The 144,179-nt window shown below is 37.0% G+C and overlaps 6 protein-coding genes across 16 annotated transcripts in view; 3 read left to right on the forward strand and 3 right to left on the reverse strand.

The window, feature by feature from the left end:
* The window catches only part of LOC117325118 (transcription factor RFX3-like), a 25,010-nt gene extending 18,253 nt beyond the window's left edge, over positions 1-6,757 (forward strand). For all 9 annotated transcript variants that reach the window (XM_033881069.1, XM_033881071.1, XM_033881070.1 and 6 more), the window contains one exon: positions 4,669-6,757. In XM_033881069.1, coding sequence (XP_033736960.1) covers positions 4,669-5,046 — 378 coding nt within the window. In that variant the 3' untranslated portion in view covers positions 5,047-6,757. The remainder of the gene's footprint in view (positions 1-4,668) is intronic.
* A 7,298-nt stretch (positions 6,758-14,055) lies between these two features.
* On the reverse strand, positions 14,056-24,477 carry LOC117325119 (cystinosin-like). Its single transcript, XM_033881079.1, has 10 exons — positions 24,343-24,477; positions 23,102-23,192; positions 22,673-22,879; positions 19,623-19,763; positions 17,579-17,678; positions 17,199-17,318; positions 16,638-16,808; positions 16,198-16,315; positions 15,255-15,460; positions 14,056-14,455 (listed from the first exon to the last, which is right to left on the reverse strand). The coding sequence occupies exons 1-9, from the start codon at positions 24,389-24,391 to the stop codon at positions 15,258-15,260; spliced, it is 1,200 nt and encodes a 399-aa protein (XP_033736970.1). The 5' UTR covers positions 24,392-24,477; the 3' UTR covers positions 14,056-14,455; positions 15,255-15,257.
* Positions 24,478-24,651: 174 nt separating this feature from the next.
* LOC117325120 (39S ribosomal protein L55, mitochondrial-like) lies at positions 24,652-27,059 on the forward strand. Of its 2 annotated transcripts, none has more exons than XM_033881081.1 (3): positions 24,652-24,712; positions 25,905-26,091; positions 26,786-27,059. In XM_033881081.1, exons 1-3 carry the CDS (start codon positions 24,696-24,698, stop codon positions 26,942-26,944), a joined length of 363 nt encoding a protein of 120 aa, XP_033736972.1. In that variant the 5' UTR covers positions 24,652-24,695; the 3' UTR covers positions 26,945-27,059. The 2 variants fall into 2 exon arrangements, with proteins under 2 accessions (XP_033736972.1, XP_033736971.1); XM_033881080.1 differs by lacking the exon at positions 24,652-24,712 and adding an exon at positions 24,996-25,045.
* A 1,451-nt stretch (positions 27,060-28,510) lies between these two features.
* On the reverse strand, positions 28,511-61,759 carry LOC117325121 (SMC5-SMC6 complex localization factor protein 1-like). 2 transcript variants are annotated; one of them, XM_033881082.1, is made up of 19 exons: positions 61,514-61,759; positions 58,662-58,981; positions 57,702-57,885; positions 55,635-56,019; positions 55,248-55,405; positions 54,623-54,691; positions 53,560-53,742; positions 52,949-53,124; positions 51,353-51,466; positions 51,007-51,166; positions 47,920-48,073; positions 45,951-46,114; positions 40,802-40,863; positions 38,273-38,400; positions 37,675-37,746; positions 36,428-36,562; positions 35,091-35,210; positions 34,195-34,317; positions 28,511-33,175 (listed from the first exon to the last, which is right to left on the reverse strand). In XM_033881082.1, exons 1-19 carry the CDS (start codon positions 61,640-61,642, stop codon positions 32,526-32,528), a joined length of 3,486 nt encoding a protein of 1,161 aa, XP_033736973.1. In that variant the 5' UTR covers positions 61,643-61,759; the 3' UTR covers positions 28,511-32,525. The 2 variants fall into 2 exon arrangements, with proteins under 2 accessions (XP_033736973.1, XP_033736974.1); XM_033881083.1 differs by lacking the exons at positions 58,662-58,981; positions 61,514-61,759 and having other exon boundaries at positions 56,802-57,813.
* Positions 61,760-68,602: 6,843 nt separating this feature from the next.
* LOC117325123 (E3 ubiquitin-protein ligase MARCH8-like) lies at positions 68,603-81,470 on the reverse strand. Its single transcript, XM_033881084.1, has 4 exons — positions 81,389-81,470; positions 77,542-77,857; positions 71,260-71,349; positions 68,603-70,003 (listed from the first exon to the last, which is right to left on the reverse strand). The coding sequence occupies exons 2-4, from the start codon at positions 77,842-77,844 to the stop codon at positions 69,638-69,640; spliced, it is 759 nt and encodes a 252-aa protein (XP_033736975.1). The 5' UTR covers positions 77,845-77,857; positions 81,389-81,470; the 3' UTR covers positions 68,603-69,637.
* A 56,140-nt stretch (positions 81,471-137,610) lies between these two features.
* Positions 137,611-144,179, forward strand: part of LOC117324868 (spore wall protein 2-like) — a 9,457-nt gene continuing 2,888 nt past the window's right edge. Inside the window, exon 1 of the mRNA XM_033880696.1 lies at positions 137,611-137,655. Within this exon, the coding sequence (XP_033736587.1) occupies positions 137,611-137,655 (45 nt within the window). The remainder of the gene's footprint in view (positions 137,656-144,179) is intronic.

A 144,179-nucleotide genomic window follows, 5' to 3' on the forward strand; every position in this document is an offset into this window, starting at 1 on the left:
GGTAAGGTGTGGTACTGGGAACAGGGTGGGGCTGGGAACAGGTAGATCTGGGGAAGTAAGACAGGTAGGGTGTGGTGCTGGGAACAGGTAGATCTGGGGAAGTATGACGGGTAGGGTGTGGTACTGGGAACAGGTAGATCTGGGGAAGTATGACAGGTCGGGTGTGGTACTGGGAACAGGGTGGGGCTGGGAACAGGTAGATCTGGGGAAGTAAGACAGGTAGGGTGTGGTGCTGGGAACAGGTAGATCAGGGGAAGTATGACAGGTCGGGTGTGGTACTGGGAACAGGTAGATCAGGGGATGTATGACAGGTATGGTGTGGTGCTGGGAACAGGTAGATCTGGGGAAGTAAGAAAGATAGGGTGTGGTACTGGGAACAGGTAGATCTGGGGAAGTATGACGGGTAGGGTGTGGTGCTGGGAACAGGTAGATCTGGGGAAGTAAGACAGGTAAGGTGTGGTACTGGGAACAGGTAGATCTGGGGAAGTAAGACAGGTCGGGTGTGGTACTGGGAACAGGTAGATCAGGGGATGTATGACAGGTATGGTGTGGTGCTGGGAACAGGTAGATCTGGGGAAGTAAGACAGGTAGGGTGTGGTACTGGGAACAGGTAGATCTGGGGAAGTATGACGGGTAGGGTGTGGTACTGGGAACAGGTAGATCTGGGGAAGTATGACGGGTAGGGTGTGGTACTGGGAACAGGTAGATCTGGGGAAGTATGACGGGTAGGGTGTGGTACTGGGAACAGGTAGATCAGGGGATGTATGACAGGTATGGTGTGGTGCTGGGAACAGGTAGATCTGGGGAAGTAAGACAGGTAGGGTGTGGTACTGGGAACAGGTAGATCTGGGGAAGTATGACGGGTAGGGTGTGGTACTGGGAACAGGTAGATCTGGGGAAGTATGACGGGTAGGGTGTGGTACTGGGAACAGGTAGATCTGGGGAAGTATGACGGGTAGGGTGTGGTACTGGGAACAGGTAGATCTGGGGAAGTAAGACAGGTAAGGTGTGGTACTGGGAACAGGGTGGGGCTGGGAACAGGTAGATCTGGGGAAGTAAGACAGGTAAGGTGTGGTACTGGGAACAGGGTGGGGCTGGGAACAGGTAGATCTGGGGAAGTAAGACAGGTAGGGTGTGGTGCTGGGAACAGGTAGATCTGGGGAAGTATGACGGGTAGGGTGTGGTACTGGGAACAGGTAGATCTGGGGAAGTATGACAGGTCGGGTGTGGTACTGGGAACAGGTAGATCAGGGGATGTATGACAGGTATGGTGTGGTGCTGGGAACAGGTAGATCTGGGGAAGTAAGACAGGTAGGGTGTGGTACTGGGAACAGGTAGATCTGGGGAAGTATGACGGGTAGGGTGTGGTACTGGGAACAGGTAGATCTGGGGAAGTAAGACAGGTAAGGTGTGGTACTGGGAACAGGGTGGGGCTGGGAACAGGTAGATCTGGGGAAGTAAGACAGGTAAGGTGTGGTACTGGGAACAGGGTGGGGCTGGGAACAGGTAGATCTGGGGAAGTAAGACAGGTAGGGTGTGGTGCTGGGAACAGGTAGATCTGGGGAAGTATGACGGGTAGGGTGTGGTACTGGGAACAGGTAGATCTGGGGAAGTATGACAGGTCGGGTGTGGTACTGGGAACAGGGTGGGGCTGGGAACAGGTAGATCTGGGGAAGTATGACGGGTAGGGTGTGGTACTGGGAACAGGTAGATCTGGGGAAGTATGACGGGTAGGGTGTGGTACTGGGAACAGGTAGATCTGGGGAAGTAAGACAGGTAAGGTGTGGTACTGGGAACAGGGTGGGGCTGGGAACAGGTAGATCTGGGGAAGTAAGACAGGTAAGGTGTGGTACTGGGAACAGGGTGGGGCTGGGAACAGGTAGATCTGGGGAAGTAAGACAGGTAGGGTGTGGTGCTGGGAACAGGTAGATCTGGGGAAGTATGACGGGTAGGGTGTGGTACTGGGAACAGGTAGATCTGGGGAAGTATGACAGGTCGGGTGTGGTACTGGGAACAGGTAGATCAGGGGATGTATGACAGGTATGGTGTGGTGCTGGGAACAGGTAGATCTGGGGAAGTAAGACAGGTAGGGTGTGGTACTGGGAACAGGTAGATCTGGGGAAGTATGACGGGTAGGGTGTGGTACTGGGAACAGGTAGATCTGGGGAAGTAAGACAGGTAAGGTGTGGTACTGGGAACAGGGTGGGGCTGGGAACAGGTAGATCTGGGGAAGTAAGACAGGTAGGGTGTGGTACTGGGAACAGGGTGGGGCTGGGAACAGGTAGATCTGGGGAAGTAAGACAGGTAGGGTGTGGTGCTGGGAACAGGTAGATCTGGGGAAGTATGACGGGTAGGGTGTGGTACTGGGAACAGGTAGATCTGGGGAAGTATGACAGGTCGGGTGTGGTACTGGGAACAGGGTGGGGCTGGGAACAGGTAGATCTGGGGAAGTAAGACAGGTAGGGTGTGGTGCTGGGAACAGGTAGATCAGGGGAAGTATGACAGGTCGGGTGTGGTACTGGGAACAGGTAGATCAGGGGATGTATGACAGGTATGGTGTGGTGCTGGGAACAGGTAGATCTGGGGAAGTAAGAAAGATAGGGTGTGGTACTGGGAACAGGTAGATCTGGGGAAGTATGACGGGTAGGGTGTGGTGCTGGGAACAGGTAGATCTGGGGAAGTAAGACAGGTAAGGTGTGGTACTGGGAACAGGTAGATCTGGGGAAGTAAGACAGGTCGGGTGTGGTACTGGGAACAGGTAGATCAGGGGATGTATGACAGGTATGGTGTGGTGCTGGGAACAGGTAGATCTGGGGAAGTAAGACAGGTAGGGTGTGGTACTGGGAACAGGTAGATCTGGGGAAGTATGACGGGTAGGGTGTGGTACTGGGAACAGGTAGATCTGGGGAAGTATGACGGGTAGGGTGTGGTACTGGGAACAGGTAGATCTGGGGAAGTATGACGGGTAGGGTGTGGTACTGGGAACAGGTAGATCTGGGGAAGTAAGACAGGTAAGGTGTGGTACTGGGAACAGGGTGGGGCTGGGAACAGGTAGATCTGGGGAAGTAAGACAGGTAAGGTGTGGTACTGGGAACAGGGTGGGGCTGGGAACAGGTAGATCTGGGGAAGTAAGACAGGTAGGGTGTGGTGCTGGGAACAGGTAGATCTGGGGAAGTATGACGGGTAGGGTGTGGTACTGGGAACAGGTAGATCTGGGGAAGTATGACAGGTCGGGTGTGGTACTGGGAACAGGGTGGGGCTGGGAACAGGTAGATCTGGGGAAGTAAGACAGGTAGGGTGTGGTGCTGGGAACAGGTAGATCAGGGGAAGTATGACAGGTCGGGTGTGGTACTGGGAACAGGTAGATCAGGGGATGTATGACAGGTATGGTGTGGTGCTGGGAACAGGTAGATCTGGGGAAGTAAGACAGGTAGGGTGTGGTACTGGGAACAGGTAGATCTGTGGAAGTAAGACAGGTCGGGTGTGGTGCTGGGAACAGGTAGATCTGGGTAAGTAAGACAGATAGGGTGTGGTACTGGGAACAGGTAGATCTGGGGAAATAAGACAGGTAGGGTGTGGTACTGGGAACAGGTAGATCTGGGTAAGTAAGACGGGTAGGGTGTGGTAGATCTGGGGAAGTAAGACGGGTAGGGTGTGGTGCTGGGAACAGGTAGATCTGGGTAAGTTAGACCGGTAGGATGTGGTGCTGGGAATAGGTAGATCTGGGTAAGTTAGACAGGTAGGGTGTGGTGCTGGGAATAGGTAGATCTGGGTAAGTTAGACAGGTAGGGTGTGGTGCTGGGAATAGGTAGATCTGGGTAAGTTCGACAGGTAGGGTGTGGTGCTGGGAATAGGTAGATCTGGGTAAGTTAGACAGGTAGGGTGTGGTGCTGGGAATAGGTAGATCTGGGTAAGTTAGACAGGTAGGGTGTGGTGCTGGGAATAGGTAGATCTGGGTAAGTTAGACGGGTAGAGTGTGGTGCTGGGAATAGGTAGATCTGGGTAAGTTAGACAGGTATGGTGTGGTGCTGGGAATAGGTAGATCTGGGTAAGTTAGACAGGTAGGGTGTGGTGCTGGGAACAGGTAGATCTGGGTAAGTTAGACGGGTAGGGTGTGGTACTGGGAATAGGTACTGGTAGATTTTGGTAAAGTAAACCTGGTAGGATGTGATGCTAGGAATTGGGTAGATCTGGGCAATGTAAGGCAGTTAAGGTATGGGTGTACTGGAAACACTTAGATCTGAGCAAAAGAAGACATGTAGAGTGTTCCAAACACTTACTGAAAATGGGTACATCAGTAGGTCTATAAGGTTATAGGAAGAGCTGGGTTATGACAAGATCTAAGGTAAATGTTTATAAGAAAGATATAATGTATATCAGAATATTTGGGATGATTGTGTTACTGTTTCTACAGGAAAACAGACTGCTCTATCAAGGAACATTTGGGAAGTTTATACTTAAATCCAAATTATTATTTTTGCAAGATTTATATACTGATGGTTATATATTGATAAATGATGAAATAGGAAACTAGTTAATTCTTATAAGTGCTTGAAAATAGATGTGTTCAAATGTATCCTAGAGTGATGATGAGCACATGATTTATCAGCCAGGAATTGATTTGTGTACTGCATATTTCTATATTGTGTGATGATTTTTGGTTTTCAGTTCATAGACTTGAGTAGTGCTGTTATGCTGAGTTCCCTTGAATCTGAAAAGCCACTCCCTGTGATCAAAACACCAGCAAGTAATATGGGTGTAGCAAATACAGCTACAGCTCTAATGAACAAATCCACACACGAAACCTCAAGTGCCAACACAACTACACTCATGGTTCTCAATTCAGGGAACACACCCGGTCAAGGTGTAAATGGAAACATAATAGTGACAGCAGCTCCAGGAACAAACCCATCCACTGTTACAGTGCGCACCGCAGCAGGAACTCCCATACAGGGTGCTAAGACAATTGTAGTCATGCCAGTCTCCAACTCATTGGGTTCTGGGGATTCACACTCACAGAATGTGAAGCGGTTAAAAGTGGAGTAGTCTTGTGTGATATTTTAATTTAGGATATCAAAGAATCCTGGAGTGTTCATAGGAAACTTTCTCGACAAGAAAAATAAGCAATGTCGTGTCAACTTTCTCGACGAGAAAAATAAGCAATGTCGTGTCAACAGAATTAATTTAGATAACATTTCCCCATAACAAATTACCATGAGAATGTTGCTGGACATGTTTCACAGTTACATTATTTTATGAATCTTTGATGAATTTATATTCATGTAAATATTTGCAATTGTCTATTCCCTCCTAAATTAATCTGTATAAATGGCTTGAAATTATGTACATAGTTGTAAAAAACAATGTTTAATTTAAGAGTTTTAAAATGACTTTTATAATTTGTACATGATTTCCCTGTAAATGTCCTAGGTCTCTGTTCCCGTGATATATTGTCTCCTCATTCACCTGTTAAGGCCTGTGTGGTTTTTTTTTTTATTGTTTGTTATTTTTCCAACATAATAGGATTTTATCTTGGGTTTTATTTGTTATTCAGGTCAACAAGTAGTGTACTTTTTCCTTTTCAATATTTCTATATTTTTCTTCAGATATCTTCATGGCTAAGGTTGAATCCTTATTTGCTTGCCATTTGAATGTTTATTGCTTGTAGTTGCTATATAGACAATAGAATCGACACTATTTCTTGTTTAAACAATTCTCTGTTGGTTGTTATTTAAAATATCTTGTTCCTCTAAGTGTCCACTAGGAAACCTAACCAACAAAGTCCCTCATTCATTCTATGCATCAAGCCAGTTGAAAGTTTTAAAAACTAGTGTACAGTTAACTGCATGCATGAAATGTATTTTGATAGGTAGGTCATAAGATAGGTAGGTCATAAAGTAATTCTGGGTACAGTTTACTGTATCATTGGACTTAAGCTCCCAAAGAATTATTTACAAAGATTTTAATGTGTGAAGAACCAACATGCTCCTTGATAGAACAAGTACTTATGGTAAACTTTACTGGTAACAATAAAAACAATGTATGCATCATATTTGAATGATGTGCATGTATTTTTAGCCCAAAGAAAATGTCAGCATGTCAAAATAGGGAGCTACTCCTTAATACCAGAAATGAGTATATCTTTACATTATGTTTAATTCTGTAATATTAAGCTATCCCAGTTTTACATGTATAGCTACATACCTCATATAGGCATCAATGTTTTATGAATTACTTCAGATTTTTTTTTATGGAAAATTATTGAATATTTTCCTGTACATTTTCTCCTTTTGGAGCAACATGAATTTTATCAAACTAGTATACTTTACATTACTTGGGGGGGGGAATGTTCGGCAGTGCCATACAGATACAGTTTAGACACAAACATGACAAGTTTTCTGTTCGTTTATTGTAGTGTTTGTAATATGCTAATATAATAGTCAACACCTGTTGTTTAAAGTACAAACTTAGTATTACATGTCAAGCTAGAGTGTTTTCCCATGGTTTTCACCATATACTGACATTTTATTTATTTGTATTTATTGGTAACTTTGATGACTTTGCTACTTTCATACCAGTTGTTGTTGAGATTTTCTAAATGTGTTCATATGTAAAAAATCAACATGTTGGATCTACAGCATGAATAAAATAGAGAAAAAATTTATTTTTGTGACACCATTAAATAAATGAAAAGGTTATTCAAGAAATTAAGAATCAATATATGTACACAAAGAATAAAGTTGTTGACTATAGAGAAGCAGTGTTTGAATAGTTTGTATTTAACTTGTACCGAGACAAATAACTGCTCTATTTGACACAATTTCATTACAGTACTAATTTGTTAATAGGACGTTAAACAAAAACAAACAAACAAACAGTACTAATATTTACTGACGTGAATAGACTTTGGTATATCATAACCAGTGTATGATACATCATAACCAGTGTATGATATATGGTACATCATAACCAGTGTGTGATATATGGTACATCATAACCAGTGTATGATACATCATAACCAGTGTGTGATACATCATAACCAGTGTGTGATATATGGTACATCATAACCAGTGTGTGATATATGGTACATCATAACCAGTGTGTGATATATGGTACATCATAACCAGTGTGTGATATATTGTACATCATAACCAGTGTGTGATATATGGTACATCATAACCAGTGTGTGATATATGGTACATCATAACCAGTGTGTGACATATGGTACATCATAACCAGTGTGTGACATATGGTACATCATAACCAGTGTGTGACATATGGTACATCATAACCAGTGTGTGATATATGGTACATCATAACCAGTGTGTGATATATGGTACATCATAACCAGTGTGTGATATATGGTATATCATAACCAGTGTGTGATATATGGTATATCATAACCAGTGTGTGATATATGGTATATCAAAACCAGTGTATGATATATCATAACCAGTGTGTGATATATGGTATATCATAACCAGTGTGTGATATATGGTACATCATAACCAGTGTATGATATATGGTACATCATAACCAGTGTGTGATATATGGTACATCATAACCAGTGTATAATATATCATAACCAGTGTGTGATATATGGTACATCATAACCAGTGTATGATATATGGTACATCATAACCAGTGTATGATATATGGTATATCATAACCAGTGTATGATACATCATAACCAGTGTGTGATACATCATAACCAGTGTGTGATACATCATAACCAGTGTGATATATGGTATATCATAACCAGTGTATGATATATGGTACATCATAACCAGTGTATGATATATGGTACATCATAACCAGTGTGTGATATATGGTACATCATAACCAGTGTGTGATATATGGTACATCATAACCAGTGTGTGATATATGGTACATCATAACCAGTGTGTGATGTATGGTACATCATAACCAGTATGATATATGGTATATCATAACCAGTGTGTGATATATGGTACATCATAACCAGTGTGTGATATATGGTACATCTTAACCAGTGTGTGATATATGGTACATCATAACCAGTGTGTGATATATGGTACATCATAACCAGTGTGTGATATATCATAACTAACCAGTGTATGATATATGGTATATCATAACCAGTGTATGATACGAGTGCTATGTTTTGGTGACTATGCTGTCTCTTTCATCAGATGATTGACTTGTGTAACAGCAAGGTACACTTTGGTATTATGGGTATTAGATTGTAAACATACGAGGGCTGATTGATAAGTTGTGAGCCTCATATTGAAGGATTTGAATTTTGCCCGGACATATTGTATTATTTTTCAACATAATCCCCTTCAGTATCTATACACTTTTGCCAGCGGTGTTTAAGGGCATCAATGCCACTTTTATAAAACTCCTTTTCTTGGCTGTTCTGAAAGTCATCCACTGCATGTTACTTGCCACTTGAAAAAATTGCTCTCTCAATCACTTTGGAATTCTTTCCAGTCAACAACATGATTTTGTTGTGTGCCATGATCTGTGATTGCTGATTTATTGACTAGGGACTCTCGATTGTTTTCATTCCATTCTTGTAAATTTCCTGCCTTTGGTTTCTACGTCATTCTGGTGTAAAGACTGACTTGAAATCTTCTCACAAATATAACATGTCGCAGGTCTTGCATTTGATCTTAAATTCGTTGTGTACGGTTCATTGCTGCTGTACTGGTCATTTGTGTGATGAATGTGATGGTGTAGACGCTGAAAAATCGTGCTCTATTCATACACTGGTTGTGATAATTCTATTATACCAAAGTCTATTCACATTCAGAATTACCATCTTGAAGAACATATTTCATAGTATTGACTGATGTTCTGTACTAGTCCTGTACATAAGATCAAGGAACCTTAGAATGGTCTTCAGAGCCATAGAAGCCAATTAATGATCATGTCCAAAGATCTGACTAAAACAAACCTGGTACAGTGAAACCATTCAGTATTTGAACATACTGTCAAATCAAACATTGTTACTATCTTTTGAAAGACCTTCAATTTCTTGCACTCATTGACAATTCCAACATCTATTTCCCCTATTGGGCCCTTGCCCCTCTGGCCCCTTTGGGGTCAGAGTCACCGTTTATGCAAAATCTGTTCGCCTTCCCCCCAAGGATGTTTCTGACCAAATTAAGTTCAAATCATTCAGAACTTTATGACTAGTAGCGATTTAAAGGAATTGCCTCATTTTCCCCTCTGGCCCCTTGGGGGTCAGAGTAACCATTTATGCAAAATCTGATCCCCTCTGCCAAAGATGTTTCTGACCTTTGGTCAAAATCCAATCAGAACTTTTTGACTAGTAGCAATTTGAAGCAAATGTTGACGGACGGACAGACGCCGTGCCATGACATAAGCTCACCGTACCTTTAGTCCAGGTGAGCTAAAAAGAATCCTTGAGGAGTTTCAGACCCTTAGAGAGTTTGGACTTCATTATTTCTGTAAAGCAGTTGGGATCCCCACTCTATAACCATATATAGCATTGTTTGAGATTGGCAAATAAAACAAATTGAACATGAACATTATTTTGACATTTGGTCAAATCCAACCAGGTGAGCGATACAGGCCCCATGGGCCTCTTGTATAGAACTCTGGTGAACAATAAGGCCCATGGGCCTCTCATTATGAAACTGATGTATTCTGGCTTGACAAACCTTCATGTGTAGTCCAACATTTGTAATGACAAATATGTTGTCCTACATGGGATTTCTCCGTAAACAAAACTAACAACAAGCAAATGTATTGCCTCTTTATTTTTTAAAGATTAAGCATAAAAGATTACTACTAAAACTGAACTGAAGTTAAAATTTTTTATTACAGAATAAATGACAATATTAATACTGACAATGCAAAACGGAAATCACTATTAAGCTGCTCCGTACTGACTTGTGAAGCAGTTAATGTTTTGGTCAGCTTGTAAATGGTTCCCCTCTCGTATTTTCGGCTTAAACAAAACAATTATTATAGTAACTAAAGAATTGGTTATAAAACTGGAAAAACCTTATAGTAAAAGAAAAACTGAACAATAGCCACGCACACTTTCAACTTAAAAGTTTAAAACATTTGAACAAAGACAATGCACTATACTGTATATATATATGATCAAAAAAAATATTATATCGGTAAAATAAGCCCTGATCAATTTAGGCATAGGCATCATTCAGACCTGTAGGTCATTGGTGTTCCCTAACTTGTCTTCATTAAATGTCATATTTCATATCTGTTTTAGGTCTACACCAAGGTAAAGTGAATACCCCTTCCAATGTGTTAAACCAGTGTTTTAGAAAAAGTCATGAACCAAGTGAAAATAAATGTACACAATAAATTAACTATCATATTACAAAAACAAAAATGCACTTGAGCTGATTTAGCACCTTGAATATCTGAATACAAAAGACTTGGAACAACAACAAGGAACCTGGTTATATATTTGGATATAAAACAATAGAGGCACATGTTACTGTGGCCCCATTCTGGCATGTGACAACACATGGATATGATGAATAGAATATAAAGTACCATTTACCAACATGAAATGCCCTGAAAACATTATCAGGGAACAACATTTCATCATGAAAATTTCCACATTTTTGAAAATGGAAAAGATTAATGGATTATTAAGTTCATTGTTTGATTATTTCTGCATTGTACTGTCAAGGTGACCATACATATTTGTGCTCTGTCGGCCTGTGTGCCATCTTGTCTAGACATACAAAACTGGCTTACCGATCTGGAGATAATGAAATGTTGAATAATTTAATTGAATATAGTCACTTCACTACATACAGAGTTCTGGACATCCAGTCATTGAAATGAAAAGTTGAAAACAGATGCCAAGTCACAACATAACAGAAGCTTGAGCAGTCAACCTATCACATGAACACTTTGATTGTTTAGAGAAACCAGGACGTATCTTTAACATAGAGTGCCTAGAAGTAAAGGGTCGTATCTCAAATTTATAAAGTTTCAGATTTTAATAAATTACAATTCCGAGTGAGCTTTTCTTTTAGAATTTGTACTTTATACCAATGGAAATTGTCTAATTCTTTTAAATCCCATAGTATTTTAACAGAATTAGACAATTTCAATTGATAAAATGAACAAACTCTATATAAGAAAATCTCACTCATAGATGTAATTTATTAAAATCTAAAAATGGATAAATTTGAGATACCGCCCTTTACTTCTAGGCACTTGTTGGAGATACGTCCTTGTTCCTCTTAACAATCGATTTAAGATTAATGCTTGATTTGATCCACATTTTTAAAACATAATTATAACAAACATTTTTCAGAAAACATAAATGATATGGTATTTAACATATACAAATGTAGTTACAATGATCTCCATCTCCATTACGGGGAAATGAACACTACCAAATTTAACATATTTAGAGCCCCCTCAAAAATAATCTTTATCCGCATTTAGGGGAAACAAACACTACAGTATCAAAAATATCTAGTGCCCCTTGTTGCAATAATCTCTGTCCTCATTCAGGGACAAAATTTGAATCTTTTTACTAAACACAGGCATTTCTCACCTGAATATTACAGGTATTATGGCAAACATCTCTCTTTTAAGTTACATGTATATTACTTATTGATACTTTCCCAAATTTGCCACTTGGTATCATGCATTGCAGGAGTAAAACTAAGATTTAGCTTTTTGGTTCCAAAGAAGACTCATTATTAATAAACAATTCTGAATTTCTTTTTTAGGCATCTCTCCTCTCGGAGAATACCAGACAGACCTTTTAAGTTTAACAATATTCAGTTCATATTATTCAAGGATGCTGCATACCAAATTAATTTGATCAAAATCCCTTTATACATAGAATTTTTTTTTTAATAAAATAAAATAAATTCTCCTTTTTAGCTCACCTGGCCCGAAGGGCCGGTGAGCTTATGCCATGGTGCAGCGTCCGTCGTCCGTCGTCCGGCGTCCGTCGTCCGTCAACTTTTTCTTTAAATCGCTACTAGTCATAAAGTATTGAATGGATTTTCACCAAATTTGGTCAGGAACATCCTTGGGGGAAGGGGAACAGAGTTTGTATACAGTTTTACTCTGAACCCCGTGGGGCCTGAGGGGCGGGGCCAAATAGGGGAAATAGGGTTACTCCTTTAAATCGCTACTAGTCATAAAGTTATGAATGAATTTGAACCAAATTTGGTCAGTGACATCCTTGGCAGAAAGGGAACAGAGTTTGTATAAATTTTTACTCTGAACCCCCAGGGGCCTGAGGGGCGGGGCCAAATAGGGGAAATAGGGTTACTCCTTTAAATCGCTACTAGTCATAAAGTTATGAATGAATTTGAACCAAATTTGGTCAGGAACATCCTTGGCAGAAGGGGAACAGAGTTTGTATAAATTTTTACTCTGAACCCCTAGGGACCTGAGACGCGGGGCCAAATAGGGGAAATAGGGTTACTCCTTTAAATCGCTACTAGTCATAAAGTTATTAATGAATTTGAACCAAATTTGGTCAGGAACATTCTTGGCAGAAGGTGAACAGAGTTTGTATAAATTTTTACTCTGAACCCCAAGGGGCCTGAGGGGCGGGGCCAAATAGGGGAAATAAGGTTACTCCTTTAAATCGCTACTAGTCATAAAGTTATGAATGAATTTTAACCAAATTCGGTCAGTAACATCCTTGGCAGAAGGGGAACAGAGTTTGTATAAATTTTTACACTGAACCCCCAGGGGCCTGAGGGGCGGGGCCAAATAGGGGAAATAGGGTTACTCCTTTAAATCGCTACTAGTCATAAAGTTATGAATGAATTTGAACCAAATTTGGTCAGGAACATCCTTGGCAGAAGGGGAACAGAGTTTGCATAAATTTTTACTCTGAACCCCTAGGGACCTGAGGGGCGGGGCCAAATAGGGGAAATAGGGTTACTCCTTTAAATCGCTACTAGTCATAAAGTTATGAATGAATTTGAACCAAATTTGGTTAGGAACATCCTTGGTAGAAGGGGAACATACTTTGTATAAATTTTTACTCTGAACCCCAAGGGACCTGAGGGGCGGGGCCAAATAGGGAAATAGGGGTTTATCCTTTAAATCGCTATTATTCATAAAGTTATTAATGGATTTGAACCAAATTTGGTCTGGAATATTCTTAGGGGAAGGGGGAAAGAGAGTTTATATAAATATTGACTCTGACCACCAAGGGGCCTGAAGGGAGGGGCCAAATAGGGGAAATAGAGATTTGAGTTTTAAATGGATTTGAACCCAATTTGGTCAGAAACATCCGTGGTGATGGGGGAACAGATTTTGCATAAATGGTTACTGTGACCCTCAATCCCATAACTATGTATAGTAATGCTGGGCATTAAGGGATAAACACAATTCTTATGTAAACATAGGCCAAAGGGTTTTCCCCACCCTAAGGGACTTAGTTTCTTTAAACACCATTATGTTGTAAAAAATAATCCATATGGTCTTTCAGAGAGTACATTTTTGTATAATGTATTAACAAATTGAACATGAACATTATTTTGACATTTGGTCAAATCCAACCAGGTGAGCGATACAGGCCCCATGGGCCTCTTGTTTATATAGGGTATCATTCCTCCCCAACTCATTGGGAACCAGCCAGTCTTTCCTTTTATAAAACATTAGATCGCTTACAGAAGAGAATAGTAATATTTACCCAAACCAAAGCCAAATAGGAGTGACGTCCACTACTTCAGCACAAATACATTGACTGTATTAACTATTCATCTTCTGTACATGTCCCGAATTCTTGTGTGAGGCACAAAACATATTGAATATGACAGTTGTTACAGACATACCGATATTTCCGAATCCCTTCACACTAAAATAACATTATTCAGGAACTGTTGGTCCGAACTACTACCTTTTATCACAGACATCTTTATATATAATATACAACAAAACCATCAAATAACGTTATGAATATTTGATACATATAACAAAGGTCCATGCTAATTACCTGTAATTACTTACAGTACATGGCAATGAGTATTGTTTTAATTAAGAATAAACTATATAACAATCATGAACACAACATTCCTGATAATTAATAATAACACATGAAACAATCTTCAATTCTGTCTAGGTAGTGACAGGGTTTCTTAAATATAATAATTGAAATCAAATTCAGGAAGACTACAGGTAAGGTTAACCCAGGCACTACCTATCATTACATGTACAGGTGAATATGTAAAATCTCAACAGAAACAAACGGACATCTAAACAATCATCTGAATATATTTACAACACAATTTCTCCTGAGAACACTTAATTACAGAACAATCTCCTTCAACCTTTCTTCCATGTTGTCCATTTTGTTGGAACATGTTCGTATGGTACCTTGTTGTCGATATAGACAATAACGCTGGATCATAAACATCAAAGAATGTGGAAAATGTTTCAAGTCCAAACTTGGTAGGATCGCCAAATAATGAGCTCCAATCATCTGTAACCATAAAACAACAAATATCACAGTGTGTAAGTTTGTACAACTTCCCAAAGGATTCGATCATTAAAATTTGTTGGAGATTGTATTACTAAGAGATAGCATTTAAAGCATGTGTGACCACTTGACTCTCCTCATCCCCAGAATGGATAAGTCTTTATCTGCATTTCTTATCACCATGGACACATGTGTATCTCGGTCAGGTTTATATCTGTAGAGCAGTTTGGGTGGAGACAACATTTAAAGACTAGAAAATGTCTGGAAGACATGAATGCCTATGCTGCTATGCAAAGAACTTGACAGTATGATACTATGGTGTCAAATCTGTTGTGGGGTTCTGTCATTGATTTGGAAAAATGTGTCCTGTGCAGAAGGGGTCAAATGTGACCTTTGGCTTTTATCCTGAATGAATACAAATTTATTTCTCAAAACAAGTTGATATCAAAACAGGACCAGAGGACATAACACTTCCAAAATAAAATGGCAGGGACATAAAATCCTACCAATTGAATCCATTTTGACCCCTTCTCTTGACTGCCAGTTTAGCTGGTTTTTCCATTTTTCTTTATTATCAAATATTCTTGGCAGAGGAACACTACCAAAATAGATGATGAGCAATCAATGTATCAACAAAATCTCAGTCTGGCACTTTGCCAAACTAAAACACATCATGCAGGGAATTCCAACCAATCATACAAACAAGGAGGAATTGATAACATGCATAAAAGATGAAGGAAATTCTTCCCAATTACACAAAATATAAGGAGGAAATTACACTCATTTAAAACAGGTATATCACCTTTTACAACGCTTTGTCTGTGTCATTGGTTGTATGGTCTGTTTTCCCAGAATTCACTTTAATTTCACTGGTCTGATCGATTTGTTGGTATGGCACATTTCCTCTGTACAGACAGTAATGCTGGGTCATAAACAACAAGTCAAACAAGATGGAGAAGGCTCCTAATCCAAACTTTGTCGGGTCACCAAATAATGAGCCCCAGTCATCTGTAAACACAGGTCCATCAAAGTTAATTAGAGTAAACTCAAATCAGAATGATAACAAGGCATTTTCAGTACAATCATAATTTGGTAAGGTGACCTTGACATTTGACTGATCATGCCTATATTTAAACTTGTACAGAGGATTTTCTCCACTTGAGATTATTCTTAGATTATTTTGTTGTGCAATATATATAAATCTCTGAAGAAGCAGAAATGTCAAAGTGATGAGAAAAGAACATCAAGCTGATTTTAAAATTCCATGCTACTGGTCAAATACCTTGACCCTGGAACTCTTGGTTATTGAGATTTTTTTCTCAAGATTTAACACATATGACCCCTGTGACCTTGAAAGTAAAGCCATTAAGGTAATCAATTTCATCAAACATGGCAGTGCTTCATACCAGGATGCTAATGGCCCATATAATGACACTGGGCCACTTGGTTAATGAGAAGAAGATTTTAACACACATTTCTGTTGTGAACTTGAATGTAGGTCAAGGTATTTGAACATGCCTGGTAGCCATTAATCCCAGCGACCTTGACCTCATGGTTACTGAGAAGTTGTTTAAAGATTTGACACATTTGACACATGTGAACTTGAAAACAAGTTGATGTAATTCATTTGAACAAACTTGGTAGCACTTCAAACCGGCATACTACTGGCCCAATATGATGAACCTAGGTCTCTTGGTTATAGAGAGGAAGTTGTTTATTGGACAGATAAGCTAAAAAACACTTACCACTGTTGTAGGCTAGTAGGAACATCTGTAGCAGACTTAGACTTCCCCCAGTAAAGTCCAATAAAACATTTCCTATACTCCAACCCACAGTACTTTTTCTTCTGTAATTCATGTACGCCTGCAATATTAATGTGTGAATCAAATTGTGACATTTTGTGAAATATATTCTCTCAATAATACCAGTATCAGTAAATCCACTGAAATATCCACAACCTTGACAGTAGGGCAACATTACATAGTACACTGTATCCAACTCACACCAAGTACTACCTGGTATACTTCTAGTGTTTTGGAATTTTAAACAGTCGTTATTTAAATATGATACACTGAAGCTATGTATGTCATAACAAGACATGTCAGCTAACATATTGTAACTGATCGGTGGGTAGTCCCACCAGTAGTTCCCCAATGGGTGACATATAGAGCCTAATCATACTTACCTGTGGTATGTACTTGATCAAGGTCACGCCAAGCTTAACGTAGGAGAAACAGTACAGGTAGTTAAGCCATGTCATCACTTTGCCTACTGCCAAGAATAAGGTTACTAGGATAAACAGCCAGGCTAAAACAAGCAGGACTGCAGAAATCCTGGAAATCCTCTGTCCACCACGCTGTGAAAATAATACAACAATCACACTAAATATTATAATTTCTGTCCACCACGCTGTGAAAATTATATAACAATCACACAAAATATTATAATTTCTGTCTACCACGCTGTGAAAATAATATAACAATCACACTAAATATTATAATTTCTGTCCACCACGCTGTGAAAATAATACAACAATCACACTAAATATTATAATTTCTGTCCACCACGCTGTGAAAATAATATAACAATCACACTAAATATTATAATTTTCTTTTACCAATGAAGCATCATCAAACCTCCCTCAACTGATTTAACACAAAACTATCCAGGTGAATTAATAATAAATGATAAATTTATAACCATCTACCTGTTAAAGATAGATACTGGTTACAGTGGTGCTGTTTACCTCATAGACACAGCACTGACAGATGGTGATGATGGTGACAAACACAGCGTGGAGAGCAAATATCACATCATTCAGCTGTACAGGATTTATCCCCCTTGGATGTAAACTTTTGTAGTCATCCTGTAAAGAGAAACATAACTGGAAGTTAGAAACAAAACATTCTTCTTGATCAAAGAAACTCTTTCTAAATGTGCACAACCTGTTATTCCACAGAACACAGAACATCTGTGATTAAAATATCTGTCATCAATATGAAATAAATAAAATCTAGGTATATGACTACTACTCAAACTACGGTCGTCAACAATTACTTTGTCGGTAGAATACCTCAAGTAATTCTGAAGTTGTCAATTACAAATTTGTCTTCACTGCACCATTACCTCGATACTTTTGATCCAGAAAAGTCCAACATTGAAGAAACTGTAGGCTATAAATCCTGTTATGTTGTAGGCCAGGAAATCAAAGTTGAGTCCAATCACACTGAAACAGAGTACATAACGACATGCCCAATAGGATGGTCTCATTTGATTGAACTTACACTGGTAAGGTAAGTTCATTAGCATAGGAGCTTTGTCTGAAGAGTGGAATACTCTCAACATTTCTTGAAGATTAACCAAATAATATGATCACAGGGTCCTTGGTTATTCAATATATTTAACCACTGTGACCTTAGAAATGGGTCAAGGTCATTCAATTTAACATCCTTTATGGTCCTTCATCCAATAATACTAGTGAACAGTAAATTACTATGATCCTGTGCCTCTTGGTAATTAAATTCAATGAAGATTTCAATACTTTCGATTCCTGTGTAGATGAAATTTGGCCTAGGTAATTTTAATGAAGCCACACATTTTGAGGAAATTTAACCAGCTCAAAGCTTGGTTTACAATCCTGGTTAAGATGAGTATCTTTGTGGAAGTTTCATTGATAGCCAAACAAATAGGACCTCTCAAAACATGCAACATACATTTACTTATATATTGTTGTAATTATAACTCAGACTTACCACCCTTAATCGTGTTGTAATTATTACTCAGACTTAGATATCTTAATGTTGTTGTAATTATTACTAAGATATCTTAATGTTGTTGTAATTATTACTAAGATATCTTAATGTTGTTGTAATTATTACACAGACAAAGATATCTTAATGTTGTTTTAATTATTACACAGACTTAGATATCTTAAAGTTGTTGTAATTATTACTAAGATATCTTAATGTTGTTGTAATTATTACACAGACAAAGATATCTTAATGTTGTTGTAATTATTACACAGACTAAGATATCTTAATGTTGTTGTAATTATTACTAAGATATCTTAATGTTGTTGTAATTATTACTAAGATATCTTAATGTTGTTGTAATTATTACTAAGATATCTTAATGTTGTTTTAATTATTACACAGACTTAGATATCTTAAAGTTGTTGTAATTATTACTAAGACATCTTAATGTTGTTGTAATTATTACTAAGATATCTTAATGTTGTTGTAATTATTACTAAGATATCTTAATGTTGTTGCAAATATTACTCAGACTAAGATATCTTAATGTTGTTGTAATTACTACTAAGATATCTTAATGTTGTTGTAATTATTACTCAGACTTAGATATCTTAATGTTGTTGTAATTATTACTAAGATATCTTAATGTTGTTGTAATTATTACTAAGATATCTTAATGTTGTTGTAATTATTACTCAGACTTAGATATCTTAATGTTGTTGTAATTATTACTCAGACTAAGATATCTTAATGTTGTTGTAATTATTACTAAGATATCTTAATGTTGTTGTAATTATTACTAAGATATCTTAATGTTGTTGTAATTATTACTAAGATATCTTAATGTTGTTGTAATTATTACACAGACAAAGATATCTTAATGTTGTTTTAATTATTACACAGACTTAGATATCTTAAAGTTGTTGTAATTATTACTAAGATATCTTAATGTTGTTGTAATTATTACACAGACAAAGATATCTTAATGTTGTTGTAATTATTACACAGACTAAGATATCTTAATGTTGTTGTAATTATTACTAAGATATCTTAATGTTGTTGTAATTATTACTAAGATATCTTAATGTTGTTGTAATTATTACTAAGATATCTTAATGTTGTTGTAATTATTACTCAGACTTAGATATCTTAATGTTGTTGTAATTATTACTAAGATATCTTAATGTTGTTGTAATTATTACTAAGATATCTTAATGTTGGTGTAATTATTACTCAGACTTAGATATCTTAATCCTGTCGTAATTATTACTAAGATATCTTAATGTTGTTGTAATTATTACACAGACTAAGATATCTTAATGTTGTTGTAATTATTACTAAGATCTTAATGTTGTTGTAATTATTACTCAGATTTAGATATCTTAATCCTGTTATAATTATTATTCAGAATTACATACCTTTTTCGTTTCCAGTTTTCATAAACTTGTGGATAAAAGGACACAGACCAAGCAGCAAAGTAAACCCACCCAATCACTATGTTGATGTAAACTATGGCAGAGTTATGGAAGATGGTCAGTCGTACAAAGGACTTGTCTAAGCTGTGGAAACAGACAACAGATAGCATCTAGTAATTCAGGTTTAAGGGGTTACTACAAGTGATATTATTAACAGACACAAAAACAACAATATTCAATAATACCTCAGACATTGTATAACAAATAACAGTTAATAATAATAATAGGTCATTAGACCTCTGTTTACACCTCCCCACAGTATCACCTGTTTATACCTCCCTACAGTATCACCTGTTTATACCTCCCCACAGTATCACCTGTTTATACCTCCCTACAGTATCACCTGTTTATACCTCCCTACAGTATCACCTGTTTATACCTCCCTACAGTATCACCTGTTTATATCTCCCTACAGTATCACCTGTTTATACCTCCCTACAGTATCACCTGTTTATACCTCCCTACAGTATCACCTGTTTATACCTCCCTACAGTATCACCTGTTTATACCTCCCTACAGTATCACCTGTTTATACCTCCCTATAGTATCACCTTTTTTTACCTCCCTACAGTATCACCTGTTTATACCTCCCTACAGTATCACCTGTTTATACCCCCTACAGTATCACCTGTTTATACCTCCCTACAGTATCACCTGTTTATACCTCCCCACAGTATCACCTGTTTATACCTCCCTACAGTATCACCTGTTTATACCTCCCCACAGTATCACCTGTTTATACCTTGATCCCCACAGTATCACCTGTTTATACCTCCCTACAGTATCACCTGTTTATACCCCCTACAGTATCACCTGTTTATACCTCCCTACAGTATCACCTGTTTATACCTCCCTACAGTATCACCTGTTTATACCTCCCTACAGTATCACCTGTTTATACCTCCCCACAGTATCACCTGTTTATACCTCCCTACAGTATCACCTGTTTATACCTCCCTACAGTATCACCTGTTTATACCTCCCTACAGTATCACCTGTTTATACCTCCCTACAGTATCACCTGTTTATACCTCCCTACAGTATCACCTGTTTATACCTCCCTACAGTATCACCTGTTTATACCTCCCTACAGTATCACCTGTTTATACCTCCCTACAGTATCACCTGTTTATACCTCCCTACAGTATCACCTGTTTATACCTCCCTACAGTATCACCTGTTTATACCTCCCCACAGTATCACCTGTTTATACCTCCCTACAGTATCACCTGTTTATACCTCCCTACAGTATCACCTGTTTATACCTCCCTACAGTATCACCTGTTTATACCTCCCTACAGTATCACCTGTTTATACCTCCCTACAGTATCACCTGTTTATACCTCCCTACAGTATCACCTGTTTATACCTCCCTACAGTATCACCTGTTTATACCTCCCTACAGTATCACCTGTTTTATACCTCCCTACAGTATCACCTGTTTATACCTCCCTACAGTATCACCTGTTTATACCTCCCTACAGTATCACCTGTTTATACCTCCCTACAGTATCACCTGTTTATACCTCCCTACAGTATCACCTGTTTATACCTCCCTACAGTATCACCTGTTTATACCTCCCCACAGTATCACCTGTTTATACCTCCCCACAGTATCACCTGTTTATACCTCCCTACAGTATCACCTGTTTATACCTCCCTACAGTATCACCTGTTTATACCTCCCTACAGTATCACCTGTTTATACCTCCCTACAGTATCACCTGTTTATACCTCCCTACAGTATCACCTGTTTATACCTCCCTACAGTATCACCTGTTTATACCTCCCTACAGTATCACCTGTTTATACCTCCCTACAGTATCACCTGTTTATACCTCCCTACAGTATCACCTGTTTATACCTCCCTACAGTATCACCTGTTTATACCTCCCTACAGTATCACCTGTTTATACCTCCCTACAGTATCACCTGTTTATACCTCCCTACAGTATCACCTGTTTATACCTCCCTACAGTATCACCTGTTTATACCTCCCTACAGTATCACCTGTTTATACCTCCCTACAGTATCACCTGTTTATACCTCCCTACAGTATCACCTGTTTATACCTCCCTACAGTATCACCTGTTTATACCTCCCTACAGTATCACCTGTTTATACCTCCCTACAGTATCACCTGTTTATACCTCCCCTACAGTATCACCTGTTTATACCTCCCTACAGTATCACCTGTTTATACCTCCCTACAGTATCACCTGTTTATACCTCCCTACAGTATCACCTGTTTATACCTCCCTACAGTATCACCTGTTTATACCTCCCTACAGTATCACCTGTTTATACCTCCCTACAGTATCACCTGTTTATACCTCCCTACAGTATCACCTGTTTATACCTCCCTACAGTATCACCTGTTTATACCTCCCTACAGTATCACCTGTTTATACCTCCCTACAGTATCACCTGTTTATACCTCCCTACAGTATCACCTGTTTATACCTCCCTACAGTATCACCTGTTTATACCTCCCTACAGTATCACCTGTTTATACCTCCCTACAGTATCACCTGTTTATACCTCCCTACAGTATCACCTGTTTATACCTCCCTACAGTATCACCTGTTTATACCTCCCTACAGTATCACCTGTTTATACCTCCCCACAGTATCACCTGTTTATACCTCCCTACAGTATCACCTGTTTATACCTCCCTACAGTATCACCTGTTTATACCTCCCTACAGTATCACCTGTTTATACCTCCCTACAGTATCACCTGTTTATACCTCCCTACAGTATCACCTGTTTATAACCTCCCTACAGTATCACCTGTTTATACCTACCTACAGTATCACCTGTTTATACCTCCCTACAGTATCACCTGTTTATACCTCCCTTCAGTATCACCTGTTTATACCTCCCTTCAGTATCACCTGTTTATACCTCCCTATAGTATCACCTGTTTATACCTCCCTATAGTATCACCTGTTTATACCTCCCTATAGTATCCCAGTTTTCACATCAACTCACCCTGTCAACTCCTGGGATGAGGAGTTGATTCCGAGGTTGATATTGCCAGCTTTCTTTGGTGTCAAGCTGATCTTCACTGCCTGGCTACTGTTGGCTGTTATGTTAATGCTGGGTAGAGGGCTAAGTAACTCATGATCCTCTGTGTATTTAATGTCATTTCCTATTTCATATGTAAACACTACTACTGCTGTCTCATTCAGTGGACCACTGCCGAAAAAAAGGAATGTAGGTTAGCAGTTGACCATTGAGGTTCACCTCGTCTCCTCATACCTGTTATACACACGATGGTAAGAATTACACAAGTGCATGATTTGAATATTATGGTAGCAAAGTAAAGTTTATATGTTATTTGGTGTTTTTTAACAAAAGGTATGTCAAATTTTTATTATGTTAGAAAAAGCATTTGGAATGTTTCTGGCTCCTGCTTACCTTGGAGCTAACCACAAATCTTTTGTTTCTTGAATGATCAAAGTTAAATCGCTCTTTGAGAATGTCAGTGTCACACTGTTGATAACTGTCACTGGAATCAAATAATGAAACAAGATTCAAGAAGTATACAACACAACACAAATCATTATAAAGATTAGTATGTACATGTACCTGCTTTTAGAGTATAACAGTTACTTTATTAAAGTGAAGTTGACCTGGAGTTAGGATAAACTGTGATATATATTGAGCCTTTGCCTCTGGTAACAAAATCCCAACTTTGGATAAATTTAATTACAGAGATATTTGGCAGGTTACTGTCAATCAATATGTCCATCATATGGACTGTTGGGACCATATTGAGGCAGCAGGTTTCCGGTTTATTTGATATAACGTCCTATTACAGACAGCTGGGTAATTAAAGGCCGTATCAGGTTTTGGAGGTGGAGGAAAGCCGGAGTACCAGGAGGAAAACCACTGGCCGCGGTGGCCGAGTGGTTAAGGTGTCCCGACACTTTATCACTAGCCCTCCACCTCTGGGTTGCGAGTTCGAAACCTACGTGGGGCAGTTGCCAGGTACTGACTGTAGGCCGGTGGTTTTTCTCCGGGTACTCCGGCTTTCCTCCATCTTCAAAACCTGGCACGTCCTTAAATGACCCTGGCTGTTAATAGGACGTTAAACAAAAACAAACCAAACCAAACCACTGGCCTACGGTCAGTGCCAGGCAACTGCCCCACATGGGTTTCGAACTCGTGACCTAGAGGTGGAGGACTAGTGATAAAATGTTGGGAAACCTTAATTAACCACTCACCACCGCGGCCCCTGCAACAGTCTCAACGCAACAGACGAATTTCCAAGTCAATATTAACAAACATCCCCTGCATCACAAGTCAGATGTCTAAATGCCATATCCCTTAGTTTTAATACTGTATACACAAACTAACTCACTACATTTGATGTACTAACAGAGACCTAATAGATCTAGAGGTCTCTGATATTACTCAATATAATCCCTGGGCTAAGGCTATAGTGGAATTAATTTATACTTGTCGTAAATAATAACATATCGTATGCTTAGTTTAACCATTCAAAACATCTACTGATTCTTAACGTTATTATAGGCCGTGTTGACAGTTCGTGTAAATAGCATGCATATCATGTAATAGGTACATTATGTATATATATGGCAGTACTACATGTAGCTGTCAACTTATAGTGTGTGAATATCAACAAAAAAACTTACGGTTAAGTAATAGCAAAAACAGCACCACTGACTTCACAAACACAGTCATTTCAAGAGAACTTCGGATCTTGTATCAATATAGATGTTTGCAAGACATAAAATATAACATCACCACAAAATGAAAGCAAGTCACATGATTTTTTTCTACGACTGATGTTGGGGTCATGTGACATGTCTCAGATTGACAGTTATAGAAAAAATGTGAACTTAAATAAGTAATGTAATATTAATATAATATAGTAATGTATACAGAACGTCGTTACTACTTGAAAGGTAAAGGATCAATAAAAAAAGTGACTAAATGTTTATTTTTTAATTATATATGCGACAAACCGGAAGTTAGGTAAACGAACATGGCGACTCTTGCAAGGTATTTCGACTTTCACATGTAACATTTTCATATTATGGCCTCTGTTTGTGTGTTTTTGTTCTAACCCCATTATTTCATTAGTGACTTTTGCTACTCGTATCATATCAATTCCTTCCTTGTTATCAGTGTGGCAAGAACATTCAATTTAATGGAAATTCTTAGTTATTTCCATAGATCTCGGTGTCATTGTAATTCGCTGCCCCCTTCTTATAAACCACTCCGTTAATACTGACGATTGTGGGGCATGTAGTGCACAGAGGCGCTAGTAACAGTTAAAAGGTTTTTTAAGTAGTAGCCTATGGCTAAAAAGGATGAAAGGCGTTTTGAGCACAGGTATTTGTTTTCGAGGTCTTGAAGGACATTGTGATAATCATTGTGTATCTGATGTCAATGGATGTGTGTTTTGAAGTCCTCTGGTAGCCCTATCTTAGCCTATTTATTTATTTAGTTATTTATCAACTTTACCTACCTTACGGGGATATTGTGATGACCCGTCTGAGGTGCGGAAACCGGGTTGAAATCAAGCCACATGTTTTTTTACTTACACTGCCAATGCATAAAAGCCAAGTTGGGGAAAACGCAAACTTGCTTATACGCGCTATTATACGCCATTTTATGGTCTAACCAATTACAGACAAGAGCCGACAAGAAATTAGATTTACCGACAAGATGTTAAAAAACGTATGGTAACGAAGTTAACATCAAGTTTCCAAATAAACAACGCTTTCAGTAAACATCTTTCAGTCAAATATTATTCACCTTGTCATAAATCAATATATTGCAAAATTTACTGTTGATGCGATTTTAGTAATTTTTAATAAGTTAGCGGTTTTCGCCAACGTGAAAACACATGTCATTTTTAGTATGATTTATTTATTATAATGAATGGCAGGCAATTTTGCACAAAGTTTCTTATTTCCTTTGACAGGACATATTTTATAGTCCTCTTGCATCTTTTTTTTTATCTCTGGATGATAATTTTATTGAAACCTTTAGGTAAGCCACATAAATTGGGTAGGTATTGTAAAAGGAAATATTTTGGCCTTCTGTTAATGTCTCCAATAACAAAATTACTTATAAGACAGACACTACTAACTGTTATAACAGGTATTGTCTTAATGAAGCCTTGGTCAAAGTAACAAAAGAACAAAGAATAACATTACCGTAGTTTTAATCATACTTTTTTTTTCAGATTCGGAGAGTCGCTGTGCAAAGTCTGTCAAGGACACTTGATACGTCAATATCAAACGATATCCAGTAGGACATCACTGACACGGTACCGCAGAAGAATTTACGTCCGTCAGTATCCCACAACTGTAATCTATCCAGATGGCTCGACAATTACAGTGAGATACAAGGAACCCAGAAAAATCATTACGGTACTTACGGACGGTTATAGCTTATACATAACACCACCCTACCAACCCTTCAACATTTCCAGTTCACAACAACAAAGAGTTATATTGAGTGCACACAGAGACTCTGTTATTAAATAGGGATTCAAAAGGTCAATGTAACAAGCAGTTTGATATCTAGTTTCACTCTCAAACCAGAGGCCCAAAGGGCCTGTATCAGTCATTTGCATATTTCAGTGACGCAAATCAAAAGCATACATTTCTACAGAAGTTGAAATACAGAAGATGATCCACTGTTTACAAAATTGGTTACCCTTCAATAAAAGGATGCTTCAGACCAAATCCTTTCATTCCTATAGAATAAAAAGAATTTTAAAGAATTGGCTGTATTGTCCCTATTCAGGCTATTGAGCCTCATCCACAGGACCCTGTGGGGTCAGAACCACCTTAGTTCATGCATTGTTGCCATCCTAGGAAAAGCTGAAGCTCACTTATAACTAAAGTGACATCATTGAAGGCCAGTTTAGGCCTGTGGTGATGCAGTTTTGTTTTCACTGGCCCTTTAGGTCATGCGAGCTAAAAATTCATCTCTCGGTCAAGAATACAAGATTCGTTTTAATCAATTAATGGAATGTAATGTAACCTGACGTAATTTTAGAAAACATAATTTAATATATTCAGAAGATATTAAACAAATTTTTCTTTAATTTCATTGCAGTTGCCTGTTGATCTCCAGGAGTTATCCGAAGAAGAAGCTAATGCAGTAATTCGCAGAAGAACCCCACGGAAAAAGATAACTGTGGTAGAAGAATTTGAAGATGACTTTGACTCTAATAAATACAAGCATATATGGAAAAAGAAGTCTGTGAAAAGTTAAAATACTGACAAAAGTCTACAATATTAAGGAGTGTGTTCATGTCTATTGTACTTGGAAGTGATTTTACAAAGTTATGTGAAAGGAAGAGTGTAAAATAAATGTATATCTCATTAATCTTAGTTGTGTTTTAAATACTTTATAGAACCCTATACAGTAAAAGTGTGCATCTTGGGATCCCACTAGATTACCTCCCCTTGTTACACCAGACATTCGTGGTAGGTACTGGTATTTGGTAACCATTGATAGATCATGGACAATAGTGCTGGTAATCTTTCTGCTCTTCTTAAAGGAACCTTTATCCATGTACCAAGAGCATCATAATTTTTCACAGACTTGATTGATGCTAGGTATTCCAGTCTACTTCAAAATATTATTTGTAAAACACCTTTTTTCCATCAAGTGATAAATTGAAAAAAAGGCATATGTTTTGATGATTGGTGGCTACAATCTTACTCAAAATATTGCTAACCATCCAAATTTGAAGCATTGAAACATGGTCCTTGACCTCCAGGAGAGGAGATAGACTTTCAAGTTATATTATTCAGTCCCGACACTTAATATGCGTCATGTAGACCAAAATCGATCAAAATCCATTTAAGCATTCAGAGCATGTAGCCAAATCCATTTAATCATTCAGAGCATGTAGCAAAATCCATTTAATCATTCAGAGCATGTAGCAATTCGGCCTGTACCCTGTCCTAAGCCACCCTTTATACAACATTGAAAAACTTTCATCCCTAATGCTGAAACCAAAATCAGTGAAAAAATCTTCAGTTCTTCAGGATGAGTAGCAGTTTTAAAGGATTTACCTCTAGTTATAGGGCAAAACCCCTCCTGCCTCAGGGGAAGCCAGACCCTCAATTTATACATAGGATCATCTTACCTGAATTATAATTATGCTTCAGACCAATCTTTCATCAAAATCCATTTGGTTGGTAGCAATTTAAAGGATTACATGTAACCTCTATGTAGCAGAGCACATGATTAATTAAATTTAAATCACTGCCTCCGCTAGGACTCAAACCTAGGACCTCTGTCTTCCGATCAACCAATCGTGACTAAGAGAAGATTTCTCTAGCCGAGCAGTATATTGCAGCTTATATATACCAGGGTTATATACTCCCCCTTCAGGAAAGCACTCGTCCTCAAGTGTCCAGGGGTAACAGCGATGCTTTTGCAAGCAGGATGAGTATCGTTCTCCAAGTCCCTACATGGGTACCAATGTAACGGAGTGCATGATTAATTAAATTTATTTATATTGATCGATAAGTTAGTTTCCAAGAAATTGTAGTATATTTTTGCAACAGAAATTGTGGTGTATTTTTGCAACATTTTAATTTCAGAAAATGTTGCATTCAAAAGTAGGTGAAACAATCTGCATAAACAAAAGACCTCTGACCTTCATATTATTGCAAGCTTCATTGTGTTTATAGTTCCTGTTATGTAAGATTTACATAAATTCTTATGAATCATGAATGGTTAACAAAGTATCCTTGAGACAAATGATATTCAACATGACTTGGCTCCTTTGTTTTTCAGTTTAAACATGACAGAATCAAAACATCATTCAAGTAATATATTTTATTTTCTAAAAACGTTTTCATAGGAATATTGTAAGATTTGGACAAAAAATATATTCCTATTGAATTATCGGATTATGCCTTTATAAAATACAGAGCATTAATTTATGCTTTACTGCATGAGGTTGAAATTTATAGCTGAATCTTTTGGACAAATACAACAAAGAAAATTTAAATCATGATGAAACAATACAAAATTTAGTAACTGAAACATATGGTTACTGAATGTGGTGTATAGTAAACCATATCTCAATACATGTATTTGACACGCCAGCATCACAGGAGGTTGTATAGATAATTTAGCAATGGTACGACTATCCCTGGAAAGTACACCATACACAACATGAATGTACTGTTACATCTAGGGTGGAATAGAATTCTGTACATCTGTGCTCACATTTTAACATCTCTCCTAGAAGAAAACCTGATTCATGATGTCACAAACATGGCACATTTTCAATTTCATTTAAAATCTTTAAGATGATGTTGGGAAAAGTGATGTATAGGTAGCAGTGTACAGAAAAAAATGTTCAATTCTGAAAATGAGTTATGTAAACATAGCCAGTTAACCCTACATATTACCTAAAGTAGGTATATGTATTTGTAATCTATACAACATTTGTAATTTTAATACAGCTGTGAAGGAAAAGTAAACTTATTTTTTTCTGTTTTTCAGACCGGTGAATACCATAGTAACCAATTCTAAAAACCTTACACTGTAAAAACTGCAAAATATCATATTTGACCCAAAATGATACAATTCCCTATACAATTTTTTTCTGAAACCTATTTGAAATTAAATATCTCTATCCCAAAGACAGAATCAATTTTGTTTTGACATCTATTCTTCATGAAGTTTTCCTCTATCTTACCTTATATTGAAATTACTGTTTCCTCTGTAGGCAAAACTAAATTTCCAATGTAAACAATGTAAACAACACACATTCAGAAAATCCAGAAATTCAAAATCCGGAACCAATATTTTCTTTCCTTTTTCTTTTTTTCTAAACAAATGTGAAGTCTGTATATACTAATTATTGTATACATTCATTTTTCAGTTTTTATCATTGTAATACAGGAGTTTTTGCTTAAAGAAAAAATTGCCCATGGCTAGGCTGTCCTACTGTAGTGTAATACACAAGGGTAAGGCAGGCAAGAATTCAAATGAATTTCTTAATATTGAATTGGCAATTAATTTGATTTTTGGATGAGATTTCCTTTCGAAAATAGCACTGATATTCCAAGAGTTTGGATTAGATTTCCTTTCGAAAATAGCTCTGATATTCCAAGAGTTTATTTCGGAATTAGCTCGCCCTTCACAGCTAGCCTAAGTGACAGTGTAGGTATGCCCCAGATGATCTGCCGTTAACAAAAGCCATAACTCATACATCATGGAACAAGAGACTTCTGTTTGTGACATTTCATCAACCCAAGAGGTACAAACATACAAAACCTGGGAATAGGATGTGATGAAAGAGCATTAGACAAAGTTACACACTTTGTACAAAGATATGGAGGAACATTTTATATTACAGTTTCTTAAACTTTGCTTACTTGTTATTATCATGCATGTATCAATATAGAAGGATATTTAAAATTGGTGGGATATAACAACCTAAATCATATACAGAATGGAAGACTTTGACATGCTGCAAGAATAATTTGATGTCAAATTTTATCATGAATACTTTGGAAAGACTAAAACATGGATATTGGACACTTAATTGCCAAATGAATCAACACATCTATCTTAGTTTAAATACTGTTTTTACATATCATATACTGAAATCTTCTGTACTGCAATGAAGCCATGTAATAACAAGATATCCCAGAGGGATCTTGGTGCCCACCATCAAACGACTTTGTTAGATCTCTAACACTGACCTTTTTCTCTATTTTCTTGCTCCTAATCATTTGAAAACAAGGGAATCTACTAATATGGAATCTGAGAAAGATTCATGACTATAAAATAATGATTTACAAACTTCCACTGTCAAAATTCAAAAAGTACACCTATTGGCCATCTTACTTTTGATCAGTCTCACTTGGGAACCAATAGTGAATACAGTACAGGTCTGACAGGAAGAGCCCCATAATCATCAAGAAGCCATCTGCCTGTTATTATATCACAATTTGAGAAACATTTATGCAAAACTTTCTGAGAAATAGCGATGAAATTATTCAGCTGAAACAAGCGATCCCAGAGAGATGGATCTAATTGGCACCCACCAATGAATGATCTTTACTTGTCTTATCTTTTCGCTACTTTTTCCTCTTTCTCCTCTTCCTCTTAATTATTTGATAGCAAGGGGAACCCACACATGGAGTATAAGTAAGTTCTAAGACGAACTTTCTGAGAAATATAAATAACAAATTTTGATTCCCAGATCAGAAGCACTAGAAATCTAATGACAGACTACAGACGAAGGGCGATTTGAATAGCCTACCATCTGATGACGGTGGTCTAAAAACAGGTGTATTTGAATAAAAGTAATTTTGGCACATCTAAGTTATCCACTTGACTAGAATATCACCCCAGTGCTATACACTAGCACACACAGCCTGAAGTGAATATGGTATCAGAAACAAGAGGTCCATGGGCCTTAGCAATCACCCGAATTCTGATATGTACTGATAGATGATGTTTTGCTTTAATTTAACACATCTCACCATTGTGACTTGAAGGTAGATCAAGGTTAATTCACTTAAAATTGAATACAGTACAGGTCAAGAAGAGCCCCATAATCATCAAGATGCCATCTGCCTGTTATTATATCACATATACATGTAGTATAATTATGTGATTCTTGTTTCTTTCTACCTCCGAATTTGGCTGGGCTTACAGAATCTAAGTACCAGTATAATACTCATTTGTTAGCTTCAATTTGCTTTATCTGAACTTTAAAACCCTCACACCAATAACAGCCAGATTTGTCTTTGAACTTGGATCTGAATGACCATGATCTTTGGTCAGTTGGCTACATGTTTAATTGTGAACAAGTTTGCTTCATAAGGTCATAACAAAACCTTCAGCAGTGAAAAGATAGAAAATTTGACCATTACGCTTGACCCAGTGACTTCATTAACTTCTTTACCAAGTGGCCTTAACATTAGGTCAGATAACTCCTGGTCTAATTTCCACTTTTCTTCAATATGTCATAAAAAATTGTTTGTCAGTGATAATTCATTATGCCAGAAATGGTTTGTCAGTGAAAAGATACAAAATTTGACCTTGACCTTTGGGCCAAATATCCTCAACCTTTGATTTGATTTTTGACCTCAACTTACATTTTCGTGAACTGAACAAATATCATGACTCTGGGCCTCTTGGTTATAAAGAGGTGGTGGTTTAAAGATTTGTTTGCTGGGTTTATTGCCCCATGGACAGCCTGAGGGTCATTTTGAGGTGGGGTCTCCTTGTAGCAGTCCGTGACTACCTCATTGAACAACATACGATCAGCCCGTCGCATGCCCTGGCGTGCAGAGCAATAGGGATAATGTATCTCAAGGACACAGACTGGCCCTTCTCTGCTTCCTGAGAAACGCAAACCAACATGGGTAGGGAGCATAAAACCACACACCTCTGATCTTTACCAGAGATTATCTGGCCAGTGCTCAAACCAACTGAGTTATCATGGCCTCTTTTGTTAAAGATTTTGACACATTTGACCCCTGAGACATTGAAAGCAGGTCATTTATTTGAACAAATTTGGTAGCCCTTCATCCCAACATACTAATGGCCAAATATCATGACTCTGTGACTCTTGGTTATTGAAATGTTATTTAAAGATTTTAACATATTTGACCCCTGTGACCTTAAAAGTAGGTCAAGGTCAATTAAATGTGGAATGACAGTCAGGCAGCCACATGACGACAGACAAAAGACAACTGCATTAGGGCCCTTAAGACTTTGTTTCAGGTGACCTAAAAATGCTAACAATAATACATTCCTGACCTGTAAGGAAACAAACACAACAAAGTCAGTGGTGTTAGGAAATTATCTAACAGTTAACAGTAGCCACCGGATTAGAACTTGTTTCAGCTAGGCACCACAAACACATAATCCGAAGTTTTATTGTTGGATGATCAACAACATGACTTATTTTCATCATGTGACTTTCAAATTGACTGACATATTTCTTCAAGTTTCTAGCAATCTGCAAGTCTGACTTCACTCTGTCAACTATATCACTGCCCTGATTCATCATCCCAGAAGTTCCTCTTTCCAATCCAACATCCAACTCTCGCACCACCATTGGGAGTGATGACACGTCCCCTGTGAATGACGACACATCCCTATCCTCTGTGACAGTTGTTCCCCTTATTACCGGAGTTGTTCCCCTTGCGACAGGAGTCATTGTCTGTGTGAGGGAGATAAGCGTTACGTCCCCTGTGAATGACGACACATCCCTATCCTCTGTGACAGTTGTTCCCCTTATTACCGGAGTTGTTCCCCTTGCGACAGGAGTCGTTGTCTGTGTGAGGGAGATAAGCGTTAAGATGTTAGCTGCCTCCAGATAGGACCTGATTGTGGAAGTCACCAGACAGATGTACTTAGTACAGTCCTCAATGTTACTACACTGTGGTGCAGCACCCTCCTGCCTCAGTACCTGGTCGTAAAGGTAGTCACTTGGTTGAGTACACTCACTCCCTGTAACACAAATCATAATTTGTCTCTCTGTTTATACAAATGAACAGTTAGTCCCAGAGGGATCTTAGTGCCCACCACTGAATGATCTTAATTATATATATATATAAAGCTAATATTTTTACTAGATTTTTACTAAATCAAAAATTTCTGTAATCTAGGATATCTAATATGGAAAAGTACTTTTACTTCACAAAACAAAGTGTTTCCAATTTTATCCTTTTTCTATATAAGTACTGAACACTGCAAATTTTAACATTTCAATAAAATTATATACGGTTTTAATATAACGCAAGCATATTCACACATATTGAACAAGAAGCCTATGGGCCCTGTACATCTGGATATTTAAGTAATTATGGCAAAGCACTCTTCAAACACTTTATATGGGATGATGTGCCTCTTAGTTCCATTTATTTCAGTCAACTTCATCCTTTAACTAAATTCAGCATTCAAACCAAAACACTGACAGGTTAGCAAGGACCCTCCCTGTCTATATGGACAAATTGTCTCTAACATGAAGAACTTTCTGAGAAATAATGAATTCAAAATGGATTATTTACACAACTGGGGGCCAAGGGGAACCTAGATGTTAAATTCGAGAAAGATCAATGAAGAACTCTCTGGTAAATAGAGTAGATAACAAACTTTACGTCATCTCCCAAATTAAAAATTTGCTGCCTGTCTGCCATCTTGTTTTCCAAGCAGTCTCAAAATAAAGCATACACAACTCGGACCAAGGGGATTTGCTGCGGTTGAAATATGAAAGATCCATGCATTGGAAAACTTTATGACATATAATTATATAAACTTCAACTGTTAGAATTCGAAATGGCCATTTTGTTTTACATAAGTCTCAAAATTCAATATGTACTAAAATTTGAGATAGATCCATGAAGAACTTTCTGAGAAATAGCAATAATAAACTCTAACTGTTGGACAGACCACAGACGAAAGGCAATTTGAAAAGCCCACAATTGTCAGATGGTGGGCTACAAAGTTTCAGAATGGTGAACATATACCTTGTGAACTACTGATTTGTTCCTCTTTTTCAAAAGACAGTAGCAAGTTCCTCATATTTGTTGTTACAGCAAGGTCCTGGGGAGTAGCACTATTGACCATCTTACAATGCAGAAGTGCTGAGCCTGTAACATTAAAACATATTTTCATCACATTCCTTTAAGGTGTTTCATCACATAAAAACCCAGCTAGTAACACTGACATATTTTAATCACAAAAGTGTTCAGGCTGTGACAGTACAACAGAATTCCTCACATACATCTAGGCTGTGGCATTAAGACAGATTTTCCTCACATGTATCTAGGCTGTGACATTAAGACAGATTTTCCTCACATGTATCTAGGCTGTGACATTAAGACAGATTTTCCTCACATGTATCTAGGCTGTGACATTAAGACAGATTTTCCTCGCATACATCTAGGCTGTGACATTAAGACAGATTTTCCTCACATGTATCTAGGCTGTGACATTAAGACAGATTTTCCTCGCATACATCTAGGCTGTGACATTAAGACAGATTTTCCACCCATACATCTAGGCTGTGACATTAAGACAGATTTTCCTCACACATTTAGGCTGTGACATAAAGACAGATTTTCCACACATACATCTAGGCTGTGACATTAAGACAGATTTTCCCTACATACATCTAGGCTGTAACAGTAAGACAGATTTTCCTCACATGTATCTAGGCTGTGACATTAAGACAGATTTTCCACCCATACATCTAGGCTGTGACATTAAGACAGATTTTCCTCAAACGTTGTAACATCAAAACAGATTTCCATCACCTTAATGCCCTGCCTGTGACATTAAGACAGATTCTCCTCATATATGCACCTCAGCCTTTAACACAGTCCAAACATCTGATCTGAGTAAATATCACACTTAATCTTACCGCCATGTTGAAGCAGCAGACGACACACATCCAGTCTCTCGTTCATGACAGCATCATGTAGAGGAGTAACTCCGTCATTGTTACTTAGCAACAGGTCTGCCTTTCTACACACATTCTCACCTGTCAATTAGTAATCACAATTACTGTATCTGTTGTGTCAATATATAAAACAAATACTAAGGAACAGAACATAACCAGCTCATTCATGAGCTTCTTACAAACTTAGCATTGAACATTCATTAATGTGCTGTGAAAGAAAGACAAACAACTGCTATGCACTCCAACAGGAATCAAAGAATCATGCAGGGCCATGTTGTAAACTAGACATTGTCTAAATATGTTACCCTGGTTAAATAAAAGATATTATTATTATTATTATAAAGTTCTGGTCTCCAGCATGATAATTATATTAACGACCCAGTTACAGAGCGAGAAGCCATAATTTACACTTTATACAAGCAACACTCACCTCCTCCTGTTTAAGCGTAAACCTTCTACCAATTAGTATTTAATATTGAGCTTTAATATATTTAATTATTTTCTGAGTCCTAACGATTGCTTATGAATTTTTTACAGTAGTTAACTTGTTTTGAGGTTCATCGTGGTTTGTCATTAACATGTTTTACCGTGTTAACTTGTTTTGAGGTTCATCGTGGTTTGTCATTAACATGTTTTACAGTAGTTAACTTGTTTTGAGGTTCATCGTGGTTTGTCATTAACATGTTTTACCGTGTTAACTTGTCTTGAGGTTCGTTGTGTTTTGTCATTAACCTGTTTTACAGTAGTTAACTTGTTTTGAGGTTGACTTGGGTTTGTTATCAACATGTTTTCCTCTAGACTACATTTTACATTCTTTAAATTTTACTGCATATGTTCCAATTGGTTAGTATAGCTGTACTTCTCTAAAACAATCGTGCACAGTACAAGGTTATTTGGCCAGTTTTGAGAGAGTTTCGGTTTGGAGAAGTGATCCATTTTGACCGCTCTTGATATTTTTTCTGGGCTGATTGTTGAGTTTTTAATGGTTTGCCGAAAAAAATATTATTTATGATCCAAAATAGTGTCGGTAATACACAACCAGAGTTTGAACTAACACTAGCTAGAAAATTATTTTTTTTTATTAAATAAAGATATGTGTTCGAACTATCCCCTGTATTCGACCTGACCAGAGGTTTACCGTATTCAGTTTTCAGAAGGATCGGTTTTGGGATTTAGTTAAATATACTACTAGTGTAGTTTATAAGGAGGTATGTCATGTAACTAATTAATGACCTGAATTGACATATAACAATACATGAATCATTTAATAAGTATTTTAATAATCTACATTGACGTACCTGAACTGAAGAAAGTGTCCACTGTTTTTGATGGCACAAATTTGAGTAATTCTTTGACACACTGTATGTGACCATGGTTACAGGCCTCATGAAGTGGTGTCCAGCCAGCATTGTCTTTCGAATTGATGTCTATTCCTGAAGCCAAAAAACATAATTTATAATGTTAAACTAGTATCTACAACCTAACATACTGATCTGTTCCTCATGACTGATGATAATATAGTCAAACCTGTCAATAAAGACCGTCCAAGGGGAGGCAGAAAAACAGTCACTATAAACAGGCTGCCTTTATAGACAGGACAAGGTTTTTACACCAACCAGTTAACATGAAACTGACAAAGATAACTTGTTATTTAACAGGACATTCAGTAGAGCAGTCAGTTTCAACATTTTCAGAAGTCAAATCAATTTATATTATGTATATAAACACTTTTTTATTTATTTTCTTTTTTTTTTAATCTTCAGGGTTAAATCTTTATCTAAATGACTTTTCCATTAAAATTCCAAGAATAAGATATAATTTGGTGGAGTACAAGACAAAACATGACTGAAGATGGTCTAATGGATACAAACTTTTTTATATTCTGTTCTGAAATATTTCTACATGCATTTATTAGGTTATCTCCCTTTCGTTCTTAAATAGAAATCACACAATAATTGATTAATTGTTTTTGTATAACTACTAGTTCTGTTGGGACAACAAACTTTCTTTTTCTTTTTTCCTGATGCGAATTGAAATCCAGATTTCTTTGTGGCAGTTTACAACTTTTTATTTAACAAGAGGCCCATGTGCCTTAATGGTCATCTCACTCTAAAGACCCTTATACTATTGTAGTATGCATTCTTTGTAGCGAATATAGTGGCACTGTTGGCCATGGCGCCACTCTTGGATTTTGGATCGACCAGGATCATTTCTGGTAATTTTGGACTGAATCCCATTGGTGGAACTTGAGAAGAAATTTGAATCATGGGAGAATCTGAAAATAGGTCATTAAAGACAGGTGGTCGTTATATACAGGCAGTCGTTAGAGCAAATTTGACTGTACCTCCAGTAACTTTTATTAGAAATTTCCTTTTGTATCCCCAGTTACTTGAAACTACTCACAGTAGCATTCATTTCATATGATTCTATGATAATGATAAAACCCTATTGCATCAGATTGTGCGGTCATTTTAATCTTGATTAGTCTTTACATCAAGAAAAATGACACTTCAACTTATGATTTGATTGTCTCATATGAATTTACCTGGTATCTTCAGCAGTTTCCTCAAGTTGATGACATCATTTTTGATACAGGCTCTATGAAGTGATGTCTCTCCTAGTAAACAGTACAAAATGATCAATAGTAAGTCAACCTTGTGGAATAACCTTGTGAAGCATGTAAGATTTACTCTAATTAACACAGCAGGGTTTACTACCCCTGTCTGGAAATCTTCAGGTAATGTGACTTGATCAGTTTAAAATCAAACATGGGTCTGCTCTGTGGACAGGGATATCTCAAACTTTTACATGAGGCTTAAGATATCCTAGTTCACAGAACAAACCCATGTTTGAATATTTTTCTCAAATACTTGCAAGCAAAATTAATGAATTAAGTTTTTATCAAAGTTTTTCATCGCACCATCTACAATGCTAAAGTTTACTCCCCCTGTTGATTAAAACAGATGCCCTCAACATTGTGTGGGAATCAATTAACAGATGCCCTCAACATTGTGTGGGAATCAATTAACAGATGCCCTCGACATTATGTGGAAATCAATAAAATGGATGATTTAGTACCAGTGTTCATAGTTTTCCCTATGACCTTTTGTTAACTCTACAGTGTAGTTATGAGTACTACTCACCTTTCATGTTGCGCTTATTGGCCCTAGAAGCATTCTTAATAAATTTGTTCTCTTTTGAGTGAGTGTCCTTGGTTTCATTCTTGCTCACTTCTGTTGTTTTCTTCAGTGTTGAAACAGGTGTGTTTGGCCTTCAAATTTTCAATAATTTTAAGTTAGACAATAAAAACAGAGAAGTTTTACAATATACCACACATATCTATACTCCTTAGCCCCAAGTCATTGGGTTGTCATTATTACACTCTCCGTATATCAAATCTATACCATACAATTACAACGTACTCAGTGCAGGACCATATCTCGCCTGGTTCTTCATTAGAATTCAGGACTCGCCTGGCTATGTACTCAACTTGTATTGTATGCATCGGTCACACAGGATTTCGCTCGGTTCCCCTTATGCACCTGTTGACCTGTCATCTTATCATATTTCATTCACCAGCCCTATGATTTCCCTTGTCAGATCTTTCGCTGGTAAGGTTTACTCATAGAATTTCACATCTTCGCTAGCCAAGGCTTCTGATTACGTTACACTCCACGAACCCTTGGCGGATATAGTCGTGTTCAAACCGTCGCGCCCTGGAATCCCAGGGCACCCAATCAAATCGCGTTTTACATCCTGGCTTGGTTTCGCAGTAAACGAAAATGCGGCACCCAGTACAGAGCTACACATTGCCGACTATGTCATGGCATTTTACCTAAATACAAAAAATCTCAATCTTTGGGGGAACATTCGCAGTGTTTGATCAATTCATATAAGTCATTGATCACATATCTCATCGAAATGACACCAAACCTCGATGTGTGTTTGTAAACATCACCGATGAAGTAAATCGGTAACGCTTGTTTTGATTGGTCGAAAATTTCATGCGTGAAGGGTGGTAATTTCGAATCACCGCTAGAGGGCCAGAACTGACGCCTATATCTGCCAAGGGTTCGTGGAGTGTAACGTAATCAGAAGCCTCGGCTAGCGAAGATGAGAATTTCATTGCTGGTTAAATTTCATGCAGCAGCTAAGACAGCCCTGAAGGCAAAAAATATATTTTTTTTTTATTTGTGAATTATGTAAAATGTTTAATATGTTATAGTTTTAATTGTATGTAGTGATGTTTATACTGCATTTCAGAAGGTATGATATTTTCAGTATTACTGTGTTCAGTATTTGAATTTTCATTATGTATGTTTTGACGAATATCAACAATATACTCTTTAACTTAACTTTGCTTGTTTGTTGTGTTTTTATAAATGTGAATAAAGATGAAATAAGTAAAATATGTCCCCCATTCTTGACTTAACACGAAAGTATTAGTATCATGAAAATCTGTTAACATTTACTCAAGTTACTGTGTTCATAAGGTCCAATGGCAGTAAAACTACATACCAAGTCTCGTGAAAATCCATTCATATTTATTTTTTCTCTAGTTATCATGTTCACAAGGCCCAATGGCAATTAAATTACAAATGGCCATAAGTCTCTATTAAGTTACAATTGAACTTGTCACACTCCTCTGAGAAATTATTGATATAAGGCTGCATACCAAGTCTACTGAAAATCTGTTAACTAACGTTATTGTGTTCAAAGGCAAACAAAAGGCCATTACAATAGGTTACCATGAGCCTTCAGCTTGATGGCCTTAAAAACACAGAATTTGGACAAAACCCTGTCATTTCTAGAAAAGAATAAGGATTTCAAATAATTTGCTACATATCTCCTTTATGACCCTGCCCAGGGGTATAGAAAAGTGATTTACCTAAGTATGCTTCAGACCAAATTCAAAACAACCCTCTGATTCCTACAGAAGAAGGATTTTAAATACTTTATTGTTATCATATTTCCCCTTTTTGGCACTGTCCTATTGAGCCCTGCTCTCTGGTCCCTGGGGACACGCCTATTGTTCTCTACAAAAGTCCCTTTCATCCATGAATGCTTCAGACAAAATATGGACCAAATTTTTTCATTCATACAAATTGAATGCAGAAGGATTTTACACAATTTGCTATGTTTCCCCTAATGGGCCCACTTTCAGGCCCCAGGGGTCCAAGACCCACTGTTATTTTACCCTGTGACCTTAAAAATAGGTTGAAATAGTTCATTTGAACAAACTTGATAGCCCTTCATCTTAGCATTTTGCTGGCCCAATATCATTACCTGAGGCCTCTTGGTCATTGAGAAAAAGTTGAAAATGTAAATTGTTTAAGACAGATGCCGGACAAAAGGCGACCACAATAGGTCACTTGAGAGTTTGTCTCAGGTGACCTAATAAACTCTGTTGAAAAGATGGAGTATAAGAAGATCAATACATCCATGTAAATTGTACGGGTTTCATCAGTGATCAAACTCCATGTTATACAGATCATCAATAACCAGTAGAAAGATATAAACTGATACAAACCACTGATTGATCGTTAATCAGTTGTGTTTTACTCTTATTTAATAGGTAGCATGTTTCATTTACACACTGCCAATGTAAATTGTGTACAAACAGTGCATCTGATGTCAGGCCTTGCTCCCTTGCTTAAAACAAACACACATACCTCTGAGAACCGTTTCCCTCGAGAGGTTGCAGTTTTGGCAGCAGGAAAAGATACTTGTTAACCTGAAAGTGATAAACCAAGACAACTTAATACTAATAACAATATAGTCAGAACACCTTCAAGTTTTCTATACTGGCACTTTGTTATTTTACCTCTTGTTATGGATTTTAACCTTAAAGATGTCTGATGCTGGTAAATCTATCTGACCTCATATATAACAGACAACAATGTACAGACCTATCCTCTAGTACTATTATATACATACTCTTGTCTATAGGGTTATCCTCTCCCCCCGGACTCCCTCTAGTACCATTATATACATACTCTAGTCTATAGGATTATCCTCTCCCCCCGGACTCCCTCTAGTACCATTATATACATACTCTTGTCTATAGGATTATCCTCTCCCCCCGGACTCCCTCTAGTACCATTATATACATACTCTTGTCTATAGGATTATCCTCTCCCCCCGGACTCCCTCTAGTACCAGTATATACATACTCTAGTCTATAGGATTATCCTCTCCCCCCGGACTCCCTCTAGTACCATTATATACATACTCCTGTCTATAGGATTATCCTCTCCCCCCAGACTCCCTCTAGTACCATTATATACATACTCTAGTCTATAGGATTATCCTCTCCCCCCAGACTCCCTCTAGTACCATTATATACATACTCTAGTCTATAGGATTATCCTCTCCCCCGGACTCCCTCTAGTACCAGTATATACATACTCTAGTCTATAGGATTATCCTCTCCCCCGGACTCCCTCTAGTACTATTATATACATACTCTAGTCTATAGGATTATCCTCTCCCCCTGGACTCCTTCTAGTACCATTATATACATACTCTAGTCTATAGGATTATCCTCTCCCCCCAGACTCCCTCTAGTACCATTATATACATACTCTAGTCTATAGGATTATCCTCTCCCCCGGACTCCCTCTAGTACCAGTATATACATACTCTAGTCTATAGGATTATCCTCTCCCCCGGACTCCCTCTAGTACCAGTATATACATACTCTAGTCTACAGGATTATCCTCTCTGCCAGACTCCCTCTAGTACCATTATATACATACTCTTGTCTATAGGGTTATCCTCTCCCCTCGGACTCCCTCTAGTACCATTATATACATACTCTTGTCTATAGGATTATCCTCTCCCCCCGGACTCCCTCTAGTACCATTATATACATACTCTAGTCTATAGGATTATCCTCTCCCCCCGGACTCCCTCTAGTACCAGTATATACATACTCTAGTCTATAGGATTATCTTCTCCCCCCGGACTCCCTCTAGTACCATTATATACATACTCCTGTCTATAGGATTATCCTCTCCCCCCAGACTCCCTCTAGTACCATACTCTAGTCTATAGGATTATCCTCTCCCCCAAGACTCCCTCTAGTACCATTATATACATACTCTAGTCTATAGGATTATCCTCTCCCCCCGGACTCCCTCTAGTACCAGTATATACATACTCTAGTCTATAGGATTATCCTCTCCCCCCAGACTCCCTCTAGTACCATTATATACATACTCTAGTCTATAGGATTATCCTCTCTGCCAGACTCCCTCTAGTACCATTATATACATACTCATCCTCTCCCCCCAGACTCCCTCTAGTACCAGTATATACATACTCTAGTCTATAGGATTATCCTCTCCCCCCAGACTCCCTCTAGTACCATTATATACATACTCTAGTCTATAGGATTATCCTCTCCCCCCGGACTCCCTCTAGTACCATTATATACATACTCTAGTCTATAGGATTATCCTCTCCCCCCGGACTCCCTCTAGTACCATTATATACATACTCTTGTCTATAGGATTATCCTCTCCCTTCGGACTCCCTCTAGTACCATTATATACATACTCTAGTCTATAGGATTATCCTCTCCCCCCGGACTCCCTCTAGTACCATTATATACATACTCTTGTCTATAGGGTTATCCTCTCCCCCCGGACTCCCTCTAGTACCATTATATAGATACTCTAGTCTATAGGGTTATCCTCACCCCTCGGACTCCCTCTAGTACCATTATATACATACTCTAGTCTACATACTCATCCTCTCCCCCCGGACTCCCTCTAGTACCAGTATATACATACTCTAGTCTATAGGATTATCCTCTCCCCCCGGACTCCCTCTAGTACCAGTATATACATATTCTAGTCTATAGGAGTATCCTCTCCCCCCGGACTCCCTCTAGTACCATTATATACATACTCTTGTCTATAGGGTTATCCTCTCCCCCCAGACTCCCTCTAGTACCATTATATACATACTCTTGTCTATAGGAGTATCCTCTCCCCCCGGACTCCCTCTAGTACCATTATATACATACTCTTGTCTATAGGATTATCCTCTCCCCCCGGACTCCCTCTAGTACCATTATATACATACTCTTGTCTATAGGGTTATCCTCTCCCCCCGGACTCCCTCTAGTACCATTATATACATACTCTTGTCTATAGGGTTATCCTCTCCCCCCAGACTCCCTCTAGTACCATTATATACATACTCTAGTCTATAGGGTTATCCTCTCCCTCCGGACTCCCTCTAGTACCATTATATACATACTCTAGTCTATAGGATTATCCTCTCCCCCCGGACTCCCTCTAGTACCATTATATACATACTCTAGTCTATAGGATTATCCTCTCCCCCCGGACTCCCTCTAGTACCATTATATACATACTCTTGTCTATAGGGTTATCCTCTCCTCCGGACTCCCTCTAGTACCATTATATACATACTCTTGTCTATAGGGTTATCCTCTCCTCCGGACTCCCTCTAATACCATTATATACATACTCTTGTCTATAGGGTTATCCTCTCCCCCCGGACTCCCTCTAGTACCATTATATACATACTCTTGTCTATAGGGTTATCCTCTCCTCCGGACTCCCTCTAGTACCATTATATACATACTCTTGTCTATAGGGTTATCCTCTCCCCCGGGACTCCCTCTAGTACCATTATATACATACTCTTGTCTATAGGGTTATCCTCTCCCCCCGGACTCCCTCTAGTACCAGTATATACATACTCTTATCTATAGGGTTATCCTCTCCCCCCGGACTCCCTCTAGTACCATTATATACATACTCTAGTCTACATACTCATCCTCTCCCCCGGACTCCCTCTAGTACAATTATATACATACTATAGTGTGTAGTGTTATCCTCTCCATGTTGCCCCTCGGGACCCCCTTCAGTATAATTATATACATACTATAGTGTGTAGTGTTATCCTCTCCATGTTGCCCCTCGGGACCCCCTTCAGTATAATTATATACATACTATAGTGTGTAGTGTTATCCTCTCCATGCTGTCCCTCGGGACCCCCTTCAGTATAATTATATACATACTATAGTGTGTAGTGTTATCCTTTCCATGCTGTCCCTCGGGACCCCCTCCAGTACAATTATATACATACTATAGTGTGTAGTGTTATCCTCTCTGTGCTGTCCCTCAGGACCCCCTCCAGTACAATTATATACATACTATAGTGTGTAGTGTTATCGTCTCCCTGCTGTCCCTCGGGACCCCCTCCAGTACAATTATATACATACTATAGTGTGTAGTGTTATCCTCTCCATGTTGCCCCTCGGGACCCCCTCCAGTACAATTATATACATACTATAGTGTGTAGTGTTATCCTTTCCATGCTGTCCCTCGGGACCCCCTCCAGTACAATTATATACATACTATAGTGTGTAGTGTTATCCTCTCCATGTTGCCCCTCGGGACCCCCTCCAGTACAATTATATACATACTATAGTGTGTAGTGTTATCCTCTCCGTGTTGCCCCTCGGGACCCCCTCCAGTACAATTATATACATACTATAGTGTGTAGTGTTATCCTCTCCGTGCTGTCCCTTGGGACCCCCTCCAGTACAATTATATACATACTATAGTGTGTAGTGTTGTCCTCTCCGTGCTGTCCCTCGGGACCCCCTCCAGTACAATTATATACATACTATAGTGTGTAGTGTTATCCTCTCCGTGCTGTCCCTCGGGACCCCCTCCAGTACAATTATATACATACTATAGTGTGTAGTGTTATCCTTTGTGCTGTCCCTCGGGACCCCCTCCAGTACAATTATATACATACTATAGTCTGTAGTGTTATCCTCTCCGTGCTGTCCCTCGGGACCCCCTCCAGTACAATTATATACATACTATAGTGTGTAGTGTTATCCTCTCTGGGTGTCCCTCGGGACCCCCTCCAGTACAATTATATACATACTATAGTCTGTAGTGTTATCCTCTCCATGTTGCCCCTCGGGACCCCCTCCAGTACAATTATATACATACTATAGTGTGTAGTGTTATCCTCTCCGTACTGTCCCTCGGGACCCCCTCCAGTACAATTATATACATACTATAGTGTGTAGTGTTATTCTCTCCGTGCTGTCCCTCAGGACCCCCTCCAGTACAATTATATACATACTATAGTGTGTAGTGTTATCCTCTCTGTACTGTCCCTCGGGACCCCCTCCAGTACAATTATATACATACTATAGTGTGTAGTGTTATCCTCTCCGTGCTGTCCCTCGGGACCCCCTCCAGTACAATTATATACATACTATAGTGTGTAGTGTTATCCTCTCCGTGCTGTCCCTCGGGACCCCCCTCCAGTACAATTATATACATACTATAGTGTGTAGTGTTATCCTTTGTGCTGTCCCTCGGGACCCCCTCCAGTACAATTATATACATACTATAGTCTGTAGTGTTATCCTCTCCGTGCTGTCCCTCGGGACCCCCTCCAGTACAATTATATACATACTATAGTGTGTAGTGTTATCCTCTCTGGGTGTCCCTCGGGACCCCCTCCAGTACAATTATATACATACTATAGTCTGTAGTGTTATCCTCTCCATGTTGCCCCTCGGGACCCCCTCCAGTACAATTATATACATACTATAGTGTGTAGTGTTATCCTCTCCGTACTGTCCCTCGGGACCCCCTCCAGTACAATTATATACATACTATAGTGTGTAGTGTTATTCTCTCCGTGCTGTCCCTCAGGACCCCCTCCAGTACAATTATATACATACTATAGTGTGTAGTGTTATCCTCTCTGTACTGTCCCTCGGGACCCCCTCCAGTACAATTATATACATACTATAGTGTGTAGTGTTATCCTCTCCGTGCTGTCCCTCGGGACCCCCTCCAGTACCAGGTAGTCGTCCATGTTGTTGAGTAAGAGAAGACACACACCCACACAAAGCCAGGCTGGCTGTAGGGAGCGAAGAATCAGTCCCAACAACTGTTCATCTGTGTGGCCCACTACATACAGAAACATCATAACTCAATTATTGTCAACAGCTGATTAGGCATTTAATCCTTTTTATTTATTTCATAGGAAAACACAATAGGAAAGGTTATCATACAAAACGATGATGGCCACATAGCTGTTTAAACATTACTGATGAGATGGGGTTTAACAACAATAACTGTAAAAATTACTTATGAGATAGGGTTCAACACCAATAACTATAAACATTACTTATGAGATAGGGTTCAACACCAATAACTATAAACATTACTTATGAGATAGGGTTCAACACCAATAACTATAAACATTACTTATGAGATAGGGTTCAACACCAATAACTATAAACATTACTTATGAGATAGGGTTCAACACCAATAACTATATAAACATTACCCATAAGATAGGGTTCAACACCAATAACTATAAACATTACTTATGAGATAGGGTTCAACACCAATAACTATAAACATTACTTATGAGATAGGGTTCAACACCAATAACTATATAAACATTACCCATAAGATAGGGTTCAACACCAATAACTATATAAACATTACTTATGAGATAGGGTTCAACACCAATAACTGTATAAACATTACTTATGAGATAGGGTTCAACACCAATAACTATAAACATTACTTATGAGATAGGGTTCAACACCAATAACTATATAAACATTACCCATAAGATAGGGTTCAACACCAATAACTGTATAAACATTACTTATGAGATAGGGTTCAACACCAATAACTATAAACATTACTTATGAGATAGTGTTCAACACCAATAACCATAAACATTACTTATGAGATAGGGTTCAACACCAATAACTATATAAACATTACCCATGAGATAGGGTTCAACACCAATAACTGTATAAACATTACTTATGAGATAGGGTTCAACACCAATAACTATATAAACATTACTTATGAGATAGGGTTCAACACCAATAACTATATAAACATTACTTATGAGATAGGGTTCAACACCAATAACTGTATAAACATTACTTATGAGATAGGGTTCAACACCAATAACTATAAACATTACTTATGAGATAGGGTTCAACACCAATAACTATATAAACATTACCCATAAGATAGGGTTCAACACCAATAACTGTATAAACATTACTTATGAGATAGGGTTCAACACCAATAACTATAAACATTACTTATGAGATAGGGTTCAACACCAATAACTATATAAACATTACTTATGAGATAGGGTTCAACACCAATAACTATAAACATTACCCATAAGATAGGGTTCAACACCACTAAATGTATAAACATTACTTATGAGATAGGGTTCAACACCAATAACTATAAACATTACTTATGAGATAGGGTTCAACACCAATAACTATAAACATTACCCATAAGATAGGGTTCAACACCAATAACTATAAACATTACTTATGAGATAGGGTTCAACACCAATAACTATAAACATTACCCATAAGATAGGGTTCAACACCAATAACTATAAACATTACCCATAAGATAGGGTTCAACACCAATAACTATAAACATTACTTATGAGATAGGGTTCAACACCAATAACTATATAAACATTACTTATGAGATAGGGTTCAACACTTATATCTGTATAAACATTACTTATGAGATAGGGTTCAACACCAATAACTATATAAACATTACCTATGAGATAGGGTTCAACACCAATAACTATATAAACATTACCCATGAGATAGGGTTCAACACCAATAACTGTATAAACATTACTTATGAGATAGGGTTCAACACCAATAACTATATAAACATTACTTATGAGATAGGGTTCTCCATACCATCAATGTTTCGGGATAACTCGTATATAAAGGCAATAGCGCTCTCCTCTTTTGATGGCAGCAGGATGCCAACATCACTTGATGTTTTCTCTGTGAGTCTGCAGCATTCTGCAGCCATTGATATCAGACTCAGTAGCAGTGGTAATACCTGAATCTTTAAATAAAATACATTTGTATGTCATGAATTACAATTTTTGTATTTTACATGGATTCATTTTAATCTTTTTAATTAAATAGCAAGTCTATCACATAACATGTCGCCCCTAGTAAAACCAACTCTGATAGGGAGAATCTTTAATTCATTCAGTAGAGTATTAGATAAGTCAGTCGAGACAACATTATAACCTCTGTAACATTGTAAATGAAGACCCAAGTATACAAATAGTTTAACAGAAATTAAAAGTCAGGAGTACAACAGGAATGATTGTACTTAATTTTTTTATGAATAGTTGAAGCAAAAATTTTTCTTCAGATCTTAGGTAGCACACCACAGTAAGACAGCCTGGCCATGGGCAATTTTTTTGTTAAGCAAATAACTCCTGTATTATGATATGTATAAAAAATGAAAAAATAAATGTACACTATAATTGGTATATCCAGTATGAAGTAGTACATACAGGCTTCACATTTATTAAAACAAAAATCAATAAATTGGTTCCGGATTTTAAATATCCGGATTTTCCGAACGTGTGTTTACACAGGAAATTTAGTTTGGCCTACAGCGCAAAATGGAAGCCCACAGAAAAGGTAAGATAGCGGAAAAACTTAATTTACAACATATGTCCAAACAAGATTAATTCTGTCTTTGGGATAGAGATATTTAATTTTAAATAGGTTTCAGAAAAAAAATTGTGTAGAGAATTGTGCCATTTTGGGTCAAATATCATAATATTTTGCAATTTTTGAGAATTTTTTAAGCTGTTACCATGGTATTCACAGCTCTAAAAATCACAGAAAATATCAGTTTACTTATCCTTCAGAGCTCTATTAAAATTGCAAATGTTGTACAGATTTCAAATATATATACTTTATTAGAGGTTAAATGTAAGGTTAACTGGCAATGTTTACATATCTAAAGCATGTGCCATATTTTTCAGAATTTGGCATTTTTACTGTACACTGCTACCTTATAGGGGCTGAAAAATGTTATTTTTTGGAAATTGTGCTTAATTATGCTTGATTAAGCTTCATTTTAGTTCATTATTGCTCAAAAATGCATAAAAACAATTTAAAACTTGTTTATTATCAGGCTTGTCATATTAGAGGAATCAAGGGAGGTAACTCGCATATTTACCCATTTTAAGGGTGGGTTAATTAAGCATAATGTTAATGAGTCAGTGTAAATTGAAAAGATATTCTATGTTTTATAACAAACCCAAAATAACTTATTGGGTATCTAACAAACCATATAGACTGAATTCTGGTTTGTTTTACCTGATTTATTACCCCGTATCCATGGAAACTATTACAGTAAGTGTTATTTTTTGAAATATTTGGTGAAACCATTATTTTCAATTTATTTATACATTGGTAAGCATGTAATTTCAATTGATGGAGTGTACGGTTGATACAATATTGTCAATTATTGTCACTTCCTTCGGTAAAGCAGAAAAAATAGCATTTTCCGCATAAAATGGGATCAGCGGACACTTTCATATGATCATTGGTACATATCTGAATTACCGGGGTGGAAACAGATGACTGTGATGTCATAGGCATGACATTTTGAAATCTTGGATGTCATGTCATGATTTATCAGTTAGAATATTGCATGTGTTGCTAAGCTGAGGTTTGGAAAGGAATTTGGTTATTTATTATGACACCATTGAGTATTTATGACGTCATGGATACCATCTGATGACATCATAGTTACTGATGACGTCATGGTAACTATGACGTCATATTACAAGGCTAAATTTGATAGTTGTATAGTATTTTTTGCTTGATTACATGCACAGAGACTCAAAGTACCACATTCAACTCAAAACACAACTTTATTCAAGAGATATACAGAATTATGGGAGTTTTCATCTTTAAAATTACCTCCCCTTATTACTGGATTGGGAGAAAAAGTTGTCAAAATACACCTCTCAGGGAAATCAGCAATACTCGGTGACTATTAAAGATACACAGTAACCTGATATGTCATTTTGTTCGTCGGAACATATTCTAGACATTCATGGGCTTTTTAGTAAAATTAGAATTAACAAAAGTGATGTATAAGGTAGCACACCACAGTAAGACAGCCTGGCCATGGGCAATTTTTTTGTTAAGCAAATAACTCCTGTATTATGATATGTATAAAAAATGAAAAAATAAATGTACACTATAATTGGTATATCCAGTATGAAGTAGTACATACAGGCTTCACATTTATTAAAACAAAAATCAATAAATTGGTTCCGGATTTTAAATATCCGGATTTTCCGAACGTGTGTTTACACAGGAAATTTAGTTTGGCCTACAGCGCAAAATGGAAGCCCACAGAAAAGGTAAGATAGCGGAAAAACTTAATTTACAACATATGTCCAAACAAGATTAATTCTGTCTTTGGGATAGAGATATTTAATTTTAAATAGGTTTCAGAAAAAAAATTGTGTAGAGAATTGTGCCATTTTGGGTCAAATATCATAATATTTTGCAATTTTTGAGAATTTTTTAAGCTGTTACCATGGTATTCACAGCTCTAAAAATCACAGAAAATATCAGTTTACTTATCCTTCAGAGCTCTATTAAAATTGCAAATGTTGTACAGATTTCAAATATATATACTTTATTAGAGGTTATATGTAAGGTTAACTGGCAATGTTTACATATCTAAAGCATGTGCCATATTTTTCAGAATTTGGCATTTTTACTGTACACTGCTACCTTAGTGACATGTATATATTTGAAATATTGCATAGAACTGCATTCAAATGGTTAAACAATTAAATAACCATATAACAAAAAAAATCTAAACCACCAGGTCATATCCAGTCAGTAACAGAATGATATCTTCTAAACAACCAGACGATTTCCAAGCTATGACATATTCATTTAAATCATCTGAACACATTTGATTCAATGGAAATCAAAATCACCCACCTTTTGGGTCATGTCTAATTCACTTGATAGACAGCTGCTTAGGAAAGACAGGAGTTCTTGACATTTTGTGTTGATAGTGAATTTGGATGTTCCCGGCCACAGTACACGAGTGATCATACAACTCGACAACTTCTTGGTGCTCATTTCATTCTCAGCATAACTGTTGTAAGTGAATGATTAAGGGTAAATTGGAGTGTATTAGAATTATCAAGTACATACCAGAAAACTTATAAACACATTACTAATACATAACGTCTATATTGATGTATACTTCTAAGACTTGTTCACACTTAAAATATTCAGATAATTTCATATATAATGTACTAAGTTAATAAGAAGCTCATACCTTTGCAGACAGAACTTGAAGTTTTGTTCTAGCAATGCAACCAGGAACTTCAACAGCATGATATTGTGGTTAAAATCATCGCTCTTGGAATCCAGAGATATTTCTACAATCTTTCTGTCAAAACATTGCAAAATGAGTTGGAATGTATTAACAAACACCAACATTGTATTGTATGACATCATATTTATTGTGACATCACATTGAATCACCAAACATCAACATTGTATTGTAAGACATTGTCAAAATTAATATTTGTATATGACTTAAAATAGATATATGTGTGTGGCACGGCCGTTGGAAAGGACATTTACATACACGTGTAAAATTGGTGGCGTGCGCCCTGCATAAGTTTTGACAGGAGTTACTTCCCTTACACAAGAACTCTGTGAAAATTAAATTAAAAAAAAAGACAGTTTGGCTTGGGCCAGCACGCGGGAGAAGAGGCAGCAGGAAATCTATATGAGAACAAGAAATGGTGAAAAAGGGATTTAAAGATTTGTTTGAAAGTGAGAATGATGTACAAAGGCTATACAGAACTGTTAGTGCATCAATGTGTGTGTGTGCTATCATGAGATGCGGCCAGGAGCATACATGGTCATGAACTGAGTACAGGTGCCACACATGTATGTCACTTATATGTTCACCTGTGTTACCAACCTGTAGATATCATCTATTATGTTACTTGTTATATCACTTGTTTATCTATTTGAAATCAACCAAAGCCTCTGTTGTCCTTGACTCAGCAAAAGCAATGCTACCACAAAAAGATCCCGTAAAAATATTAATTTGATTCATCAAATTATCTGACAGACATCAACATTTAAGGGTGCCACATTGACAATGTTATCATTAAAACGATTTAAACAAGAGGCCCATGGGCCTTAACGGTCACCTGGGTTTCGATATATTTTAGCATTTTTGACCCCTATCATCTTGAATGAAGATCAAGGTCATCCATTTATACCAACTTGGTAGCCCTTCATCCCAGCATGCTAAGACCTAATTATCAGTCTCTGGGTCTTTTGGTTATCAAACAGAAGTCATTTAAACATTTTAGTATATTTAACCCTGTGACCTTGAATGAAGGTAAAGGTCATCCATTTATACAAACTTGGTAGCCCTTCATCCCAGCATGCTAGACGTAATAAACTTACCCCTAAAACTTTAAATTGGTAACTGGTGAGCTAACAAGTGTAAAACATTTTGTTTTTTATTAACCTATAACTTGTTAAATCGGACAGTCAATTTTACAACAGAATATAACAAGTGCAATCAATGATTGTGAAGCTCATCAGCTGCAGCAATCACACTATGTACACATTTTTTGTCATTTTGAAATTGTATGTCACATAACATCACTCCTAGACCTCTAATGGATGTATAAACCAAATTAGAAGGGTGTGGACTTCCAAAAACTTCCCCCAAAAACTTTAATGTTAAACTAATGTTAAAGTATGACACAGATTAAGAAAAAATAAGCTGATTCAAAAACAGAGAAACAGACTTTATAAGTTCTTCCTTAAAACATCAAAAAATGACCAACGACATCTCCATCCCATTTAACAAGTTGAAAGTTTGTGCTGATATATGACCTACTGGATAACACTCCTGATGAACTGCCAGGGCTGGTTTGAATCTTCGATCTCCTCAGTGCCCAGAGTCAATGTCCTCATGTACATAGTAGTACAGAGTGGAGATGTCGGTGGGTGTACTTGCAACAACCTCATCAAAGCAGTGTAGGACTTGATGGCCAGGCTCTCACTGGCAGCATTCTACCAACATTAAGTATAATGATGACTAGGCTCTCACTGGCAGAATTCTACTAACAGTAAGTACAATGATGGCCAGGCTCTCACTGGCAGCATTTTATCAACATTAAGTACAATGATGGCCAGGCTCTCACTGGCAGAATTCTACTAACAGTAAGTACAATGATGGCCAGGCTCTCGCTGGCAGCATTCTACCAACAGTAAGTACAATGATGGCCAGGCTCTCACTTTAAAAAGCTGAAATATTCCTATTTTATAACTTAAATACGAAGAAAAAATGTTCACATTGATTTTAAATGAAATGTTTCTATTTTATAACTTAAATTCAGAGAAATAACTCAGATTGATTTTAAAAATTCAATATAGACACAACTATATAGAAGTTTAGTATAATATGACGATTGAAGCCCTATTAGTCTAAATAGATTTCTAGTTTACCTGTAGGAGCTTGACCATCATGAACTGGATGGTATCCGTCTTAGGGTACTTCCTCGACACAATCATGGAGGAGATGAGGTCTAGAGCATATGAAAGGAACTCGAAACTGCATGACTCCTCCTCCAGAGACGAGTGTATAATATTGGTCATGCTATCAGTAAACTCTGTCGGGATATACTTAGACTGGAAAAATAAATAAGTCTTATAACTGAAATCTACCAGTTTGTAAAGTCAGAACTCCATTAATGAAGTAGCACTCTACTGTTTTTTTGGGGTTTTTTTTTGTATCTTAAGAAGTTGAAATTTTGACCAACTTGAAGAGATTATTAGACCACAGTGGCCATCTCCAATTTCTTAATGATCCAATATAATAACTCAAAGATAAACATGATAATATGGTCCTTTATCATTGTGTGAGGTGGATCAAAATCCCTCCAAGAATGAAACTGTTTTAGCACTGACAAACTATGGCATTACGTACATAAGTAATAGACGGATGGAGAAGAAACCTATAGTTCCCTAGATTTCACCGGTAAGGACTAATAAACTCACCACACATCATGATCCAATGTATTTGTGTGAAGTTAGATCAAACAAATGTAAACCAATTATAAGCATAGTGTACCATCATTGGCATTGTAGAATTATGTTCATTTATCTATATGCTGTACTTTATTTGAGGTGAATTACCCAAATGGACCCCATCACTATTCACCTACCCCAAAGGGTCACAGTTCGATCATGAATTGCAAGATGTAATCCACAAGCAAATAAGATTTTTGGGAGACAAGCATAGCCGACTTTTGGGGGACAATTTGATAACAGACAACAGATTGCTGGGCTAGCCTGGTATATGCTCCCTGGGCCTTTTTTGGTAAGATTTGAACAATTCAATATTTTTGAGATTTGACAAATAAAACAAAAGCTTAGTTAAATTCAAAGTTTGTTCTACTTAGTACTTAAGATAAAACTATCCATCAATTCCTATTTTGAACAACGGAATGAACAGAACTTAAGTATTGAAGGCACCTTTACTGGTTTTGACAACTATAGCAGGCATTACCTGTTGCTGGTCATCGCAACTGGACAACGCACAAATGACAGGCTTCCAAAGGAACCTTTTCTTGGACACCTATTAGGACAAAAAGAGCACATAAATGAAAACTTTCTCATGTCATTATTTCCCCAAGATGTATTCACATTTAGTTTTTATTGGGCTTTTACAACATTTTTTCACCAACTGCTTTCTTTATCATATTCATGCTTCTACTTAAAAGTTCAAGAAAACAAAACAGGCTACACTGCTAATATACACATAACAAGCGTAATTACTCTGAATTCAATAGTTCTATATACCATAGTTCAAGGATTTAACCACATGAATTTGACCTACATAAACTTACAAGCAGGTCAAGGTCAATTTCATGTAAATTTATTCAATCTAAAGTTCCTACATGTCTCATTCTGACACTTTCAGTGTTTTAGAAAAAATTGATAAACAATAATGTACAGATGTACTGATGCTGAACCACACCATAACCTTTAAGACTCACTTTATGGCAGAAGAGTTAAAATGTTGGAGCTTCTCATAAATGTGTATGCAAATAAGCTCAATTCTTTCATTTTATCCCATATTGCCAGAATATTTTCCATCACAATTTTAATCACATTATTAACAACTGAATTACTTTGAGTTTCTTAAGTTCATGGAGAGCATCTTCGACTCCAACAACCTCACTGAGCTTCCGTTTCTTTTGGACAGGCCGAGCTGGACTTGGTACATTGTGTTCTACACTGAGGGGAGAAGGCACTTCATTCCTAGTTCTTCTTGTCACTCGGTCATTTACTTCAACAAAACAATGGAAATCTCAGGTAAAAAATGACTGAACAATAACAAACACTGGGAGAGGCAATCCTTGTCCAACCATGACATTGAGGATTTTAATACTAGAAATCTGGCAACAAATGATGATTAATATTTCCTGCGTGAAAAATGATTTAAAGATGGGACACCGAGGTAAAGTGGGAACCTCCAAGGTAGATATAAGGAAGTTCAGTGACAGTTTAAAACTCACCTGTTGTTACTGGTCTGTTTGAGGTATGTAGAGGTGACAGTACAGAACTGCTACCAGCAGAGCCAGGGATGGACAAGTACCTTTTCTCTTGTGTGTTTTGACTACTAGGTGACCAATGCTGCTGACTAAAATCTAGGTCAGATAATGATATGTCCTGACTGTTAGAAGTAGCTAGAGGTGACTCTACAGAGCTACTATTACTGAGGCCAGGGATGGACAAATACTTTTTCTCTGGTGAGTTTTGACTACTAAATGACCCAACTTGCTGACTCAAGTCTAGGTCTGACATCTGACTACTCCTGAAACTTTCATTTAGTGATGTATCCTGGAAAATGGACTCCTGAGGCACTTTGACCAGATAATCCAACGGATCAGGTGGGGGATCCTGCCAATGACATTTCATGGAAAAAAATACATAAATGGAAGATCTGGATCTGCTAACTCAATGCCATTTATATACATGTATACAGTACACAGAATCTTGCCTGAGTTTCTATCTTATATAAGATTTGTTTAAATAAATCCTAAATATTTCATAATAGTGAGCCTCTTGCAAACTAAAATTAATTTTGTGACAAGAATCATAAATCTCTCTTGAAATGGAAACAAATGCAAGATTCTGTTCATCATACAAGTCAACCAAGATTTGTTCAGCAACTCAATAGCAACATTTTAATAAATGAAATAAGAGGCCCATGGGCCTTAACAGTCTAACGAGTTTTGAAATATTTCATTTTTATTTGACCCTTTTTAACCCCACCCATCAGCCCCTGGGGTCAGTTAGGCCAACATGTGCATACCTGCTACTTCAAACCAATTTGAAATTAATTCCATTAGAAATTCTCTCTAACAAGATTTTCATGTTTGACTTCTTGAATTCTGTACATGTATGATCAGGAATTTACCAGAATGATAGTAGTGTAGAAGTATGTAAAAACATATTAAAATAAACAATTACAATTATTTTGTAAATAAAATTTTTGAGGTGGGAAATGTAGGTCACTGGTGGCACTCATCAGCTACGACTGAACTAAGAGGTTTCAAACAGTTTAAAACTACTATAATGTGCTAAAGACTACATGATATTAGGGGTTTCCCCTGGTATTCACCACGCTATCTTACCGTGGCTAAATACCGGTAGTGTGACTGGGGCTGCTATAGACTTACCTTGATCAGGTAGTCACCAATGTATCTTACCGTTGCTAAATACCGACAATGTGACTGGGGCTGCTATAGACTTACCTTGATCAGGTAGTCACCAATGTATCTTACCGTTGCTAAATACCGACAATGTGACTGGGGCTGCTATAGACTTACCTTGATCAGGTAGTCACCAATGTATCTTACCGTGGCTAAATACTGACAATGTGACTGGGGCTGCTATAGACTTACCTTGATCAGGTAGTCACCACTGTATCTTACCGTGGCTAAATACTGACAATGTGACTGGGGCTGCTATAGACTTACCTTGATCAGGTAGTCACCAATGTATCTTACCGTGGCTAAATACCGGTAGTGTGACTGGGGCTGCTATAGACTTACCTTGATCAGGTAGTCACCACTGTATCTTACCGTGGCTAAATACCGGCAGTATGACTGGGGCTGCTATAGACTTACCTTGATCAGGTAGTCACCACTCTATCTTACCGTGGCTAAATACCGGCAGTGTGATTGGGGCTGCTATAGACTTACCTTGATCAGGTAGTCACCACTGTATCTTACCGTGGCTAAATACCGGCAGTATGACTGGGGCTGCTATAGACTTACCTTGATCAGGTAGTCACCACTCTATCTTACCGTGGCTAAATACCGGCACTGTGACTGGGGCTGCTATAGACTTACCTTGATCAGGTAGTCACCACTCTATCTTACCGTGGCTAAATACCGGCAGTGTGATTGGGGCTGCTATAGACTTACCTTGATCAGGTAGTCACCAATGTATCTTACTGTGGCTAAATACCGACAATGTGACTGGGGCTGCTATAGACTTACCTTGATCAGGTAGTCACCAATGTATCTTACCGTTGCTAAATACCGACAATGTGACTGGGGCTGCTATAGACTTACCTTGATCAGGTAGTCACCAATGTAATCTGGTCTCAGACACAACACACCATACTCTATGAGATGAACTACATGTACTGCACACTTCTCATTAGCAAACACATATGTTAGTGTACTTGTCACTTTCTCTGGCTGTGTGACAGGAAGCTTCAGATTGTACACCTCAGCACCACCACTATGTAGTAAACTGAAATTTTAGATTTTAAAATAAGTATCAGACAGATTAACCAACAGATTACTTACCTAAGTTACCCTACCATAATTTGATTGACTTATGTACCACCAAACTTCAACTCTAAACTACAGTGAAATGGGACATTTTTCCTGTAGAAGACATAGGTAATGATCATGAATGGCAGTTTGGATTTGGTTATATAATACATGAACTCTGACAATTTGACAACGCTCCTTAAGGGAGGCAACTCTAACAAAATCAACAAAGATTATTAGTATTATTCTCAATTTCTGTATTGCATGTCCAATGAACAAAGTTCCTTGATTATTCCAGATAATGGTAACATAATCTTACAAAGGTCAAAACATAGACGACCGTTACATGCATTTCAAGTTTCAATATAACTGGATCCACGGTGGCCGAGTGGTTAAGATGTCCAGACACTTTAACACTAGCCCTCCACCTCTGGGTTGCGAGTTCGAAACCTACGTGGGGCAGTTGTCAGGTACTGGCCGTAGGCCGGTGGTTTTTTCTCCGGGTACTCCGGCTTTCCTCCACCTCCAAAACCAGGCACGTCCTTAAATGATCCTGGCTGTTAAGGGGACGTTAAACCAAACAAACCAAGGATCCAATATGTCTATTATAAAATAATGACAAAAAATCTGTCTGTGGCAAAAGGTGTTTTTTACCCTAGATCTTTAAAGGGAAAACAAGAACTTGTACATGAGGAGCTGCCTGTGATATGTGAAGAAAACTCAAAAATTCAAAACAGAAACATTCTGTCTAACCTTTTATACACAGAGTTCTTCTTTGCACCACTGACAACTACAGCAGTTTTCCACCCAGCAAATGCAGTTGTTCCAAAAACTTCAAAATGATAACGCCATCTGCGAGGTGCTTCCTTAATTTCTGTAGGTATATTAATTGAATCTGGTGCCTCAATCTGACTCCAGTCATAGCACTGCTCATCCAGCCACTGGCCCATCTTTGATGATTCAACAATGTAATTTGGGTGCAAAATCCATTTGGCAGTAGCACATCCCCCAAGAAATTTCTCACTCCTTGACAGTTTCTTACACACAATATGAGTACAGTTGGACCTGAAACTCTGTAAAGAATTTGAAAACCAATTACTAGTATAATGAATACTCAGGAAAACTATAACATATTGAATGCAACAGTAGGGTCACCTGCTTAAGATAAAAACAAGTGTAACCAGAGACCTAAAGAAGGAAAAGTGGCTTTTTGGCTTAACAAGTTACCAATTAGTTAAAGTGACCAAGTGTTATATAACCCGAGTGTACCTGTTTGTAAAGCAATGTGTTAGCATACATATGTAGCATAAATGTTTATCTTAGAATTATAAGTTTATCTAAGTATTAAGTATTTTATTAAGAAATGAGTGCTATAATAATGTATTCTTTGAATCGCTATAATCAATATCGCACACATGTATTTTTTCAATTATGAATTCATCACAATAGTCTGATACAACATCTTAATTTTGCTGTGTAATATAAGGATTATCAATTAAGCAAAGAAGGCAATCATTTAACATGCTTATAACTGACCAATGAAAATTGGTAAAATAGCATTATTATAAGCGTTAAATTCTTCCTTTCTAAATATAATATGAATGGACCTAAGTTTGTATTATTTCTGACAGCAATTAAACAAATCATACAATGTACTCAAAAATGTGATTTCCCTAGATATAAACTACAGTAAATTTCAACCGCGGGCAACCAACAAGACAATCAGTGAAGTTAGATAAACTGTGTGTTTCTGTATGTGTGTCTATGATAATCAGTTTCTGTATGTATATGTGTGCCTATAATAATTAGTTAAGTTAGATAAACTGTGTATTTTGTATATGTGTACCTATGATAACCAGTTAAGTTAGATAAACTGTGTGTTTTTGTATATGTGTACCTATGATAACCAGTTAAGTTAGATAAACTGTGTGTTTCTGTATGTGTACCTATGATAACCAGTTAAGTTAGATAAACTGTGTGTTTCTGTATGTGTGTCTATGATAACCAGTTAAGTTAGATAAACTGTGTGTTTCTGTATGTGTGTCTATGATAATCAGTTAAGTTAGATCAACTGTGTTTCTGTATGTGTGTCTATGATAACCAGTTAAGTTAGATAAACTGTGTGTTTCTGTATGTGTGTCTATGATAATCAGTTAAGTTAGATCAACTGTGTTTCTGTATGTGTGTCTATGATAACCAGTTAAGTTAGATAAACTGTGTGTTTCTGTATGTGTGTCTATGATAATCAGTTAAGTTAGATAAACTGTGTTTTTGTATGTGTGTCTATGATAATCAGTTAAGTTAGATCAACTGTGTTTTTGTATGTGTGTCTATAATAATCAGTTAAGTTAGATAAACTGTGTGTTTGATTTATGTATGTGTGTCTATGATAATCAGTTAAGTTAGATAAACTGTGTATGATCGAGTCACTCTCCAGTGCTGACAGGAAAACTCTTCCAGTTTCTAATTGTTCTATATTGTCATATAAAGCAAGAGTATGTAATTTCACAGAGTGACACACACCTGAGAATTTATTGTGGTTGTGACTGTGCCTTTGTGTTTCCCTGGTTATTAATGCCTGCTTTTGTGTTTCTATGTTTACTAATGGCAGACTTGCGTCCAACTTTTGCCATTTTAAATATACATTGTATCTTTTCCGACTGAGATGTTTTGAAAACAAAGTCTGACTTAAACAATTCTCTTCTGATAAAATAAATACCAGATGATTAAATATTTTATTCAAAATAATCTGTTTTTGAATAGGATGTGCATTTGCAAATATTTAGGGAATATAGCATTTGATCAGAATGTAATAAAGACTGAATACAAATCCACTAAGTATAACTGATAACTGCATTGATCTGCAGACACCCAGTCAATTCTAGATCTGTAGTCTTGATTACATATCTTCCTATATATATAGTGCATGAACGGTCATTATTTAAAGCAGAAATGGTGACAAATTGGCACTTTCCAATTTTACAATATTTTTTCTTTTAAAGATTATCTTAATTGTGGCATTGGGCTAAATCTTAGTTTAGGATATTTTTTATCTACAAAATGGCTGAAAACTATTTTTATCAACAAAATTAAAGAAGTAAGATGGCCATGGGTGTACCGTGCAAACTGCAAAATTAAGTTCAGTCGTCTTCAAATCCAGAAATAAACACAAGTTAACAATAGCTCTCATGCGCAGTGATATTTGTGTGCACATCAGATTACACATTTGTAAGTTACGAAGAATTTGTACATCTAACAATTTGAGATATTCTTTCTCGATTTGAAATGAATGCGATGGAAATGTATTTAAAAACATACCGAAAGTGTGCAAAATTACCTGTAAACCTATGAGCGAGTGCGGTGAAGCACAGGACAGCGTCACTATCATATCGTTTTGTAAACACTTGATATGTCTTTTTACCCTAGGACTCATAACCTGTGTCTCTGAGTAAAAAGACAAGTGTTTACAAAATGATACGATAGTAGTGACGTAGCCGTGTGGGTAAGATCTAGAGGAACAACCAATCATGTACTGGAAAACAAATGTAAATAACTAGAAAAAATTATATACCGTAGAAATAAAACTGATAAAACGAATTTAAAACCTGAGAATCAAAGTCGATTCCACCCAATCTTGTTATCAACTTTCCTATCTCCTTCCTCTCGACATCAGCAAAGCCAGAGAGTTGAAACACCCGTTTGCCCTTCTGTCTTGTCCTTAAATTTGCAGACATCTTGTAAAGCCAATAGATATTTTAAATTTTAGTCCGGCATTATGAACATGTGTTTGTTTCTCTTCTGAAATCCAATGTTTACAACACTTTGAAATTAAGCCTCCCGCTTTCATAGAGCTTCTGTACCGGAAGTAAAATCATTATTCTAATTAAAGTAACAACTTATTCGTTCCGGAATTTTGAGACGCGCTTAGAAATGTGTAGTATTCTAAATAGAGACATCTCTTATTTGAATACAGATATATGAGTTTTGTTTATAAATAAAGTTATCTCTTTTTCAAATAAAGATATCTGAATCAAATTGATAGAAATGCAAATGGTTAAATATTTATGAAAACCCTAAACTTAATCTTACCCAATAAAACAATTTTGTACTCCAAAACGCACAATTCAATTAGGAAATATATTTAGAGTATCAATAAATTTGAAGCTCACCTCAATATAACAATTATTACACCACCAAGTTAGATCGAATGAATATGGGACAGCCTTTGCAGCACTGCTATAAATCAACAGGGTGCTGTTACGGGCGAGAATAAATGCAACAACCACAGACCAGGACTCCTGGGACGTCTGAACTCAAGACACATTCTTACCATTTGAGCTAACCTGGCCACTGATGTTCAACGAAGTCCAGTTCAATATACATTCCTCCCCCTTCAACAATTAGTCTTCTGAACCCCAAAGATGCAAACAAGACCTTATACCACCTTCCATGGGTATTTAGTTTTGGTGTCAAATGCAACAGGAGAGCAAGAATGCAACAGCAGGAATGGGATCCCAACTGGGATCTCTAAACTCAAGAGAGCTATATGAGCTGGCTACTGACATTTAGTCCCTACAGTTCTGCCAGTTTTGCTACATGACAATTCCAAATTTTACAGTAATAACAATTCAATTCCTATAACCACGAGACCTCAAAGTTATTACATAAGTGTAATGCTAGAAATTATCATTGTAGAGCTGATTTTCTTTAAGTCGTATAGGCATCAAAAGCTTGCTAATAAACTTAAACCTATATTGCGGTGGCGGCCAGACAGAATCAGCTAGGGTAAAACAATATGCCCCTCAGATTAGTCATATACCTGGGCATAAAAGTAAATAGTTACAATTGTACAACATTTAAGATCCAGATACCTCAGTCCATCCTTTATAATCCAGGAGTTAAGTATGCTTTCACTCTCAGCACCTCTAGAGTATCGAGGATGACCACAGTACAGTTACGGTCCAACAGCATACACAAAGATCTGTCAGATTCTTATGGAGAAATACATATACTTTCTAATACCCAAAAATATGCTATTTATACCCAAAAAAATATCTTAATTAAAATATGTGAAGCTTGAAAATAAAGTACCTGCAAATATTTTGTTATACAGTATCCCTTTCAGGATTCCTTAAATTATCTGCTCATGAATATATGTCCTCATCAGTAACAAACTGCATGCAGGTGTATGTTTGTAGCTATAAAATAACACAAGAAATGGGATGTATTTCATATTTTATTTGATAGAAAACATTATTTCAACATAATATATCACAAATAATGAAAAATATAGAGATGCTAGCACTGTAAGTGTATATACAGTAATTAATTATGATAGCACAGTGAGTATATTTACAGTAGATAATTAAAAACATTGTCAAGTGTATATACAGTAATTATGATAGCACTGTTAATTACATATACAGGTATTAAAATTCATATAATAGTAAATAACTATGATAGCACTGTCAATGGTTTTCACAATAAAAAGCAATGATAGCACTTACTGTTGAGTTTATCATTATATAGTAATTATGATAGTAAGTGTAGATTAGCAGTTAGGGAAAGGAACCTTCAAGAGCTGCCTCAGTGTATGCACCTGAAGTCCTGCTAATCCAACAATTGGTCGGGGATCAAAACTAAATTGTCAAACAACTCTGAACATCTTACAAAAATGTTATCTAACACCAACTTGTGTTTTGTACATGATCTGCTGAAGACTTAAGACAAACAAAAACCTTTGAAATATGACACAAAACTACAGGCACTAATCATAATCCACTGACATGCTTGTAATGTCCTATGGTTACACATCAAGTTAAAACACTTGTCTGAACTAATACTGATTACTTACACACAAGTAATTAAGAAGAGTCAAAAGTGCATTATCTGTCTTATTTCTTCCACAGCCTCTCCATACTAAGACAGTGTTAGGAGACTTAAACACTATTTGATTATGTGGCTATATGACATGACATCCTCACTCTGCTGTTGTAAGTACTCTAATCTCAAAATGATCACACCATTATGAGAAAGAAACTACTACTTACAGTAAAATGTAACTTTGCTCTTCAAACCTGTAGTAAAGGACCAAAACATCATCTAACTCTATAACAGTAACAGTATATTGGGGAAGTAGGTGATATTGACAGCAATATTTACCCAGGTAAACTGGATGTGTATTCAGATACTAACAGCAATATTTACCCAGGTAAACTGGATGTGTATTCAGATACTAACAGTAATATTTACCCAGGTAAACTGGATGTGTATTCAGATACTAACAGCAATATTTACCCAGGTAAATTGGATGTATATTCCGATACTAACAGTAATATTTACCCAGGTAAACTGTATGTGTATTCAGATACTAACAGTAATATTTACCCAGGTAAACTGGATGTGTATTCAGATACTAACAGCAATATTTACCCAGGTAAATTGGATGTATATTCCAATACTAACAGTAATATTTACCCAGGTAAACTGGATGTGTATTCAGATACTAACAGTAATATTTACCCAGGTAAACTGTATGTGTATTCTGATACTAACAGCAATATTTACCCAGGTAAACTGGACGTGCATTCCAATACTAACAGCAATATTTACCCAGGTAAACTGTATGTGTATTCTGATACTAACAGCAATATTTTCCCAGGTAAACTGGATGTGCATTCCGATACTAATAATATTTTCCCAGGTAAACTGGACGTGCATTCCGATACTAATAATATTTACCCCGGTAAACTGGACTTGTATTCCACTAACAGCAATAATAATATCAGAAATAAACAAGAAGTAAAATGTAAGTACGTTGCACCAAAAAAGTAAAATAAGTTCTGAATGGCTGTAACAAGATTTCTATATGGCACTCGACACAATTCTGAATCATTTGAAAGTGAAACCTCGTTAATCAGAAATATATGCTTTCCAGAGGATGATTGATATCTACACAGTTATATATATATTTACATCATTTTTAGAAAATTACAACATATATTATTAAAAAAGACTAGTAAGGTTTACTGTGTAAATCCACTGGATAAAAGTCTATACCTACTGCAGTATACATGTAATTCAGCAGTAGCTGGTAGTTACACCAGTTTTAACTGTATTTTGTCAGAAACACCTTATTCATTGGTTTCACAATCAATCAAGTAATGTATGTGTCATCCAAAATGTGCATACATGTATACATTGATGTTATGGTCAAGTAATTATCAGCTTTTATATATTACACAAAACATTCCTGGCCAATATGTCATCTGATGCATCTAAGCAACAAAAATTACGAATAAGAAACTGAAATTAATTTGTTCCTAGCAAATGACATGTGGGAAATTTGAAACACAGCCTCTGATTTGTCAACACGCAAAGAAGAGAACTCTCATGTAAAATCAGTGATCATTAGTACAGTAGTAATTCACCTTCAGTACTGGATTTTATCAATTCATCACATCCTGTACTTTTTCGCTCTGTAGAAATTGAATTACATCAAGAAGAGGAACTTTTCTCGTAATAAAACAATATACAGTTTCACATTTTGAGATGTGTACATATGAGTAATTTGTAAATAAGTCATGTGCCATAAGGTCAGCCTCCTATACTACTGTCTATTTCTAAACATGTGTGTATTATAGATACATGACCTGTAGAAGAGGACTATGTTATCTGACAATAACAAATACTTGTACATGTTGGACACAACCAGTCAAAAGACTCCTCTACTATAGCTCATCGTCTGCTGATTACACATGTATACTTTGGTAGTTATATAAACCTGTCTACACTGCCCCACACAGTTCACATATCGACTGGTATTATAACATATACACCACCTTTAAACTGAAGTACAGGTCTGCATTTCCATTGTAATAGTTTCATCTCTTTGAAAAATAAATGAAGATTGTTTAAAAACTTGTTCAAGAGTTCGACATTGAGAACATTGCTTATAATGAACATGTCAATGTAAAATCTGCTCATTTGTTTACAATCAGTATGTAAGTTTCTACACCATACACCTTCATTTACATTGTACACGTATACAAAGATCTAACACAACTACATAATGTACATACATAACACATTTGTTAGTAAAAATCATAAACATTTATATAATTATCATTAAATTGGTATTAATAATACCCACAAAGAGAGTTATCAAGCAATTAGAGTATACATGTGCATGTACTATTATTTGTCTTTGTCATTGATGTATGAAAACAAAATTTACATCATATTTCAAAACATATTTATCCCTAAAACAGGACTAGTAAGATACACAATCATATAGATTACATTTAGGATAAACTGTTACCATACATCTCCCTTATACTAAATGTACCTGGAGTTGTCTTCCTTACACTTATTATCTCTATCAATGGGGAAAACAAGCATTCTTAACAAAACTTAAATTGTATATCTATTTCAGCCATGCTTTGACACTGACTGCAATATAAGCGCTTGTAATGAATGACAACTCGTAGAGTACAGGTATAAATAATGATAAATTGCTACATGACAGTACATTCCATTCAAGTTCATGTACCTTTAATTTACAAAGTGCAAATGAAACGGTCATTAAATATATTATGGAGCCCTATGATTTACTGTTGGAACTTGAAGTTGTTGGCATATATATATTAATGAAAGAGTTACTGATACTGTATAGCTTACAAAGGGGAAAGATTGGCAAAGAAATGGAGTAACCAGTATCCATTGTGGAATGTACCTTAAATACAGACCATATCACAAACACTTACTGTGGACTACCTTGTAGACAGTCTCTAAAATAAATTATCACATGCATCCTGTTCTACATTCTGCATATAATGAGCATATTTTGACTGATATGCCAATTATCCTCTAAGGAAAGCACCAGTCTAATTTGGGTTTGATGAAACAGCTACAGGTAAAAAATTATGACATCTCTGGATATGTATGACAGAATGCTATTGGATGTACAGATGTCAGACAACAATGTTACCACTGGCGAAGGGACGGCCCTTAAACAGGCCTTTATACATACGGTGTGTACTATAAAGTAGGGTTAGACCTTATAATTACTTAGATAAAGAAATACTCACAAAAAGTACCATCTTTATAAAAATCCAATATTATATAGCCCATAATTACCAGTAATGAGAGCTGAAAAAACAGCACTTTTATATTACATAAAAAAACAAAACAAAAATGATCATTCATCAAACAAATGCCCTTTGATTCAGTTTACCAACCTTGTATAACAATCAAATGTGCCTTTTGCACAAGTTATGATCACACAAGAGATTCTCCTAACAACCTCACACACAAATATCACAGCCATTCAGTAGCTCTAAAGTACCATCCATTCACAAATAATAATATACAGGTACAAACCAAACACACTGAGCAGGTTAGTTCATTTCTATATCAGAATAAATTGTTGAATACCATATACTTAAAGGTAGCAGTAATATCTCTTTGTATCAATTATCAATATGTTAGATGACTTTGTTTAACACAGGCCCTTTCACAAGACCTGCCACACAGGTTAGACAAACAGTAGCTATATCTAGTTAAAATACTTAGCATGGACGGCCAGGAAATGAACAGATTTTATCAATGATAAATGTAACATTTGTTCAAAAATAATTTCCCTCCACCCTAAAATGTTCAGTGAATGAGCTAGACACATAAAACATATACAGATAAACTGTTTAAAGGGCCAATAAAAACCAGAAATATGGTATTCAACTTGTTAATGGTGATCATGAGGATTAATTCATCTCAATGAAATAACATAGAAGTACAAATAATAATTATAATTAACAGGAATACAATAATCTTGGGAGTATTGTAAACAAATAAATGTACAGGACAAGGTTTTAAAGTTGTGACTAAGTTAATATAAACATTATACTGTGGCAGAAGTTGATAAAGTGTAAACTTCACAGTTCAGCTTTCTTTTGAGTGAAATGCAACATATATAACATACATATTTATGTTGCAAGTCTTCTAGAAAAAAAAAAATTTCAATGTCAAGGCACATACGGATAGAAATTACTTTCCCCTACAGTCTCCTGGTGTCTACAGGCAGTTTTACATGGTGTCTTAGGCACCAACACATCAGGTACAGATATCCCCATGTGGAGGAGCTCTTCTATCTCAAACACATCAGGTACAGATATCCCCATGTGGAGGAGCTCTTCTATCTCAAACACATCAGGTACAGACATCCCCATTAGATTGGTATATATATATATATATTAGTCTGGCATTGTGTTGTTATAAGCTTCAGTTCATATTGCTTTCAGTATGCACCATTAGTACGGTATATATATGTATGTGTGTAATCTTACAACACTGTAAATTAAACCTGTTTTTTCCAGTAAGGGGAATTGGTATTTATATCCTGTATCTATCAAATCTACCCATCACTATGGTATTTATATCCTTTATCTATCAAATCTACCAATCACTGGTATTTATATCCTGTATCTATCAAATCTACCAATCACTATGGTATTTATATCCTGTATCTATCAAATCTACCAATCACTATGGTATTTATATCCTGTATCTATCAAATCTACCAATCACTGGTATTTATATCCTGTGTCTTTAAAATCTACCAATCACTATAGTATTTATATCCTGTATCTATAAAATCTACCAATCACTGGTATTTATATCCTGTATCTATCAAATCTACCAATCACTGGTATTTATATCCTGTGTCTTTAAAATCTACCAATCACTATAGTATTTATATCCTGTATCTATAAAATCTACCAATCACTGGTATTTATATCCTGTATCTATCAAATCTACCAATCACTGGTATTTATATCCTGTGTCTTTAAAATCTACCAATCACTATGGTATTTATATCCTGTATCTATAAAATCTACCAATCACTGGTAGTTATATCCTGTATCTATCAAATCTACCAATCACTGGTATTCATATCCTGTATCTATCAAATCTACCAATCACTATGGTATTTATGTACCATGTAGCAGAACTGGACTGTGCTGAATGCCGGTGGGCAGGTACAGGTAATATGTTCTGTATCCATCAGAGCTATCTATCACCATGGTAATTTTATCTACTACTAACTATGGTAATAAAGTCTTCTATCAAATCTTTCAGTATATAACACCATTAACACAGTGATGTGAGACAATGTGCCTAAAACACTAGCTTCTGCCAAGACACCATTTTCCTGAGATTTTTTAAGTTAAGTGCATTTTTTTAATTTACAGTCAGAAAAGAATTTACACTTTGATTCCAACCAGTTGTGTTTCCACACAGACATAATAATCGTTTACAGTTATTGACATTGAAACGCTAAAATTTTTACCATTCTCTTGTGCCAAATTCTTATTTTTCAAACTTATTCATTGTATTTTTCTCCAGAGTAAGTAAGAATATTCTATTGAAAACTTTTAATGCCTATAACTACTAATTATATATAGTTACAATATCTTCATGTGGCTTACACATACAGTGTCCACACACATGCTCAAAAGAAAGTGGAAATATCTAAATCTTAATAACAATAAATAGTATCTGGTATGAAACATTTGTTCTTGTATTAAAGCAGAATTTGATAAATTTACTGAAACTTTGTAGTCTTTTGTCAAAGTATATTGCTGTTGACTACCAAAGATCTTTATTTTTCCATGAGACATTTACTAAACTGAAGAGAAATTAAAGAAGTCGTGTGGATGTGTTCGGAGTCATTAGACGTACTGTGGAGCCACCTTGAGCCCCGGGTCCTTGCTACGATCATATGAGTCGACATTCCACTCTGTATTGTGTACTATGAACTTCATGCATAGTTTGTAGACGGTATGCTTGGCCTTTATTTCTACTGTCATTGCTATAAAGAAAGCCACAAAAAACATAACACCACATGCGAGGGTGATGATCTCCTCCACAGTCAGCTCCACCTTGTTCTTGGGAAACTTGGTTATCTGCCCTTTGTCCGATAAAAAGCACATGACCGTAGCTATTGCACAGCCAATCATTATGAGGAGATTCAGGAAGAAAATAATATGGAGTATCTTGTCTCTTGTGTTCACTTTTGGCCACCTCCAGTTCTTAAACTAGAAATTAACAGAAGATAACAAATATTAGAAAGGTAGCATTTTAAGGAACTTGATGAATATTTAAAAGTAAGGATTTTCAAATGTTTGATAGCATATGGTGTTTTTTTTCATAGTTATACTTTTTTAGATGATTTTCAGAAGTCAGCACAAATATGTTACCTGGTAATTATGTCGAAGCAGACCTTCAAAACTTTTGCAAAGATACACAAGATCTGTTCCATAAATAGGTAGAACAGTTAAAGGACCTAATAATTATCCTAAATAGAAGTAGTCTGAAAGGTGTTTATTACATGTAGAATGTTCCTATATATTGCTATTCCAGAGAAGGTATGTCTCTCAAAAAGGTAGAACTCTGTTCTAAATGAACTGATGAAAGAGCAAGCATCACTATGTTAACTGGAAGTATTAACAAATTGGAGTAGTTGTGTTCATATACATTTTTATTCTACAGCATATCAGTTTTGTTATTCAGAACCTGGACCATCTGTTTATCTTTTATATACTTTACTTCATGAAAGTATTCTTCCATTATTTGCACTTTTCCAAATCGACCAATTCACAAGCTATTATTATAATTTTTTGTCAATTCTACTTATATTTATTACCTTCAAGTTTTTCTACTTTATCTTAAATATATACCTGTATCAATCATTCACACATCTCAAGTTAAATATGTTTTATTTCATAAATCAAATAAAGTTGAGCAAAACAGCTGCTTTCTTCATACACAATGTAGCATATGGTAGGGTCAGCCAGGAGCTAGATACAATTTCACTGAAGGGATCATGGATTAACACATGAGGTGGCATACTATATCAGTCTAGCATATATATAACCTAGCATTTACATAAGGCTGACCTACATTCTGTTAAAAGTGTGACCAATTCATAAATACTCTCAGTAACAGTATGTTACATGTCAATTTACTCAGTGTACCTAGGGCAATGTCCCAGGTTTCTGAGAATCACATTTTCCTACAAGTAACAGTTGACTGAAAAGTTACTCATCAGGATTTTTAATTGAAATACGACCAAAACTCAAGGGCTCTCATGCCCTGCTGATAGACATCTTGTACCAAATTCTCTTGCTTTATATTTGAAATGATGAAATATTTTTTAAAGGATTATTTTCTTTAGCTTAAACTTGTAACTTACCTTGATGGCGATCAATATATTTGAGTCTCAATATAAAATTTCTTCATTATACAAAACAGTAAACTTTTTTTTTTTCTCACATTGTCAAACATTGTTTACCTTAAAGCGCTTGTGTCTGTGAAACTGGTAGTGGCAAAGTTCACAACGTGGTTGCTTCTTTGTCTTTCTAGTTGAAATATCAATCCACCTCTAAAATAAAAGAATTATAAAGTTACTAACACTGGTGTCTAGCATCAATGTCTGGTGATCATTGTGGTGCTGATGTATAGTCATGATCATACTATTTTCAAAGGTCACACCTAGTTTAATTTGTTTGATGATACAAGTACAGATGGTACATTTAAAGTACATGACTTTGTATACATATTGGCCAAAACTATAGCCAGATATATAGAGAATACATGGTCAGTGTCTTAAAATATAAGCTGTATTTTTGGCGAGGGTAAAGAAAGACAAAAGTGGCGAGCCTTGGCGAGCTACTTTTGTCTTTCTGTCCCGAGCCAAAAATACAACTTATATTTTAAGACACTGACCATGTATTCTATTTATCCTGCAACAGTCATAAAAATAATCATCAGAAATAATCATTTTGAAGTGAAACGATGTCAAAAATGACAGAAATATGTTCGCCTTTTAAACGTAGTTTCACTTTGAAGTAGGTCAGTCGAACTGACGCACGTGCTATGATTCCAAAATACAGCTGTTTTCCGTCACTGCCGTATACAGCAAAAATATATACGGTGGGTGTATTCCGACAATGCGGTGGCAGTTGCAGGATAAATATATATATACAACTTGTTAAGTATAGGTTAAGGCCATATGTCATGCCAAAGTACTGGTTGTAGCCGTGTACTGACAAGTATGAGTCAAATTTGTAGCTAAGGTCTAGGTTGTAGCCATGTACCGACAAGTATGGGTCAAATCTGTAGCTAAGGTCTAGGCTGTAGCCATGTACTGACAAGTATATATGGGTCAAATATGTAGCCAAGGTCTAGGTTGTAGCCATGTACTGATAATTATATAAGTGGGTCAAATCTGTAGCTAAGGTCAGGGTTGTAGCCATGTACTGACAAGTATATATATATGGGTCAAATCTGTAGCCAAGGTCTAGGTTGCAGCCATGTACTGACAAGTGGGTAAAATATGTAGCTAATTATATATAAGGTCTAGGTTGTAGCCATGTACTGACAAGTATGGGTCAAATCTGTAGCCAAGATCTAGGTTGTAGCCATGTACTGACAAGTGGGTCAAATCTGTAGCTAAGTACAGTCAAAGTAAAGAATAATAGGCCAAGGTCATAGCCATTTATAACCAGAGTATAGGTCAAGGCCATAGCTATGTTACAGTCAAAGCTACAAATATAGTCATGTACAGTCATCAAAGTATAGATCAAAGCTGTGGGGAAGTACATCTATGTATACATGTATATATATAGTCAAAGCTGTAGTCATGTTTCTGTGAAGCCAAAGCATAGGTCAAGGTTGAAGTCATGTACAACCAAACCAACAGCAGAAGTCTGACCATTAGCCATATGTCTGTGATGATGCTAGAGCAGAGAGTGCAGTCAAAATATTGATCTAAGATGGTACTGCAATGTAGAATGTTCAGTCACAACATCTATCTAAATATAAGCCCTAACCAAATTGTACAATGTATATAACACATAATTATATATAATTTAGCAATCACTCATCATCTCATTGTGTTGCAATATTGAAATTCAAAATGTTTGTAACTGTCTTTGAATCAGCTGGAGCTAGCTTCTAGACACTGAATGATCATGACTTCAAGCTAAGTGATTTGGCTGGATACCTTAGCTTAGATATATACTAGTACTGCTTTAGCAGCTTGTGTGTATACCTAGTACTTTGTCTTGGATTTTTAGTTAGAAGTTGGGGCCTTCAAAACTTGATTTTGCAGCTGGTGTTGGGCCCTATAGCTAGCTTGATACTGCTTTAGCGACTGATGTTGGGCCCTATAGCTAGCTAGATACTGCTTTAGCGACTGGTGTTGGGCCCTATAGCTAGCTAGATACTGCTTTAGCGACTGGTGTTGGGCCCTATAGCTAGCTAGACACTGCTTTAGCGACTGGTGTTGGGGCCCTATAGATAGCTTGATACTGCTTTAGCGACTGGTGTTGGGCCCTATAGCTAGCTAGATACTGCTTTAGCGACTGGTGTTGGGCCCTATAGCTAGCTGGATACTGCTTTAGCGACTGGTGTTGGGGCCCTATAGCTAGCTAGATACTGCTTTAGCGACTGGTGTTGGGGCCCTATAGCTAGCTAGATACTGCTTTAGCAGCGGGTGTGGAGCCCAAGCTAGATTATGTTGTAGCAGCTTGCCATGGTGTGAGGCCTTAGTTAGATACTGATTCTTCAGCTGAATGTTAATCTCTTTAATTTAAGATCAGCTTATTGGAGATCAGATATCATCAATAACCACTATATATATTACATGTACAATGTATAGTCAGGCTATACATACCTATATAGTATTCCCCATAACCTCTGAGCACTATATTGTGAGCAAGACACTGACCCTGGTCTATCATAAAGAACCAATGCCTTAGATTAACCAACTTAATCTTGGCACATTGCCATAATCTTGTTGTAGATAATATATTGGCAGATACACACACACACACACACACATATATATATATATACATGCACATATAAACATACAAATATGATCATGTATCCCTTTAACAGGGACAGTACATATATTGTTTCAGACAGCACGCATGGGACCGGACTATACAGGTTTTTTTGTGAACAGCATTGCCTGAAGATTTAATTGGCTATCTGAGCTTTGTAATTTTCATCTCTAAATTGTGCACAGTATAAGATTGTAGTAATGAATATAATATATCCTCGAAAGGTACATATGAATCAGTTGTGGATATGTCATAACTACCAACCAGTGTATTGTCAGTATGAGTGTTACCAAGGGCAGCAGGCTAGAGGAACCAGATGCTAGGATTCCTGAGTGAAGGCTGATCCCAGTTTACTGTACCTAGCACACACCTACTCCCTACACTTGGTGTATATATACATGTAGGCAGCCAGCTGACCGATTTCTGTACATACTCTCTACACAAAACATTTCAGCTATTTTGCAAAGTCCATTCAACTACATGTATAAATAACAAGTTCTACATATAAGCTTCGTATACATATGTACATCAATTATTATTCCATTAATATTCATCCCCTCTGTTATAATTACTAGTTTATACTATTTTTGTATGTGTGGCTGTTAATAAATGTCTGAAAGTGACATTAATGTCACACTTTTGGGGCTATTTAGTAGGTTATACATTTAATTCATGGTAGCAGTATAGTTTTACAAAATCTATCTGCTGAATATTAAATCACCCTAACGTCCAAACATGGTCAATATCACGAGGTTCATACAGTCACGTTCCAAAACATGTCAACTCTTGACATTTTTTCTCTTTATCTCAAGCATTTTGAATTGCTCTGACAAAATTTGGCATATTTGAAGAAACTTGTCTCCTGTTTTAGCTCATAATATTGCCATTATTCTCTGCTGTTTCATTTCTAAAATATCACACTTTTGCTGCACTGAGAACACAAATTAAAATCACTTTGGGAAAAATCAGGCTAAAATGCATTGGGAATGGAGTTATTCAAAACACAAGACTGTTTTTTCATCTTTCACAAGCCAAGTTATACATATGCAGTCTAAAGTCTGAAAAATTGTCCGAATCGATAAAAGACTTCTTTAATATCAAACCCCATAAAAAGACAAAAAAACAACACCTCCTATCAAAGAGTGAAATGACATTGTCCACTAAACATGGTTACCAACCCATGGCCAGTGGCCGGCATGGGCACACAATGTTTCATCAACCGTAACGGTGGTTATAGGTTGAGTTAAACGTTATGGTCTCCACATTGACAACCATTTTTTTTCAATGACGATCGGACGTTGAAAATAGGTCATGGAAACAACATCAACTTTATGACTTGTATCAATGATATCTTAATGATGTTATGAAGGAGCGAAAACCTTGTTTATATGGTACTTACATACACTACAGTATGTATACACATCTAATTACAAAGCCAAATTGTTATCACTTTACCTACCTAGCGAGTGAAATAATTACATCATTATTTATAACTTCTCTGAAAACAAGATATCCCAGAGTGATCTTGGCGCCACCAATGAATGATCTTTATTGGTTCTATATATATATGTCAGACTGATCTTATCTATATTTTTCCCTTCTTTCTTCTTTTACTCTTAACAATCCGATATTTGATATCCCTCCAGTACTTTTCAAGAAATAGCAATAACAAAGTTTAATTCTCAAAATCCAAGACTGGCACCTGTCAGCCATTTTGTTTTTCTGATCAAAAATCTTATTTGAATTGGCACAACTACTAGAGACCATGGGGAACCTAACTATCTATTTTGAGAAATATCCATCGAGTACTTTTCAAGAAATAGCAAAAACAAACTTCAATTCTCAAAATCCTAGATGACTGCCAGCTGTCGACCATTTTGTTTTTCTGACCAAAAATCTAAATTGAAATAACACAACTATAGGGACCAATTGGGACCCCTACATAGAAGTTTGAGAAATATCACTCTGGTACATTTCAAGAAATAGTGATAACAAGGATTGTTTACAGACAGACCACGGATCACGGATGCAGGGCAATTTGAATAGCCCTACCATGAGATGATGATGGGCTAATAAACCTTGAACACTTGCTCTTTGACTAACTTCTAAATAAAGATTTTCTATGACTTTAAACCTAAAACAGGTTCATATCGAAGTAATAATTCTTTATCAAGCTATCATGATCACTTAGCAGCTCTGTGTGTGTATTATAACATTGGCCTACAGCCAAATACAGGACATACCATATAGCTGGAATCTGCTATACTGCCAATTGAATATATTATTACTTTTAACGTGTTTCCTATAATTTTAATTTTGACCTATATTATTATTTCCTAAAATATTCTTTAGAAAGCGCAATACATTTATAGCCGGAGTAAAATGGTCACTAATTAATGATACCAAATCAATTGCCGACATGTTCATCAACTATCTAATTATAGCAATGATATATGCAAGTGGTGAAATGGATGAAAGCTTATATATAATTCACAGTAACATGTAAGAATAGCGAATATTTGTGAAAAACACAAGATTTCCTTTAATGCCTGCATGTGCTGTGTTTGATTCTTCAAATGCATTACTGACATGGTCATGATCACAATCATAATATTTATAAATAGTATTTAATTAGCATCCATGCCCAACAATTTCGTTCAACCATGATTTCTCTTCTAATTAAATTACGGAATAGCTTATCAACTGTAAATCCATAGAAGAAAACACAAATAAATCATTAAGCGTTATTGATGTCCATCAAGCAAAATTTATTGCAAGGTGAATTAGAAAGAAAAGTTTCTTTTGTTTCTTTTGCATTTCCACCTCAGTACTACAAAAAATAAACAAACATTATTGTTTGTTTAAAAACTGGATAAAAAATATTGTCCTTGGTGCACTGGCTCTGTGATATATCAAGGTCTTTAATTCAATTGATCCCTAAAATTACACCCAAAGAGACACGCTGTCTCCCTTGCTACTTAAACATGAATATACTGCACTGCAGGGCAGAGCAATATATGTTTATCCATGCATGCCAAAGTGGCATACAAATTTTAACTTAAGTGGCTCCCAACATTAGCTTAGTATTAGTAGTTGTGTGTGTACATATATGATTGATACCAGTATCAAGTACAGTGGTCTATACTCAAAACTGAGAGCATGATGCATGCTTCTGAATTGGAAATAACACATTTTGTTCAATTACTTTATTCTGGTATGGACATAAAAGAAGAGTCTTAAAATGAAAATGAGACGAGCTGGACTACATTGACACATGCTTTATATTCCAGAACTCATCTGTAAAATAAACGAAAAAAAGATGACTGGTATCTACCTATATGAATGTATTCCGATGGTAGAGGACTCCGATCCATCAATAAGAAGATGAGTTCTACTCAAAAGATAGACCTTTTCAAGCAATCGTGGGTCAGCAATGTAATGATCATGGGATCACGATTGCAGTAGCAACGTTGAATTTATATCTTATACATTTTGTACTCATATTGTATTTATGATATATAAACACTTTTTACACTGATACAATTAAATATACTTTAAGATTTTTGTGGGTACATAATAAATACATATAACAAACCTTTATTATAATTATATTGTACATGCAATATAAAACCAGACTCTATACAATGCGGAACTCTACAAATTAAACAAGCCAAATTATAGTTCCAATGGAGTCTGGTTTAGACAGAATCTAGAACTGTTATTACCTTCAGACACGTGTAATGAATGAAGCCTAGTGTCCCAGAACATCTACACGGAGAGAAGAGTGGGTCAGCTATATCTCCTGGAAGTTGACAGATCCTGCAAATTGGCAACAGATCTGTCCCTGTTACAGATGCCTCCCGTGAGTAGAACAACTTTTTCTGAGGTAGAGGGGTAAGATTGGCACTGCTCATGCTTATAGTGCCAATGGTGTGGATGCTTGCAACAGTCAAATTTGAACTTGCTACCTGAGCAAGGTTCAACACATTGAAATCAGGTTCCTCCATTTCCTCTGAATTCGTCTTCATGAATAACACATTCCTGAAAGAAAAAAAGTTCATTCAAGTTTACATGGTATTCTGTCTGAAGAAATCCCCATTACTGCCCATTTGTTTTTAAACCAACATCATGATAAAAAAAAATTGTGTACTTCTCTTAAATTATTACATTTAAAAAACAAGTGAATCATGATCACAATATAGACAAAGAAAATTGGATTTTGCTGAGATATAATATATAAGATGTGAATCAATGACTATTAAAGGGAAATCTATCTCTGTTGATCAACAGTTTGGTTTGGTTTGGTTTATTTTGTTTAACGTCCTATTAACATATAAGGTCATTTAAGGACGGCCTCCTGTGCATGGGACATGCATGCGTGTGGTGAGTGCGTATGTGTGCTTTGGGAGGCTGCAGTATGTTCGTGTTAAGTCTCCTTGTGATAGGCCGGAACTTTTGCCGATTTATAGTGCTACCTCACTGAAGTTATGCCAAAGACACCCAGCAGGACACCCCACCCGGTCACATTATACTGACAACGGGCGAACCAGTCGTTCCACTCCAAATATACTGAGCGCTAAGCAGGAGTAGCAACTACCATTTTTAAAGACTCTGGTATGTCTCGGCCAAGGGACAGAACCCAAAACCTTCCTCACAGTGGCGAACGCTCAACTAAATGGCCAAAAGTGAGGCATTGTCAAGGAACATTAGGAAGAAGAAAGTTGTTAAGAAAGAAGAGAAAAGATAAGATCCCAAGTTTAGTCGCCTCTTACGATCATGCAATGGGGGCAGCAGGTACAATTCTTACGCCCTACGTATACCTGCAGGGCAGTGATGTATTGTTTTGCATCATATATGATCTATAATGCAGTCACACCACACACCACACATACACCTGTAAACAAAAATGGCTTCCCAAGTGAATCAGCTGCAGAGTTACAGCATCAGTCATAGAACAAAAGATGGCAAAATGCGCAAAGGAAAACCCCTAGAATTTTGCTACAGAAGCAACATGTATAGTAGATGGAAACAGTTCAAGCAAGCTGCACGCATTTAATTTCTGTTGTCGGTAAGTGTGTTTTGAGAATATTAAATTGTCACTTTTTCATAATTCTGAATTTACTTGGAATTATCAAATAACATGTACATTTGTCACAACGTTGACCAAATCCAATGTCGAAAAATTGTGTTTCCATATACTTTGTCTCCCCATGCAGAATGTGTTCCTGTTTACAAATGACTGACTTGTTTTCAAAACAGCCATGTACGTGATGTGGTTATCAGTGCTAAATTTGAGAAGGGTTTCCCAAGTTAATCAAGTGGCCATGATCAAGCTTAGCTGGACATTGGAATTCAATGTGAACATCAGGATATAGCGCAGAAATGTAGCTGGAAAAGTATCAAACGTATTATAATCAATGGAAAAAAAGTAATGTCCCTTTAAACTAATTCTTATATGACATGCAGTGTAGGTGGCACAAAATAGCAAACATAAGAGCATATGATCAGTTACCCAGGACTTCAAATTCCTAATTATATCCGAGTTCAAAATACTTAAAAAATTATCTTAATAAAAGTAATGCTTGTTACCAAAGAGGAAAATAGCTGAAAATAATTCAATTTGGTGGCATATATATGTTCACCATGCATTTGTATGATTTAACATACCCAGTAGTTTTCTAGAGTTCAGCTCATCAGTGTCTAGTTTAGGCATACATGTAGATATGATTGATCATCTTCAGTGGTATATTCCAAACAGGCAATTTCCACATGACTTCAAATTATTGAACACCAGATTAAAAAAAAAACAACAAAAAAACACATTTTCCAATTAAAATTAGTCAGACTTGCATGGGCCCTGAAGTCCTTCTCGATCCACCACAGCTTTGGGTGATGCACATATATATATGACCTCAGATTATGAAAAACAGAACACCATATGGCCACTGTATGGGGAAATTAAACATTACTTGTACAATATATAATATATCCATGTACATTGTATGCAGGCACAAGACTTTAAATTGTAGTATTCTACAGTGGCAGATCCAGATGCTGGCCTACAGCGGCCATATGACACCTTTAATCTTAATAAAGGCAGTTAACAAGGTAATATCTTCTTGATGCAACCTCAACTGGGTAATGCATGGTAGTTTTGTGATATAGTTGAGCTATTTATTGAATTAGATTTTCCAGACGTTTCAATTCAATAATAATATTACAAGAGGTGCAAGGGGCCTGCATTGCTCACCTGGACAGTAATAATTGGAAAATACAAGTAGAGATTTAATAAAATTAACTCTGTCGGGCCTTCCTGAATCAGGGACCCAAGTCGGCATTTGTCCTCTATAAGGATATGCCTGACTAAACTTTGTCAAAATTAATCCATTCATTGGTCATTTGTGACAAGTAGTTATCTAAATGCATAACCTCAGTTTCCCTTATCGGATCCCATTATCCATTGGCTTGAGCCCCTCAGAAGCTAGAATCCCTATTAATGCAAAATTTGTTCCCCTTCTAACTATATACATGCATGGTATCTATATACAGTAGCTTAAATATTTTGAACAGTTATCCTGATACATATGTTTACATCCGTACTAAAACCAATCACTTATTATCCAAAATGAGGCAAAATTAACTGCTGTACACTAGTTCTGCTACCTGAAATCAGTATGATGACTCTTCTTCTTCATAGAGAAGTATAAGGACTCGTTCGGTTATTAGGTTGAATATGGCAGTACTTTTGGTGCACGTCCACTCAGTTATGGTTTGAAGAGTATCTTGGAGTTGAGAAGCAAATATGTTATAGCTATGTTTTAGACTTTTACCATATATAATGAGTATGACCACACCTCTAACACTTCTGAAGGACTGTCACATGAGTTACGGAATCTACTGGGTCGCATCGTACGAGACAGGGAGCATTGGGTCAAACAACTATAATTTCCAATCAGTCCTCCCCCTTACAACTCCACAAATCTAAGTATATTGTAGTCTAACGTTATATCCTAGGCAACAATTTCGTTCTTCTTTTTATGAAAGATTTAATTTACACGCATACAATGAGCAAATGGACAACAATGACATTCCAAAACACCAATCAAATTGGTTATTCTACTGGCAGTCCCTTATAACCTCGGCGTTTTTTTTATCCGTACAGTAGTACTGTACACGCAGTCGCACACACATTGCACGATGTTTACGTTTTTCGGTGGCCATTACCGAGCTAGGCCAAGAGTGTGCAAAACGCAGTTTGATACAAAGAAGTTTGCCTCTAACAATGGTTAATTGTGTACATTCAAGCCTACACAAGATGGTATGAAATTTTATATCTTTAATCCTACATGATCAGCTGTTTTATAATCCCACTATAATGTTTGTTTGCTAAAAATTCAAGTGGTGACCTCGAAATATCAGCTGTTCCGCAGCTGATCATGCAGGGTTCATCTACTGGATCACCAGTTATACTGTTCAAAATGTTATATTTTACTGAATAAATACGTTCCTATGTGAACTTGTTAGTTTACTAGTACTCTCTATCAGCGATATGACGTTCATCTAAGTGCCTACCTTGAACGAGATCTATAATTCCGCCGCGTTCTAGTCTTGTCGACTTTCAGCTGTCACCAGTTTTGGCCGGTTTATATTTGGTCACGTGATCTATGTGTTTACATGCGCTGAACCCATCGAAACTGGGGGTCGTTTCAAAAGTCAAATGAAGTAAAAAGTAATTTCCCAATTAAGTAACTAGTTAGATGTGACTTCGGTTATACAGAAAAAAATCGTCATTGCTATTAGAATATATAAATGAAAAAAATGAAATAGTTCTTTTTTAATGAAACGCACGTTTTACTCTCAAGTGCGGTTTGTATACCGTAATGCTATAATACACAATGTATGTATTACCTCCCTTGGTTGCCTGGGCCGTACGTTGAACGTATTAATTAGACGACGTTAATTAATGTTTACGATAAGTATATGTGTAGGCTACATGGTTAGTCGTTTGTATTTTTATCCATTTAATTAAGCTATCTGTATATCAATTAGAGATATATTTATTCAAATTAGAAATATCTTATTTTAAATACGTAAAAGAAAGACATTTCTATTTTTTACAGAAATTCTCTAAATATTTAAGAAATAGAGCTATCTGAACTAGATTATATATCTAGTTATATATCTATATAAATACAAATATCTTGATTAGAAAGGTAAGACCCAAAATGGCTTCACATATCAGTATACAGAATAACAAAGATATATGAGTCATTGATTGACGTAAGTATTTAAAAATATAACTGCGTGGTATGGTGCAATATTTCAACGAGTGAGTGCTCGTTTGCATTAGACCAGAACGCAAATTATAATTAAAATTGTAAAAGAAATTTCCCAATGTAGTGCATTCATCTGATTAATAGACATGCATTGCAATATAAGGCCTATATTAGACTAAATAAGAATCGATTGACATAAGGTGAAATGTGTTTTATGCAGAATATTCATATATTTGCACATGCTTATTTCGTCGATGAAGTAATTTTTAATGATATTTTGCCTACATAAATTATTAATAAGTACCCACTAAACAATGCGATTGATTACGTGACTACTATTATACAATAATTAAAATGTACAATTGTAGGTAAACTTTGCAATCATTTTTTCAGGCAAAGGAAGACAAGCTCACCTACCTGTCCGTGATGAGATCCTTACTGCTATCATATGGTCCAAGTTTTATTCTATCTATATATTAACTTATAGTGCGTGTTCGTGTCTGAATAAATAATATTGTGTTTAAAATTTTAATATCTGGGTGAAAGTACGGATAATGACCGAAAAGGACGTATGGTAAATCAATATAACTGACCATTCGCGCGTGGTCATTCTCTTCTGACCGCTGCATGGTGCGACGCAAGAAAGGTCTCCGACCCTCGAGTCACACTCGCGCTTATAGAAAGTCTAATCACAACACAATAACAACAGATCATGAATAATTTCACGAATACGACTTTAATGATAATTTTTTAAATGCTTTAAGGGTTGTCAACTTGTTGCCGAAGCAAACATTTATTTCAGAATTGAAGATTATGAAGATGATAAAATAAAGCCGCTATTTACGGTCTTTTTATTTGATGAATAGTAAGCTGCCAATGTTTTGAAGCTCAAATCACAGATCAATGAGACTGTGAAGCAGTGACCCGTGATCGATTCACCTACATTTGAAGGCAGTATAGTACATATATAGGGCACTGACCTCGGGTTTCCGACGTAATTATGGTGGTGTGTATTGTGTATTACAAATCATGTAGCTGCAGTGCTCAGGCGAGCAATAGTCTTTAGCGTGATATTGAGACTTAACCCACACAGTTATTAAAAAACAACGATAATATATTCTGTCAGTCTCTTTTGTGTCAGATCACATACATGGCCTTGGCACGAATTCCTAATCCACAGTCTTTATATATGTAGCGGAACTGGTAGAGTGTCCGTCTAGAGCTCGGAGGGTCCCGGGTTCGAACCCCGGTCTGGCTGCTACATTTCCTCCTTCTCCTGTTACATATATATGAAGTATGTCCGACGGCAAGACTCAACTCTCGGGAGATAGGTTGGCGACGACAGGTACTCTTGATATATATAAGAAATCTTTGTTGGGGTTTCTCCACTCACGGAGGAAAAAAGGAGTATTTCCCTGTCATATGCGTTTTTAAATAACACCATTTCCCAAAGAATTGGAACAATTTCTCTGACAAGACTATTGAAAGGATTCAGAATACCGACGTGTCAATGGTATCAAAGATCCACATGGAGACCCAAGAGAAATTGAAAGAGAAAATGAGACCAGGGGATTCGGAGGGATACACGTCTTCCGCTTCAAGACGTCACCTGTCATGCAAATCTAGGTCAAATCTTTATAATGACACTTTCTCAAAATCACGATATTGAAAACGAGCCCATAAATAGTGACCAACTAGGGCATGCTAAAACATAGCTAAGAAACGGGAAATTGGCAAAAATGAAAATCATTATCATGCATGTAAGTGTCTGCTGTATTCTGTATGGTCGAGGAGAAAAAGACCGGGTGTCTAGGAAGGACTGTACACCAGACATATCAATACCGAACACTTTATATCACAACACGATATCACAACACATTATATCACAACATTTTATATCACAACACAATATATCACAACACAATATATCACAACATATTATATCACAACACAATATATCACAACACGTTATATCACAACACAATATATCACAACATAATATATCACAACACGTTATATCACAACACTTTATATCACAACACTTTATATCACAACATTTTATATCACAACACTTTATATCACAACATTTTATATCACAACATTTTATATCACAACACTTTATATCACAACATTTTATATCACAACATTTTATATCACAACATAATATATCACAACACTTTATATCACAACATTTATCACAACATAATATATCACAACACATTATATCACAACACTTATATCACAACACATTATATCACAACAACGTTAATCACAACAATCAAAATTAACACAACATATTCAAAATAATCACAACACATTATATCACAACATTATATCACCAAATAACCAACATTATATCACAACAATAATCACAACACATATATCACAACACTTTATATCACAACAAATTATATCACAACACAATACAATGTATCACAACACATTATATCACAACACGTTATATCACAACACATTATATCACAACACAATATATCACAACACATTATATCACAACATATTATATCACAACACAATATATAACAACACATTATATCACAAACTTTATATCACAACATATTATATCACAACACGTTATATCACAACACATTATATCACAACATATTATATCACAACACTATATCACAACACATTATATCACAACACTTATATACACAAATCACAATTAATCACAAACATTATATCACAACACATATATCAACACACATATCACACACTATTCACAACACATGATATCACAACACATTATATCACAACACATTATATCACAACACATTATATCACAACACTATATCACAACACAATATAACACAACACATTATATCACAACATATATCACAACCAATTATATCACAAACATATCCAACACATAATCAAAACACAATATACAACGTATTCACAACCATACAACATTATATCACAACACATTATATCACAACACATTATATCACAACACATTATATCACAACACATTATATCACAACATATTATATCACAAACACACTATATCACAACACGTTATATCACAACACATTATATCACAACATATTATATCACAACACAATATATAACAACACATTATATCACAACACGTTATATCACAACACGTTATATCACAACACAATATAACAACACATTATATCACAACACGTTATATCACAACATATTATATCACAACACAATACAATGTATCACAACACATTATATCACAACACGTTATATCACAACACATTATATCACAACATATTATATCACAACACAATATAACAACACATTATATCACAACACAATATATATCACACACATATATACAACTACTACACAACACATACACAACACTGTATCACAACACTTATAACACCATACACAACACGTTATATCACAACACATTATATCACAACACATTATATAACAACACATTATATCACAACACATTATATCACAACACATTATATCACAACACAAATATCAACAACAATATCACAACACATTATATCACAACACGTTATATCACAACACATTATATCACAACACTATATCACAACACATTATATCACAATACATTATCACACACATAACACAGATATCACAACATATCACAAACAAATCACACATATCACAACACATTATATCACAACACGTTATATCACAACACATATATACACAACATACAACTATACAACACTAATCACAACACAATCAAACTATCACAACAACAATATCACACAACACTATATCACAACACATTATATCCACAAACATATCAGATCACAACACATTACTAAAATATCACAACAAACAACGTTATATCACAAACACATATACAACACAACACAACACGTTATATCACAACACTTTATATCACAACACATTATATCACAACACATTATATCACAACACGTTATATCACAATACGATATCACAACACAATACAATGTATCACAACACATTATATCACAACACTTTATATCACAACACGTTATATCACAACACATTATATCACAACACATTATATCACAACACATTATATCACAACACTTTATATCACAACACATTATATCACAACACGTTATATCACAATACGATATCACAACACATTATATCACAACACAATATATCACAACACTTTATATCACAACACATAATATCACAACACTTTATATCACAACAAAATATCAACACAATATCACAACACATTATATCACAACACTTTATATCACAACACGTTATATCACAACACATAATATCACAACACTTTATATCACAACAAAATATCAACACAATATCACAACACATTATATCACAACACTTTATATCACAACACATTATACCACAACACATTATATCACAACACGTTTTCTGATTTTAGGAACAAGTCCATTAACATAGAGCTAACTGGGAGAGATGTCATGCCGATGTGTCTGTGACATGACTTTCCAGTGTCATTATAAAGGCCCGGGAGTGATTGCATGCCGATGTGTCTGTGACATGACTTTCCAGTGTCATTATAAAGGCCCGTGAGTGATGTCATCCCGATGTGTCTGTGACATGACTTTCCGGTGTCATTATAAAGGCACAGGAGTGATGTCATGCCGATGTGTCTGTGACATGACATTCCGGTGTCGTTATAAAGGCCCGGGAGTGATGTCATGCCGATGTGTCCTTGACATGACATTCCGGTGTCATTATAAAGGTCATGGAGAGATGTCATGCCGATGTGTCTGTGACATGACATTCCGGTGTCATTATAATGGCCCGGGAGTGATTGCATGCCGATGTGTCTGTGACATGACATTCCGGTGTCATTATAAAGGTCCGAGAGTGATGTCATACCGATGTGTCTGTGACATGACATTCCGGTGTCGTTATAAAGGCCCGGGAGAATCAGGCGACCTAACATTCTGGTTCTTGTTACACATAAAATCAGGCGATCTACATAGTATCCAAACGTTTCGGCTACGAGAGCTTTACATGAAAGGCCTTAGTTTCGAAGGGTGCCTTCCATTAAAGGTTAATTTCAGGATACGTTTGGTACACACCTATACGTCATTCCAGATTTAATAGCTTATACGCATATTCCTTTCTTTGTAATGGGAGCTTTTCCAAGAAAGGCGAACGGCGTCATATTTTTTTGTCGTTAACTACTAGTATGCTGGAGCGTATTTCGTTAAACTTGATTTTGTCGGAGACTGATAATGTTTAGAGTTAATTAAAGATGCTACAGTGCATCGTTATCCAAAAATGTATCGCACGTTTCTAACATATGTACTACAGATTCTCGTGAATCGTCTACATGAGCCGCTTACCTCGATCTCTACTTGCAACATAATTATCAGGGACTGCTTGCAGCAAAGCTATATAACAAGCGTGATGGTTTAAAATCATTACAACTGGGAATTTACCATTCTAAGAAAGTGCGCCGTTTTCCTAATCACGGTGTTTACATGTCACATTTGATTAGATATATAGTGGCTTGTCTTCAATAGGATGAGGACTGTGGATGTCGATGTGAAACTTGACATTTTCAATGCTGGTGGTTCTATTGTCGCTACTAATTTTCTCATTCTGGTACTAATGTGATAATTCCTGGATTTGACGTAGATGTGCATGACGGGTGTCGTAAAAACAGACAGCGCTCTCCCTTCCGGAGTACCTGCTTTTATTCTTCTCGTTTTTTTGTGTTTTTGTTTTGTTTTTGTTTTGTCTGTATTCTGTTGCTGTATGCTAGGTGTATCGTAAGCTAAAGATAACAAGCCGATGCGGTTTTAACGGAATTGCTGAGTTTAACTATTATACGTACGGATAGAAAAGGTAAATTAATAATTTCTCAAACCCAGAAATCTGTCGTGTGGCAACTCATACAGGTCTACCGAGGCTCCTTACGTAAAGACAGAGAAATGAATCGTCCGTTGTCGCTTGTGCTTGTTTTTATAACTGATTTCCTTGTCCATTTGTAGATAATTATATCAGAATTATACGACTGATTATTGACATTTTATCATTATGTCTAATCATACAAGAAGTCAATGTGTTAATGATAATCTTTACGAACTACACTGTTTTAATTACATCGCACTAGTTAATGAGTTACATTATTGTTATATCTTATATTCTTGTGCACCACAACAATTTCTGTTGTATACATATTTACCTGTATATTGGCACAGGTAGGCAGGCGGGAACTGCCTTACATTAGAAAATGGATCTAACAAAAATACATGTACAGATACAGGGCTTAACCAGTCTGTCAGGCGGGGCTCTAACTGAGAATTGGTGATGATGAATTCCCTGTTATCTGGATACAGCATCACTAAAGTTCACATTTAAAAAATCAACTGTACGGGCCATAGAAGTGTGTGAGTATGTTTTCTACAAAATAATTCTTCATCATTTTGTCTGTTATTTTCGGTGTGTTCGTATTATCTGACTTTGTGCTTCAGACTACCCTGCTGCGATTCGTGGGTAGCCAGCCTAGCGTTTAGACACGAGAAGGTAGGTACGAGTTATCTCCCGTACCACACTGATCGTAAACAGCGATGGGATGTTATTATTTGTATTTCATTTATATAAATTAATTTAATCGACCAAGCAATGTATTGATTTTGCCATTTTGAGTTTTAAGGGATTGATATGTGTGACTACGTCTTTTCGGGGCGAAAAGTCGAAATGCCGAAAATATTGAACCCAAAAAGACGAGAATTAAATAAAGGCGTGCATTTATTTCGTCTTTACGCGTATGATTTCGGGGCGAAAAGACGAAAGGAAGAAATGGCACAAATCAGCCACCGTAGACTAGAGCAGAATAAACTCTAGTTTTGTTTTTGTCAACAAAAAGGTCATTTCCGCTAGTGTAACGTAGTCAGTACGGTACTGGTACGGTATGTCACGATGATCCATGGTTTCAGTACGACTGTACTACGGCTAATACCGGTAATACATATATGTACTTCGGGAACCACTATGAACCACTACGAATCACTACGCGGTAAGGAGGGCCACGGTGCATCCCAATAGGAGTTCGGCATTACTACGGTATTACGACGGTTTGCCCGGTATGCTGCGGTTTGCACGTTGTGTACGGCGGTACTGCCGTGCAAACCGTAGAGCTTCCGTGAGTCACCGTGACAGTAATTCCCGGTTGTCCAAGGATCCGTGTACGGTAGTCATACGATGATATTTATATGATGTGGAAAACTTGTGCCCGATCCCTTTGTATAAACTAAAAATGATATTTGGTCTTTTCGGTCCATTGGGTTCTGATTCGGGTGGTTAGTTGCACTGTCACTTGATGGCGGGTAAACAGAGTGAAATTTTGACCAGCGTGAAGCGAGAGTCTATACGGACGGAAGAGATAATCGATTTGGGACTAAATGGGTGTTTTTGGGGTTAACAAATATCTCAGTTTACCCAAGGTATGTCAGGTAGGAGTTTTGTCACGCCTGATGTTTTTGTGTCTGCACCAAAATCCTAGCGACAACAAACGGTGTAGAATTCCACGTGTTAAGATATATATTGCTAAGAATAATACCCTCTCTATTCTGGAGCTCATTAGCTCAAATGTTACGATATATTGGTCAGAATACCCTCTCTATTCTGGAGCTCATAAGCTCAAATGTTACGATATATTGGTCAGAATACCCTCTCTTTTCTGGAGCTCATTATTTCTAATGTTACGAAGTATTGGTCAGAATACCCTCTCTATTCTGGAGCTCATTAGTTCTAATGTTACGATATATTGGTCAGAATACCCTCTCTATTCTGGAGCTCATTAGTTCTAATGTTACGATATATTGGTCAGAATACTCGGTTTAAGCTGGAGCTCATTATCTCTGCAGTTATTTAATGATTTATTTGGTTTAATTTGAGAATATGATAACCAAGTGGTCATTTTTGAGGTAATTTTGATAATTGTTCTGTAGTAGTTGGTGGCTCGCTCGCTAGACCCGCTGGTGAGGTAAGATATTAATTTTATTACTTTATACAACCTTTTCCCGAATAAGCGTTTTAACAACGGATAGGTAGGTTCGTGTTGGCGAGATTAGTCTCTCTAGTCTACTGAACAAGACAGCCTTTGTTCTGATATAACCTGATATAACCTGATATAACAGGTATTATACTGTCACAAAGAATTGCCCACAGTGTCGTATGAAGCGGTTTCGGTTTACATATCTTATTTACGTTTGACAATTCAATTACCCGGCTGAAACGTGACATTTTGTTTGTTAGGTGTTGACGGAATTGTGACTTCACTCAAAGTAGTTGGACATAGTTTGTGTACCGGTACATACAATGTACCTTAACAAATAATAAACATATTTTTAACGCGACATGCACATATTCATACAGTAGGAACCAAGTATATCTCTGTTGTAGTGGTCGACCAAGCAAAATTGTAACAAAACGTGGATTCCTCTCCTGGCCGTGTCGTCAAATGGTTAAAACTCGACAAAATGTCAGGTGTTGTGATGTCGGAAAGTGATGTCTTAATTTCTCGTTTACTTAAGATAGAAAAACTTACACTCTTATTCGTGTTCTGTTGAATAAACAAAAGGTATTTTTTTTAATTAATTCATTTTAACATAGCCAATAGTTTGGTTAGGTTTGGTTTAGTATGGTACAGTGACAATAGTTTGGTTTAGTGTGGTACAGTGACAACAGTTTGGTTTAGTGTGGTACAGTGACAATAGTTTGGTGGTTTGGTTTAGTGTGGCCCAGTGACAATAGTTTGGTTAGGTTTGATTTAGCGTGGTACAGTGACAATAGTTTGGTTAGGTTTGGTTTAGCGTGGTACAGTGACAATAGTTTGGTGGTTTGGTTTAGTGTGGTACAGTGACAATATTTTGGTTTAGTGTGGTCCAGTGACAATAGTTTGGTTAGGTTTGGTTTAGTGTGGTCCAGTGACAATAGTTTGGTTTAGTGTGGTACAGTGACAATAGTTTGGTTTAGTGTGGTACAGTGACAATAGTTTGGTTTAGTGTGGTACAGTGACAATAGTTTGGTTAGGTTTGGTTTAGTGTGGTCCAGTAACAATAGTTTGGTTAGGTTTGGTTTAGTGTGGTCCAGTAACAATAGTTTTGTTTAGTGTGGCCCAGTGACAATAGTTTGGTTTAGTGTGGCCCAGTGACAATAGTTTGGTTAGGTTTGGTTTAGTGTGGTCCAGTGACAATAGTTTGGTGGTTTGGTTTAGTGTGGTACAGCGACAATAGTTTGGTTAGGTTTGGTTTAGTGTGGTACAGTGACAATAGTTTGGTTAGGTTTGGTTAAGTGTGGTACAGTGACAATAGTTTGGTTTAGTGTGGTACAGTGACAATAGTTTGGTTTAGTGTGATCCAGTAACAATAGTTTGGTTAGGTTTGGTTTAGTGTGATCCAGTAACAATAGTTTGGTTAGGTTTGGTTTAGCGTGGTACAGCGACAATAGTTTGGTTAGGTTTGGTTTAGTGTGGTACAGTGACAATAGTTTGGTTAGGTTTGGTTTAGTGTGGTCCAGTGACAATAGTTTGGTTAGGTTTGGTTTAGTGTGGTCCAGTAACAATAGTTTGGTTAGGTTTGGTTTAGTGTGGTCCAGTGACAATAGTTTGGTTAGGTTTGGTTTAGTGTGGTACAGTGACAATAGTTTGGTTTAGTGTGGTCCAGTGACAATAGTTTGGTGGTTTGGTTTAGTGTGGTCCAGTAACAATAGTTTGGTTAGGTTTGGTTTAGTGTGGTACAGCGACAATAGTTTGGTTAGGTTTGGTTTAGTGTGGTCCAGTGACAATAGTTTAAGTTAGGTTTGGTTTAGTGTGGTCCAGTGACAATAGTTTGGTTAGGTTTGGTTTAGTGTGGTCCAGTGACAATAGTTTGGTTAGGTTTGGTTTAGTGTGGTCCAGTGACAATAGTTTGGTTAGGTTTGGTTTAGTGTGGCCCAGTGACAATAGTTTGGTTAGGTTTGGTTTAGTGTGGTACAGTGACAATAGTTTGGTTAGGTTTGGTTTAGTGTGGTACAGTAACAATAGTTTGGTTAGGTTTGGTTTAGTGTGGTCCAGTGACAATAGTTTGGTTAGGTTTGGTTTAGTGTGGTACAGTGACAATAGTTTGGTTAGGTTTGGTTTAGTGTGGTCCAGTGACAATAGTTTGGTGGTTTGGTTTAGTGTGGTCCAGTGACAATAGTTTGGTTAGGTTTGGTTTAGCGTGGTCCAGTGACAATAGTTTGGTTAGGTTTGGTTTAGTGTGGTCCAGTGACAATAGTTTGGTTAGGTTTGGTTTAGCGTGGTCCAGTAACAATAGTTTGGTTAGGTTTGGTTTAGTGTGGCCCAGTGACAATAGTTTGGTTAGGTTTGGTTTAGTGTTGCCCAGTGACAATAGTTTGGTTAGGTTTGGTTTAGTGTGGTACAGTGACAATAGTTTGGTTAGGTTTGGTTTAGTGTGGTCCAGTGACAATAGTTTGGTTTAGTGTGGTACAGTGACAATAGTTTGGTTAGGTTTGGTTTATTGTGGTCCAGTGACAATAGTTTGGTTAGGTTTGGTTTAGTGTGGTACAGTGACAATAGTTTGGTTAGGTTTGGTTTAGTGTGGTCCAGTGACAATAGTTTGGTTAGGTTTGGTTTAGTGTGGTCCAGTAACAATAGTTTGGTTAGGTTTGGTTTAGTGTGGTACAGTGACAATAGTTTGGTTAGGTTTGGTTTAGTTTGGTACAGTGACAATAGTTTGGTTATGTTTGGTTTAGTGTGGTCCAGTGACAATAGTTGGTGGTTAGGTTTAGTGGTCCAGTGCATAGTTTGGTTAGGTTTTGTTTAGTGTGGTCCAGTGACAATAGTTTTGGTTGGTTTGGTTTAGTGTGGTACAGTGACAATATTTGGTTTTGGTTTGGTTAGTGTGGTCCAGTGACAATAGTTTGGTTTGGTTTGGTTTAGTGTGGTCCAGTAACAATAGTTTGGTTAGGTTTGGTTTAGTGTGGTCCAGTGACAATAGTTTGGTTAGGTTTGGTTTAGTGTGGTCCAGTAACAATAGTTTGGTTAGGTTTGGTTTAGTGTGGTCCAGTGACAATAGTTTGGTGGTTTGGTTTAGTGTGGTACAGTGACAATAGTTTGGTTAGGTTTGGTTTAGTGTGGTACAGTGACAATAGTTTGGTTTAGTGTGGTCCAGTGACAATAGTTTGGTTAGGTTTGGTTTAGTGTGGTACAGTGACAATAGTTTGGTTAGGTTTGGTTTAGTGTGGTACAGTGACAATAGTTTGGTTAGGTTTGGTTTAGTGTGGTCCAGTGACAATAGTTTGGTTAGGTTTGGTTTAGTGTGGTACAGTGACAATAGTTTGGTTAGGTTTGGTTTAGTGTGGTCCAGTGACAATAGTTTGGTTTAGTGTGGCCCAGTGACAATAGTTTGGTTAGGTTTGGTTTAGTGTGGTACAGTGACAATAGTTTGGTTAGGTTTGGTTTAGTGTGGTCCAGTGACAATAGTTTGGTTAGGTTTGGTTTAGTGTGGTCCAGTGACAATAGTTTGGTGGTTTGGTTTAGTGTGGTCCAGTGACAATAGTTTGGTTAGGTTTGGTTTAGTGTGGTACAGTGACAATAGTTTGGTTTAGTGTGGTCCAGTGACAATAGTTTGGTTAGGTTTGGTTTAGTGTGGTACAGTGACAATAGTTTGGTTAGGTTTGGTTTAGTGTGGTACAGTGACAATAGTTTGGTGGTTTGGTTTAGTGTTGCCCAGTGACAATAGTTTAGTTAGGTTTGGTTTAGTGTGGTACAGTGACAATAGTTTGGTTTAGTGTGGTCCAGTGACAATAGTTTTGTTAGGTTTGGTTTAGTGTGGTACACTGAGAATAGTTTGAATTAGTGTGGTACAGTGACAATAGTTTGGTTTAGTGTGGTCCAGTGACAATAGTTTGGTTAGGTTTGGTTTAGTGTGGTACAGTGACAATAGTTTGGTTTAGTGTGGTACAGTGACAATAGTTTGGTTAGGTTTGGTTAAGTGTGGTCCAGTGACAATAGTTTGGTTAGGTTTGGTTTAGTGTGGTCCAGTGACAATAGTTTGGTTAGGTTTGGTTTAGTGTGGTACAGTGACAATAGTTTGGTTAGGTTTGGTTTAGTGTGGTCCAGTGACAATAGTTTGGTTAGGTTTGGTTTAGTGTGGTCCAGTGACAATAGTTGGTTAGGTTTGGTTAGTGTGGTACAGTGACAATAGTTTGGTTAGGTTTGGTTTAGTGTGGTACAGTGACAATAGTTTGGTTAGGTTTGGTTTAGTGTGGTCCAGTGACAATAGTTTGGTTAGGTTTGGTTTAGTGTGGTACAGTGACAATAGTTTGGTGGTTTGGTTTAGTGTGGTCCAGTGACAATAGTTTGGTTAGGTTTGGTTTAGTGTGGTCCAGTGACAATAGTTTGGTTAGGTTGGTTTAGTGTGGTACAGTGACAATAGTTTGGTTAGGTTTGGTTTAGTGTGGTCCAGTGACAATAGTTTGGTTAGGTTTGGTTTAGTGTGGTCCAGTACAATAGTTGGTTAGGTTTGGTTTAGTGTGGTCCATTGACAATAGTTTGGTTAGGTTTGGTTTAGTGTGGTACAGTGACAATAGTTTGGTTAGGTTTGGTTTAGTGTGGTACAGTGACAATAGTTTGGTTAGGTTTGGTTTAGTGTGGTCCAGTGACAATAGTTTGGTTTAGTGTGGTCCAGTGACAATAGTTTGGTTAGGTTTGGTTTAGTGTGGTACAGCGACAATAGTTTGGTTAGGTTTGGTTTAGTGTGGTCCAGTGACAATAGTTTGGTTTAGTGTGGTCCAGCGACAATAGTTTGGTTAGGTTTGGTTAAGTGTGGTACAGTGACAATAGTTTGGTTAGGTTTGGTTTAGTGTAGTACAGTGGCAATAGTTTGGTGGTTTGGTTTAGTGTGGTACAGTGACAATAGTTTGGTTAGGTTTGGTTAGTGTGGTACAGTGACAATAGTTTGGTTAGGTTTGGTTTAGTGTGGTCCAGTGACAATAGTTTGGTTAGGTTTGGTTTAGTGTGGTACAGTGACAATAGTTTGTAGGTTTGGTTTAGTGTGGTCCAGTGACAATAGTTTGGTTAGGTTTGGTTTAGTGTGGTACAGTGACAATAGTTTGGTTAGGTTTGGTTTAGTGTGGTACAGTGACAATAGTTTGGTTAGGTTTGGTTTAGTGTGGTCCAGTGACAATAGTTTGGTTAGGTTTGGTTTAGTGTGGTCCAGTGACAATAGTTTGGTTAGGTTTGGTTTAGTGTGTCCAGTGAACAATAGTTTGGTTAGGTTTGGTTTAGTGTGGCCCAGTAACAATAGTTTGGTTAGGTTTGGTTTAGTGTGGTCCAGTGACAATAGTTTGGTTTAGTGTGGTCCAGTGACAATAGTTTGGTTAGGTTTGGTTTAGTGTGGTACAGTGACAATAGTTTGGTTAGGTTTGGTTTAGTGTGGTCCAGTGACAATAGTTTGGTTAGGTTTGGTTTAGTGTGGTCCAGTGACAATAGTTTGGTTAGGTTGGTTTAGTGTGGTACAGTGACAATAGTTTGGTTAGGTTTGGTTTAGTGTGGTCCAGTGACAATAGTTTGGTTAGGTTTGGTTTAGTGTGGTCCAGTGACAATAGTTTGGTTAGGTTTGGTTTAGTGTGGTCCAGTGACAATAGTTTGGTTAGGTTTGGTTTAGTGTGGTCCAGTGACAATAGTTTGGTTAGGTTTGGTTTAGTGTGGTCCAGTGACAATAGTTTGGTTAGGTTTGGTTTAGTGTGGTCCAGTGACAATAGTTTGGTTAGGTTTGGTTTAGTGTGGTACAGTGACAATAGTTTGGTTAGGTTTGGTTTAGTGTGGTCCAGTGACAATAGTTTAGTTAGGTTTGGTTTAGTGTGGTACAGTGAACAATAGTTTGGTTAGGTTTGGTTTAGTGTGGTCCAGTGACAATAGTTTGGTTAGGTTTGGTTTAGTGTGGTCCAGTGACAATAGTTTGGTTAGGTTTGGTTTAGTGTGGTCCAGTAACAATAGTTTGGTTAGGTTTGGTTTAGTGTGGTCCAGTGACAATAGTTTGGTTAGGTTTGGTTTAGTGTGGTCCAGTGACAATAGTTTGGTTAGGTTTGGTTTAGTGTGGTCCAGTGACAATAGTTTGGTTAGGTTTGGTTTAGTGTGGTCCAGTAACAATAGTTTGGTTAGGTTTGTTTAGTGTGGTTCAGTACAATAGTTTAGTTAGGTTTGGTTTAGTGTGGTCCAGTAACAATAGTTTAGTTAGGTTTGGTTTAGTGTGGTTCAGTGACAATAGTTTGGTTAGGTTTGGTTTAGTGTGGTCCAGTAACAATAGTTTGGTTAGGTTTGGTTGAGTGTGGTCCAGTGGCAATAGTTTGGTTAGGTTTGGTTAAGTGTGGTCCAGTAACAATAGTTTGGTTAGGTTTGGTTTAGCGTGATCCAGTGACAATAGTTTGGTTAGGTTTGGTTTAGTGTGGTCCAGTAACAACAGTTTGGTGGTTTGGTTTAGTGTGGTACAGTGACAATAGTTTGGTTAGGTTTGGTTTAGTGTGGTCCAGTGACAATAGTTTGGTTAAGTTTGGTTAAGTGTGGTCCAGTAACAATAGTTTGGTTAGGTTTGGTTTAGTGTGGTCCAGTGACATAGTTTAGTTAGGTTTGGTTTAGTGTTGGTCCAGTAACAATAGTTTGGTTAGGTTTGGTTTAGGTGGTCAGTGACAATAGTTTGGTTGGGTTTTGGGTTTAGTGTGGTCAGTGAAAATTTAGTTTGGTTAGTTTGGTTTAGTGGGGTCCAGTGACAATAGTTTGGTTGTGTGGGCCAGTGAAAATAGTTTGGTTAGGTTGGTTTAGTGTGGTCCGGGGAAACAATATTTTGGTTAGGTTTGGTTTATGTGTGGTCCAGTGACAATAGTTTGGGTTGGGTTTGGTTTAGTGGGTTTACCAGTGACAATAGTTTGGTTAGGTTGGTTTAGTGTGGCCATAACAGTTTTGATTTGGTTTAGTGTCATGGCTAGGTGTTGGTTAGTGTGGTCAGTAACAATAGTTGGTTGGTTTGGTTAGTGTGGTCCAGTGACAATAGTTTGGTTAGGTTTGGTTTAGTGTGGTCCAGTGACAATAGTTTGGTTGGTTTGGTTTAGTGTGGTCCAGTGACAATAGTTTGGTTAGGTTTGGTTTAGTGTGGCCCAGTGACAATAGTTTGGTTAGGTTTGGTTTAGTGTGGTTCAGTAACAATAGTTTGGTTAGGTTTTGTTTAGTGTGGGCCAGTGACAATAGTTTGGTTAGGTTTGGTTTAGTGTGGTCCAGTGACAATAGTTTGGTTAGGTTTGGTTTAGTGTGGTCCAGTGACAATAGTTTGGTTAGGTTTGGTTTATTGTGGTACAGTGACAATAGTTTGGTGGTTTGGTTTAGTGTGGTCCAGTGACAATAGTTTGGTGGTTTGGTTTAATGTGGTCCAGTAACAATAGTTTGGTGGTTAGGTTTAGTGTGGTCCAGTGACAATAGTTTGGTTAGGTTTGGTTTAGTGTGGTCCAGTGACAATAGTTTGGTTTAGTGTGGTACAGTGACAATAGTTTGGTTAGGTTTGGTTTAGTGTGGTACAGTGACAATAGTTTGGTTAGGTTTGGTTTAGTGTGGTCCAGTGACAATAGTTTGGTTTATTGTGGTACATTGACAATAGTTTGGTTAGGTTTGGTTTAGTGTTGCCCAGTGACAATAGTTTGGTTAGGTTTGGTTTAGTGTGGTCCAGTGACAATAGTTTGGTTTAGTGTGGTCCAGTGACAATAGTTTGGTTAGGTTTGGTTTAGTGTGGTACAGTGACAATAGTTTGGTTTAGTGTGGTCCAGTGACAATAGTTTGGTTAGGTTTGGTTTAGTGTGGTCCAGTGACAATAGTTTGGTTTATTGTGGTACAGTGACAATAGTTTGGTTAGGTTTGGTTTAGTGTGGTACAGTGACAATAGTTTGGTTAGGTTTGGTTTAGTGTGGTACAGTGACAATAGTTTGGTTTAGTGTGGTACAGTGACAATAGTTTGGTTAGGTTTGGTTTAGTGTGGTACAGTGACAATAGTTTGGTTAGGTTTGGTTTAGTGTGGTACAGTGACAATAGTTTGGTTTAGTGTGGTACAGTGACAATAGTTTGGTTAGGTTTGGTTTAGTGTGGTACAGTGACAATAGTTTGGTTAGGTTTGGTTTATTGTGGTACAGTAACAATAGTTTAGTTAGGTTTGGTTTAGTGTGGCCCAGTGACAATAGTTTGGTTTAGTGTGGTCCAGTAACAATAGTTTGGTTAGGTTTGGTTTAGTGTGGTATAGTGACAATAGTTTGGTTAGGTTTGGTTTAGTGTGGTACAGTGACAATAGTTTGGTTAGGTTTGGTTTAGTGTGGTACAGTGACAATAGTTTGGTTAGGTTTGGTTTAGTGTGGTCCAGTGACAATAGTTTGGTTTAGTGTGGCCCAGTGACAATAGTTTGGTTAGGTTTGGTTTAGTGTGGCCCAGTGACAATAGTTTAGTTAGGTTTGGTTTAGTGTGGTCCAGTGACAATAGTTTGGTTAGGTTTGGTTTAGTGTGGTCCAGTAATAATAGTTTGGTTAGGTTTGGTTTAGTGTGGTACAGTGACAATAGTTTGGTTTAGTGTGGTCCAGTGACAATAGTTTGGTTAGGTTTGGTTTAGTGTGGTCCAGTGACAATAGTTTGGTTAGGTTTGGTTTAGTGTGGTACAGTGACAATAGTTTGGTTTAGTGTGGTCCAGTGACAATAGTTTGGTTAGGTTTGGTTTAGTGTGGTCCAGTAACAATAGTTTGGTTAGGTTTGGTTTAGTGTGATCCAGTGACAATAGTTTGGTTAGGTTTGGTTTAGTGTGGTCCAGTGACAATAGTTTGGTTAGGTTTGGTTTAGTGTGGTCCAGTGACAATAGTTTGGTTAGGTTTGGTTTAGTGTGGTACAGTGACAATAGTTTGGTTTAGTGTGGTCCAGTGACAATAGTTTGGTAAGGTTTGGTTTAGTGTGGTCCAGTGACAATAGTTTGGTTAGGTTTGGTTTAGTGTGGTACAGTGACAATAGTTTGGTTTAGTGTGGTACAGTGACAATAGTTTGGTTAGGTTGGGACCAGTGACAATAGTTTGGTTAGGTTTGGTTTAGTGTGGCCCAGTGACAATAGTTTGGTTAGGTTTGGTTTAGTGTGATCCAGTGACAATAGTTTGGTGGTTTGGTTTAGTGTGGTCCAGTAACAATAGTTTGGTTAGGTTTGGTTTAGTGTGGTCCAGTGACAATAGTTTGGTTAGGTTTGGTTTAGTGTGGTACAGTGAAAATAGTTTAGTTAGGTTTGGTTTAGTGTGGTACAGTGACAATAGTTTGGTTTAGTGTGGTACAGTAACAATAGTTTGGTTAGGTTTGGTTTAGTGTGGTACAGTGACAATAGTTTGGTTAGGTTTGGTTTAGTGTGGTCCAGTGATAATAGTTTGGTTAGGTTTGGTTTAGTGTGGCCCAGTGACAATAGTTTGGTTTAGTGTGGTCCAGTGACAATAGTTTGGTTAGGTTTGGTTTAGTGTGGTCCAGTGACAATAGTTTGGTTAGGTTTGGTTTAGTGTGGTCCAGTGATAATAGTTTGGTTTAGTGTGGTACAGTGACAATAGTTTGGTTTAGTGTGGTACAGTAACAATAGTTAGTTTAGGTTTGGTTTAGTGTGATCCAGTGACAATAGTTTGGTTAGGTTTGGTTTAGTGTGATCCAGTGACAATAGTTTGGTTAGGTTTGGTTTAGTGTGACCCAGTAACAATAGTTTGGTGGTTTGGTTTAGTGTGGTCCAGTAACAATAGTTAGGTTAGGTTTGGTTTAGTGTGGTCCAGTGACAATAGTTTGGTTAGGTTTGGTTTAGCGTGGTACAGTAACAATAGTTTGGTTTAGTGTGGTACAGTGACAATAGTTAGGTTAGGTTTGGTTTAGTGTGATCCAGTGACAATAGTTTGGTTTGGTTTGGTTTAGTGTGGTACAGTAACAATAGTTTGGTTTAGTGTGGTACAGTGACAATAGTTAGGTTAGGTTTGGTTTAGTGTGATCCAGTGACAATAATTTGGTTAGGTTTGGTTTAGTGTGGTACAGTGACAATAGTTTGGTTAGGTTTGGTTTAGTGTGGTCCAGTGACAATAGTTTGGTTAGGTTTGGTTTAGTGTGGTACAATGACAATAGTTTGGTTAAGTGTGGTCCAGTGACAATAGTTTGGTTAGGTTTGGTTTAGTGTGGTCCAGTAACAATAGTTTGGTTAGGTTTGGTTTAGTGTGGTCCAGTGACAATAGTTTGGTTAGGTTTGGTTTAGTGTGGTCCAGTGACAATAGTTTGGTTAGGTTTGGTTTAGTGTGGTCCAGTGACAATAGTTTGGTTTAGTGTGGTACAGTGACAATAGTTTGGTTAGGTTTGGTTTAGTGTGGCCCAGTGACAATAGTTTGGTTAGGTTTGGTTTAGTGTGGTCCAGTGACAATAGTTTGGTTTAGTGTGGTACAGTGACAATAGTTTGGTTAGGTTTGGTTTAGTGTGGTACAGTGACAATAGTTTGGTTAAGTTTGGTTTAGTGTGGTACAGTGACAATAGTTTGGTTAAGTGTGGTACAGTGACAATAGTTTGGTTAGGTTTGGTTTAGTGTGGTACAGTGACAATAGTTTGGTTTAGTGTGGTCCAGTGACAATAGTTTGGTTAGGTTTGGTTTAGTGTTGTACAATGACAATAGTTTGGTTAGGTTTGGTTTAGTGTGATCCAGTGACAATTGTTTAGTTTAGTGTGGTACAGTGACAATAGTTTGGTTAGGTTTGGTTTAGTGTGGTACAGTGACAATAGTTTGGTTAGGTTTGGTTTAGTGTGGTACAGTGACAATAGTTTGGTTAAGTGTGGTACAGTGACAATAGTTTGGTTAGGTTTGGTTTAGTGTGGTCCAGTGACAATAGTTTGGTTAAGTTTGGTTTAGTGTGGTCCAGTGACAATAGTTTGGTTAGGTTTGGTTTAGTGTGGTCCAGTGACAATAGTTTGGTGGTTTGGTTTAGTGTGGTCCAGTGACAATAGTTTGGTTAAGTTTGGTTTAGTGTGGTCCAGTGACAATAGTTTGGTTAGGTTTGGTTTAGTGTGGTCCAGTGACAATAGTTTGGTTTAGTGTGGTACATTGACAATAGTTTGGTTAGGTTTGGTTTAGTGTGGTACAGTGACAATAGTTTGGTTAAGTGTGGTACAGTGACAATAGTTTGGTTAGGTTTGGTTTAGTGTGGTACAGTGACAATAGTTTGGTTTAGTGTGGTCCAGTGACAATAGTTTGGTTAGGTTTGGTTTAGTGTGGTACAGTGACAATAGTTTGGTTTAGTGTGGTCCAGTGACAATAGTTTGGTTAGGTTTGGTTTAGTGTGGTACAATGACAATAGTTTGGTTAGGTTTGGTTTAGTGTGATCCAGTGACAATTGTTTAGTTTAGTGTGGTACAGTGACAATAGTTTGGTTAGGTTTGGTTTAGTGTGGTACAGTGACAATAGTTTGGTTAGGTTTGGTTTAGTGTGGTCCAGTGACAATAGTTTGGTTTAGTGTGGTACATTGACAATAGTTTGGTTAGGTTTGGTTTAGTGTGATCCAGTGACAATAGTTTGGTTAGGTTTGGTTTAGTGTGGTTCAATGGTATTTGATCTTAGCTGAGTAGCAGCAATGAGACAATTAGTCAGGTTATTTAATTTCTTCCTGTTTGTAACTGTAGTAATCTGAAGGTCTATGGTTGATCAGACATCATACCGACTTGTTGTTAAGACGCCTAGCTACGTATTTTAAATGCTGACCTTGCCACGAAGCTCCAGTTCGGTTTATTAACAGAATCATTCACAGATAGTATAATGGTAGGTGCACGCGTCTACTTAGTGTTTTCTTAAATTACCATTGGGCTGCGATCTGTTCACAACAGCTCTGGTGAAATTAATTTTTTTTTTCGCAAAAAGGACTACCAGGTTGTATTCAAAAACTCAGTTTTTTAAAACGGTAATCTTTCTGTCGAACATACCAATTTATGCACCGTACCTTTTTAAATGTCGACTAGACGCCATTGTATGTCGACAGGGAAATTAACGAGTCTCGACCGTGGTATTCCGACTGAAATATGATAAGGTGGCCAACTTTTCTGGTAAAAATTCAAGCAGGCTCGTACTAAATTGCATTCATCGAGAGCGGAAAACTTTGAAAAGCGAGGAGGGCACGGATATCAGTAGATCGGAGACACAGTAGTTAAACAATGCTGAGACACAATACCTAAACAATGCTGAGACACAATACCTAAACAATGCTGAGACACAATACCTAAACAATGCTGAGACACAATACCTAAACAAGGCTGAGACACAATACCTAAACAAGGCTGAGACACAATACCTAAACAATGCTGAGACACAATACCTAAACAATGCTGAGACACAATACCTAAACAATGCTGAGACACAATACCTAAACAATGCTGAGACACAATACTTAAACAAGGCTGAGACAGAATACCTAAACAATGCTGAGACACAATACCTAAACAATGCTGAGACACAATACCTAAACAAGGCTGAGACACAATACCTAAACAATGCTGAGACACAATACCTAAACAATGCTGAGACACAATACCTAAACAAGGCTGAGACACAATACCTAAACAAGGCTGAGACACAATACTTAAACAAGGCTGAGACACAATACCTAAACAATGCTGAGACACAATACCTAAACAATGCTGAGACACAATACCTAAACAATGCTGAGACACAATACCTAAACAAGGCTGAGACACAATACCTAAACAAGGCTGAGACACAATACCTAAACAATGCTGAGACACAATACCTAAACAAGGCTGAGACACAATACTTAAACAAGGCTGAGACACAATACCTAAACAATGCTGAGACACAATACCTAAACAATGCTGATACACAATACCTAAACAATGCTGAGACACAATACCTAAACAATGCTGAGACACAATACCTAAACAATGCTGAGACACAATACCTAAACAATGCTGAGACACAATACCTAAACAAGGCTGAGACACAATACCTAAACAATGCTGAGACACAATACCTAAACAATGCTGAGACACAATACTTAAACAACAATGAGACACAATACCTAAACAATGCTTGTTTTTGTGTGTGTGTTTTTGTTTTGTTTTGGGGTTGTTTTTTTTGGGGGGGGGGTGTTAGATTATTCATATCTGTACATATGAACAACGGCGGTGTCATCCAAATACATGTAGACTGAACAAATTCTCAGGCCCAGTGGAGAATAAATGCAATGAAATTAAGGGAACCCAATTTGAAATCAATGAACAATATCAAAGGAAATTGAAGACATTAGAAAGAGGCTATATCCGGTCCAAAAACGGCGCACGTGCGCACGTTCCCCTGATAGAAATGGCAATACCGAGTTAGGTCTGGACTCGTGTAAAATTCATACTATAAAAATATGAGTTTTAAATATGGGGGTATACTCAGAAATATATCCAGACTTTCTTGATTTTGTAAATACTTTTGATATACTATGTCTATGTATCTATGAGATTAAACAATTGTCATTGTCATTGAGCCAAAATCTGATGATCTAGATGTTGTTAAGGTTCATGACCAGACCTCCAGTAAATATTATTTGCTATTGAAATAGTTTGTACAAACACCAGGGTGTTTGCGAGATTAGCTATGGTTTTACCTGTGTTTCTTTTGAAAATGGAACACTCTTGTATTCACAAATGCCTACCAACTCTTCCTAATGGTTCGTTCATTGCGAGAATAAGTAGAAACTTCAAAAAAATCTATCTCAAAACAGGTAACAGGTACGAAATTATACTTTTCTATGGATAACCATGTCATTTACAAAGGTACTCCTATGCTTGAAATTTAAAAATACATCTTAGATTTTGATTTTCAGTGTTAACAAAGTTAAAGGGACCTCACGGTAAACCAATATTTTTTTTTTTTTTTTTTTAGCATATTATTGGGTATATCTTTTTAAAAAAAATAACCTTCTGAACAATAACCATTCGAATTCGATGGTGTAGGCCTATGTACATAAAAACATCAATTATCAATTATTAAAAGGTTATCAAACAATCTGAATTGCAAAAATTTTGTGACATATACGATAAACGCATGCGCACAACAAACTAAAACACATGGAAACAAAAACGGCTTCCAATGTGAATCGACTGCGGTTGAAAACGATAACAGCTTCCGCAATGAAGAGAATAATAGGAAAATGGGTCAAACACAATCCTAGAATTAAACTTGGGAAGCACTACAATAGACTGTAACAGTTCAAACATGAAAACAGCAGTAATACGGACGCCGCTCGTATTCTGCTTGATTGTTTGATAGTAGGTCATGACACAATCTCAGTAATATTTACACAAACTCTGTAATAGTTCCACAAACTCGGTGATATTTATACAGTCTGTACCAGTACATCGCTACTGTCACTATACTATATGAACAATGTTTACACTTATTTACACATAAATATGTGTGCCGTAATATATACAGAACGTGTTATTTATCATTTAAACCACTGTATAATATCGTTATCCAACTAACCCAGATGGAATATATATATCGCCTTGTAAACTATCGTGTGTTTTCGTTATCCAACTAACCCAGATGGAATATATATATCGCCTTGTAAACTATCGTGTGTTTGTGCTGCCACGATTTCAAAACAGTCACGTAATGATTTAAAAATAATTTCCGCGCTAAATTTAGAGGGGGATTCCCAACTAAATCGAGTGGTCAAGCTGGACATAGGGATTGACTGTGAACATTGGGACAGCACAGAAACATAACTGGAAAGGAACAAAACGCGTACATTCAGTGAAAATTACAACGTTTTTACCGTGATGTCCCTTTTAAATTGAATGCAAGCTGAATAAGTGGATGCATCTATTCAAATGACACATTTGCAGTCTTATTATCACCAAAAATGATTCAAACTGATATAATTTTGTTATCCGTGCTGAAACTGCGCATTTATTAATTACAATGTAGTTCGTTAACTTATTTCACCAGTAGTTTTACATTATAACCACCAGCATTAAAACTATGCCGCTTATCTTTTTTAAAGATATTTCTTGTTTGGTATTTATAATCAATACTCAGGTAAAATATTGATAGCAGTACCTTTCAGACAAATTGATAAACAACTTGTCTTATTTTTATAATGATGCTAGTTCCAGAAATGGCTCTGGATTTTTTAAAAAGGAAAAAAAATTTGCCATTGGATTTGCTAATATTGGGCAATGTATAGGTGAAATACACAGATGGTATGTCCTTGGATTGTAAAAGTGCAAGGTAACCTGGGGTCCATTGCGGGTACAGTATACATTTTCAATGGAATCTTACGTAACTCTGTGTTTCAGTTTCGTTAAATACCCAATGCAGTACCTCACCAGCAAAACCTGTTTGGAAGCCAGTATGGTGTCACGGTCAAGCATGACGGTGTTACAATAGGATTCACTGAAATAGCCCTGGGCATATACGACCAGGTGTGATTACCGTAGTCGCTTCCTAAGAAGCCGTGGGTTTACAGGTAAAATAAATCTGAACGGAGATTTTATGTCAGAAGTGTGGACATGTACCTTAATTTACCTGTGAAGCATGGCAAATTATAGCAATACTATAGAAAGCGATATCAAGTTTGTAAGTTGGTTTAAGATTAATGGTAACGTTTGTATAGTGGTTCGTTAGTGCCAAATATCAAATCTCGCATTCTTGCTCTCTCGGCCTTAGGTCGAAAACGCGAGAATGCGAAAACGCGAGAATGCGAACGCGAGAATGCGAAAACGCGACGGCGACAACGCGAGATTGATCTCGCACTCTTACCCTCGCGTTTTCGCATTCCTAAGGTCGAAAACGCGAGATTAGGCCTTAGCGGCCGTGCTCGCACTCTCGCTTAAGGAAATCCGGTAATAGATAAAACCTCATCATGATAGGCTTGTTGTGTGTATGTCCGCGTGTGATGGAGATGGGTGGGATCGAAATCGAGAATGCGAAAACTCGGGGGCGACAATGCAAAAACGCGACGGCGAAAACGCCAGATTAATCTCGCACTCAAATTCAAATTCATTTTATTCTCTGTTCACATACTGATATAATGTATAGAGAAAAACATATTTACAATAATATATATACAATTAAAGTAGTGTTCGTATTTGATACATGGCACTGTTTCACAACAAAATATTTTCATTCTTAATTATCAAGGAGGACAAATCATGTTATTAATTAATCTGATCAAAATACACATTTTCCATTAGTTTTTTAACATTAGTATATATTCATTAGTTTGTTAAATTCTCTCTCGCCATCGAGATTTCGCATTCTCGCCGTCGAGTTTTCGCGTTCTCGCGTTTTCGATCTAAGGTCGATAATGCGAGATTAGGCCTTAACGACCGCCCTCGCACTCTCGCTCCCTCGCGTAAGGAAGTTCGCTTATTTTCACATGCGTGTTATTTGAAAGGGTAAAACAAATTTTACTGTATGACTGTGAAGTTTGGGGTTTTATCAACCTCGAAGTAATTGAATATGTATACTTAAAGTTTTGTAAAGTATTACTTAGATTAGTGCTCCTAATTACATGGTATATGGACAACTTGTTACAACTCCCCTTGAAATATCAGTAAAAACAAGAGTTAAGGAATATTTGGTCACAGTTGACTCATTCTAAGTTAAGTAAAATGAACATTATATTGTATAAACTTTTCTTTGTTACTGTCATCATTTTAATAATAAACCTGTTTCTTAAGCAAGTTTTGTTAAACATAATTTAAATGAATCTGGGATGAGTTACTTACTGGATATCCAATATTCTTCTGAGTGTAATCCTGTATGGCTTAAATATTCTGGAACATTGTCTTCAGTTGGTAAAGTAAATGTAATAGAAGTTATATGACACAACCAATATGATATTTAAGAGTGTGACGTTTCGATGACTTCACTCTCACCTTCATCAGACTAATGACCAATGTGAAGCGTACGAGCACTGTCTTAGTCTGCCCTGTAGGTAGGGCGTAAGAATTGTACCTGCTGCCCCCATTGCATGATCGTAGGAGGCGACTAAATTTGGGACCTTATCTTTTCTCTTCCTTCTGAACAACTAAGCGAAAAAGATAATGAAAATATACGTTTAATAGTCCAAGAATACATAAAAAATACTGAACGTTTTCTGTAGGGGTTTAATTTTCATGATTTATAGTACAGTGTATTTATATCTTCAGCTACATAATTATAGTATATATCTTATAATATGTATACAGAACGCCATGTAATGTTAAGCTTACTTTCTATATAAATTATGGGTACTGGTATGTCAAGTGTATTATTTATTGTCACCTATAATAATTAATGTTGTGTTTCTTTTATATATACGTATATATGTCATCATCATTCATTATAATTGCTGCCATTGTATATATCATCTTATACTTGTATATGGAAAAGGACGATATATAAGTTGTATAACTTGTGTCCAATTCCTATTGAATTTTTTCGATAAAAATATGTTTAAACTAACAACTTTCTTCTTCCTAATGTCTACCTTGACAATGCCTCACTTTTGGCCTTTAGTTGAGCATGCGCCGCTGTGAGGAAGGCTTTGGGTTCTGTCCCCTAGCCGAGACATACCATACCGGGAGGCCGTTCTTAAATGACCTTAGACGTTAAACAAAATAAACCAAACCAAACTGTCTTATGTAGTGTCCGAGATGGTAAAAGATTCGATCAACTCTGAAGGATATTTCGTCTTTATCATGATTCTTTTGACACCAATTTCCAAAATTGTGTGACGAGATTGTAAAAATGAAATAGAATCAAACAAGTATTGGAGATAGTATGACGTACTGTAGTCGAGTCGGCTACGCTTTGTTTAACACTTGGTCATAGATGTGCGAGAGTCTGTGCGGTCACTTAGTCGAATAAAAGTTTGGACTATTTAAAAACAAACTCATTGTCAACTTTAGATAATTCATCATTTCCACAGAAATATGCACAATGTCATCAATTGACTCACACACCTAAACTTTTCTGATATTCCATCAAATCCTATTCTATACTTTTGTAGATTAATGGCAAATTTCCAATAAATCACTAAAATTAACATTATTTAGATTATATATATTAAATAAAAAAAATCATGTGCGCTGTCGGAGCGACTATCGCTGAATAACCAGAAAGTCACATAATACACGCACGTGCGCTACTCGACCACAACGCCACCTATCAAAAAATATGACAATGAAGGGAAAATAATTATCGGCTTATTCTGTTCCATCAAACTCCGATAATTATATTTATTTACTTGAAAGTACAACATTGTCTGCTCATAGAATTTTATTTATAGACAAATACTATTGGTCAAGACCAAATAGTATTAATGAACTGATGAATACAGCTAATAATAAAACACTAATGTAAATGTGTACTTTTATAAGAATAATTGACATAATTTGTCCTCCTTGATACAATGTAAATGTAATATTTTGAAACAGTTCTGTGTATCGACTACGAACACTACAATAATTGTATGTATTATAGTGTAAATATTATTTATCTATGCATTATCTTGTGAAAAGAGAAATAAAATGAATATGAATTAGCAAGTTAGCCTACCGTAACCACAGACTTCTCGGTTGGACGCGTCCAACTCCATACAAACCGGACGTAAACTAGTATTTATTTAAGCTGTTTGTACAACTCTATTCATGTGTATGTCGTTTGACTAATATATAAAAATAACCTCTCTTCTTTAAGCCCTCACCATATGCACTAAGAACCTGTATCTCTATCGTGGTGAAGCGTGCTATTAATAGCCCCACCCGGGTGAATCGCGTGGTGGATATTCTCATAAGTTTCGATCATGGAACTGTTACGGTGGGTGCCTGTCCTTGTAACGAGATGGCGTTTCAGGAGCCGGGTAGCTTTCGTTGTGTTATGTGTTCTGACTCTGGTTATATTGGGGATTTTACAAAGTAACCTACAAACTAACAGGACAAAGATTAAAACTGTGTATACTGGTGAACAGGACGACGGAGACGACAGTACGATCGTACAGTCACTGGAAAGGAACCTTCTACTTAGTGACCAAAGGAGACTACAAAGTTTAGTTCTGGTGGACAGCAAGGCAAATATACAGACCCCCGCCAAGTATCGGAGAAGAGACCAACGTTCAGATGAAGATACACAGCAGCCGGATGACGGTGTGCGTGATATTGACGTTAACATCAACAAAACCAGAGGTGAAGTAAAAGAAGGACGAACATCTCTCACCGAGGACAATGTGTACAAGACAAACCGCGACAGATATAACACCGAGGAAAAAGACCACCAAGCGTTGATGAATCAGCTGTACAACCTTTTGTCAAAACTAGAAAAACAAGGCATTGACATTAACGAAGGAAACAAAATGACGTCAGAGGAAAAGGTACCAGATAATAATAAACAGATCCCTTTTCATCCGCTACAGTATCCCCAGAGGCTAGACGTGGAGAAATTAGTGAACACATTTATTGAAAATGGTAAACTTCCTAGCAACCCAATTAACAAGTGGAAGTACTCGGCGGTAATCAATCCCTCACACAAATGTAAAAACAGCCAAGGCGGTATATTTCTACTCTTCATTGTGAAGACTAGACCCGACAATTTTGTGAAAAGAAAAACTATTCGCAAAACATGGGCCGACGAGAAAAGATTTCCGAATATGCGTACTGTGTTTTCTATCGGAATACCTCAGGATTCTAGTATTATTAAAAAAATAAAACAAGAATCCGTGAAGTACAGGGACGTCCTGCTGATGGACTATATTGACTCGTACAACAACCTGACGCTCAAAACAACTAGTGGCATCAACTGGGCGGTGGCACATTGTAATGTGGCCGAATTTGTGGTGTCTGTTGATGACGACATGTATGTGGCCACCGACTTCCTGCTTCAGCATCTGAAGGACTTGTCCCCAGACGAGGCTGACCGACTGTACCACGGACACATGTATCATAACACAAAACCAGTTCGGCACGGGGATAAAGACTCGTGGGAAAGTAAGTGGGTCGTCACTAAAGAGGAGTATCCGTTCGATACCTACCCGGATTACATATTCGGGGGATTCGTTATCATGTCTATGAGAACTGTGTTGGAGATGAGTGTGGCCATTCCCTACACCAGGCCCATCAACATGGAGGATGTTTACCTTGGTATAGTGGCCAGTCGACTTGGCATCGTAGCCACAAACACCGATCTCGTAGATTTTTATATAACTTACTCAAATGTAGAGAAGTTCAAGACACTCATTGCCTCCCATTACTATTCAAGTTCGCATATGTTAAAGAAAGCATGGGAATGTCACTTATCCATTGTAGACAGCAATGTGGAGAAATCAGTATTTTGTCTTTACCTTAAGCCAGAATTACAAAAGTTGAAACAAAAAATTACAGATATACTGAAATGGATAGATTTATCGGACAGTGCCCTCTAAAATCACTTAATTGTTGACAAGAAACCACTCTCGAGCTTCTCTACGTAAATATGATTTAGTAACAGTTTAAGGATTTGGCAGTTTTCTTGTAAAACCAAAAAAATGCTAATTGTACGTGAGTAAGAAATATTTGAAATTATTGATCTACATGTAGAACTGAGATATCTCGCGACGCTGACCGACATGTATAACTGAGATATCTGGTGACACTGACCGACATGTAAAACTGAGATATCTCGTGACACTGACAATTGAGATATCTGGTGACTGTAGAACTGAGATATCTGGTGACACTGACCGACATGTAGAACTGAGATATCTGGTGACACTGACCGACATGTAGAACTGAGATATCTGGTGACACTGACCGACATGTAGAACTGAGATATCTGGTGACACTGACCGACATGTAGAACTGAGATATCTCGTGACACTGGCCGACATGTAGAATTGAGATATCTGGTGACACTGACCGACATGTAGAACTGAGATATCTGGTGACACTGACCGACATGTAGAACTGAGATATCTCGTGACACTGACCGACATGTAGAACTGAGATATCTGGTGACACTGACCGACATGTAGAATTGAGATATCTCGTGACACTGATCTACATGTAGAACTGAGATATCTGGTGACACTGACCGACATGTAGAACTGAGATATCTCGTGACACTGACCGACATGTAGAACTGAGATATCTGGTGACACTGACCGACATGTAGAATTGAGATATCTCGTGACACTGATCTACATGTAGAACTGAGTCATTTTAATGTAGCAGTGAGCTCTAGTGACAACATTTTGTTGTGTGCATGTGGCAGTGAGCTCTAACATCCTTTGGTCGTGTACATGTAGTAGTGAGCCTTATGACGCCCTTTTGTCATGAACATGTATTAGTGAGCTGGAGTGATGCCTATTGTCATGTACGTGTATCAGTGAGCTGTATTGACGCCTATTGTTATATACATGTATTAGTGAGCTGTACTGACGCTTATTGTTATATACATGTTTTAGTGAGCTGTAGTGACGCCTATTGTTATATACATGTATTAGTGAGCTTGAGTGACGCCTATTGTTATATACATGTGTTAGTGAGCTGGAGTGAGGCCTATTGTTATATACATGTATTAGTGAGCTGGAGTGAGGCCTATTGTTATATACATGTATTAGTGAGCTGGAGTGACGCCTATTGTTATATACATGCATTAGTGAGCTGGAGTGACGCCTATTGTTATATACATGTATTAGTGAGCTGGAGTGACGCCTATTATATACATGTATTAGTGAGCTGGAGTGACGCCTATTGTTATATACATGTATTAGTGAGCACGAGTGACGCCTATTGTCATGTACTTGTTTTAGAGAGCTGGAGTGACGCCTATTGTTATATACATGTATTAGTGAGCTGGAGTGACGCCTATTGTTATATACATGTATTAGTGAGCTGGAGTGACGCCTATTGTTATATACATGTATTAGTGAGCTGGAGTGACGCCTATTATATACATGTATTAGTGAGCTGGAGTGACGCCTATTGTTCTATACATGTATTAGTGAGCACGAGTGACGCCTATTGTCATGTACTTGTTTTAGAGAGCTGTAGTGACGTCTATTGTGATGTACATCCATTAGTGAGCTAGAGTGACGTCTATTGTTATATACATGTTTTAGTGAGCTGTAGTGACGTCTATTGTGATGTACATCCATTAGTGAGCTAGAGTGACGTCTATTGTCATGTACATTTATTAATGAGCACTTTATACACGTAATTGTTTTTTGATGATTTGGTCATTTTCATCAATCTATTTCGTCTGATGCCTTTGTGTTGTGAGTCAAAAATCCCGTATGTCTCCACATTGCTAGTTGTTTTCCATGTGGTGTTTAGATATGAATATATAATGAATAAGTTTATACAGAATGCAAACAAAATGATCTGCTAAAGAGATACTCGCATGCATTTTTTGCCAACTCTGTTAAAAAAAACACACACAAAAAAACCCCAATAATAATAATAAAGCATAGAAAATAGAAACAGGATAGAGGCGGGTCGGTACCAAAATGTTTCTCGATCTCAACGTTTGTATGCCAAATGCAATGATAGTTGCGTATGGAAAGTCACCACTTTTTAATATTATATGTAACAAAATGGCAGAAGGAGTTATCTCACACATATAGCATTGTTATCGGTCATTGTTCCTATTGAGATAATTCTCGGATATTGTACATATTGAAACGCATTGATAAAGAAATGTTAATAAAACGGTAAGAAGCTTTTACGTTGAACATTGTTATATGTTGGAAGTCGACACAAAAATATTACACTAAATAATTAGAGATTATTATATGACCATTTTGATACCACACCTCAGCCCGCTAGTCTTGATATAAGCCCCATGGCTGAAGGCCCGAGGGCTGATATCAAGACTTGAGGTCTGGTAAGTGGTGTTATATCAAAACGATCATAATATAAGCTTTTTATCATATGCATTTTGTTTCAAATATATATAAAAACAAAGAAATGAAGTCGATCCCCTGAAACATGTTTTCTGTTTCCATGTCTATCAGTTCATCCATCTCCTCCCCTCGATCAGCAGTCGCCATTGTTATTTATATTTACGTAGACGACAAGTTGACACACACTACAAAGTAAAGCGAATCCGGAAACGGTGTTGTTCGGAAACTTACATAAAGTTTGTAAAATTGCAATATGTTTGCATGTAAATCGTTAGTCTATGCTGTTAATAAAGATGAATAATTCAACAATTCGTTTATTTTCACATTAAAAACGGTAAAGATAAGCCGAAATGGCAAAATCCGGATTTTTTTACGGGTGTGTGATATCACTTTGCAGGGTGTGTGATGTCATCCGGGCTGATATCAATTTTTGAGACTCGTAGACATATCGCATATACAAAAAGGACGTTAACGGTAGTAAACATATGATAGGATCCAAATATAATACACGTGCATGTTTGACCAATGTAAAGCTTTAAATCGTAGCATTATAACAGAAAATAAAATGACCAGGTTTACGGCAGGTTGATCAAGTTAATAAGTTGCCGTACATCGATTGATGAACCTGCTGTAAACCTGGTCAGTTTATTTTCTGTTATAATGCAGCGATTATTCTATGGCATGTATATATGATAGGCTTGACATAGAAACAATTTATACGTCATGTAAAAATACATAACGATGAAAAACATTGAAAAACTTATGTGTGTTTGACTGCTTCCTCCTAGCATTTTCGCTTTGCTGGTAGCAATTTCCGGTGAACGGGTATACACAGTGTATATGTTCTTGCAACAATGGTCCAGAGTGAGAAAAAAAAGTTGATGAGCACTTAAGTTTTCTATTGTATCATTTGTATAGCTGAAAAAAACTAATTGTATGGAATGTTACATGCTGTGACAAAAACAGCTTGGCTGCGGAATGTAGGTAAACACTCGACGCCACATACTCCCAAAGAAATGTTTTCATGTCGAGGCCTTTACAGGTTTAAGATTTAATATACACCTAAGAAATTATCGCGAATCAAAAACTGGAGGAAAATATGTATTTATGAAAGTAGGCCTATACGGAAAATCCCCCAAAATAATAACTGGGTCCGACAGACCAAGTTTCTATGCGAAATAGTCCCATAATGCAAAGGGCGGGTCATCAGTCTATGAAAAAAATGGCGGAACGCCGAATGCGTGAGCCTGCCAAAACACAGACAGATTTTGCCAAAAAGAAATCGGCATACCCCGAGTGAGAAAAGGGAATAGACTCGAATTCCGATTTTGCAGGAAGTCTATTGGATTGCTGGTTAGCCTTTGAACATTGTCAACTTCACTGATATAAAATGTTATCGATGTTTTGTTGTATGCATGTTGCTACATTTTAATTTTATTTAGATGTATGTTTGTTTATTTTGTTCAGTTATTACGCTAATACTCAGTTAATATGTTTAAATGAAAGCTTTATTGGACAAAGTTCACGTATACTCGATATGTAAGCAACGGCCATGTGTGTAGTTTATGTTTTTATAGCCTCGTTCTCTGCTCCGTGACAAATCTCGCGATCAAAATAAATGCGGCGAGTCATTTTTATACACTGATGTCTCACAGGGGCTTGGCACGATTTTCCAAATGATGGTCCATATATATATATGTATTATAGTGTCAATATAATACATATATATATGGACCATCATTTGGAAAATCGTGCCAAGCCCTATAATACATATATATATGGACCATCATTTGGAAAATCGTGCCAAGCGTCTGTGTGATGTCTCCAGGGCTCCGGTGTATCGTGGCTTTTACAGGGCGGAACACGCTTGTTCCAGGGATACGCATTTCAATATACAAATATACTGCACGTATAAAGAAACACAATTTCATCTTCACAGTTTAATAAAATAATATTTGTGAACAAATAACCAAAATGTGAAATTTAATAGTTAAGTTCGAATATTGGACCACCCCTGCGTTGGCCACCGGGTAGGTTAATTGGGATGTTTGGCTGATTCCGAACTCTTCTGTCTAGTTCATCCCACAAGTGTTCAGTTGGGATCAAATTGGGGCTTTAAGGAGGCCATTTAATAGGGATTATGTTCTGGGTTGCAAGACAGTCCCTACCAACTCTCGCAACGTGTGGTCTAAAAATGGTGCCTCCTGATGATTTGTACAATATAAGGCCGTCGGCATAACGCTCCCCTCGACGTCGGTACACAAGTTCACGGCTATCTTATAGTAATGAGCATGGACTTCCAACGTCTCATTGGGAAACGTCTGGGCACATGTGCCGTCAACCATCGCATACGAAGCACTCGGCGTTGAGTTGTCAGTGGCAAACCAATTTGACTCTCGCAGCAGTCCATTTCTTACAGTTTTGTGATGAATTCAATGGTTTGCGCGACTAATGGTATTTGGTGCCGTTTCGGTTGCCGTTAATCTCCTGCCACGTAAGTGGGCAGGCGTAATGAGCCGATCTTGACGTCACGACGTTACACGTGGACTTCCGGATCTCGGTCTGCACCAACTCTTCCCGTGGTGTTGAGACGTATGGAATGTGAACTCCGAACTGAGAAGCGACTTGTTGTTGAGTGCTGCCCCCCGAGAACACTGCGGGAGCCCGTCCCTTATCGACTTGGGATATATGTGGCTATTTGACAATAAAAACTCACTTAAACATAAAAACAATTTTAAATTTTAAAAGTATTGGCGGCCATGTATTTTGGTGATAATCAGAAATTGACACTAGTTTGAATGGAAAGGAACGCATGCATTTATACAGTCACAGTATGTCGGTTATTTAGGCGCACCGAAAGTGGATAAGTTTTTTTCGTCACGGATGATGGATTTTGAATATTTAACGGAGTATTAGGTGAGGGCGAACAAGATCCACTTACTTTTTATACGACTGTGTATATTCAATACAAAATATTTTATCCTTTCAGTATACCACGGACTAGCTGTTGGTTTAAATAACATTGGCGGATTGACGTAGACCAACCTGTCTAATTAGTCAGAAACAAAACGTCTATGTAACAATGACAGAAATTAGTCGAAAAAATACCCGACATTTGTGTACACAGACCACTACCTGTATGACAACGCCGCCGTTAACATGCCACGGTGTCTACCTTTTAGAAGGCGGCCATTTTTCATTGTTTTATGTTGGCTTTCTGTTCTCATGTTCGGGATTTTGCAAATTCACTTAAAATTTGACCGTGAAAAATTACCAAGTAACTTCTCCAGAGGGATTATGGAAGAACGTATACTTATCGGAGACGAGAATGTCGAACAGTCAATTTTCAGAGAACTACCACGTTATTATGCTAAGAGATTACAAAATCTAGTTTTAGTAGACGATCGGAAAAAAACAAAAACGTCCCAAAGTGGAAAATTTAATGGAGCCAAGTTTTCCTTTACAGATAATCACACGGAGCTACATGATGGACATCACGTGCATGAAAATATAACCTCGAATCGTCAGATTAAAGGAAGTTACATACACAACCAAGCGGACACCAATAATACCGACAAACACCGGGAATCTCTGATTCCTCTTCAAGACATTCAAAATATACAAGCAATATATCGAAAGTACAAAGTCGAGGAAAAGAATTCAACGCACAAACTAAAATATAAAGGTATTGGCATCATTTCAGGAAACCATGAGAATAATTTTATTCCATTTCATCCGCTTTTATATCCCCAGACAATGGACGTTGAAAAAATGGTGAAAGCCTTTTTCAACAATACGGATCTACCTAGCAACCCAATTAATAAGTGGAAGTACTCACCGGTAATCAATCCCTCACACAAATGTGAAAACAGCCAAGTCGGTGTATTTCTACTCTTCATTGTGAAGACTAAACCCGACAACTTCGCGAAAAGAAAGGTCATACGCGAAACATGGGCCGACGAGAAAAGATTTCCGAATATGCGTACTGTGTTTTCTATCGGAATACCTCAGGATTCTAGTATTATTCAAAAAATAAAACAAGAATCCGTGAAGTACAGGGACGTCCTCCTGATGGACTATATTGACTCGTACAACAACCTGACGCTCAAAACAACTAGTGGCATCAACTGGGCGGTGGCACATTGTAATGTGGCCAAGTTTGTGGTGTCTGTTGATGACGACATGTATGTGGCCACCGACTTCCTCCTTCAGCACCTGAAGGACTTGTCACCAGACGAGGCTAACCGACTGTATCACGGACACTTGTATTATAAAACAGAACCAATTCGTAAAAGATACGGAAAGAAAACCCAGCGGAAGAGTAAGTGGACCGTGACTAAAGAGGAGTATCCGTTCGATACCTACCCGGATTACATATTCGGGGGATTTGTTATCATGTCTATGAGAACTGTGTTGGAGATGAGTGTGGCCATTCCCTACACCAGGCCCATCAACATGGAGGATGTTTACCTTGGTATAGTGGCCAGTCGACTTGGCATCGTAGCAACAAACACCGATCTCGTAGGTTCTTATATAACTTACTCAAATGTAGAGAAGTTCAAGACACTCATTGCCTCCCATTACTATTCAAGTTCGCATATGTTAAAGAAAGCATGGGAATGTCACTTATCCATTGTAGACAGCAATGTGGAGAAATCAGTATTTTGTCTTTACCTTAAGCCAGAATTACAAAAGTTGAAACAAAAAATTGCAAATATACTGAAATGGATAGATTTATCGGACAATGCCCTCTAAAATCACTTAAATGTTGAAAAAAGAAACCACTCTCGAGCTTCTCTACGTAAACGGTAAATATAATTTTAGTAACAGTTTAAGGATTTGGCAGTTTTCCTGTAAAACCAAAATATACTAATTGTTCTTAAGTAAGAGATATCTGGTGACACTGACCGACATGTAGAACTGAGATATCTCGCGACACTGACCGACATGTATAACTGAGATATCTCGTGACACTGATCGACATGTAGAACTGAGATATCTCGTGACACTGACCGACATGTAGAACTGAGATATCTCGTGACACTGACCGACATGTAAAACTTAGATATCTCGTGACACTGACCGACATGTAGAACTGAGATATCTCGTGACACTGACCGACATGTAAAACTTAGATATCTCGTGACACTGATGTTCATGTAGAATTGAGATATCTGGTGACACTGACCGACATGTAGAACTGAGATATCTCGTGACACTGACCGACATGTAGAACTGAGATATCTCGTGACACTAACGGTCATGTAAAACTGAGATATTTGGTGTGACTGCCCGAACATGTGTTCTGGTAGAGTCAAATGTCATTTACATAATGTGAGCTCTACTGACACCATTTTTCATGTACAAATGTTAATGTAGTAGCGAACTCTACTGACGCTCTTTGTCATGTTCATGTATTAGTGAGCTCCTGTGACATTCACTGTTATCTACATGTAGCAGTGAGCCCTAGTAAGACCCATGATCATTTAAGTGGATTAGAGAGCCCTGTTAAATTCCATTGTCATGAATATGTATTTGTAAGCTGTTGTTACACTCATTGTTGTCGATATGTATGGGCCCTAGTAACACCTATGATGTTAGTGTTTGAGTGAGCACTTGTAAAACCCATTGTCATTTACATGTAGTAGTAAGCATTCCTGAGGTCCTTTTGTCATGTACATGTATTAGTAAGCTCAACTGACATCCTTTTGCCATGTAAATGTATTAGTGAGCTGTAGTGATGCCTATTGTCATGTACAGATCAGTTAAAGTACGGGGGCCTGTACAGGTCATCTGTTAATACTTTATATGGTTAGTACAAAGTATAGATCAGTTAAAGTACGGGGGCCTGTACAGGTCATCTGTTAATACTTTATATGGTTAGTATTACGTATAGATGAGTTAAAGTACGGGGGCCTGTACAGGTCATCTGTTAATACTTTATATGGTTAGTATTACGTATAGATCAGTTAAAGTACGGGGGCCTGTACAGGTCATCTGTTAATACTTTATATGGTTAGTATTACGTATAGATGAGTTAAAGTACGGGGGCCTGTACAGGTCATCTGTTAATACTTTATATGGTTAGTACAAAGTATAGATCAGTTAAAGTACGGGGGCGTGTACAGGTCATCTGTTAATACTTTATATGGTTAGTATTACGTATAGATGAGTTAAAGTACGGGGGCCTGTACAGGTCATCTGTTAATACTTTATATGGTTAGTATTACGTATAGATGAGTTAAAGTACGGGGGCCTGTACAGGTCATCTGTTAATACTTTATATGGTTAGTATTACGTATAGATGAGTTAAAGTACGGGGGCCTGTACAGGTCATCTGTTAATACTTTATATGGTTAGTATGACGTATAGATCAGTTAAAGTACGGGGGCCTGTACAGGTCATCTGTTAATACTTTATATGGTTAGTACAAAGTATAGATGAGATAAAGTACGGGGGCCTGTACAGGTCATCTGTTAATACTTTATATGGTTAGTATGACGTATAGATCAGTTAAAGTACGGGGGCCTGTACAGGTCATCTGTTAATACTTTATATGGTTAGTATTACGTATAGATCAGTTAAAGTACGGGGGCCTGTACAGGTCATCTGTTAATACTTTATATGGTTAGTATTACGTATAGATCAGTTAAAGTACGGGGGCCTGTACAGGTCATCTGTTAATACTTTATATGGTTAGTATTACGTATAGATCAGTTAAAGTACGGGGGCCTGTACAGGTCATCTGTTAATACTTTATATGGTTAGTATTACGTATAGATGAGTTAAAGTACGGGGGCCTGTACAGGTCATCTGTTAATACTTTATATGGTTAGTATTACGTATAGATGAGTTAAAGTACGGGGGCCTGTACAGGTCATCTGTTAATACTTTATATGGTTAGTATTACGTATAGATGAGTTAAAGTACGGGGGCCTGTACAGGTCATCTGTTAATACTTTATATGGTTAGTACAAAGTATAGATCAGTTAAAGTACGGGGGCCTGTACAGGTCATCTGTTAATACTTTATATGGTTAGTACAAAGTATAGATCAGATAAAGTACGGAGGCCTGTACAGGTCATCTGTTAATACTTTATATGGTTAGTACAAAGTATAGATCAGATAAAGTACGGGGGCCTGTACAGGTCATCTGTTAATACTTTATATGGTTAGTACAAAGTATAGATCAGTTAAAGTACGGGGGCCTGTACAGGTCATCTGTTAATACTTTATATGGTTAGTACAAAGTATAGATCAGTTAAAGTACGGGGGCCTGTACAGGTCATCTGTTAATACTTTATATGGTTAGTACAAAGTATAGATCAGTTAAAGTACGGGGGCCTGTACAGGTCATCTGTTAATACTTTATATGGTTAGTACAAAGTATAGATCAGTTAAAGTACGGGGGCCTGTACAGGTCATCTGTTAATACTTTATATGGTTAGTATTACGTATAGATCAGTTAAAGTACGGGGGCCTGTACAGGTCATCTGTTAATACTTTATATGGTTAGTATTAAGTATAGATGAGATAAAGTACGGGGGCCTGTACAGGTCATCTGTTAATACTTCATACGGATCTTGTGATTACGAAAAAGTTTTATCGTCAATATCTCGAAGTAAGCTGCCCGGATGCTACGTATGTATCTTGTTACCGGAAGCTACGGGCTCGTACTTGTATTTCATGCTGACGAGATAAGCATAATCCCTAGACCCACCTGTGGTGAGGTAAATGAATGATGATACATGTAGCGGGAGAGCATGTTGTGTGTATATCAATAACTTGATGTAGATATTTACCTCATTGTTGTTGATGTTTATTGGTTACAGAAAGAGACTGTACATGCCTTTTATCACTGTTTCCCGGTTAATGAAGATTGTTGGTTCGATATAAAACATGCTGTGTTTTAGGTCTGAACTCATGACTTTCTCCTACATGTATGAGAAAACACATGAATGTGTGATGTGCATTTGTTTTACGAAACTCCAGACTGTTAACATGGTGTGTGTATGCGTTGTAATAGGCCCCTCGGAATCGCGCCACAGCATATCAAAGAGTTCCGATTGTGTATTTGTCCATCTTTAAATTATTGCAAATCTTTTTCACATTTTTGACACTGTAGTCTATACAAATAAAATTGGATTGTATGTTTAAATATTTTTCTTTATTTTTATGCCAATTTTCATTGATAGGTGGTCATATGGCCATCTATAAAAACAATATTGACCTTTGCTTCTAGAAAAAAAGTTTACAAAAGATACTGCTTTGTACGGTTGTTTTTAGATATATGTGTCATCTAAGTCAAAAACGTTCTGAATGTATCTGATCGCTTGAAACAAACGTTTCGCCGACCTGGACAAAACGTAAAACAACTATGGCAGACGAAGTTGTGTAAACCTAGGTCTCAAAACCTAACACAGAGATGTTGACAAGATTTTAGACAATGCAGACACGACAACTAAAGCGTCAAAGCGGACGACTAGTACAACTGTCAGACTCTCCAGAGAGAACATTCACTTGAGGTCATAAATAAACACACACCGTTTGATATTAACCCTGTTGAAATCATGAATGATGATGTACTTCGCAGGTTTGAACAGTTTGGTCTAATGTAGGCGATAAGTAAGGCCAGTCATACCGAGAAAGGAAGTCGAGATACTAGCCCAGTTTATATAAACAACAGAATATCTCAAAATTAAGACAAGTGACGGTATGGCAATGTTACTCTGGCACTGGTATCTCGACAACATACCTAGATCATTGTCACACAGACACTTAATGTTTCCACACGGTATCTCGACAACATACCTAGATCATTGTTACACAGACACTTAATGTTACCACACGGTATCTCGACAACATACCTAGATCATTGTCACGCAGACACTTAATGTTTCCACACGGTATCTCGACAACATACCTGGATCATTGTCACACAGACACTTAATGTTACCACACGGTATCTCGACAACATACCTAGATCATTGTCACACAGACACTTAATGTTACCACACGGTATCTCGACAACATACCTAGATCATTGTCACACAGACACTTAATGTTTCCACACGGTATCTCGACAACATACCTGGATCATTGTCACACAGACACTTAATGTTACCACACGGTATCTCGACAACATACCTAGATCATTGTCACACAGACACTTAATGTTTCCACACGGTATCTCGACAACATACCTGAATCATTGTCTCACAGACACTTAATGTTACCACACGGTATCTCGACAACATACCTAGATCATTGTCACACAGACACTTAATGTTTCCACACGGTATCTCGACAACATACCTAGATCATTGTCACACAGACACTTAATGTTTCCACACGGTATCTCGACAACGTACCTAGATCATTGTCACAAAGATACTTAATGTTTCCACACAGTATCTCGACAACGTACCTAGATCATTGTCACACAGACACTTAATGTTTCCACACGGTATCTCGACAACGTACCTAGATCATTGTCACACAGACACTTAATGTTTCCACACGGTATCTCGACAACGTACCTAGATCATTGTCACACAGACACTTAATGTTTCCACACGGTATCTCGACAACGTACCTAGATCATTGTCACACAGACACTGAATGTTTCCACACGGTATCTCGACAACGTACCTAGATCATTGTCACAAAGACACTTAATGTTTCCACACGGTATCTCGACAACGTACCTAGATCATTGTCACACAGACACTTAATGTTACCACACGGTATCTCGACAACGTACCTAGATCATTGTCACACAGACACTTAATGTTTCCACACGGTATCTCGACAACGTACCTAGATCATTGTCACACAGACACTTAATGTTTCCACACGGTATCTCGACAACGTACCTAGATCATTGTCACACAGACACTTAATGTTTCCACACGGTATCTCGACAACGTACCTAGATCATTGTCATACAGACTCTTAATGTTACCACACGGTATCTCGACAACATACCTAGATCATTGTCACACAGACACTTTTGTGCATCAACAATATACTTACCAGCGAGAACTAAAGAAAAGAAACTGTTGATTTTCATAATCAGTGGTTACAATGTGATCAATGAAGTAAGAATAACATTTTAAATATTAAATGACGTGGCTATTTTAGGGTTTCGATAATTATCTGTATGAACAGTTTTGTTCGGGTGAATCGCCAATCTTTATCCCCCAATCATACCACGCTTACTTAGTGATTTTGGAACAGGGCTGCAATATGAGATTTCTTAACGGTTTACGACATATAAAGGAGCTCTAAGATTAACTTTTAAAAGTACAATGTATATTGTATGAGATGTCATTCATGTCGTTCAGATAAAAATCACAGCTACGTCACTCTAGCTCTACATTCATTAGACAATATCTACCCGATAGACATAATTATGTTATTGATGATAAATCGAGTAAACCTGAGTTAACAGGGGAGACCGTACAATAGTGTAAAATTAAAGGGACGACGTAACACTACAGTGACGTCAACAGTCAACATAAAAACACATTAGTCGGTTTATTAACACGTAACATAGAAATATGAGGTAATGCCTGCCGCTGTCCGGACCTCATCCCCTCTATCCGGACCCCAACCCCTCTGTCCGGACCTCAACCCCTCTCTCCGCACCTCATCCCTTCTGTCTGAACCTCATCCCCTCTGTCCGCACCTCATCCCTTCTGTCTGAACCTCATCCCCTCTGTCCGCACCTCATCCCCTCTGTCCGCACCTCATCCCTTCTGTCTGAACCTCATCCCCTCTGTCCGGACCTCTCCCCTTCTGTCTGAACCTCATCCCCCCATGTCTGGACCCCAACCCTTCTGTCCGGACATCAACCCCTCTGTCCGGACCTCAACCTCTCTGTCCGGACCTCAACACCTCTGTCCGCACCTCAACCCCTCTGTCCGGACCTCAACCCCTCTATCCGAACCCCAACCCCTCTGTCCGCACCTCATCCCTTCTGTCCGAACCCTCTGTCCGGACATTAGCCCCTCTGTCAGGAACTCGTCCCATCTGTCCGGAACTCAACACCTCTGTCCGGACCTCAACCCCTCTGTCCGGACCTCAACCCCTCTGTCCGGACCTTAACCCCTCTGTCTGGACCTCAACCCCTCTGTCCGGACCTCAACCTCTCTGTCCGGAACTCAACCCCTCTGTCCGGACCTCAACCTCTCTGTCCGGGCCTCAACCCCTCTGTCCAGACCTCAACCCCTCTGTCCGGTTAATAATAAAAATCATCAATATGATTTCACCGAGTTATTAATTGTACGGACGGTGTGGTGTTTACAAAACTTAAATCTCAACGTCTGATCAGACAATTTATAAACATGATTATTTATTATAACGATTGCTGAAGAGTCGGGATGTTGTGGATATTATTTCGTGGGAATTTAAATTTTACCTGGGGACAAGTGAAGAGACTGATCATGACCGGCAAACCAGTAAAGACATTGACCCAAATATACATTTCACGTTGGTGAGAATGAATATGAATACTTAATTTATAGTGTTATAGTTGTTAACTGATGTCATATATTACTCAGAAACCGAGCCCCTGTGGTCTGACTACATCCGACAAAGCTCATGATCAGTGTTTAATCTTTTAGCAAAATTAAAACACGAAGTTGGCTTGTGAGCCAATAACGAATGTATGTATACAATGTATCTGTTTTCAGTGAGGTTACTTTTTGTCAGTTGCGAGTTGCAAAATGCGAGTTGAGAGTTACAAAGTGCGAGTTGCGAGTTGCAAAATGCGAGTTGCGAGTTAAAAAGTGCGAGTTGCGCAAATCGCACTTTATAACTCGCAACTCGAAGAAAAGAAACCCTCGTTTTCAGTCATCGTTACTAGGATGTGTTACGAGTGATGTACACATCATTAGATTTACAGGTTCACATCTGATACTATCCGTGAACTCATCATTAGATTTACAGGTTCACATCTGATACTATCCGTGACCTCATCGTTAGATTTACAGGTTCACATCTGGTACTATCCGTGAACTCATCATTAGATTTACAGGTTCACATCTGATACTATCCTTGTACTGTTCATTAGATTTACAGGTACACATCTGATACTATCCTTGTACTGTTCATTAGATTTACAGGTTCACATCTGATACTATCCGTGAACTCATCATTAGATTTACAGGTTCACATCTGATACTATCCGTGAACTGTTCATTAGATTTACAGGTTCACATCTGATACTATCCGTGAACTCATCATTAGATTTACAGGTTCACATCTGATACTATCCGTGAACTCATCATTAGATTTACAGGTTCACATCTGATACTATCCGTGAACTCATCATTAGATTTACAGGTTCACATCTGATACTATCCGTGAACTGTTCATTAGATTTACAGGTTCACATCTGATACTATCCTTGTACTGTTCATTAGATTTACAGGTTCCACATCTGATACTATCCGTGAACTCATCATTAGATTTACAGGTTCACATCTGATACTATCCGTGTACTGTTCATTAGATTTACAGGTTCACATCTGATACTATCCGTGAACTCATCATTAGATTTACAGGTTCACATCTGATACTATCCTTGTACTCATCATTAGATTTACAGGTTCACATCTGATACTATCCGTGAACTCATCATTAGATTTACAGGTTCACATCTGATACTATCTGTGAACTCATCATTAGATTTACAGGTTCACATCTGATACTATCCGTGAACTCATCATTAGATTTACAGGTTCACATCTGATACTATCCTTGTACTCATCATTAGATTTACAGGTTCACATCTGATACTATCCGTGAACTCATCATTAGATTTACAGGTTCACATCTGATACTATCTGTGAACTCATCATTAGATTTACAGGTTCACATCTGATACTATCCGTGAACTCATCATTAGATTTACAGGTTCACATCTGATACTATCCTTGAACTCATCATTAGATTTACAGGTTCCACATCTGATACTATCCGTGAACTCATCATTAGATTTACAGGTTCACATCTGATACTATCCGTGAACTCGTCATTAGATTTACAGGTTCACATCTGATACTATCCGTGAACTCATCATTAGATTTACAGGTACACATCTGATACTATCCGTGAACTGTTCATTAGATTTACAGGTTCACATCTGATACTATCCTTGTACTGTTCATTAGATTTACAGGTTCACATCTGATACTATCCGTGAACTCATCATTAGATTTACAGGTTCACATCTGATACTATCCGTGAACTCAACATTAGATTTACAGGTTCACATCTGATACTATCCGTGAACTCATCATTAGATTTACAGGTTCACATCTGATACTATCCGTGAACTCATCATTAGATTTACAGGTTCACATCTGATACTATCCTTGAACTCATCATTAGATTTACAGGTTCACATCTGATACTATCCGTGAACTCATCATTAGATTTACAGGTTCACATCTGATACTATCCGTGAACTCATCATTAGATTTACAGGTTCACATCTGATACTATCCGTGAACTCATCATTAGATTTACAGGTTCACATCTGATACTATCCGTGAACTCATCATTAGATTTACAGGTTCACATCTGATACTATCCGTGAACTCATCATTAGATTTACAGGTTCACATCTGATACTATCCGTGAACTCATCATTAGATTTACAGGTTCACATCTGATACTATCCGTGAACTCATCATTAGATTTACAGATTCACATCTGATACTATCCGTGAACTCATCATTAGATTTACAGGTTCACATCTGATACTATCCGTGAACTCATCATTAGATTTACAGGTTCACATCTGATACTATCCGTGAACTCATCATTAGATTTACAGGTTCACATCTGATACTATCCGTGAACTCATCATTAGATTTACAGGTTCACATCTGATACTATCCGTGAACTCATCATTAGATTTACAGGTTCACATCTGATACTATCCGTGAACTCATCATTAGATTTACAGGTTCACATCTGATACTATCCTTGTACTGTTCATTAGATTTACAGGTTCACATCTGATACTATCCGTGAACTCATCATTAGATTTACAGGTTCCACATCTGATACTATCCTTGTACTCATCATTAGATTTACAGGTTCACATCTGATACTATCCGTGAACTCATCATTAGATTTACAGGTTCACATCTGATACTATCCGTGAACTCATCATTAGATTTACAGGTTCCACATCTGGTACTATCCGTGAACTCATCATTATATTTACAGGTTCACATCTGATACTATCCGTGAACTCATCATTAGATTTACAGGTTCACATCTGATACTATCCTTGTACATTAGATTTACAGGTTCACATCTGATACTATCCTTGTACATTAGATTTACAGGTTCACATCTGATACTATCCGTGAACTCATCATTAGATTTACAGGTTCACATCTGATACTATCCGTGAACTCATCATTAGATTTACAGGTTCACATCTGATACTATCCGTGAACTCATCATTAGATTTACAGGTTCACATCTGATACTATCCGTGAACTGTTCATTAGATTTACAGGTTCACATCTGATACTATCCTTGTACTGTTCATTAGATTTACAGGTTCCACATCTGATACTATCCTTGTACTCATCATTAGATTTACAGATTCACATCTGATACTATCCGTGAACTCATCATTAGATTTACAGGTTCACATCTGATACTATCCGTGAACTGTTCATTAGATTTACAGGTTCACATCTGATACTATCCTTGTACTGTTCATTAGATTTACAGGTTCACATCTGATACTATCCGTGAACTGTTCATTAGATTTACAGGTTCACATCTGATACTATCCTTGTACTGTTCATTAGATTTACAGGTTCCACATCTGGTACTATCCGTGAACTCATCATTAGATTTACAGGTTCACATCTGATACTATCCTTGTACTGTTCATTAGATTTACAGGTTCACATCTGATACTATCCGTGAACTCATCATTAGATTTACAGGTTCACATCTGATACTATCCTTGTACTGTTCATTAGATTTACAGGTTCACATCTGATACTATCCGTGAACTCATCATTAGATTTACAGGTTCACATCTGATACTATCCTTGAACTCATCATTAGATTTACAGGTTCACATCTGATACTATCCGTGAACTCATCATTAGATTTACAGGTTCACATCTGATACTATCCGTGAACTCATCATTAGATTTACAGGTTCACATCTGATACTATCCGTGAACTCATCATTAGATTTACAGGTTCACATCTGATACTATCCGTGAACTCATCATTAGATTTACAGGTTCACATCTGATACTATCCTTGTACTGTTCATTAGATTTACAGGTTCACATCTGATACTATCCGTGAACTCATCATTAGATTTACAGATTCACATCTGATACTATCCGTGAACTCATCATTAGATTTACAGGTTCACATCTGATACTATCCGTGAACTCATCATTAGATTTACAGGTTCACATCTGATACTATCCGTGAACTCATCATTAGATTTACAGGTTCCACATCTGATACTATCCTTGAACTCATTATTAGATTTACAGGTTCCACATCTGATACTATCCGTGAACTCATTATTAGATTTACAGGTTCACATCTGATACTATCCGTGAACTCATCATTAGATTTACAGGTTCACATCTGATACTATCCGTGAACTCATCATTAGATTTACAGGTTCCACATCTGATACTATCCGTGAACTCATTATTAGATTTACAGGTTCACATCTGATACTATCCTTGTACTGTTCATTATATTTACAGGTTCACATCTGATACTATCCGTGAACTCATCATTAGATTTACAGATTCACATCTGATACTATCCGTGAACTCATCATTAGATTTACAGGTTCACATCTGATACTATCCTTGTACTGTTCATTAGATTTACAGGTTCACATCTGATACTATCCGTGAACTTATCATTAGATTTACAGGTTCACATCTGGTACTATCCTTGTACTGTTCATTAGATTTACAGATTCACATCTGATACTATCCGTGAACTGTTCATTAGATTTACAGGTTCACATCTGATACTATCCGTGAACTCATCATTAGATTTACAGGTTCACATCTGATACTATCCTTGTACTGTTCATTAGATTTACAGGTTCACATCTGATACTATCCTTGTACTGTTCATTAGATTTACAGGTTCACATCTGATACTATCCGTGAACTCATCATTAGATTTACAGGTTCACATCTGGTACTATCCGTGTACATTAGATTTACAGGTTCACATCTGGTACTATCCGTGAACTTATCATTAGATTTACAGGTTCACATCTGATACTATCCGTGTACATTAGATTTACAGGTTCACATCTGATACTATCCGTGAACTCATCATTAGATTTACAGGTTCACATCTGATACTATCCGTGAACTCAACATTAGATTTACAGGTTCACATCTGATACTATCCTTGTACTGTTCATTAGATTTACAGGTTCACATCTGATACTATCCTTGTACTGTTCATTAGATTTACAGGTTCACATCTGATACTATCCGTGAACTCAACATTAGATTTACAGGTTCACATCTGATACTATCCGTGAACTCAACATTAGATTTACAGGTTCACATCTGATACTATCCTTGTACTGTTCATTAGATTTACAGGTTCACATCTGATACTATCCGTGTACTGTACATTAGATTTACAGGTTCACATCTGATACTATCCGTGAACTCATCATTAGATTTACAGGTTCACATCTGATACTATCCGTGGACTCATCATTAGATTTACAGGTTCCACATCTGATACTATCCGTGAACTCATCATTAGATTTACAGGTTCACATCTGATACTATCCGTGAACTCGTCATTAGATTTACAGGTTCACATCTGATACTATCCTTGTACTGTTCATTAGATTTACAGGTTCACATCTGATACTATCCGTGAACTCATCATTATATTTACAGGTTCCACATCTGATACTATCCTTGTACTGTTCATTAGATTTACAGGTTCACATCTGATACTATCCGTGAACTCATCATTAGATTTACAGGTTCACATCTGATACTATCCGTGTACTGTTCATTAGATTTACAGGTTCACATCTGATACTATCCGTGGACTCATCATTAGATTTACAGATTCACATCTGATACTATCCGTGAACTCATCATTAGATTTACAGGTTCACATCTGGTACTATCCGTGAACTCATCATTAGATTTACAGGTTCACATCTGATACTATCCGTGAACTCATCATTAGATTTACAGGTTCACATCTGATACTATCCGTGAACTCATCATTAGATTTACAGGTTCACATCTGATACTATCCGTGAACTCATCATTACATTTACAGGTTCACATCTGATACTATCCTTGTACTGTTCATTAGATTTACAGGTTCACATCTGATACTATCCGTGAACTCATCATTAGATTTACAGGTTCACATCTGGTACTATCCGTGAACTCATCATTAGATTTACAGGTTCCACATCTGGTACTATCCTTGTACTCATCATTAGATTTACAGGTTCACATCTGATACTATCCTTGTACTCATCATTAGATTTACAGGTTCACATCTGATACTATCCGTGAACTGTTCATTAGATTTACAGGTTCACATCTGATACTATCCTTGTACATTAGATTTACAGGTTCACATCTGATACTATCCGTGAACTCATCATTAGATTTACAGGTTCACATCTGATACTATCCGTGAACTGTTCATTAGATTTACAGGTTCACATCTGATACTATCCGTGAACTCATCATTAGATTTACAGGTTCACATCTGATACTATCCTTGTACATTAGATTTACAGGTTCACATCTGATACTATCCGTGAACTCATCATTAGATTTACAGGTTCACATCTGATACTATCCGTGAACTCATCATTAGATTTACAGGTTCACATCTGATACTATCCGTGTACTCAACATTAGATTTACAGGTTCACATCTGGTACTATCCTTGTACTCATCATTAGATTTACAGGTTCACATTTACAGGTTCACATCTGATACTATCCTTGTACTGTTCATTAGATTTACAGGTTCACATCTGATACTATCCTTGTACTCATCATTAGATGTACAGGTTCACATCTGGTACTATCCTTGTACATTAGATTTACAGGTTCACATCTGATACTATCCGTGAACTCATCATTAGATTTACAGGTTCACATCTGATACTATCCGTGAACTCATCATTAGATTTACAGGTTCACATCTGATACTATCCTTGTACTGTTCATTAGATTTACAGGTTCACATCTGATACTATCCGTGAACTCATCATTAGATTTACAGGTTCACATCTGATACTATCCGTGAACTCATCATTAGATTTACAGGTTCACATCTGATACTATCCGTGAACTCATCATTAGATTTACAGGTTCACATCTGATACTATCCTTGTACTGTTCATTAGATTTACAGGTTCACATCTGATACTATCCGTGAACTCATCATTAGATTTACAGGTTCACATCTGATACTATCCGTGAACTCATCATTAGATTTACAGGTTCACATCTGATACTATCCGTGAACTCATCATTAGATTTACAGGTTCCACATCTGATACTATCCGTGAACTCATCATTAGATTTACAGGTTCACATCTGATACTATCCGTGAACTCATCATTAGATTTACAGGTTCACATCTGATACTATCCTTGTACTCATCATTAGATTTACAGGTTCACATCTGATACTATCCGTGAACTCATCATTAGATTTACAGGTTCACATCTGATACTATCCTTGTACTGTTCATTAGATTTACAGGTTCACATCTGATACTATCCGTGAACTCATCATTAGATTTACAGGTTCACATCTGATACTATCCTTGTACTGTTCATTAGATTTACAGGTTCACATCTGATACTATCCTTGTACTGTTCATTAGATTTACAGGTTCACATCTGATACTATCCGTGTACATTAGATTTACAGGTTCACATCTGATACTATCCTTGTACATTAGATTTACAGGTTCACATCTGATACTATCCGTGAACTCATCATTAGATGTACAGGTTCACATCTGATACTATCTGTGAACTCATCATTAGATTTACAGGTTCACATCTGATACTATCCGTGAACTCATCATTAGATTTACAGGTTCACATCTGATACCATCCTTGTACTGTTCATTAGATTTACAGGTTCACATCTGATACTATCCTTGTACTGTTCATTAGATTTACAGGTTCACATCTGGTACTATCCGTGAACTCATCATTAGATTTACAGGTTCACATCTGGTACTATCCATGAACTCATCATTAGATTTACAGGTTCACATCTGATACTATCCGTGAACTCATCATTATATTTACAGGTTCACATCTGATACTATCCGTGAACTCATCATTAGATTTACAGGTTCACATCTGATACTATCCTTGTACATTAGATTTACAGGTTCACATCTGGTACTATCCATGAACTCATCATTAGATTTACAGGTTCACATCTGATACTATCCGTGAACTCATCATTAGATTTACAGGTTCACATCTGATACTATCCTTGTACTGTTCATTAGATTTACAGGTTCACATCTGGTACTATCCTTGTACTGTTCATTAGATTTACAGGTTCACATCTGGTACTATCCATGAACTCATCATTAGATTTACAGGTTCACATCTGATACTATCCGTGAACTCATCATTAGATTTACAGGTTCACATCTGATACTATCCGTGAACTCATCATTAGATTTACAGGTTCACATCTGATACTATCCGTGAACTCATCATTAGATTTACAGGTTCACATCTGGTACTATCCATGAACTCATCATTAGATTTACAGGTTCACATCTGGTACTATCCGTGAACTCATCATTATATTTACAGGTTCACATCTGATACTATCCGTGAACTCATCATTAGATTTACAGGTTCACATCTGATACTATCCTTGTACTGTTCATTAGATTTACAGGTTCACATCTGATACTATCCGTGAACTCATCATTAGATTTACAGGTTCACATCTGGTACTATCCGTGAACTCATCATTAGATTTACAAGTTCACATCTGATACTATCCGTGAACTCATCATTAGATTTACAGGTTCACATCTGATACTATCCGTGAACTCATCATTAGATTTACAGGTTCCACATCTGATACTATCCGTGAACTCATCATTAGATTTACAGGTTCACATCTGGTACTATCCGTGAACTGTTCATTAGATTTACAGGTTCACATCTGATACTATTCGTGAACTCATCATTAGATTTACAGGTTCACATCTGATACTATCCGTGAACTCATCATTAGATTTACAGGTTCACATTTACAGGTTCACATCTGGTACTATCCGTGAACTGTTCATTAGATTTACAGGTTCCACATCTGATACTATCCGTGAACTCATCATTAGATTTACAGGTTCACATCTGGTACTATCCGTGAACTGTTCATTAGATTTACAGGTTCACATCTGGTACTATCCGTGAACTCATCATTATATTTACAGGTTCACATCTGATACTATCCGTGAACTGTTCATTAGATTTACAGGTTCACATCTGGTACTATCCGTGAACTCATCATTATATTTACAGGTTCACATCTGGTACTATCCGTGAACTGTACATTAGATTTACAGGTTCACATCTGATACTATCCGTGAACTCATCAGTAGATTTACAGGTTCACATCTGATACTATCCGTGAACTCATCATTAGATTTACAGGTTCACATCTGATACTATCCGTGAACTCATCATTAGATTTACAGGTTCACATCTGATACTATCCTTGTACTGTTCATTAGATTTACAGGTTCACATCTGGTACTATCCGTGAACTCATCATTAGATTTACAGGTTCACATCTGATACTATCCTTGTACTGTTCATTAGATTTACAGGTTCACATCTGGTACTATCCGTGAACTCATCATTAGATTTACAGGTTCACATCTGATACTATCCTTGTACTGTTCATTAGATTTACAGGTTCACATCTGGTACTATCCGTGAACTCATCATTAGATTTACAGGTTCACATCTGATACTATCCTTGTTCATTAGATTTACAGGTTCACATCTGATACTATCCGTGAACTCATCATTAGATTTACAGGTTCACATCTGATACTATCCGTGAACTCATCATTAGATTTACAGGTTCACATCTGATACTATCCGTGAACTCATCAGTAGATTTACAGGTTCACATCTGATACTATCCGTGAACTCATCATTAGATTTACAGGTTCACATCTGATACTATCCGTGAACTCATCATTAGATTTACAGGTTCACATCTGATACTATCCTTGTACTGTTCATTAGATTTACAGGTTCACATCTGGTACTATCCGTGAACTCATCATTAGATTTACAGGTTCACATCTGATACTATCCTTGTACTGTTCATTAGATTTACAGGTTCACATCTGGTACTATCCGTGAACTCATCATTAGATTTACAGGTTCACATCTGATACTATCCTTGTTCATTAGATTTACAGGTTCACATCTGGTACTATCCGTGAACTCATTATTAGATGTACAGGTTCACATCTGATACTATCCGTGAACTCATCATTAGATTTACAGGTTCACATCTGATACTATCCGTGAACTCATCAGTAGATTTACAGGTTCACATCTGATACTATCCGTGAACTCATCATTAGATTTACAGGTTCACATCTGATACTATCCTTGTACTGTTCATTAGATTTACAGGTTCACATCTGGTACTATCCGTGAACTCATCATTAGATTTACAGGTTCACATCTGATACTATCCGTGAACTCATCATTAGATTTACAGGTTCACATCTGATACTATCCTTGTACTGTTCATTAGATTTACAGGTTCACATCTGGTACTATCCGTGAACTCATCATTAGATTTACAGGTTCACATCTGATACTATCCGTGAACTCATCATTAGATTTACAGGTTCACATCTGATACTATCCTTGTACTGTTCATTAGATTTACAGGTTCACATCTGGTACTATCCGTGAACTCATCATTAGATTTACAGGTTCACATCTGATACTATCCTTGTACTGTTCATTAGATTTACAGGTTCACATCTGATACTATCCGTGAACTCATCATTAGATTTACAGGTTCACATCTGATACTATCCGTGAACTCATCATTATATTTACAGGTTCACATCTGATACTATCCTTGAACTCATCATTATATTTACAGGTTCACATCTGATACTATCCGTGAACTCATCATTAGATTTACAGGTTCACATCTGATACTATCCTTGTACATTAGATTTACAGGTTCACATCTGATACTATCCGTGAACTCATCATTAGATTTACAGGTTCACATCTGATACTATCCTTGTACTGTTCATTAGATTTACAGGTTCACATCTGATACTATCCTTGTACATTAGATGTACAGGTTCACATCTGATACTATCCGTGAACTCATCATTAGATTTACAGGTTCACATCTGATACTATCCGTGAACTCATCATTAGATTTACAGGTTCACATCTGATACTATCCGTGTACTCAACATTAGATTTACAGGTTCACATCTGATACTATCCGTGAACTCATCATTAGATTTACAGGTTCACATCTGATACTATCCTTGTACTGTTCATTAGATTTACAGGTTCACATCTGATACTATCCGTGTACTCAACATTAGATTTACAGGTTCACATCTGGTACTATCCGTGAACTCATCATTAGATTTACAGGTTCACATCTGATACTATCCGTGTACTCAACATTATATTTACAGGTTCACATCTGATACTATCCGTGAACTCATCATTAGATTTACAGGTTCACATCTGATACTATCCGTGAACTCATCATTAGATTTACAAGTTCCATTAACAATGTCCCAGTCAAACATGTCGTCTGATGTGAAGTTATGTCTTCGGAACGCTTTCCTAAAAAGATTCCGAAGACTAGAGTAAGCAGGTTCCTCTTCAAATTTCATTGATCGACATCGGTGAAGATATTTTGAGAACACCACTGGAAGTCCCTTACACAGATTAGTCACTGCTATAGACTGTTTCATGTGGAGTTTTTGTTCGAGTTGTTGGCTCCTTACTTTGGATTGTATCCTCTGCCAAGGTAACCGACCCTTTAGGAAGTAAATAAGGACATACCCCAATGCTTCCATGTCGTCCCGGCGACTTTGTTGATATCCCCTGTGGGCGTTAATACTGCTGTACCTCTCGGTACCTGCGAAACCTACATATCGGTATGACACGTGTCGGGCTGTCTTGGGATCTCGGTAACGCTCGGTAAAACCAAAGTCAATGTTATAAATTATATGCCTATTCTTGCCCAGTCCTACGACAAAATTCGTGGGCGAAACGTCCCTATGGATAAAACCCTTGTAATGCAAGTATTCGAGTCTGCTAATCATCTGATCCGCAAGGAGAAGCACTGTCGTTAAGCTAAATCTGTAGTGACAGAGTTCAAAGTATCTTTGTAGATTTGGCCCTAAAAGATCCATAACCACGATATTGTAGTTACCCTCTCTGCCCTGCCACCTGGCGGTTGAAAACCCTTCCCCACCCTCAAGTATTCTGTAAATATTTCCCTCCTCTCTCACAGTTGAGTTGATCGTCTCGGAACGGTCGACTTTGACAGCCACCTTTTCTCCACTCGCTCTGTCGATTCCAAGAAATATATGCCCGAAAATCCCACCACCGATCTTCCTACAGAGAGAGTATTGGTCTCCGATTCTCTGTTCAACTTCTGAAATAGGAACCAAACCGGTGTAAGTCATTTTACGTGAAACCCCGTAAATCATTCCAGGGGGTTTTTTAGTTTTGGCCTTTGAATGATCTTGGTTGGTGCTATATAAGACTGATATTTTCTCTACTTTCCCTTCTTTCCTCTTAATAATACAATTACAAGGAAAACCTTCATGTAAAATCAGAGCAAGATCTAAGAAGAATTTTCAGAGAAATAGCAATAACAAACTGTCAAATCTGTCAACTGTCAAAGTCCAAGATGGCTGGCTCTTTTTCCGATCAGACACAAAATTGAATATGCAAAAGTAGGGACCAAGAGGATACTATATGTGAAGATTGAGAAAAATCCCTCCAGCAACACTTCTCAAGAACTAGCGATAATAGGCTGACTGTCGCCCCCCTCCCCCCCCCCCCCCCCCCCCCCCCCCCCCCATCAGACGGTTAGAGTGATGGGAGAGTTATTCCCCTTGTATATGTGTCTTTTCACAAGTAACATAACAAACTCACCAATTGTTCCGAATTCTGTGACCACTTTGACCAGAGTCCCGATTTTGATGCCCAGTGGATAGCTCCTTTGATTGACAGCTAACTCAGTAATATTTACATTGTTTATGTGTGACTTCTGATCCGTAACATCTCTCTTAAACAAAAACCTCACACGACCTCCGTCCCTCGTGTTGACGCGTCTTGTAACCTTAGACTGCGATATAACGGTGTAACTCATAAAAATGGCGACACGTTTTATACTGTCTAAAATATGTACAGATGTAAGTAGGAAAGTTACCATACATAAAACTGACAAAATAATTCGAACTTTAAACTGCATGATGATTTCTTGAAGTTAGGATGGTGCTGGTGCTGTCTAATAGGGATCCAATTCCAAACCTGCAAGTATATCAAACATTTAAAACCGGTAAAAAATTGGTATGTAAACAAGGAGTTTATTAGTTAGGGAAACATCAATTACTTTCTTTTTTGTTAGTCAAAAATTTACTTGAAGTTTGGATATCAAATTATCAAATATTGCTTTGTACCCGGTTCTCTCTAGAAGTTAGGATATTTATATTACTTTGTACCCGGTACTCTCTAGATGTTAGAATATTAATATTACTTTGTACCCGGTACTCTCTAGAAGTTAGGATATTAATATTGCTTTGTACCCGGTACTCTCTAGATGTTAGGATATTAATATTACTTTGTACCCGGTACTCTCTAGATGTTAGGGTATTGATATTACTTGTACCCGGTACTCTCTAGAAGTTAGGATACTAATATTGCTTTGTACCCGGTACTCTCTAGATGTTAGGATAATAATATTACTTTGTACCCGGTACTCTCTAGATGTTAGGATATTAATATTACTTTGTACCCGGTACTCTCTAGAAGTTAGGATATTAATATTACTTTGTACCCGGTACTCTCTAGATGTTAGGATATTAATATTACTTTGTACCCGGTACTCTCTAGAAGTTAGGATACTAATATTACTTTGTACCCCGTACTCTCTAGAAGTTAGGATATTAATATTACTTTGTACCCGGTACTCTCTAGATGTTAGGATATTAATATTACTTTGTACCCGGTACTCTCTAGAAGTTAGGATATTAATATTACTTTGTACCCGGTACTCTCTAGATGTTAGGATATTAATATTACTTTGTACCCGGTACTCTCTAGATGTTAGGATATTAATATTGCTTTGTACCCGGTACTCTCTAGAAGTTAGGATATTAATATTGCTTTGTACCCGGTACTCTCTAGATGTTAGGATATTAATATTGCTTTGTACCCGGTACTCTCTAGAAGTTAGGATATTAATATTGCTTTGTACCCGGTACTCTCTAGAAGTTAGGATATTAATATTGCTTTGTACCCGGTACTCTCTAGATGTTAGGATATTTATATTGCTTTGTACCCGGTACTCTCTAGATGTTAGGATATTTATATTGCTTTGTACCCGGTACTCTCTAGATGTTAGGATATTTATATCGCTTTGTACCCGGTACTCTCTAGATGTTAGGATATTAATATTGCTTTGTACCCGGTACTCTCTAGAAGTTAGGATATTAATATTGCTTTGTACCCGGTACTCTCTAGAAGTTAGGATATTAATATTACTTTGTACCCGGTACTCTCTAGAAGTTAGGATATTAATATTGTTTTGTAAGTGATACTCTGTAGCGTGGTTTGCGAGGAACCGATTCCAAATCTAATTATAAGAAAAACAGATTATCCCGGATTCGTGTAAACTTGAATAATCATTTACTTAGAAACGTGTAAACCAGGATAAATACTTACCTGTATAATTATTTGATACATGGATACGCGTAAATTTGTATAATTATTTAATCCCTGAATACGTGTAAACATGTAAAATAATTTGATACATGGATACGCGTAAAGAAGAATATCTAGACGGCCAGGGTTCGATTCCCCGATCAGACTTGAAAAGATTTGGTTTCACCTGTCTTTATTACAGGTATCAGTGTATGAAATACGTGGTATCTTTATTACAGCTATCAGTGTATGAAATACGTGGTATCTTCAATAGTGCATGAAATATGTGGTATCTTCATTAGTGTATGAAATACGTGGTATCTTTATTACAACCAACAGTGTATGAAATACGTGGTATCTTTATCAGTGTATGAAATACGTGGTATCTTTATCAGTGTAAGAAATACGTGGTATCTTTATTACAACCATCAGTGTATGAAATACTTGGTATCTTTATCAGTGTATGAAATACGTGGTATCTTTATCAGTGTATGAAATACGTGGTATCTTTATCAGTGTATGAAATACGTGGTATCTTTATCAGTTTATGAAATACGTGGTATCTTTATTACAAACATCAGTGTATGAAATACGTGGTATCTTTATCAGTGTATGAAATACGTGGTATCTTTATCAGTGTATGAGATTCGTGGTATCTTTATTACAGCTATCAGTGTATGAAATACGTGGTATCTTTATCAGTGTATGAAATACGTGGTATCTTTATTATAGCTATCAGTGTATGAAATACGTGGTATCTTTATCAGTGTATGAAATACGTGGTATCTTTATTACAACCAACAGTGTATGAAATACGTGGTATCTTTATCAGTGTATGAAATACGTGGTATCTTTATCAGTGTATGACATACGTGGTATCTTTATCAGTGTATGAAATACGTGGTATCTTTATCAGTGTATGAAATACGTGGTATCTTTATTACAGCTATCTGTGTATTACCACAGGGATACTTGATGTTGGTATGGCTGCCACTGGATAGACTATCTGACATATGTCAGTAAAATATGTTGAAATAAAGAGTTACAATGCTTACCTTAAATAGTACACTCCCCACGTGATCGTCCCCCTTGTGTACCCATCCTCTCAGACTAGCTTGTACCTGTAACATGGCCTCTAAGGTTTTTTTATATCGGAATGTATCGATTGTCACAGACTTACCTGATCAGTACTACAATTTTAACGACCTAAACCTGTATATAGACATATACCTATTGATTTAGAATTTCGTCACTATCTATTTCGCACCTATAGGAGTCGTGGAGACTGGGTATCCGTATATACATGTATATGTATCGAGCACCCTGACAATACTCATACTAGTTTACTGATATCGATTAGTTCCTCCGTCATCAATAATACGTAGTATGTGATACAATGTATATAATAAGTAGTATATATAATACAATGTATATAATAAGTAGTATATATAATACATCGTACATAATAAGTAGTATACATAATACATTGTATATAATAAGTAGTATATATAATACATTGTATATAATAAGTAGTATATATAATACATTGTATATAATAAGTAGTATAATACGTTTATATAGAAAATAGTATGTATTATACACTGTACATAATAATTAGTATATATAATGACAAAAAGCAACGTGACAATGCAACTATTTTGTATTTTTTGTTCTGTTTTTGTTTGTTTTTGTTTTGTTTTGGTTTGGTTTTGTTTTGCATCCAAACCACCCAGGCGTTTAGTAATTGTAGGCTCAGCTAATCTTAGTTTCATTACGGCTCCCCTCCATAAAGTGTCTCCACTCTCGGTTATAATCTGTAACCAGGTCACTTTACACGTTTTATTGTAATGCCCCTTAGCTCATCATCTTACAGTTCTAGTGTCAGATATAAGTATGACTGGTATAATATTTTTGTCATATTTGTGTAGGTTAGAAGTCACGTATCGATAACCAGTCGATAACACGTCTATGCTGTACTAGTGGAAGTTACATATTTATGAGAACAAAACAGTCAGCATAGGCAAAAAATAACGGAGCGGAACGCGTTCCAGTCTACTGAATAACCATTTGATAATCAATATGACTAAGAGTGAGAGAATGTAGCATTAGCAATATCTGTGTGGGTCAATTTTTGGGTAAAAAATCACCCCATCCGAAACATGTTAGCTTTCATAAAAAGAGATTTGTTAGGATTTTTAGCCTTTCTGTAACAACAGTACAGGAGCCGGTACTGCCGACAACACTAAAACTATCCTAACGACGGCTAACGAAAATCCGGAGCAGGCTCACGTCGAACCTAGCGAGAATCTCCGAGAACTGTTGAAATTTTGAAGCGCCATCATTCGAACTGCATCCATATTGCGTAAGAATGTAGTTTTATGATTGAGGAAAGTTATCTTTAAAGCTAGTACATTTGTAGGTAAGTATATGTATTGTTGTCAACACAATTTGTCCGGGTTGACACGTTTGTTTGACAGTTTAGCATAACCCGATTGACCCGTTAGGTCATAAAATAACAATAGTATAGGATATTAGTAAACCCTTACATTGCTACTTCTATATCTAATCCCGTTTTAATGGCCATGTCTAATTCAAAGCGACAATTCCATTACCACGACAATATCCAGGTCCATGTAACAATTCCGTTACCATGACAACGTCCAGGTCCATGTAACAATTCCGTTACCACGACAATATCCAGGTCCATGTAACAATTCCGTTACTATGACCATGTCTAGGTTCATGTAACAATTCCGTATTTGCTGGCAGAGCGAAACAAGGGAAGTAACTCTCTTAGATCACAATGATTTTTTTTAATGTTTGAAGGGAAGTAACTACGCCATGCCTACAATAATGGTGCTCTGAAAATGGATATCGGTGTGCTGATGATTTAGAAAATGATCACTGTGAGGAATAAGTTGGTGGGAGGTACACACACTAAGAGAAGAGGTACACATTAACAATAAGATATGCCGTAGTTATCTCCCCTACATCTGTCTACAGAAGTACGTATCAAGATTTCGTCCTCATACTGGACTATGATACGTCATGTTAATGATGATGAATATCAGCATGACAAATTAGACATTAATACATTAATACACTATCAAATGGCGGCGGATAATACTACAACGTGTAGTAATGGTGGCTGGAAGTAACCATCTCCATGACATAACATGCGCAATAAATACTCAGATTGGTCTTTTATGAATCTTTCTATCAATGGGAAAGTGACTGTTATCAAAACACTAGTATTTCCTATTATTGTACAAATACTAACTGTTATTCCTAGTCACCGAGAGGCTGGAAGGGAATGGTCACTTATAATGAAAAAAATATTGAAAATGTGTTTCATAATAATTTGACGCAACTGAAAATATTGAAAAACCATTTAAGTATTTTTATAGCAAACTATTGTCTACTATATTGTTAAATCCTCAACAGTCTCATGAAAGGTGGCACACTATTTTAGATATTTCTTTCAACAAAAATGACTAGGAGAACATCCATGCTCTCCCTTTTCATGAGACAAAAGTTTTAAAATTACAGAAATCTTGATCTATATTCAACCTATATGTAAACCAAAATGCAGCAAACAAGATCCGGTAAAAATGCGAAAGTATCAAACTTAATTTGGAATGAACTTTATACAGATTGTACATTATGTTTTGATGATAGTGTATGTTTTCATCAAGATTACCTTTGCCAAACTTGTACATTATTTATGTGATTGGCGCAATTAATAATTCCGGCATTTGGAATGGCGCTAATAAGATAGAGGAAATTAGTTGATATGTACTGGATATCATTACACGAATTGATGATATGTCCGAAAAGTTCCATTTTCATCTACAATGTCTTTTATACTTTCTATTCCGTCATTATCTTACATTTCCAGTTCATCAGAGATTTCTCTATTCCATCATTATCTTACATTTCCAGTTCATCAGAGATTTCTCTATTCCATCATTATCTTACATTTCCAGTTCATCAGAGATTTCTCTATTCCATCATTATCTTACATTTTCAGTTCATCAGAAATTTCTCTATTCTGTCATTTTCTTACATTTCCAGTTCATCAGAAATTTCTCTATTCTGTCATTTTCTTACATTTCCAGTTCATCAGATATTTCTCTATTCTGTCATTATCTTACATTTCCAGTTCATCAGAGATTTCTCTATTCCATCATTATCTTACATTTCCAGTTCATCAGAGATTTCTCTATTCCATCATTATCTTACATTTTCAGTTCATCAGAGATTTCTCTATTCCGTCATTATCTTACATTTTCAGTTCATCAGAGATTTCTCTATTCCATCATTATCTTACATTTCCAGTTCATCAGAGATTTCTCTATTCCATCATTATCTTACATTTCCAGTTCATCAGAGATTTCTCTATTCCGTCATTATCTTACATTTCCAGTTCATCAGAGATTTCTCTATTCCGTCATTATCTTACATTTCCAGTTCATCAGAGATTTCTCTATTCCATCATTAACTTACATTTCCAGTTCATCAGAGATTTCTCTATTCCGTCATTATCTTACATTTCCAGTTCATCAGAGATTTCTCTATTCCGTCATTATCTTACATTTCCAGTTCATCAGAGATTTCTCTATTCCATCATTAACTTACATTTCCAGTTCATCAGAGATTTCTCTATTCCGTCATTATCTTACATTTCCAGTTCATCAGAGATTTCTCTATTCTGTCATTATCTTACATTTCCAGTTCATCAGAGATTTCTCTATTCCATCATTATCTTACATTTCCAGTTCATCAGAGATTTCTCTATTCCATCATTAACTTACATTTCCAGTTCATCAGAGATTTCTCTATTCCGTCATTATCTTACATTTCCAGTTCATCAGAGATTTCTCTATTCTGTCATTATCTTACATTTCCAGTTCATCAGAGATTTCTCTATTCCATCATTATCTTACATTTCCAGTTCATCAGATATTTCTCTATTCTGTCATTATCTTACATTTCCAGTTCATCAGAGATTTCTCTATTCCATCATTAACTTACATTTCCAGTTCATCAGAGATTTCTCTATTCCGTCATTATCTTACATTTCCAGTTCATCAGAAATTTCTCTATTCCATCATTATCTTACATTTCCAGTTCATCAG

Source organism: Pecten maximus, chromosome 4 (genome assembly GCF_902652985.1).
Source record: "Pecten maximus chromosome 4, xPecMax1.1, whole genome shotgun sequence".
Taxonomy (NCBI): domain Eukaryota; kingdom Metazoa; phylum Mollusca; class Bivalvia; order Pectinida; family Pectinidae; genus Pecten; species Pecten maximus.

Bases quoted from the DNA above. Each gene is read 5' to 3' on its own strand.
- LOC117325119 (XM_033881079.1), bottom strand. From the start codon at position 24,391: ATGACTGTGTTTGTGAAGTCAGTGGTGCTGTTTTTGCTATTACTTAAC. The intron at 22,880-23,101 runs GTAAGCAGGAGC...TTTTTTCGGCAG, and splicing joins GATTTGTGGTTAGCTCCAAG to TGGTCCACTGAATGAGACAG. The intron at 15,461-16,197 runs GTAAGTGTTTTT...CTGTGTTTACAG, and splicing joins CCTACTAGCCTACAACAGTG to ATGACTGGGGCTCATTATTT.
- LOC117325120 (XM_033881080.1), top strand. From the start codon at position 25,011: ATGGCTAAAAAGGATGAAAGGCGTTTTGAGCACAG. The intron at 25,046-25,904 runs GTATTTGTTTTC...TTTTTTTTTCAG, and splicing joins GAAAGGCGTTTTGAGCACAG to ATTCGGAGAGTCGCTGTGCA. The intron at 26,092-26,785 runs GTACTTACGGAC...ATTTCATTGCAG, and splicing joins AACCCAGAAAAATCATTACG to TTGCCTGTTGATCTCCAGGA.
- LOC117325121 (XM_033881082.1), bottom strand. From the start codon at position 61,642: ATGTCTGCAAATTTAAGGACAAGACAGAAGGGCAAACGGGTGTTTCAA. The intron at 34,318-35,090 runs GTAAGATTAAGT...TTAATGTTACAG, and splicing joins TCTGCTGCTTCAACATGGCG to GCTCAGCACTTCTGCATTGT. The intron at 33,176-34,194 runs GTATATGTTCAC...TTTGTGTTACAG, and splicing joins ACAAATCAGTAGTTCACAAG to GGAGTGAGTGTACTCAACCA.
- LOC117325123 (XM_033881084.1), bottom strand. From the start codon at position 77,844: ATGAAGACGAATTCAGAGGAAATGGAGGAACCTGATTTCAATGTGTTG. The intron at 71,350-77,541 runs GTAATAACAGTT...CTTTTATTTTAG, and splicing joins TTCATTACACGTGTCTGAAG to AGGTGGATTGATATTTCAAC. The intron at 70,004-71,259 runs GTAAACAATGTT...GTTAATTTCTAG, and splicing joins ACAGACACAAGCGCTTTAAG to TTTAAGAACTGGAGGTGGCC.